Genomic DNA, 106,555 nt, shown 5'->3' with positions numbered 1-106,555 from the left:
GTGGATAATGTTGGGTAATTAATCCAAAAGAATTGCTTTATGAACTATAATCTGAAACTTTAGTGTCTGAACTGAATATATATCGTGTCTGTAGTACGCATGTTATCGAGACTTTCTAGAGGGAACGCATCAATCCAAAAAAGAAAAGCGGTGTCACAAATTGTGATACGTAGACATTACCGCATTAAATGGTTTGTTATGCTTGAAAACCCACAAGCAATCACATAAAAACAGCAAACAATCAATTAAACCCTGAATATTGAACAGATGAAAACCTCCCAGCAGAGATGAATTGTTTATCAAACTTTTCCCTGTCAGCTCAGGAGAACTGTGGTGCTTTTTTAGGTTACTGTGGAGGAAATCATAAGTCACATATAACAAGGGCCAGTAAAACTCTTACTGGCCCCTTCGATGCTACAGCTACAGACTTAGAGTACATATCTGGAGAGACATGTTCATATTTCAAACAGACATATGAACACTAACTGAAGGAAGGACACACCTGAAACCACTGATTCAAATCACATTTAACATTTTACTCACTCAAGTGCAGCAGCAGCACGCTTCCTGTTTTTACACAATGTTGTTTTAATTTTTGTACAGCAATGTCATTGTATTTGTGCTGCAGAAAAGGGGGCTTTAATGAAACCCTTTAATAGTTTTATAATAACAATATGAAATCAAAATCAGTCCTAAAAATAGATTTCTGCCCTGGAGTATTAGTATAGGACTATTTTCTTTATTATTTGTATTCGTCAGGAGATCAAGCACAAGAACTAACACTGAATACAAAATACAGATACATAAATATGTAAATATATAATATTTTTAGATGTTTTACATTATCGACACAAATAATTGAGACCCATCTGCAAAACAAATAAGAAAAATACTAAAAAAAATTTAAAAAATATATATATATTTTTAAATTTAAAATTTTAAGCATCTGTAACTGATAAAAAATTGTACAGAGCATGCAATAACAAATAAAGCTTGCAGAAAACGAGTCACTATATATTTAAATTATACGTAGGAAAAGATTTTTCCAGATTTTCTATCTTTTTGAGGCTTGTGGAAAATATTTAATCAATTTTTTTTATGGTTTAAATTACATAACAGGCTGAAACCCGATCTCCCACAGTTTCAAATCTGATTTAGGTTTCAGATGGAGATTCCCAGTCTAGGAATTAAACCCATATGAGGTAACAAAATCACTTGGTTTGTAACTGGGAACCCAAAGGCACCTGAATATCCACACTTTCACTGGTGTTTGTGGCTTTATATGTTAGTGGAGGAAGAAATCCCATAAAATAGGCCTTCTCGGTGAGTCATTTTGAACTGTATGCATTTCAGAGGCTGTTCGGCACCCGTGCAGACCACGGTTTATCCCTCTCCTTTGTTTACCGCCACGGACAGCGGTCCTGGTGCACGAAGTCCTCCCACCCCCCTGTTCACGTCCGTGCAGCTGGATCCGTGCACGGGGAAGCCCGGCCGGTAGTGGCGGAGGGGCACAACGTGACCTGACAACAAGGAACCTCCGGGAAAACCGTCAGTCCTGAGCTATGTGCAGAGGAGAGGCTGAGTGGGGGTCCGGCAGGGGGGTTGCAACAAGCGACGCGGAATGCGGCGCCTCACCTGCAGACGTTGAGGGAGCGAGCACAGGGAGGAAGAGGAGGAGGTGCGGCTCACTGAAGGGGCATCGACGAGGAGGCGTCGGGGCCTGCGCTAACGTGGCGGCCGTCGGGAGCCCCCCGCTGGCCTGGGAGGACACCCCTCGTAGCTGGGAGGCGGAGACGGGACCCCCGCTGACGTCAGTAGGCCTGTCTGTTTCCTGCAATAGAAAGTGAGAGAGAAGGTGAAGGGAGAAAAAACAGCGGATCCCCTTCTTACTCTAAAAGGTGTGCTGCGGCCCTGACACGAGCCAAACCCGCACCTGTGAGTATCACCGCGTCCCGCGCGCTCTCTTTGCTCCCCCGCGCGCGTTTGCGGCTACTAAAGGTCGAGCTCGGCTGCTGCAGCCGGAGACAGTCCGACATGCTTTTATAGCTGTGTGTGTGTGTTGCCCGGTTTTAGCCCGTCGCTAACTTTGAGTGGGGGGAGAAGGAGGGGGAGGAGGAGCAGGAGGAAGGGGGGTCTGTTACTGAGAGAGGAGAGGTGTGAGTCTGTTTGTGCATTTATTTTATTATTTGTTTTTTGCGCAGTGTTGTTTTTGGACCCTGCAGCACAGAAAAAAAGAAAAAAAAAAACTTGCGCTTGCCGGGGTCGCCTCTCTGCGCAGTGCCCGCTGTTGCACTTGGAGGTAAGCCAAGCAGCTACACCTGCTGCTCCTCAGTGTGTTTGTGTGTCCGCTGTTGCCGTGACAAACGTGTGTATTTGTGTGTGTGGCTGAACTGGAATCTGACTGCATTTTGTTGGATAAAGGGAAGCGTCCCATTCGAGCGCTGTTGCAGCGACAAGCGAGGGGTTTTCCCTGGCTCCGCCCTCCCTCACAGGGCGTTCACGTGTTGCAACAGGCACAAAATACGCTATTCCCACGCATTGTTTTTGCTGACTTCATTGCGCACAGTTAAATGCCAGTAATGCCCTTTTTTCTTTTTAGCTCTGCTTCTAATGACTGCACTGCATGAACCCGGAGCACACATGCTCCTGCAGCCCGCTCTGCATCTAATGCTTAATATTTCTCAGTCTTGTGATTAACGCACTCAGAGCCAGTGGGGGCTGCTTTTGCATTTCGCCCCTCAGGTGTGAAATCATCACTCTTTGGTCACCTGAACGGGACGCAGCATTGTATGTTGTTCTCCCTCGCTCTCGTTCTCTCTCTCTCGTGTTAGTATCGGGGTGTTTCCTCGCATATCTGTGCGCGCACAAACACACAGGCAAGCAGTCAGGCTGGCTGGCAGACGGACTGACAGACAGACGAAACGTCTCTCTCCTCCTGCTCCCCTAGCTCGTCCGCGCCGTCGACCCCTGCGCTCAAACACCACCCGGCGAGGAGCCCCTCTTCATGCGTCTACTGAAGCCGAGCTTGCATGTGTTTTTGTGCGACCTGCTGCAGCGAGTGTGAGTACCGTGAGATGATGTCATTGCTCTAGCGCCACATGTACCAACTGTATGGAGACAAAATATCACCATCATCATCATCATCCAGTTGTAGTAAGTGTTATGTAACATTGGTGAGGAAGAGAGGAGGGGGGAAGAAACAAAAGACTTGATTCCTGAAGCACTGCTGCTCACTGCAACGTGCACGTCTCCTGCAGGGGTAAGGGGGGTGTTTTGGGGTGGAGATGATGCAAGGGCAAAGGAAGGCTAATGGTGCCATTAAATGAGAGGTTTTATTCATGATTTTTAGTGATTTCCTGTCTGCGCAGAGGGGGAGCGTTTGCTCTGCGGCTGCTTGTGCATGTCAGGTAGCACTGTGGGTTTGACATCTGGGTAACATTTAACTTGAACACCAACCTTTTTCTGTCAGCTGGAATTTGCATTGCAGCCATAATAAGCTTCTAATCTTCCATTTAGGGAAAGGTCATCGATTGATATCAGTGCGAAAACAATCGATGGAGGATGCAGACCTGCAAGACTGAACTTTGACAGAAAGATCTCTGACACTTCTTTGCCTGACGCTCAGAGGGGGGGGGGTTGTATAGTTTGCATGATTTGAGATCCACGCTGACGTTCGTTAAAGTGATGAGCAGTAACTCTATCATTTCTGTGTCAGCCTCGAGATCAGAGCGGCAGATAGCAGCCGCTGCAGGGTTATGTTGATATCGACAGAATGTCTTCACACCTCCTCCCCTCTGACGGCAGAGAGCAGGCCGAGCCTCACCGCGCAGCGCTGCACGTAGTTTCAAGGCGGCCCTGAAATGGGGGAAAAACTCCGACCCGGGCACCTGTTTGAGGAGCACGCTCAATCAGCCGCTCTGTCCTGGACTCCCAGACAGCTGCCAAGTGGGAGCAGGAGAGGCTGCACAGTGCCTCATTGATCTGTGGAGCTCATGTTTGGCCTCTGCAGACTTGATGTATTCACAGTATATGTGTGTGTTTGTTTATTCCCCTCTAGATGTGCCAAGACTGCTCAGGAGTCGACTCACCTCAAGGTTAACAGCCACTCCCCCCCCCACCCCTCAAGATGCACCTGTGAACTGAGGCGGAAAGATGCCGCGCACCAAGCAGAACAACCCCAAGAATTTAAAAGGTGAGTTAGCGACCGTCCTGCTTCGAGGTTTCCTGAGATACTTTCGGCTATAAGACGCGTTGGTTTGGATGGAATTTTTAAGGGGACGTGCTCTGTTGACTCGCCACCTGGTTGTATTTCTTCCTTCAAGATGTGTGATTCGATTGAAAATAGCGTCTTTATTTCCTGAAATGTCAGGCGTAGAAGAAGAAGAAGATGAAGAGAGGAGCAAGGCATGAGCTGAATAAGAGGAAGTACAGCCTTGCTGGTTGTTGCTGTGATAACATTATTTATGCTTATCTGAGAACTGAGTGTAGTGTTGGAATAGCTCTCCAGTGTTTGGGTTAAGTTGTGCTGTTTCTCCTTGAACTCCTCCAGGATTTTTTTTTTTTTTTTCATGAGATGGTGAAGTAGTTTTGGTTCCTCCATTTGCTGTTATCGTCTTCATGCTGCGTACAGACGTCAGTGCGCTTTGTTGCTGTTTTTCGGGCTAATGCGGTCGCCTTGTGAGAGTATAATTTACAGTCTTTGTGCTCATTTGCAGCCTAAAATTTGAGATTTTCTGCAAAGTTGGCCTGCTGACAGCTCGTGTACCGGAAAAGTAACCCTGATGCTGGTTTTGTGCTCTGTGTTTCTAGACAAACAAAATAACCTGTGTAATTTACCAGTGCACAAGTGGTACATATACCTGCACTCACAGCGTGCACAGGTCAGCAGTTTGCCTTTACACCGATCTCCTGATTTTCTTAGTAATGTTGCTCTGCAACCATCAGTGCAGCTGAACAATTGCGTTGCTTTGATCTCAACATTGCAACTTGGCATTGGACGCGAGGGGACGTTAAACCCTTTAGAGCTCTTCTGAAGACGAGGCTTTGGTGGATAAAAGGCTCAAAAGCAGAACTTCCTCCCGCGTGAGACTGGGCATTGTGTCCCGTGTGAAACCAAAAGCAAATATTAAATAATAAATAATGCCGTCAGTAAAATTCATCTTTAATTTTAATTTTGTGCATTTTTGTAAATCACATTAAAAGTAAAAACGAAAAGGGACTAATCTAACAATAAATATAATAGAATTTTAAAATATTGTATGGTTATCTTTATGTTCCAGTGACATGATGATTGTGTTTCTGACTATCCCGGTTACCCTTCATATTACGGATCGAGTTTAAGGTAGATGATACACGACTTTTCAGTAGTGGCTGCTTTATTGGAGTGCCCTCCCTCTGGTCACTGCAGCGAGACAAACAGAGAGGCTTATTTTATCGCCGGTCGGTTATCGGTTCACCTGAGACATCCTGGTGCTCCCTGCCACCAAACGCTTCGTGTAAAACTTGTATCCCCATTTTCATTTTTTTTATTTTAAGTTGTGATGTGATGCATTTTTGCTTTCACATCTTTGTGTCCCGAGTTCATTAATGTAAACAGAGAATTGTGGCTTTTGTTTGCCTTTCAAAGCGCAGTATTAACATAAAGCAAGCAGTGTTTTGCTTTTAATCTCCCTCAGTGGCACTCATGTCCTCCAGGGCCTGCCACCTCACACAACGGTGTGTTACAGGCGGTTTTTGGCGCTTGTGAATGTGCAGATATTTACTTGAATACATACATTTAACAAAGTTGAAGATTAAAGGCCTGATGGAGGCATGCTTAAGTCAAAGCATCCTCCCGCGGAGCACCAATTGGCTTGAAGGATTCCTTGTTATGTCGAGAATTGACAGATTTGTGTGTCAACAGACGTTTGCAGTTCACAGATCGACAAATGTGCAGCGTTACATGCTGGGTGTGAAAATGTGCATCACTGCCATTCCCCAGCAGTCAATCCTCACAGATTTGTCCACGAGCAGCCAGCCAGAGTCCCTCTGTTTATCTTATAAACACTTCCTCTGTGTGTGTGTGTTTTGTCTTTTTGCTCCTCGTGAAGCCTCTTTGGACAAACCACATAAATAATTGAGCTTTACAACAGTTCATTACTTTGCCCGACAGAGGACGATAGAAATGGCGGTCGAACGATGCTCGAGTCTGTTTAAATGGTGTTGGTGCAGACGGCGGTGCTGCAGCTGCTGCAGTGTTTGTGGAATTTGAATTTCAGAGTTTCAGAGGATGATTAGCAGAAATTTGATGAGCGCAGCTGATCGTTGTTTCAGGGGTGTGTTTAGAAGATCTTGAACGGCCAGAATTGTTTTTTTTATTTTATTTTAAGGAGTAAAAATGTGCAAAGAATGAAATTCTTGTCTTCATAGTTGTGTTTTGGCTTCTTGAAGTTGTCCTTGAAGCAGAAAGTGACCTGAACCTGATGTTTTTTGCACACGTATGACTCAGATCTGTTCTATCATGACTATTTGAACACCACAAACCACACCGAATCTGATATTTTTCACTTCTGATTAGGGTCGCTTTCATATGTGCTTCTTATATTAGTTGTATACAGAACACGTGACCTTTCCATCGCTCACCTGAGTGTTTTGCCACGAGTCTTGTGGCGGAGATGCTGACATGTGTAGGTAAAAGTGACCTTTCACTTCATGAAATTTTGGTTTCAGTAAAGCCATTTGTGTCAGAGTGAAACCGCTCCCGGCTCCAGCTCCTCATCCACACGCAGCTCTATATGGGAGAAGCTCGTAAGTTTAAGTTGACTCTGTTTATCCTCTTTAATCTGAATCAGCTTACAAATGAAACCGTGAACGCTGGTTTTGCCTGTAATTAGAGCTGGGCGATAGAACGATAACGATATGTATCGCGATATAACTTTTACTCGATAGAGAAATTAAGCTATCGCGATAGACCTCGCCGCTCTTGTTCTCTTAAAAAAAAAAAAAAAAGGTCAGCCAATCCAAATTAAGTAGCGCAGAGCCGAACCAATCACAGCCGCAGCGTCACGTCGCGTGACTTGTTACGTACAGCACAAGTGCCAAGCCGCACGTGTGTTTGTTTGGGAAGCAGCCAGCGGGTAATGGAGGAAATGAGTGTGCCGACTAGAAAAATCAACCGAGCGTGACCGAAGAGAAAACAGATGATGGTTCCAACGCCGGAGAGATTGTCGAACGGAAGAGCCATAGAAGTTCCGTAGTGTGAAGGTATTTCGGTTATTTCAAGTCTGACAAAAAACAGAGTAGCGTGCACTGTAAATTGTGCCGAAAGCAAGTCTGGAAATACAATAAACTGGTGCATGCGTCACTCTGTGCGCCACGTTATTGTTTCGGTGAAATGAATTTCTACAATACTGTTACTGTTAATTCTACTCTCTGCAGTGTTTAAATGCTTACATATACACACAGTTACTGTCCGTCCACGCATACGACTCTGTTCTGCTTCTATGCCCCAGCTTTGTTTACTTTTTCCCACCGAGGCTTCTAGACTTCTGATTGGCCAACATTTCTGCACGGTTAGGAATCTAGCGCCACCTGCTGCTTTGGCATGTTCATAGCAGCGTTTTCCTTCATTTCTGCCTTTACGTGTGGACGGGATTATTTTTTAAAACGGAAACGGAAAATCTCCGTTTTCAAAAATACCCGTGTACGTGTGGACGTAGCCTCAGTCTCTGACTGGAAGCGCTGATTCGTCATTCGGCTTTTGTCAGACTAAAGTAACTGTTAAAACTGTTTGAAAAGCTCAGCTATACAACAAGGAGAGATTGAGAATTTCCTTTTAGTTCTCAGTTTATTTGATATTGACAAAAGTTAGTCAGTTTTGTCTGTTCTTCTGTAAAACAAACTAAGATTTATTTTTAGAATTAATATTTTGTTTCTAAGTGGAATTGACAATTTAGTCTGTTTCATTTGTTCTATTTTGAAACTTAAACGCTTTAGCGGCTGCCTTTTTGTGTAGTTTGCAATATTTGCCTTTATTTATCTGAAAAAGTCTCATGTTCCTTAAGTACATCTACCCTGTTGAACTTATTATGGGAAATAAATATTTAAATAAAAACAAGCTGCTGATTATTTCACATTTTACTTGTGAGCAACGGCACATTTAAATCTTACAAATATAGTTATTTGGCTTATATCGTGATAGATATCGTTATCGCCTGAAATGAAAAAAACATATCGTGATATGAAAAAATCTCATATCGCCCAGCTCTACCTGTAATGCTCTATTATTGTGTCAGCTCAGGAATGTTTTTAAAAACAAAGGAGAGAAAACCAGACCGGAGCAGCAGTGTGAGGGTAGCCTGCACATTTATTCTGTTTGTCTGGGTGATGTCTCCCTCAAGCCATTTTCTGTGTTTGAACTTTTTTTTTCTTGCCTTGTTAAAGTTGATTTGTGGTTCTTTGTGTGAAAGATGAACTGATTGTGGAAATCTGAGCCGATACAGGTGCTTTTAAAGAAGCTGGCTCACAGCTGATGCTGATATTGATGTTTTTAATTGATTTGTGTCTGTGTGTTTTATCAGCTCTTCATTTTTCAGCATTTATCCAGTACAAATGCTGATGTTGGTTTTATCATTACTGCCCAGCTTTGTGGGCATATTTTTTATATTTTCTTTTAGGTTTTCTGATCATCTTGACTCTTTGTGGGTTTGTTTGATGTATTCAGCCCACTTTAGTTGATTCCCAAAGTTCAATTTGCTTTTTTTTTTTTTGTGTACAGCAAATGTATGAAATGTGAAGTTGTGTTGGCTGTGATATTACAGAGATAACATTTGGCAGTGGTGCAGCTTTTCATTGTTTGCTAGTAACCTAGGAGGAGTTTCCACAGATTTGGATTGTCCTTATAGCAGATAGTTGTTGGTGTTTTTGTGTATGTGTTGTAAAAAACACAAGTTTTCCTCTGCAAATATTTCAGTCTGAGCCCCAACTGCACAGTCTTGGGCTGCAGGTGGAGACAGGAGTCCCTGTTCTGCTCTGCAGCTTTGGTTAGCTCGGCGTAGCAGCGCTCTGAACCAGCCTCTCCACCTGCTGTAGGTTGTGGTCAGAGAGGCCTTCAAGCTCATAAGTTAATCACATACGGTGCTGGTCTGAGCCTGCCTAGGTGAAGTCTATGTGTAATTTCTGAATGAAAACTATAGCCCGAGACATTGTTTTATGGCAGTCTGCTCTAATAAACTGTACATTAGAAAAGGCTAAAAGGTTTTTACTTAAATGGAAATGTTAGTTGTTCGGTGGGTTTCTGTGGCTGCTCGGCTTATTGTTGTTCAGTAGGAGGAGAATTAACTGTTTTGACATTTTAATGTGGACGCAAGTGTAGAGACAACTGCACTGTGGGAGGATTTTTACATAAAAGTGTGTTCAAAATTTACGATTTGGCTCTTTATTTTTGGTCAGATGTTCTGTTGTGGTGGTAAAATCAAACCTTACAGTTTAAATGCAACTCTTTACTCAGTTTAAAGTAAAGGTCTCTCTGTGTTTCTCATCTTTTAAATGCAGTACAGTGTCAGCTAAGTGCTGACTTATTTCCATCCTCCATTCTTGTGACATTTCTGAACATCTTGTGGGGAGTACCCACTTCACTTCCTCATCGCTCGATGACTTGTTGGCGTCTCCTCGTGCCTTTTGACCCAGTTCATCACCTCTCCTCAGGGCTCTGCTCTCAAGGGGTTTTCTTTATCAGACAGGAAGTGCTAATTGCATGGCGTGCAATCACATGCTTAAACACTGCTGTGGAGAATTTATTTTTCTGGAGACTCAAAGAAGCCTCTTCAGACTGCCCTGAAGCTGTCACATGATGATGCTCAACGCCTGCCAGAATTTCCTTTGCATATTAACACTGCAGTAATTCATCAAGCAAGGAGGTGCTGTTTAATTCTTTTCTCAGGTCCTCTCTGCCTTACAGGCTTGGCAGCATCTGCCTGGGATATAAAAAGAAGCACAGTAAAAAATTTTCCCTCCAGTCAACTAAAATCTGACTTGACAAACATTATACTGTTAGGAAACGAAGAACGAATGTTTTCAGAGTCTTGGTTACATTATTTCTGTTTTCTTAAAGTTAGTTTTTATTGTTTTAAGCCATATTTTACAGAAGTGTGAGCCCCGTGGTGAAGCTTTTAGTGGAAAAAGAAAAGCGAAGATGAGTTTTAAGCTTCATTAATTTATATACTTCAGAGAGGAGGAGTTTTTTGTTTTTGTTTTTTTAAGGCTAAGGCTCAGGTGGTACAACGTGCTTGCGACTAACCTCAGTTTAATGGTGGTTTTGTCCCCGCCTCTTCCACATGTCAAAACGTCCTTGTGCAAAACCCCAAACTGACTCCCAGGTCTGCTCTGTGTGTGAGAATAACTGAGAAATGTAAACTACTTTAAGCACCACGGAGGTAGAAGTGTTCTAAAAGTGGAAACCATTAATCATATCTGTTGCATTCATTTGCGTGTTATCTTAAGGTTAAAATCTAAAAAGACCAAAGCATGAGGATTTATTTGAAAAAGAAACAAGCACACCTGAGAACAGCATTCCTCCTCCAAGGCTGAAAATGTGCCCCCAGCTGTGCATGAATCCAGATTAGTTTGTGCCAATTTGTTGAAGTTATGATGGCAAATGTCCAATATAGCCTTTTCTCACAGTGGAGATGAGTCCACATCAAGATCCTGGTAGACTGGCCCAACTTAAAAGTGATTAACTTCAATCTCTGGTTAAATCCATCCATAACTTTTTGAGTAATCCAGCCAAGCAAGCAACCCACCCACACACACAACCTTCTTGGCGGAGGTAGTTATAGCCATGTACCAGTGATGTTTTTCTGTGAGTGAGACTTACCCGCCAGTCGAAAAAAGATGATGTTTTTTCATTTTAAATTGTCTGTCAACTCATCTTTTCAACCCACAAATGTCCAAATCTTCAAAGTCGCAGTTCCTCTAGTGGCCACTTGAGGCTTGCTACAAAAATGAGCTTTTTCCCACTGACTTCTGTTTTAAAATGTCAAATTTGTTTAGAGCAAACGTACAAAAAACAACCTGGTATTAACACGTAACGCCCTCTTAGAGTTTTTCATGCCCTCAACTCTCTGCTTATTGGAGTCACAGAGCTGGACTTTTTGACTGTGTTTGTGCCTTTTGTAGTGCTTTCAGTGAAAATATCTGACTAATAATACGGCTCGCTGTGTGGTACAGACATCCAAGAAGTCCGTGCTTTAGCGTTTGGCGATTGAAAGTTAAATATTTTATTGGTTTGTTACTTGGCGTGAATCAGCAGGTATCTATGTCTGTGCCGTGCCCATGCATAGATGTTCAAGCTAGCGAGCAATAACTCAGAGACAGTATGGGTGCAACTACCATGATGTCATCCGCTGGTTTCTGAATTTCTGTTATGACCCCTTTGAGTTGAAGGTTTCTGCTGTGGCCATCTTGATTATAAGAAACGGGACGTGACAATGAGGGGTGGGTCTGGGTTGGAAACTGCTTGCTCTTTGGCTGACAACTTGTGACTGACAAGTCGTCAGCCAATGAGCGAGTGGAAAATTTAACGGCTAATGCTCCTTAAAAAATAAAACTGAATAAAATGGGTTATTCAGTATGACCCCAAATCAGTGACTAAGCCTGCAAACTCAGCAGCAAAGTGTTTCCAGAGTTCAAGAAAGAGACATTTTATTTTTTTCAGAGGCCTTTTATACGACCTGAAGTCTTTTTGCAACCACAGCTATTGCTGGTGCCTTTCAGACAGAATGCAGGTTTAAGGGATTTCCACATTGGCTTAATTTTTCCGAGCAGGAAGCAACAACCATCTAACTTAGTGGTCTACCCTCTTGTGTGACATGACCACATGACCGCTCAAAAAAACCCCAGCATGCTAACTTTCGGTCCAGACACCAATGAGTGATGCCACAGTGGCTACGTCCTACTTTTATATGCAGTCTCTGGCTACCACAATCTATTTTAAACTTTAAACGACATAAAATGTCAGTTAATCATGATTTCTATTGGCTCATTGTTACTAGGATTTTTTTTGTTGTTGCTGTTGCCAGGAGTTCAACTCTGGTGTCAGACTGGACTTTCAGCATTAAACTGGATAAAGAATAACAACCAACTGATGTTCAAAGCAGGATCACTGATGCTTAATTTCTATAAAAGAAAGAAAGAGAAAAATCTTTCAACACTATAAGGAGAGGGTGTTCAGTTTAAGATGAATAAATACTTCCAGAAGCACTTGGAGGACCTGGAGTGACTGATAAACTGGTCTCTTGGTGTTTAACTGTGGGACTGAATAAGAAACGCGCAGATCCAAACAAACGGCCGAGAGGAAGGAACTGTGAGTTTGTTTTGTTTCTGTTGAATCTGTGGGCTGCTCTGGGAGAGCGTTCGCTGGCTGTATTTTTGTCTCAGTCATAACAAACCATCGCACACAGAGCATTTTTCCTCCTGTGAGACACAAAGAAGGAAAACCCTGGTCCCAGGTGAGCAGTGAATCATTTACCCTCATGGGAAGGCTTTAAGATTGATTAAAGAAGCTGAACTTCCAAACTAAATTAACTTTTTAATTTTCTTTACTGCCAGGGTTGCATCAGGCTCCCTTCAGTATATAGATCATGTGTTTGTGTGCACAGTCAGGAATGATCTCATGACGCAGGTTGTGGGTAACAGTGCAGGAAGTTAGGAACTCCTGTCCTCCCTCCTCTGAGTCTTTGTTTACTTTTGTCAAACAGCTGCTCTCTTAGCTCTGCTGCAGTGGTTTCCCCTTCAGAGGAACACACACGCACACACAGAAATGCAAGCAGCAATACAAATAACAGTTGGTGTGCTTAGTTTTGTTAACGTAAACAGTACAAGTGCATCAACCTCAATTTATCCACTGTGAATTTATCCTCAACGATTAAAAGTGACTTGCATACTGGATTCATGCCCTAAAGCTAACAAACTAAATGGAAGTAATGCCCGTGCACTTCTGCTGGGAGCTTTACTCACTTTTTTGTATCATGTGCACAATTTTCACATTCAAATTGGTCTGTGGTTCGCAGCTTAAATAGATGTTTTCAAACTGTGATACTTTCTGTTACATATCAGCTGTCACAGTGGGAATACTCATATTAAACATGGCCAAAACTTCAGCTAATCAAGTCGTGTATAAGTAATCACTGTTAGTCATTAGCTCAGGCTTTAAATGACGCTAAAGACTCAAGTTTTCTTCTCTCTTGACTCCGTGTGATGTAGGTGAAAGCAGATGTCCCCAGTATGGTTAACTTGGGCAGCTCTGGGTGTGAGCACAGAAGCCCCATGTTTAGGCTTTTTTTTCTGTGGGGCAGCTAATCAGGAGACAGATCTAAAGAGAGAGCAGATAAAGCAGCTTGTTTCAGACAAATATTACCTCAGAGGCTCCAGCAAGGCCTGATGTAAGAAAAATAAGGATTACTTTGAACTTTGAGTCATGCAAAGCTAGTCCAAACGAGAAATGAGCATGTATCATCTTTAAGCTTGTGTTTACAGTTGAGCGATGGCTGGTGAGGAGAAATATTAAAATTCAGAATATCCTTTGAGCCAAAAGAGTTCACACGTCTATAATAAAGCATGTAATACTAAAATGTTTAACATCAACCTACACTGACTGGCCTATCAGAGCTTATAGGATTGAATAGGACAAGCTTGGTAGCATCCAGTGTAAGGTTTCTGGTGCTTCAGACAAAAACAAATAAAAACAACAAAAATGTCGTAACTGTAAGATACAGCTCGTCTCGCACTACGTTGAGGCGTCGGCCGCTTCACCCTTGGTGGTCTGTTTTGTTTTGTTTTTTTCCTTTTCCAGACCTGGTGAAGAATCACAGCCACAAATGTCCTTTTGATCCTCTACATTAGCAAGGAGGGAGGTCGACAACCTCAACAGCGTCACAGCGATGAGGAAAATCCTGCACCATCTTCATGATATTTTTGCACTCATGTAAACAGGCGGGGGCAGCGAGGCTTAAACGAGCAGAGCTACGACTCCAACCTCAGACCTTCAGTTAAATCTGGACACTTTAGTTTAATTGTGCACCTATGAGCCTTCACTTTAATAATATTCAGATTTAGAAGCACAATAAAATTCTTAGTTGGTCATTAAGTTATTGCATTCGACATTCCATCGTATGTTTCAAGACAACTGCCTTTTATTTTTAAAAGTTATAACTTTTAAGCACAAACAACTTTATCAGTTAGATTCAGGTCATAAAATGATCAATGACATTTAAAATACTAATTAATTAAATGTGATAGAGGTTTTGTTTTATAAATTTATACAATACAGTTGCCTTCAAACCCTTTATAATGTTGTTTCACACTGTACAGAGTGGGAACCAGGAAATGTGAATAGACAGAAATAGTTTGTGAATTTTAGCAGTTCAATTACAAAGTTAGGTCTCTGACTAAAATGTGATCTATACATAGCATCCCTTTCTCTAAAAGACGTGCTATATGAAAGTGTAGCACAAAAAAACAAAAGTGTAGAGAAATAACAAAAAACATAATACAAAAATGTTTGTTTGCTTTGGCGTTTGTTGTCAGCACAGTGTACCTAAACTTGATATTTAAAGTTCAAGGAGGTGGGTGAGATATCCTGTGCTCTATACTGGGAACTAGGGTGACCGTCTACATGTGAAAGTACTGTTTTAAATGGTGGTAAAATAAACACCTTCACCTGAGCGACAGCTGTGAATGTCAGCTGTGTTGTGCGTCTAAAATAGGATGTTTGACCTAGTTGCAGTGGAAAGTGTGGCCTTGAATTCAACTTGATTGAGAATTATTATTATTATTATTTTTTTAAATCTTTCTGACAGTGTGCACCGAGCTGCGTTCACTGTCTGTCTTTAAAGTATTTATGGGCCATTTTTAAAAAGTCTGAAAATATCTTAAATTCACAGTTACTAACAGAAACACCTCAGATTTTCTTACATTGCATTTGGAGTTATAAATGTTCTTAGTCACGTCACAATGCTGAAGGTCTTGCCCGGGTTGATTTTAGGCTCAGTGGGCTGATGCGCTTTCAGTTCACTGGTGGAAACCCTGAAGATGAGTTCAGCGACACATGGCTCAATAAAAATTCAAATCAAATTTTCAAATTTTTTTATTTGTCACACACACGCAACCATACACAGTATGACATGGGGGTGAAATGCTTGTAGCTGTACAATGCCTGACCATTAAATGACAGAAAAAAAGTTTTACAATATTTACAATTTACAGGTTACTACAAAATTTACAAATTAACTTAGGAATTTACAGTAAAGAATGTGCAAATAGCAGAAGAGATTATAAAGGTTATGAATTATAGGATTATAGGAAATGTGTGGTAATACTCTTTGTATTTAATTTGCACTGTGTGTGCATACTATGAAATATTTTCAATTTTAATTTTTTACTGAAATTCTCATGTTTCACTGGTTTCAGTTCAAGTGGTTATAAATGTTTATGAAGTGCAGTATAGGAAGGGTTTGCTCTTTTCCCGATTTCTTGGGATATTTGTCACTCTTACACGTTTCGGATGTAGTCAGATTTAAATCACATTGAGATAATGAGGCTTATTTTTGTCTAACATATTTTTTTTTCAACCTTGGAAACAGTTGAGTGGGAGAAATTTGCAAAGAAAAAAAAAAGAAATCAAGAAGAGGCCAAAATGTGGGGTACCTAACTGTAAAAGGAAGCTGAAGTTTTCATTCTGCGATAGTCTTCTTAGACAAAAGCTGCTGTTTTGTCTGATGATCATTTGTGTTTCCGTGGGGATGCCCTCATAATCGTCTTTGTTGGGCACAAGTTTCTGTCGCATTCAAATAAATGACAGAAACAGGAAAAACCTTCTGAGAGTAACTTTCCATCGGTTTCACCCAGTCACCAGAAGTTTCCCAGTCTGTATTTGTAGCTGTACATCCTTTTTGTTTGTGGTATTTTTCAGCGTAGTCCACAAATGTCTGTGTGGTGGTTTGTGGTGTCTTCTAATTTCCCCTCTCGGGGGAAGCACATGTAGAACCAGACAGTGAGGTGTTGACCTGCAGGAGACCCTTTTTTATTTTTTTATTTTTTGCAACTATTTAATAAAAGGCAGACTTTAGAAGTGTGCTCATCTTACAGTGTTGGTGTTTGAAAACTAGAGCCAATCAAAACGTGTCTCAATATGAGGGAGAGGGGATTAAAAATGCTGTGTAGTCCCAAATAAAGAAGCACACCTGGTTACCTGTAAGACCATCTTCCAGATGCTACCTTCCATGTGGTGTTTATTATCCGTCTGTGTGGTTTCTTGGGTTTTCACTCCCGTTCCTGGACAAGTCTGCCCCTGAAAATGCCCAGACTTCAGTGTTTATTGAACTGACTCTGCATTCCTCGTCTTATACAAAAAAAAAAAGATCCTTACACCGAAGCCCTACAGGTCTGGTTTTAGCTTTAGCGGGCATCACACTGTGTGATTAATGGTAAACAACCGCAGTGAATGCGGGTACATTTAACAAGGTGGAAAATGTTTACCCTGTGAAGCTGATGCAGGGAAAGGGAGACAGTGTTTCCCATCCCTCGGTGTGCTGACACAGATATAAATAAAGCTTCTGCATCTTATTACTTTAACCTGTTGGCTGATTAATGTGTAATGTGTGAGGATGGGGACTTAATTTTGCATCTGCTTAAAGAGTAATAATCTTTACAAGCCAAATTCTGGATTTGATTTGTCTTTAAGCTTGTGTTGTTTTTTTTCTCTTTTCACTGCTGCAGTAATTTGCAACAAACTGCCATCAGTTTCCTGTTAATGATCAACCACTTCTCTGACCTCAGCACTGACTGTGGTTAAACATCCACGTCCAGAATCGGCTACAGCAGCTACTTCCCTTAATCACAGTGGGCACGCTAACCAACCCAAGGCCGACACTGAACACAGGAACAGAGTTGTTTGTTGCTTGAAAGCTGCAACAAAAGTCGAGCTTCTCTGGTCTCGCCGCCTTTGTTTTTTAGCAGAACTGACCTTCTTCTAACCCTCGGGAGTGTTTTGCGATGCCTCTTTGTCAGCTTTCTGCACTGGCCTTGTGCTTTGGGAAGGAAATGCATAGCAGGTCAAAGCCAATCTCCCTTAATCACAGAGTCACACTAAGGTCAGGGTTTCTTGAAGATTTTCAACTGAATGTAAATCATTAGGCTTATCTAGTAGTTTCATTTTGCATTTAGACTCAAATTAAAAATAAATCTGATGTAAAATCTTAAAAAATGGTGTCTTGTATACCAATAGGAGGAAAAATAAGTTGGTATTAAATTATATTTTAATGTGAAATTGTGATAAAGAGCTTCATTTGCAGCTCAGATCATTATAGTAAAATTTCTCTCACACTTTCATAGATTTGCTTCATTTTAAAGGTTTAAAAAAACACCCCTACAGACCACCTGCTCAGCACCACACAGCCTTAAGACACAATGAGCTGTTGAACAGAGTGAAGCTGGAGGCAATCTCTGCCAACCATTCCACTTCCTGCTAATCAAAAATACAGAAATTTGGTTGCACAACAGGGAGCGCTCCTAAAATCGTATTCCTTAAATACGAGAGAATGGAGGAGTTGCTAAAATAATTATATAAACCTGCTTCTAGAGAAACAAGATGTTATTTCAGTTTTCAAAAATAAATTGTCAGTATGTCCAAGTAATTCAGATTTTGTCCTTTAATTTTTTTCCAGCTACATTTTAACCATAAAATATTATTCTCATAATACATATGGCAGCAGTACTGAACCACCTACACAATACAGCTGCAGGAGCTGCTTGTCCATGACACGAAGCTCCTGGCATACAGTTTTCTGTCCTGATGTTAATAACAGAGGAGGTCTGGAGTTGCTGTGGTTCCAAACACTTTGCAATAACACCAGTAATTGATGGTGGAACATCTAGGAGAGAAGAAACTGAATTATTGCTCTTAACTCATTCTGTGAAGCACTTTGTGATACCTGTGGTTTTTTAAATGTGCTATATAAATAAAATTGTATTGTATTGTACTTGTTTGTAACAGAAAGCTCTTCTGTGAAAGAATGAGGTTCTAATTTTTGTAAAGGCAGTCTGCACGGCTGGTTGTTTGTCTATGGCACCTGTTTGTAGACAATAACTAGACTTTAGAAGCGTAGTTAAACTACAACAGAAACTTTGATTTCATGCCTGAAATCAAATTGGCAGATCCCGTAGAGTAGCCTACGGTGCTGTGGTGGCCTTTCTACTCAAAATTAAAATGTGAATTATCCAATGTTGTAACAGCTTTTATCAAAAATATTTTCAAAAATGAGGTTGACTTCACTCTGCACGAATGAATGTTCCCTATGAAACTGGAAATCCAAAGAGTGGAAAATTCTAAACTTAGAAGTTCTTTAGTGAAGTGTTTAGATACTAAAAGGTCACACATTTGACCCAGGAGTGGGCAGAAACCCCAAACAGAGTTAAGAGAAGAATAAACACAACTGCAGAAGAATGACGATATTGGTGTGTGTTTGCTGGATGTGTATAATAATAATAATAATAAGGTGGGTTGTTGAATTTAAAGTGTTGGCCCTTCTTTATCTCGACTGATCGATGTTGGGCCTTAAAGCAAACTGTGATTACTCTGCTGTTGAATCCTGGGCTCTGAATATCACTGCAGCAATATCAGGAGAAAGATGCATGAAGGGTAGGTTAAATGTTTGGCATGTAGAGGGTTTTTTTTTTTTTTTTTTTTTTTTTTTGTCACTACGCTTGTCTACTGAGTGTAGGGGATTTGTGAGCATGCACTTGGGTGCTTCAGACTGCAGGAGAGGATACTGGGACAGAGCCATGATTTAGGGCAAATACAGCAATGAGTGTGCAGGTGACTCAATATGAACACAGACTGATGTCTTGTGGGAACGTCTGAAGTTGCTAGCCCGACTAGCTTCTGTTTTCTTTGCAGAAAAGAGAATCTGGCTTCATCTTTGCAACCAATCAGGGCATTTATTGAGAAGCTCCTATCTAGAAAGCAAAACACAAACACTTAAAGTTTAAAAAGCATGTTTTTTCTTACTTCTACTACAAATGTGCTCACAATGAGCTTATCATAGCATAGATCATTCTCTTTTCTGACACATAATGACCAAAAATGTAAAAAATGAAGATGATATTTTATTTGGTAGGACTTGAAATGAGGGCTTGAACCCTAAAACTCATCAGAGAAGTGTGTACAGAGGTTAAGTGTGAGGGTTGTTTTTCCTTAGACTTCCTAGTGCCAGAAGTCGTTGTGCAACCACTGGTATCCCCTCCTTCCCCTCCCATTAAGAGTGTAGATTTTAAGCACTTCCGCATTGGCTTCACTTTTTAGACATGGAAGCTATGTCCATCTGTTATACTGTCTATGGTAGATATGCCTGGCATCACATGTCTGAAATGGTCGTCAGCATCAGAGCAAAACAAAAATTAAAAGTGTCCTATTTAGACTCTTGGCTGGCTGGGGTGGCAGGGGGTGAGTCAAGCGCCATCTTTGCTGTTATGAAACTCTCACGTTTTCATTCAGGGTTCGTGTCTCTCTTATGTCTTTAAATGGCACAGTGGCCTCTTCCAGCTGTGTGTCTCAGTGACACCTTAAGTTTCATAGTGTTCATACTAAGTGGTATTGTGGTGGTGGTGGTGGGAAACACTCTGATTGCACATTTGAGGGAAATACCAGAGATATTAGAGGTTTTCTTTTCACTTCGCCTTATTTTCAGTTACTTAATAGAGCGGGTTTGCTCATTTCAGTTTAGGTTTATTAGTGTCAGGGTTATAGTTTTTTGTAAAAATACAAGGTGGGCAGAAGTTAAAAGTAGATGCTGCCAGATAAACATCACCGTGTGGTAAAGGGCACGACCTCCTGCCGCGTAAGGGTCGTGAACCTGGTGCAGTGCTGCAGGGAAAGGGTTAACATCCCGGCCTGAGAAAATGGATTTTTACGTGTTGTGTCACGCTTAGGCAGCCAAACCAGTGTTTCCGTACAGTCCCTTCAAATTACAGTGTGCGAGTGCAGCGAGCTTCACACAAAGGGAACTTCTCTCCCAGAGGCAGGAATAAACCGGGGTTTTAGCAACAGTAACTACAACAGACAGGCTGCGACTAGTTCAGGGATGCCTGTTTAACTCTGTGGCAACCTTGGAGAAGGTTTCACTTTGACACTGGCAGAGCTGGGCCGGGGAGGAACCCGCCGGGGAGGAATTTTTATGGCCATATATTGTGTGAAATTGAATATGGTGAGAAGAGGAAGGCAGCTGCTCCCTTTGCCATCCCGAAATGTGGGTTAATGTCTATTCCTTGTTTTTAACAAAGGAATAAAGGCTTATATTTTAGCCTCTCCTCACAGTGAGCGAGCTTTAATGGCAGACACACAGGCTCAGAGTTCAGACGCTGTGCAAAATGAATTTTTGATGATGGAAAGTGATGACTATTGGAGACCAGAGACTTTTGCCCTTTCTTCATTTGCTATGAACTCTTAATGTGAGATGAATCTCGCAGATGGCACGGTGGTTTTAATCACCAGGGGCTAAGTGGAGGGCGGTTTCTCCCTCGGGGTAATTACTCTGTGGCAAACCTCCTCAACACCTGGTAACATCTGTTTTTTGAGGTAGCCAATTTGTCAGTTAAGTTGTTAGGACTTGTTTATGTAATTTGTTGTTTTATAATTAGTTTTGCATGTTTTTCAGGGGTTTATGTCAACACAGTAATTCAGAAGAAAAACAAATTTACAAGTTAGTCAGTAAATGAAGACATATTTTATTTAATAGATAGACTCAAATCACTATCTTCGAACCTGTTACGCCTTTATTGTCCTGGTCTGATCATGTTTAACACCCAAAAGGCTAATGTGATTTGGCATAAAAGCCTTTGCTGGGAAATTTAAGGATGCCCTCTTATGGTCTGCCTTATTTTCTGTCATAAATATGCTGCTGCAATGGTGTAAGCTCATATTTTACATGGCCAGAGTTTCAGATGAGGTCATCTAATGGAGAAATAATCCATGAGAGGCAAAAGCTCAGCTTCAGACAGTTGTTTCTACTTTAGCCTGTATGATTTCAGCAAGGGGGATATGGCCAAGGGGGTCATGAGGGGCAACCAATGAGAAGTATTTTGCCTTAAAGGAGGAGGAGCTTAAACAGAGGGGCTGTTTAAGCTCCAAGGCCCCGAATAGACAAATAAGGATCATTTTGCACTGTGAATCCTGAAAAGCTGCTCTTGTAGAGAAAATATGGAGCTTAATAGAACCACAATCATAGATTTATCGTCATTTATTTAAGTATTTTCATCATTGTTTTACTGGAAATGACTGACATTTGCACATTGTATTTTGTGTGGATTAAATGCTATAAATGAGAGCTGTGATTAATTATCACTTTTGATCTAACAGTTTCATGCCTGACTTCATATTAGATTAAATGTCTTTGTTTTTCAGACCGTGAAATATGGAGTTTTAATAAAATTTGTGCCCATAGTTTGATCTTTTGTGGATCAGTTATTAGTCATCTGTTATTTGAGGAAATAATCAGGATTTATCAGCTACCACGTAATTATTTTTCAATTTTTTCTGACATGTCACAGTGCCCAAAGTCACTTTTATGCCCTGTAGATCTCTTGTTATGAGCTGATATTCACCTCCTTGATAACACCTCCTTGTTAGAACAGCAGACATAATATGGAAGAAATCTGTGAATCGTAATAGAGCTGATTAATTATTTAATTTACAATCACAGCTAGTTAAGCCCAGTCAATCCTGTTTTCAATATCGATTTGCCTGCTGAATATTTTTTTCTATAAAATGTATGTAAAATGCCACAGGTGATGCAGTCTAAACTCAAAATTGTTCAGTTTTCAATCATATAAGTGTAAAGAAATGTGCAAATTTGATAAGAAGAGCTGGATGGTGGTGTAACTCCTCATTGTGAGCTTTAACTTGCAGGTCTGTTTCTGAAGGGTGCTGTTACAGTTTCGTGGTTGTGCTTTGGTATGCTGATTTTTTTTTTTTCTGCTTCTCAGTCCTACTTCAGCTTTTCTTCCTCCCACCTCAGCTAAACCCATTCGCCGTCTGCACACTCTCAGTTTGAATGTCTGTCAAACTCCTGCCTGTTTACCAAACGTTGGTGACTAATACTGTAGCTAACACTGCCCGCCTCCCTGTGCAGAAAAGGTCTCGCATGTGTGTTTCTTCATTTGTTAAGTCGTGCACCTTTTTCATCTGCGCTGCGAGTGTTACTCTGCGGAGGCACACGTGTATTCTTCTCCCATGAGACAAAATGATCAAAGCGTCATTTATTAGCTGCCTGTCAAAGTCTTTTCTTTTACCTGTTGCAGCTAAGATCCTCAGATCTGCCACCACCCACTTTGGCATTTACGTATGGGCCCCCTGAGGACGGCTGACGTGTGTGTGTGTGTGTGTGTGTGTGTGTGTGTGTGTGTGTGTGTGTGTGTGTGTGTGTGTGTGTGTGTGTGTAATGGGCTCCATTTTGGGTGTGTATCAGGAACTTCTGTCCAATCAGTCAAATTATTTGGCTTAAACTTTTCAAAGTGAAGCATTAGTGAAGGGCTCAGTTAAATTGGAGCTAACGAATGCTGACCTTCTCGGACTTGCTTGGTGCATGAGTGCACCCCCCTCCCCCCCCGCCCCCTACATGCACCCTCCCACCTCCACAGGTAAGCTCTTGCAGCCTGCTGAGCGACTTCCTGGAAACTTGGTTGAGCAGCATTGATGTTGGCAACCCAGAAAGGTGAGCATTGGCGTCGGAGCGGGAATGATGAGGGGAAAAAACAGGGTGGGAGCCGGCGGGATTTGCCTCTGCTCACGTCAGCACAGGGGCCCAGAATAGTGGAAGAAATCCTCCCTGCGGTGGCGAAAAAGGACCGGTGCCGGGGCTGCGTGTCACATTATTTTGGAGATATGCTCATGACACAGAGAGGAGGCGGAGAGCTCCTATAGACTCTGAGGATGTATGTCATCTGCAGAGAAATGCCCCAACAAAACCTGCCTCTGTTAGACGGGGGCTGCTGCCTCCCAGGGGGTCCGTTTTTATGATGTGTGGGGAAAATGTGACGCAGGTCAGGCTGCTGGAGTTGAAGTAAAAAGAAAAAAAAATAATAATAAAAGCTTTGGAAAAACTGCTCAAATTAAAAAAAGAAGTCTGCCAGCCGGAAAACCCTTAAAAGGGTGGCTGTGTGGGGGCGCTCTTCAGTGTGTGCGTGTGTGCAGCTGTGTGTGTGTATGCAGAGCTGGCATTGCTTAATGGTTTGCACAAGCAAAGCCCAATGTAGGGGTTGCCAGGGAAACAGAGCAGCATGAGTCTCGCTCTGCAGGTGCTGTTCTTGTGTCCGACTGCTGGAACCTCCTACGAATGAGGAGGGGAGGGGAAGGGGTCAGGGAAAACTGCTAAAAAACACGTCAAATTGTAAAAAACAGGGTAAGTAAACAATATTAGGACTGTAACGTGTGACGAGAGCAGGATAAAACGAGAGTCTGAAGCGAAAATAACACCTCCTTATAGCTGTTTTCACACATAAACTTCAGACAGTTCTGGGAGAAACATTTGCCAAAGTTGTCCTTACTCAGATTTAGCACAGCAGGAAATAGTCAGATTCAGACATGTTTGCACTGGGAATGCAACATTTATGGTAAATTGAGTGGAAGGGAAGAAATTGGAGAGAATGATCAAAAAAAGTAAAAATGCAACACAATGTTTGAGGTTTAATATCATCGTTTAAATGCATTTTTCTATAATCAGAGCTGGTTTAATGTGGCACTTTGCAGCACATAACACCGCGCGCACACAATGTTGGATTATTTTGGAGACTGACTCACATTACAACTGTAAGCTTTTTTTTTTTTTTTTTTTAATTTAACATAGACTGTAAATAAGGATGCACATTACCACTGTGATATCACCCACTGGTTTGTGAAGGCTCGCTACAAACATCCTCATTCCCAGAAATGTGATTGAACAGCCAATGCCCTGTCTATTCCAACACATCAATAAATATGACCTGAAACCAGTGACTGAGCCTCTAAAGTCATCACGAAAGTGTTTGCTGCGTGTGTAAACGTTAATTTGCTAAATACTAATAATACTACACTATTTATCTTAGTTTGTAGCTTGCTGGTTTTATAAAGAGGAGTGCTGCCCTGCGCCAACGCTGCAGTCGTAGCTAGAGGGAAATGACCCCATAACTTCTTGGAAAATATGAGTTCAGCAGACTAGTATTTCTGGTCTTAACCAGCAAAATTTGAATATTTATTTGGTTATTAAAAAAAATGTATAACAAAAATAATAACTAGCAATTGCTTACCTCACTTGCAACTGGCTCCAGGATAGCTTGCTAGCTCAGAAATTTAGACATTTAAATAGAAACTTCCATCCCCGAGCTTTTTTTTTTTTTACGCTACTTAACATCTAAGGGATGACATTCGCTAGTCAGACATAATGAGGATCTCATGTGTCTCAATCTTAGCTCAGCTCAGCAAAAAAGGAGGTGGAGGAGAGATTCACCAGGAAGGAGGTATCCTTTGCAAGTTAATTTATCCCATCCCTCCTGTGTTTGAACCGTAATGGTTACATAAATCCAGCCTGTTGAAGGGCGTTACTCTGAGGACTGTGGCCATTTTGCAGAAACCAAAGTCAGCCATGTGTCGTCGAGGGAGGTTGGAGGGGAAAAGAAGAAACGGCTCTTGTAGGAAAGAGTTTCCTGCCTGAGAGTGAAGTGGTGAGATTCTGCAGAGAAACGGGTAGAGTTCGTTTAGATGCACAACAATGGCTGATTCTGTGGGGAAAAGGCGCCGTTTCCCCTTCTGCCCTGACGGTGACAGGCACGCAGGTCCATTCAGATTCGTAGCTCAAAAACAAGCTCCTCACCTTGTCATCATTTTTCCAGGCAGGCTGCTATCAGATCATGCATTGATTCATGAGGCTGCTTGGAGAGCTGCTGACTCTCATTTGCCTTTTATATGTTTATGAACACTGCTAGACTGCTATTAGTATTAATGGAAGCAGTTTGCTGCAGCACTATAATACCTCACCGCGTAATTAATTCAATTCCAGTGTCTTTACATCCATCTGGGACATTCATTTTCCTCCCTGATTACACACATGCTGAATTTGCGCTCCATCGTTGTATTTAAGTTTGTCCTTGACTAGAAATGACAGGCCCTCTGCTGCTGTGCGAAGCAGATGTTGTGGTGGAGGAAGCGACAGGTGGGCAGATGGGTGAGAAGGCAGAGGTTGAGTGTGCGGTTTCCTTAAGGTCAGGCCGTGGGCTGTATTTATCAACACTGACACTTGCTGTTTCTCTGCTGCGTGGGTCGTCTGCCATCATCAGCATCGCTGCGGCACATCAGCCAATCAGAGCGCAGCTGTGGGCTTCTGCTTCTCGGGAGTCACATGCATCGGGCAGGGGAATGACTAACAAACAGGCCTCGTGGGAGCACAAGCCGTTGCTTTTCTTGCAGGCGACAAACTCTGAGGTGACCCCCCCCACACTCGCTTTACACAGCACGTTAAAACTTGTCACCTGACATGTCCGTACGCTTTCTGAAAAGCCTCCACGCGGCACGTCTCTGCTCTATTACAGATTATCCACCCCCTCGCCTCACTCGGCCTGCTTTCTGTCATCCAAGCCTGAACACTTTTGATCTGTGGAGAGTGAAGACGCCCATAAGAAGGCTGCATCACAACAAGCAATTCGAAATGATTAGAGAAAATTGCAGCAAGCTCTTTGTGACGTGCAGTGAAGGATTTTTCCACTGTTTGTTTGTTTGTTGATGCAGCACTGCAGAGACAATAGCGGCTTAATGGAACTGAAACTGGGTCTGCTTTTACTTAAAACCAATACATTTTGAGTAAATGGTCACAAAACAAAGAAACAAAAGCAAACATGATAATTTTACAAAATTAGAAACTTAAAAATGAGAAAATCAACATATTCAAGAAGCACTTGAATATGATGTGCTGACCAGTTTTGTAGGACCTTCTGAAAAATTCTTTTCTGTTGGTTAACTGCTTGATTTGTTACCTGTTGTATGGACATATGTCTATTTAAGAGCTCATTTTTGATTGTGTGACTTTTTGCCCAATGATGTCACGTTAGTTTTCTGCACATGGCTAATGTTATCAGTGCAAGCAGCCTGCTTTCCTTGCAGGTTAACGTTCAGCTGTGCAGGGTGAGATTTGCTGCTGGGGATGCACGGGATCCCCCCCCAACCCCCTCTGGTCTATATGTCCCTGCCTCTGCTAAATACATTTTCTTGCACGGTTGCGATAAAACTTTATTCCACACTCAGATTTTTATTGCTGCATCTTGAAACAATCTACAGCACAAATGTCAGCTTTGACTTTCAGCGCTCTTGATGCCATTACGGTGGAGATGACGGTGCGTAATGATCTGGATCGGTTCCGCTCCAACGTTTCAATAAGCCAGAAAGCATCAGTGTCTCAAAGTGAAGACTACGCAGACAAAATAAGAGCATGAAACGGATTCAGAGTGTCCGGAAACTCAAAACAAATTCTAGAGATACTGTGTGTCAATCACTTGCCTGATTTCTGACATCAGAATTCCCTACAAAGGCGAGTTGCAGCTGTTTTTTTTTTCTTTTTTTTCTTTTCTTTTTTTCTTCTCCAACTTGTTGAACTGTGTACCGTGCACACCGTGCACCGTACCGTACCACATAATGGAACACTTTGTCCAATAGTCAGAGGTCAGAGGTGGAAGCATACACTGGATATCTTTCTGAGGACATTCATTGACAAGTCTGTGTCCTGAACCTTAACTTGGACAAAAGTTTAACTCTAAGCCTAAAACAAGTTAATGCTCACCCTGGTCTTTGAAGCAGGGTAGAAAAGGCTGACTAAAATGTCTTAACTTTTACAAAATCTCATCACTTTAAACGGCCAAATACACCCTTCACTGTTGCCCCCCGAACCGCTCCACATGCTAAACATGGCGTGACACATACTTAAATCACCATTTCAGCGGGTCGTGCATCTCTCAATAGTAGTGCACGATTGTGTTGGATTTAAACATTCCAACAATATCACTGCAGAAGCTCAAAGATTTCCAGATTACACAGATGCCTGAAAAGATGCAACTTTCTGGAGACATTTCTCTTCTTCCAGTTTTGACTTCTGCTCTTATTCCAGCGCCGATGTGTAGGATTTTAAGTAGTGACACCTATTGTTCAGGCAAATACTGCACTGAGTACCCATTCCCCTCAGTGAATAGTGACGTCATTGTTTGCATGCAATGAGACAACTGTAATGGGACCTTTCACTGAGGATGTGGTATATGTTTAGTGTCCTGTTCAAGGTAGTTGTAGAGGAAAGAGCAGAACAGGTTTCAACACTTCCACCAGGATGTCTGTGTTGACTTTATATCTTTTACTTGTACCTGAAGAGCATTAATAGACCTGTAGATCTGTTATGGAGGTCAAATGTCAGATAAGCTACCTACAAGTTAAGCAACTGTTTAAGAACTGTTTCACCAGATGTGTCAGCTTGGATGGAAAATTGTTTTCCAAAAGTGTTTTCCTCCTGTGGTCTCCATACAAAATTAAACAAATGTTATGTAATTCAGTTAATTATTAGCAATGGAATTCCACATCTGCTGCCACCCTTCATCAGATATTTGCATGTTGGTGTTGTTCATAAGGGTCAAAATAGCTACTGAACCTTTCTTCTGTAACAAATTTCAGGAGTTTTCTTTATTAATTTACATGATATAATAAATATATTATGAAGTTAGGTTTCCTGTTAGCCAAATTTAGGTTACTCGTGGTGGTTCGCATTAGCTAACTTCTACCAGAAGATCTACTGCAGTGATGTCATTGGTCCGTTGCTATGTTGATCTTGGGCTAGCACTGTTTTGATGATGCAGGAGGAACACCAACACAGTGATATCAGTGCAGTATCATGCAGGCAGTCAGTGTGGGGCAATGTCAAAGCGCAGGGCGTGCTGCGTTCACTGCAAACAAACTCAAACTGATCTTCAGAAAGCTAGCTGGACATGTTGCATTTCATTTAGTTTTGCCTTTGGTTTCCTGTGACAAGTGACATCACTCACTCACTGTTTCGAGCCATTTTCAAGAAAGCTGCACTCCATAATGAGCACACTTTGCATGCAGCAGGAATACTCTCTCTCTCACACACACACTCACACACACACACACACACACACACACACACACACACACACACACACACATTCAGTGAGTGTGACCCTTTTCAAAACAGTGACTTAATGATTGCCCGCCTTTGACATGTTTACCTGTTTTATGCTCTCCCAGAACCCTGCTCCGGTTCACCACTGAGCCACACTGCAGGTCTAAAAGTTACTCATGAATCCTTGTGACTGTTACTTTAGAAACGCGCACAGGCCTCAGCAGACAGTCAGCAGAAAGCAGGATGCTGAATAATGGAGCTGAAAGCTGTACAACTCCAGACTGTGGGCGTTTTATACGAATCGCTGGACCCTTCGCATGTCAGCAAACAAGTTCCCTCCGTAGGGCCTCTTAAAAAAAAAAAAACAGGAGCCCTGCCTCATATCACGGAGCGCTGCTTGTTCATTCATAAACTCTGCTCTTTGTTTTGATTGTTTCCGTGCTGCTTGTGCAGGCCACTTGCCATCAGCAGGAAATATGTTGTTTCATCTGTGTGGTTTGTGTTTGTTCAACATCGACGGAGCCAGGAGGCGGAGGAGGCGTGGGAGGAAGTGAGTGCTGTGTGCCCTAAAGGGTCTGTCAGTATCAGGGGAGCAGGATAAGTGAAGGAGGAGGTCTGTCCTTGGGTGTCCGGACCCAGTGGACTGCAGCGGGTCGATGGTGAAAGATTGAAACCCCCTAAACAGTCACAAGGGTCAGCAAGGTCGGGTCGATATTTTAATGACATGCGTGCAGATATTTGACCGTTACTGTGTACGCATACACGCTTTCAGAGAGGGGGCGGAGCTTACCATGCATGATCGGTACAAGAGAAAGGGTGTGAGAACTTATCTGTAGGTATTTACACACACTGAGCAACTTTGAAAGGCCCAAACTTCAAACAGCTTGTAAAACTGTTTTTGTTTTCACCATTATCCTGTAGTTTGTTCTCCTTTCTTTTAGATTCATACATAGAATTGTTCTTAACAACACAGATGAACTAGCTGGCTTTTTAAAAGTAGCCCAGATTCAGAGCTACGGGGATTATGGCTTTGATTTTTTAGCTTGATACAAAGATTGTCAGTAAACTGCTGTTTATATACACATGCAGCCGTTATCGAGCAGTTCTAAAATATATTTGGACTCTGTTCCTCACCAACCTTTTGCTTTGTTTTTGTTGTGTGCCAACTCCTGAGTGAAATATTCGGCTGAATACTCAACATTTTAGTTGTTTAATGCTCCATTATGGTTACCAGGTAGTTGTGTCAGAAAGCCAGGAACTTACAGGAAATTACAACCTGACCGGATCTGCTGAGCTACCTGATGAGCCGCTCTCCTGGGCTTGGCTCATGGGTGGAGCCCTGGTAACCCTTTGCCGGACAATGTCACAGGGTCCAAAGATATTACAGCATTCAATGCCTTGAAATCATCAGTGCTGATAACACATGCTCTTCCTATTGTTTGAAAATTGTTTTGTGGACCTTTCTTTTTGCACGTAGACAGCAACATTTGAGGAAGAGAGTAGAGAGTTTGCACACCTTTGGGCAGTTGTGTGTAATGCACTCCATTTTTAATAGAGAAATTTAGTTTGCAGACATATCTTGTTAAAATCATCATTATTATTTTACTGCAGAAAATCATTTTAGGCCTAGTTCATTTCTGATGTTACTCATATGCTTTTAATATCATGCATGCACAAACCACGATGCAGACGTACACCACAAAGATGAAATATAAAAAGTTTAGATTTTAACATCATATTTTATTTACTTACTTTTTAAATGGTGGTTTACTGGTAAAATATCTGTCTATGTGGGAACAATAACTTTAGAGAAACCGTTCTGCAAAAAAAGGATCTGCTAGGAAAATAGTTATTTAATATAACTCTATTTCTATGAGTGTGTGTGTGTAACTGTCCAATGGAATTTACTACTTCCTCCACCCCCGCTTCACATAAGTACACTTTTGAATTTGTGACAATAATCAAGTGGAACGATGAACCATAACGGCAAAGTTTTAAGCAGTGAAAAGTGTGCCATGAAGCTGTGAACAACCATGCTTCTGTGGTTGTGGTTTGGAGAAGTCCTCAGCGAAGATCACCAAAGAAGACATCCTCCAGAAGCAGCAGTGACTGAGCATTTAGAATATCTTGAAGATTGTTGTGGTTATGCAACTGATAGGCTTGTAGTGACCAGTGGCCCATGAGCTTAACTGTGTGTACTGGGATCCCTTTGTATGAAGTGGAACTAGCTGCTCAGATATGGAAGAATGGCTGGAGAAAAGATCAGGAGAAATTCTGGACAATGAGAGAACTTGGTGATTCTGGTACCGACACGGCCGGACTCGGTGATGACAGAGAGTCTGAAGGTGAAGTGTGCTGGGCTTAAGGTAATGGGCTAATGGCTTGTAAGGGCTCCGGGGTGAGTACGTCTTAAACAGAACATGGATGGGGGGGTGCTGCCTAGTTGGTAAATGAGAACAAGCACCCTGTAGTGTGAGAAGGCATAGTCAGATATGTAGTCAGAATTGGTAGGGGAGTACTGGGGTGTGATCTACCTTCTAAGATAAATGATCTCCAATTAATACGTTATTATAACAATGTTAAAGTCTTAAACTAATTGCTGGCTGTAACTACTGCCAACTACTTTCTAACTCTGGGTGTCAATTTTAGCAAAAACTTCACACCATCTTCTATTTTCTGCCTCTGGTGTACTTTTGGTTTCAGGGATTATTGGTGTACATAACGAGGCACTGAAAAAGTGTTATGCAATAACAGATCAGTCTTGTCTCTGCTTGTTTTCCATGCCATTGTTATATTCTAGTCAGTGTGACACACAAACATGTATTAAAGTTAATTGTGTGTGGGTTTTAAAAAAGGTCTTTAGCTTATCGTGGTGAACCCTGCAGAAACTTGGGTCAAGCGGTCACGCTGAGCCTCTGAGCAATTGTCGTACGAGCTATCAGGTCATTTGACTGTAGCACCAGCTTATTTTTTTTTAAATCGAAAGCCGCTCAGGCGTGGAGCACCAGCAGCGGCGTTTCTGCAGCTTTGGACGAAGATGAATGCCACCCACAGGGGAGTGAAAGGGAGAAAGAAAAGGGGGCAAAGCAGCGGTTGATAATAGGGAAGGGAACGGCGTGGATGGCAGCGTGCCAGAGTTCAGCGTGTGAAAGTGCGAGGGAGAAAGATGTCTGGTTAGGAGAGCAATGGGGATAAATGTAAAAACGGTTAATAAGGAGGCTGTGAAAATATGTGTAGGAGGGTGAGGAGGAGGAGGAAGGGGTTCTGCCTACTGGAAAAGCTTCTTCCTCTTGCGTAACACGGGCCATCTCTTCCTTTAGCTGCTGTTGCCATGGGGAGAGATGTTGGCAGTGGAGGGGAGATTTCGGAGCTCCCGATGCCTCTCGGGTTCAAGAGTCTCTCGGGAATTCTAAACCACGATGATCCCCGACTTCCCTCCTCCTCGTTAGGGCGCTCACTGAGGAAAAGCTGGAGGAAAAGCTTGATTGGTTGTATTTTTAGACCTTGCTTTCAGGATGATTTAAGCAAATCTGCTCCCACCCCCAAACCCCTTTTTAGCTGGTGCCATGTGAAACTCTGTGAGAGGGATGAGAAGTTGTGTGCGGTGCTGGAGGGCCTCGATGTGTGACTCAGGCTTTAGTTCAGGTGTGCCTCGTGAAATGAAATGCAGGTATTGTTTATTACTGTACCAAGACTTTATTTTCCATGTGCACAGAATGACTATGAGTCTCAGGCAGCGAGTACAGGTGTTCAGAGGAGAGAAGCTTATTCCCGGGGGTGAGTGATGAAAGAAAGCTTCTGTGGTGCTGAAATGATTAGTTAAAAAAATCCTTCCAAAACATTAACCCTCAATTTGGTTCATAGCTGCTTCTAATCTAACTTTTTGTAGAAGTTGCAGTACCATTGACTTCAATCACTGCATTTTCTACTGCTCATCTAGATATCCTATGTGGGGTTTTTGTTAAACTTGACTGAAACGAGACATGAGACTTAATTTGTCCAGCGTGTTCTGGGTCTACCCAGCCTCCAGGAGGCTACTTAGTCAAATACCAAAAATATTATATGGCTTGTTTCTACTGTTAGCCACATCTAAGGTGGTTTGGTACGCTAAGCTAACATATCAACTGCCACATGAACTACAAAGCACCTGCCCCTTATCTAATCTGTTCTAATGATAGAGAGTGGAAATCTCGAGCAGTCTTTGTATGTAGAGACATGACAAGTGGGGTTAACTGCTAGCTAGTCTCTTTTAAAGTTTATAAAAAGATTTATATCCTTGTAATTGTAGAACACGAAACTTTGTGGAGTCTCCATGCGAATGGTCCTCTCTGTGTTATCCCTGCAATAAACTGGTGGCTCCAGTTTAGGCGGGTACCCCGCCTCTCGCCCTGTGAGAGCTGGAGGCTCCAGTCCCTCCAGCGACCCTGGAGGAGGTAGGATGGATGGATGATCAAAAAAGTAACACTCAGAAAACACATTTTAATGGCAGAGGTTAAAGTCGGTCTATAGGAGTATTGCATATATGTTTTTAGTATTTGAAACTGACTACTTTGGATTTTTAGATGCCTTTGAAATGTGTGAAAAGTGGATGTGTTCTGTGGTTTCTGGCCATTGGCATTGGATCGGTCAGGTCTGGAGACGCAGTGGCTCGCTCCCAATCATGTTGGGACGTATTGGTTTTGGTGGCCAGTTTAATGACTCGGGCTCTTTAGAATATTCTTCAAGCTTTTTTTAGAGCAGTTTGCGCATTTTTCTTCCTTTGGGGACCGTTGCCAAGTCCACGGAGGGTGTGCTCTGTCGGAAACGATGTTTAGATGGGCATGCGTGTTTCAACGTAACAACCACAGAGATGCCAGGCATTGTAATGAAAGCTCAGTGTTGTTCACGTGTCTGCAATTTTGATGTTGTAACTGATCGATGCATTTCACAAAATTCTATCCCTCTGAAAAGACATCTCGTAATGTTTACATGGTGGCAGAGCTGCGCACGGTTCAGACTGAAAATGTTCATCACACATCCCGCAGACATTTGTGTTTCAGCGTCTTCATTAGTCCCTACAGTCGTCTGCACAGATCAGATCAATGCACAGAGCAGATAGACGGGTATTTATAGCCTCTACGGGGGTGTGGGAGGTTGAATGCCCAATGTAGGTTAGCGGATAATCTGATGTGGACTGTGTGTGTATATGTGAGCCTAGGGGAATTAGGGACCTGTGGTGTTTATAGAGCTCCCATCCTGCTTTGTTTTTTTGTTTGTTTTGGGGGGGGTTTTCTTGCAGGAAGAGAGCACTGATACACAGCTCGGGGAAGTCAGTTCTCAGGCAGTGAGGGCTTTCCCAGATTTAGAGTAGGGATTAGAGAAAAAAAAAAGAAAGGAAGGAGAGCGAAGAGGGAGGAGAGGATAGGGGGGAGGAACACGAAGCCAGGCAGGGAGGAGAAAGAAGCGTGGTTGCTACACTGACAGTAGAGAAACCAGGCAGAAGTGAGAAGTGAAAGCACAGAGACACAGCTGTGCGTTAGTGTGTGAGGACAGACGGCAGCCAGACGCTCGGCTTTCCGCTCTGCAGTGCCGATTCAGTCTTGTGCTTTTCTTTTCTCTTCTTCTCTCTGGGAGACGGAGAGAGCACAGAGGAATGTCAGCGGGTTTTGGTTGGGAAAGTGTCTGCCGTCTGGGTCGGAAATGTCAGGTGTTTCCCCGTAAGCGTGTCTGACTCCAGGAGGGAAAACCAAGCGGGAGCAGCCAGCTGCTCTCTGAGAAAGTCTCGACTTTCTTTGGTACTCTTCTTCCCTCCTATCAGGTATTGTGCAGCCGCTGCAAGAGCTTGTCTTTGTGCTGATCAGTTTGTATTTTATTCCTCGCTGCAGGCTTTTGTTTCAGTGTGGACTGCTTCATTGTCTGCTTGTTTCTGTCTGTACCTTCCTACTCATTTGCTCATCTAACCACAGGTTTTTGTAGAAGTTTGTAATTATTCCTTAGTTTGTCTCCCTTTTGTTCTAGCATTGTTTCATCCTGATGTGTTGGGAAAACGAGTTTAACATTTATTAAGATTCACCTGTTTTCTTGTGTTTTCAAAAATTCTGCCAGTAGCTCATAATCTGCTCATTATTTTCTTGACATAATGCCAGAAAATAGCAGAAGATATTCTCCATAACCTCCCCAGAGCTCAAGATTAGCTGTTGCCTTCACAAGTGCAACAAGTGCTGCATGGAAATGATGCATAAAAATGCTGAATTAAATCAGAAAGTCATCACATTTGAGGAGCTCAAATTTTCAAATGCTCTGAAGCGGCAAATAATTTCAGCTCTCTCTCTCTCTGTCCTTTTTTCCTTCGATGGTTAAATTAAAAGAAACTGAGTGTCTGATAGTTTCAAAACTTTATCAGCATTGACTGAAATATGATCTAAGTTACGACGACTTCGGTTAAGGGGTTTAACTCACTAAAATCCCCACCAGCAACCCAGCTTAGACACTCCAGCGCTCGTCTGGGGCAACGAGTTCGGCCTCGGTGGCCGGACAGCAGCAGCTGACGCACAACATGAGCTAGAGGAGAGCGTAAGCTTGTGAGCTGCAGTCGGAGATGAGCTTGGAGGCGTTACGCAACAGCTCGTCCAGAGATAGAGTGAAGCTGAACTTAGACACTTTTGGCTTCTTCTTCTTCTTCTTCTTCTTCTTCTTCTTCTTCTTCTTCCACACAGTATGACATCATCACAGAGCTCCTCTCCTTCCCCCGCTGAGCAGCTTCATGCAAGAATAGAAATACCTGTTATGCTACCAGAGTGTTTAAGAGTTACTTGGAGATCTGTTTATTTGCAAGGTTTCCCCCCTTTTGCCTTTTTCTGCAGTAATTTTATTACGTGCATCATCTCGTTAGCTCTCCCTGAAGCACACGGGTCAATACTCCGGTGCCGGACGGTTTCCTGTTTACCACACTCGCTCGCTATGTGTGTCCGCCAATATGGAAATAATCAAAATAAATGATGATTTACTTGACGCTGTGTCTTAAAGGTCCACTTAGTACATTAGGTTTGTTTCACCTGTGGTGTTTTGAAGCTACCATCTTGTTGCGTGATCTTTTTCTTCGGTGGTTTGATGGCAAAGACTGTTTTACAGCAGTGGATATAAACTGGCATAAACTTTTCTTGTGTATTTGATTTGATTTTTTTGCTTCACGCTCAATGGATGCTTGGAGAAATACAATGCTGATAGTTGGCTCACCTTTTGAAATTAATTGAATATTATCATCAATGTTGTCAATAAAACCTAATTATTGGTTGTATACCACACATATATGCAAAGAAATCATTCTTATTTAGCTACTATTATACCACAATATCATAAATAAACAGAAAGTAACCTAGGTCATGTAGACAACCTGGAAATACCAGGTAGGTCTTATGACCGAGATGTTATGACCTTTAATTTGAGTACACGCTCAAACCTCAAATCAAAACTACTGATCATTCTTTCGCTTGAGTCAAATGACTTCCTATTCATGTATAAAGTGAAAAGCAAAAAATACAAATAAAGAAATGAAAAATGAACAAAAAGGAAGTGGATACACATCGGGGACTCCAAGCCCAAAACGTGAAAAAAAGCACTACTCTTTCTAGAAATAAAGAAAGAGTAGTGCCACTACAGGAGCTGCAGGATCAAACATAAACTCGTGCTCCCTGGTTGGACACAAAACAGGAGAAAAAAAGCTTAGAAATGTATGGCAGATAATTCCTGCTGAGCTCCCACTGCCTTTTTCTGTGGGGATTTAAACAACACGAGAGAACAGGAGCTAAGTTTACACATTTGCAACAAGTTACTTTCACAAACACACAATTTGAGTTCAGCCACATAAACCTAAACCCAATAACCACCAAGGAGGAGCTTTTCTAGTGAACAGATGCTGCAGAGCTGTGGCATTTGGGCAAATGTGAAAGACAGAGTAGGGGCAGCGCTCTTCTAGCAAGAGGCCAAAAGGTCAGTGTGCGAAGTCTGTTGGCTGAAATTTACTGGATTCAGGCTACTGGCTGCTGGAGTCTACTTACTGGGGATGTCTATGTGAGTATGGGAGTGATGACCACTGATAAAAGGCTGTTAAATGTCCATTAATGCTGGAAATAAGAGTTTTACTGATATTATTGGTCACAATAACTCTGAACTTTTCTGAAGATTAGCTGTTGGAGGGGTAGGGGGGTGTGTGTGTGTGTGTGTGTGTGTGTGTGTGTGTGTGTGTGTGTGTGTTTGTCAGCTGTATGGCAGCTAACAGTCTGGTGAAATTAACCTTCTTGAGCAGCACCATCGCCTACACCAAGCAGAGTTGGTTTAGGCTGAAGCAAACTGCATCCTAACTCGGTTTTTACGGCACTATCTGGACTTTTTTTTTTTTTTTTTGAAGACTTCTTTAGTGAGAAACTCGCTTGCTGCCAATCATATTTGGACTCAATCTCAATAAAGAAACTCTCCAGAAGCTTCTTTACTTTATGAATTAAACTTCTATTGCAAACCCAAATTGAGGTATAGCTGACTGGATTGGTTCATTAATCAATTCGACGACTGAACTGTGATTTCGAGCTGTTCTGGTAATTGCTGATGGTTCCTAAATGTGAGAATTTGCTGCTTTTTCTTACTTGCCTTACATCGGAGCAAAGTGGATGTGTTGTAGGTTGGAATTGTAGGTTCAGGAGTTTTTCTGCAGCTTTCTCACAAATATCATTCAATTTACTTGGATTGATTGTGAAAGAATTATTATATTTGAAGTCGATGGCAATAAAAGACAGAGGAGTGGGCAAGAAGCGGAGAAGATGATGCCGGTGGTGGTAGTGATACAAACAGGGAGGAGGATGGGAGGACAAGGTGGTAAATTTGAGGACTGAGAATGAGACGAGGAGGAGGAAGATAAAAAGACAGTGAGGGAACGCCATGTCTCTTTCGCTTGGATTATGTAACATTACCTCCTGCCTACTGCCAACGGCAGAGGAAACGCTCAGAAAACAGTGAAAGGGGCGGAGGTGGAGGTGGGCAGCGATATCAACATCAGAGAGGGAGAAGCAGCAGCAGTGGTGTCAGTCAGACAACCACAGCTTACCTAAAATAATGCTGGCGATCATTCAGTTAGCTGATTAACAGACATTGTCCTAGTTTAATGTGCCTTAATGTGGCATTTTTATCTCTGAAAATCTTTCAGACTTGTTTGACAAATCATTGAAAATATCTTATGGAGCCCTGTTTTTGCTTGTTTGTTTGTTTTTAAAACATATATATCAACATGTTGAGCAAAAACTACCAACTGATTGAAGATTTGATGATACCAAGATGATATCATCTCACACAGACGTTTTTGGGCCTTTCAGACCTTCATTTAGTTTCTGTGAAAAAATCACCAGCCACATTGTGAGGTACACTTGCTCAAATGCTTGTTAAAGCAAACATCTAATCGCATGGACGCGACCCAATGCATTTATGCACGTAGATGTGGTTGAGACAACCTGCTGAAGTTGAAACCAAGCATTATGTATGCAGGAGATATGTATTGTATTGTACATATACAATATATTGTACATATACAATATATTGTATATGTACAATATTCTTGGCACACCTTGGGCCCTCTGTCGGAGTATTGTTGTTGACCATGTCACACCCCTTGTCATGAAGCTCAAACTGGTTTCTTGAACATGACAATGAGCTCACTGTACTCAAATGTCCTCCACAGTCACCAGATCTTAATCCAGTACAGCACCTTTGGAGTGTGGTGCAATGGGAGATCGACATCATGTGCAGCCATCCAATCTGCCGCATCTGTGCGATGCTATTGTGTCAATATGGCCTCAAATCTCTGAGCATTGTTTCCAGCACCTTGCTGAATCGGTGCCGTGAGGAAATACGACAGTTCTGAAAGTACAGTGAACTCATTGTCATGTTCAAGAAAACTGGTTTGAGCCGACTCGATAAAGTGTCCGGCGAGTGTTTGTTCGTTTGTTTTTTTAGATTTTTAAATGGTTAAATAGTTTTGATTTGATTTGTTTCGCTGGTTGACATACACAGGGCTGTTTGTTGTGGCCTCTGTTGAGACATGTCCCTCTGTGTTTACATTCAGCACCAACCCCGTATATGCAAGAACGTGTATGTGCTAAATGAGCTATAAAAGCAGATGGTTGTCTGGCGGCATCTGCAGATAGAGAAACCAGAGAGAGCCGCAGAGCAGCTGCAGGAAAGCCCTGTGGGAGTCTACAGCGCCGGCCACCGGTCTCTCCGAGCGAGCCGATGGCACTCTGTAAGGAACAAGCACACTTCTCGGTATGTAAAAAGACTGCAGCTGTGGTGTCGTCACTGAATATGTTTTCAAAAAGCTTTGGCTCGAGAAAGCCTTCGTAGTCTTTATCAAGTGGCTTCTTGTTAAATGGTTTTGTGCTGCTTTCTCTAGAAGTCGCGAGTCAGTCAAAGATCACAGAAACTTGCTGTGACATGTTGGTTTCATGTACGATTATGAAACGTGTGCCATAAACTGAGAGTAAGGCGTTTGAAATGGGCTATGGGAAAGCTCAGCTTCTTCAGCCTCTGGTTTTTCAAAATTATTTTCTTGCAGTGGATTTATTTTAAATAATGAAAATATCTCAAACCACCATGTTTATGCCAAAAATCTGAATGAACATATTTATGTATAAATGTTTACTCCACATGGCTTTCCTGCATTTCTTTCAAATTTAAAACTATCAAAATATTAGAAAAAAGTCCTGAAAGGACCTCAGAAGAATTGATTTATTGTAAATATGCAGATATTTACATATGATATATGCAGCATTTTAGACTTGAAGATTTGTTGGTTTCAGGAGGATTAAGCAACATAATCCACCAAATAATTTGTGTACACAGCAGCAAATATAAAAAATTAGTTGGGCTACAACTAATATTTAACCTGACAGTTGTTATCACTTCATAAAATGTCAAAATAATAATAGTAACAAAGTGAAAGTTCCCACAGCTCTACACGATGTCTGTAAATCTCCAAACGCCAATAATGTAAAAGAGAAAACGACAAGCAAAGTAAATGTCTGGCATTTCCACTCAGCCTAAACAATCACAGATCGACTAATTGATTAAACCTTTCAGCCGCACACCGGGTTCAAACTGAAACAACAGCAGCCTTCATCCTACAGTCGAGAGGAGATTTGTTTAAATTAAATCATAATGGATTTTCATGCCATTAACATGCCCCGTGTTTCCACATCACAACAGCCCTCATTAACATCTCAGCTCCTCCCCTGAGGGCAGCAGTGGGAGGCAGCGGGTGGAGGAGGGTGTGATGGTTGAGAGACTAGGCTTGTTTTTCAGTATGCGCAGCAGGAAGGAGGGGGGGAGACAAAAAGAGGCGAATAGGTGAGAAGAAGCCTGGATTCAGAAGCCGAGCCTGAGCAGGATCCTGCTGCTGTTCTGTAACATGATCAATGACCTTGCATACTGTCAGATCCCGGTTTCCTGCACGCGCTCGCTGGCTTTTGTTGCTCTCTCTGCCTCTCACTGTACTCAGCCCCATAAGCTCCAGATCTAATTAAGACTTGTCTCTTTTCCTAGAAGGCTTGGCGGCTGTAATAGTCTCTCCTCCTGTAGCGAAGATGGCACTGTGATTAGATTCAGAGATACGAGAGCAACAGCTGCCAGCTGGATGAAACTTATTGGCCTGAATCGCGTTAGATTCCTCTGATTGGGACCGCGATTGCGTCAAAGCCTCTGAGTTATAAATGTGTGTTCAGAAGTTTTTCTACATTTCCTCAAAGATCAGCCTCAGCAGAGGGGTGGAAGATGTACTCAATCAGCCGAATCATGTTTTTGTAGTATTTTCAGCAAATATACTTAGTTTCAAAGCAGTCAAATTAATCGTTGCAAAGCCAAGAGGATCTATTATGGGCATTTCCACCCTCTGCATTTATAGTCTTGGATGCTACTAGAGCAGCTTTGCATGATGTGCAGTTCAGTTTTTCCTCATGCAGTCCCTTACTTTATCTACTGTATGAAAAATAACTATTTGTAAAACAGAAGGTTTGAATAGCAAGTGGGCGGGGCCAAAAGCCTCATTATTTTGGCTATATGAACGTCCTCCACAGTCCTTGATCAGTCAGTTTCAGGAATGTTTTCAAATCTTTTACGAGGTTTGTTAGCACGTGTCTGTGTTGCTCATTTCTGTAACTTCCGGAAACCACTTAGGTCTCTAGTTTTAAATTTATTCCTTGACGTTTTTGGCATTTTTCCGAACACATTGTAACACAGCTTCATACACTATACACTAATACGGTCATCTCAGGCACACAGGACTGACTGTGAGCACAGAGGCCACACCCACCTGCAGTTCAAACCCCCTTGTTTACGAGGGGCAGCCAATCGTGAGAAAGTAGACTTGTTTCAGACAGTGGATGAACTGAGCAGTAGGTGTAATGGAGGTCGCTGTTTTGGATTTTACATTTTACTGTTTACTCTGAAATATCTGAAAATATGAATCATGAAAAAGAAAAGACAAATATCCGTTTAGTGGAAATAAAAACCACTAATCTGACATCTCAACCAAGATAAGTTCACTGGTATTGGTAGTATAATCTTAATGTTATCTATGTTTTTCTTTGAGAGCAAAACACAATATTTGGCTGCATAGTGTGGTGTGGTGAAATGAAAGTAGCATAAAATATAAGTATATACAGCGGATTTTGACCCTTTTGCCAAAAATCTGCTCGTTTCCGATGAGAGTGTGTGAACGTGGTTTTTGTGCTCGGCTGAAAAGATTTCTGATCGCGACGGTATGCATTTAAAATTCGAAGATGAAGCCAAGAGAAGAAATTTTCAACGTGAACTCCCCAAACAGAAAAAGCCAGAGAGAAGAAAAGCCTCCCAGCTCTGTGACTGCCCTGCTCACGTGGTTTTTGATTGGTTTCAGTTTGGTATTTGGAGTATGAAGGGTCAGCGTGGGCGACTGCTTGTATGCAGCATGGATTGGAGACTTTTTGGCAGTTGAATTCGTGGCTGTATTGAGCTGAATGGCTGTGGTAACCCTGATTGTGCGAGTGTTTGTAGATATCTTAAAGCTAATGGACAGCCAGCACACACACACACAGGGACAGTATTAGAGGTTAGTAGCTGGATTACTTCATTCAGGCTGTGCTGCATTATCACCAGCTCGGCTGTCATTAACTCAGATGTTCCCACAGAGATGAGGCGCAGTGTCCTCCACTGCTCCACTCACACACAAAAACACACAGTGATCCCTCTTTAGGTCAGTTTTAAAGACAGAGGAGTTTGGGCGCTTGGCCGTCAAAAGTGAGTCACTGCTTATTTTTGCTTTTAACATGCCAACACCAACTTTTTATGCTGCAGCTTTGGCCGGCCTAATTACAGTGTGCCGTGTTGATCCTGGAGTTTTTGCCTGTGAACTGTTTATCTTCTTTACCCTGGCAATGACACTGCAAAAAGTGCTTGGTCACGCTGCATGTTGTCCCTGGCCTGGATAAATATTTATCTGATTTTCTGAACCTCTTTTGCGGCCAAACTGTAAAACCCTGAGAATTCCCCATAATGACTAATACAAAAATAAAGCAGAGGGAGCTTCCTCTTTTTTCCCAACCAGACCACAGTACAGTGAGGTTAAATGTGCAGGCTGGCGTCACTTAGGGAGACACTTTTGTCATTTAACTGCCCGGCTCATCGCGTTTATGTAACGCAGGAGGCCAAGCACTTGTTGGAAGTCTGCCTGCTGTGAGCGGGGTGAATCCCCTCCTTTTAACTATTGACTCTGGTCACTTTAAAAGCTCGGAGTGAGCCCTCTCACTGCGACCTGCAGGCTGTTTCTCACTGCGACCTTGCAGCTTTATCTCACCCCCTCAGTGTCCGTCAAGTCAGCTTTGCTCCGCCTTTGGGGAGCTTCAACTGAGCAACACAATTTGTTGTTGACTTAAAAAATCCTCACAAGATTCTGCAGTTTTCACGGCCATTTCCAGAATCTTGTTTTTTGTTTTTTGCCCACACTCAGCCTTGAATGTCTCTTTTTTTTTTTTAATTTTGGAGTTGAAAAGAAAAACAAAATTGCCGCTGGGTGCCTCTGAGAGCAGCAGCGGTTTGCTGTTGTTTAAGGCAAAGTAGAGGAGGCTGTATTTATAGCTGGGACACTTCAGGCAAATGAAAGAAAATCGCATTTGACTCTGCTCTCCAAAGAGGGAAACTGACCATCAATCATTTCAAAATCACATTAGGAAAAAAAAGTCTAACCCATATCCCTTCAAAAACCATCACTTGACTTCAATAACTCATGATGGCAGAAGAAGGAAAGTTTCTCTGTGCTCATACGTGAACATACCAGCATGAATTTCAGAGGCCAGTCGACTATTTGAGCTGATTAGTTTAGATTTAGTTTCGTATTTACAAAATTGGTGTATCTGTCATAACATTTGAGAAGCTGAAACCAGAAGTTGCTTAAAAATGCACACATTGTTGATTCATTTCCTTTTAATTCGATTGTTTACTTTGGCTTATCCTGGAAACCTTGAAACAATATAAAGTCCTGTATCCAAAACACAAAAATATTGGCATATGTAATGTTAAAAACACACATTAGACAGCTTGTTTGTTTTTTTTTTTTATGTCTGAAGAGAATAATGTATTAGGATCTTTGTTAAATATCATCAAATGCATACACACTAAGTATTTCCTGAATAACGTGTGCGTAAAAGCAGAAGCAGTCTCTGCACAAAAAATCAAAACCATGGTGTCCTCAGATGGGAAAAAAGCTCAATTTAAGACTCATGTAATACTGCTTCAAATGAAATTTAGGATTAAACACTTCAAAAGTTTCCCTCAGTGTGTTGATGTCGGTATGAAAATGAACAGTGGTGTGTGAATGATATGCTTTTTAATGTGAAAAGGAAAAAAAAAAAACACCTCAGACTAACGTGCAGCCTCATTGTCAAAAAGGAACTGAAAGACTAAGGCTGTGATGTTTAAAAAACAAAAAAAGGGGGGGGGGGATAAAAGCAAAGTCCTCTGGTAAACACCTCAGTCTTCTTTAGCCCGTGAGTGAGCTGTTAGGCAACCAGCAGTTGGCAGGACGCTTTAAATTCCTCCGAGACAAACAGAGAGAGGGAGGGAGGCCGAGAGAAGGATCCCCTGGAGGGTGCCAAAGCCGGTTTTAGTGACGTCAGCCGGCCTGCACTGTTGCTCTGTTTGGCCGGGCCCTCCCTTCCTCCTCCCCCCCTCTCCCTGGGCCTTACAGGAATTCCCCTCCTCGTCACATTATTCGGAGGAAACCGCAGGCAACGCCCCGTGCTGCTGCGCAGCCACAGCTGATAGGGCGGAAACGCAGGCTTGTGACTGCTTGTGTTGACACAGACTTAAGTATGCACTTGTTGTTCTCTGCAGAGTCTCCTTCTGTCTCCTGAACAAAAGGAGTTCACATCAGCAGCGTCCAGCAAAGAAGTTTTTGTCCCGTGAAAGAACCCACTCGTCACGCTCTCGGGGATTCTCGGCAGCGTTTCCTGTTTACCCTCTGAGGTCAGAGGTGTGAAGTTTAGCTTTTGTGGGGGGGGGGGTCGGCGAAGGCTTGTGGGACACCTTTTCCTCAAGTCTGAGTCGTCAAAGCGAACGGCATAGACAGGAAGCAGTCAGTGAGCTGTCACTCATTCACGGCGCCTCAGTAATCAGCCAAAGTTGGGCATCGGGGCAGTCGAGCCTGAGGGATCCAGAGTGTGTTTGAAAGTTGTTTTTATCTTTGGATGTTGCTGTGACGGGAAGCAGCGCTGCCATCTGGTTTGATGTGCCACACTCTGTGCAGGATTGCAGCAAACACAGCAACAGATTGATGTGTAAGTCTGTGATGAAGTTTCACTTTTTCTTAACTTTGAAATGTAAATATGTCATTTCTAATCTGCGCTTAACTGTTTTGCATTTATGCCGAATGAAACCAAGTATTTATCTGACACGTTTGCTATTATTTTGGCTTTTCTCCCCCTCCTCATCATTGTTTTGCCTTTAGTCAAAAAATAGTGAAAACCCTGCACCACAGATTCTGCAAACTGGAGGTGACGTCTTTTTAAAGTGGTTAAAAAATATTCTGTGGATTTCTTGTCATCTGTTAAGTAAATGTTGACCGCACACTGTGATGGCTATAACGTGCTTGCACCTTTGTGCATGTAGTTTGGTTATTCATAAGCCTCATTTAGCTTCCTGTTGCCGCTTGGAGGTATAGTTGGCGAATATGCTTATTTACTTTATTTCTGACAGGTGTGCGTGCGTAGTAAGCATATACACCTCGAACCGGCAGATGCTTGGCTTAGCATAAAGAGCGAAAACAGAAGGAAACGAAGTGAATCCGCATTATCGCACCACATTATCACACATTATCCACCGTAAAAACAAGCCATCGCAAAACAAAGAAAAACAGACTGCTGCTCATTCTTCCTCTGCAGGACCAGTAACGTCCTAGAGCCTCTGCTGGCTGCAAATACAATATAGCTTTAGTGAGGATAAGAGGCGGTTCAACCCCAGTACACTGAACCCAAGTTTTCCTCATTACATTCATCACAGTAATGTTTGTGTTTGTAAGAATGGCTGAATTGTAGTTAAAAAGTGCTCAGTGAGAGTAGAAAAGCACTTTATAAGTACCAGTCCATTTATTATTTACTGCTGACTGTACCAGCATGATTTGGAGAGGACGATACTGGTCCTGTGTGGAACTAACAATTATTTCCAGCTTGTTTTTCCCACTATAATTAGAATTAACCTCATACTAAGATAACTACCTGCTCACTTCAGCTTCAGATTTACTGTCCAGATGTGTGAGAGGTATTCATTTTCTTACTGTCACAACATCATCAAAATATTCTTTCATTTTATTCCTCCTGTTGATGAAATGCTCCCCTGCTCTGAACATTTGCCTGCTAATATTTTGTCCAAAAGTAAATAAATATATAATGCTCGGCATTAGTTATACTAAGTGAGTGTTTATGTCAAATATAAGTCCATAAACAGATGGGAAATCTGCAGTAATAATGACAAAGTAGCTCAAGAACAGCTGCTAAACTAACTAATATTCAGTTTTAATTCATTTCAAGACAAATTTAAGGAAGGATCATATTTGAAAAGCTTAAATTTGAGGTAGCGTGGTCTGCTCTGAGCAAAAAAAATCATAATGAGAATTGAATTAGGTGGGTTGATTGCATTAATCTGAATATTAAATGCCTTAAAGGTCTTTCAAAACCTCAAATTCTTATGGTCCCCCCCTGCCTCCTACCTCCTCTCCTCCTCCTTGTTGCTTGTGTGACGCACGGAGCTCACCGTACGTGTGCAAAATTTATTTTCACGCTGAAGTGACTGAAATGTGCTTCCTGTCCCACACGGCCCATCGAGGCGTCGCTTGACGCCACATCGGCCGTCCGTCGCCAAGCTCAGTAAAGCGGAACTGCCGCAGCGTTGTTTCTTCTGTGTCACAGCCCCTCAGCAGCCAGGGGGAACTCGAGACGCTGACTGGATGCAGTTTGACATGCAGCTTGTTTTTACTTCCAGTTTCTTCTTTTTTTAGACTCCTCAAAGAAAGAAGTGGGTGTTTGTGTACAGTTGAGAGCTCGCTGCTAAATTTCAGTGACTGTTTCACGTCTTATGTGAAACTGTCGGGCTCAAACGGTGACATCAAATCCAAACTGAAAAGTTGCTCACAGTTCAGTTAAGGGTTTTTAAGGGTTTTTTTCCTCACAGAACAGGAAATGTGTGCTAGAGCTGAAACAATCAGGAATTGACTGATAACAGTTTGATTTGATTTTAGTGGTTTGAATGATTGAATAAGCATTTTAATATCTTTTCAAATGAATAGTTCAAACTTTACTTCCATATTTAAGAGTTTACATGGTGTCGAACATGAGAAGAGTTGTGTTGTTAGTTGGGGTTTGAGTGCTCTTATTGTGGTAGATCACCGTAGCTGCAGGGGGAAGCTGTTCCAGCTGAGAGAGCTCGGTCGGCGGCGAGAGCCAGACGGGAACTGGGAATACTAAAAGCTTCTGGTCAATGGATCGATGGATAAATAACCCGGGGCGAGCCCGTGCATGTGTTTTTATGTGACGAATAATATTTTAATACTAATTTAATGCTGATTAACCAAATCGCTGATGGTCCTAACGCTTTCTACGGCTGATTAAATATTTCTTGATTTCAGCTTCTCACATGTTAAATGTTTCCCTCGGTGTATTAAATCACTGTAAGCACAGTGTAAAGTATTAAGCTCTGGATGGCTCTAATGGAAATTTCTCACTAGTTTCCGATGCTTTCAACCCAACAATTAAGTGACGGATTTAAAACCCAAATGAATCTTTAATAGAAACAAAATGAAATAATTAGTCGCAGTCGTGTGTAAAGTAGTTGTTTCATTGAAATTAAATAGTGGTGTTATATTGAGAGTATGTTATATATAAACAGATTCAGCATATGAACAACAAAGTGGAATTTGAAGGCATAAGACGTGATTTTTGGTACTGGAAGTCTTCTGAATAGGACCGACCAATCAGCTTTGACTGAATGCAGGTGAATAATTTCTACAAACAGACATTGGCTGAAATAATGTCTTTAATCATTGGGCTTATTCTGATGTTGATTTATCTTTTTCAATTTTATCTGCTTTCATGGTTGGACTGCAAACGGTAACAGGAAGTCTTGACCAGAAACTTCAGCTGTTACACCCAAACCTGATTCCACTTTTACTTTAGTGCTAGTACGTCTACGGCTCTGCTGGTTTTTTTTGTTTGTTTTAAAACTCTGTAAGTTGAATATATTTTGTTTTTTGGTCTGGTTTTGTTTTAGTTCTGACACCTGGTTAAATTTGTGTTTCAATGCAATTTTGACTTCGCATTTTGGTTCAAGGGTTAAGGAACAACTTTTCAAGCTTTGACCAACAGTGAAACAAATCTGCAGAGATCCAGAGAAATCACAACTCTGCACGACTCAAATTTTTTTTTTAAGATTATTTTTGAGCTTTTTATCTTTTTTGACAGTTTGGCAGCAAAGAGGGAGCGAGTGCATGGTAAGAAATGCAGCAAAGGGCTGCAGGCCGGACTCGACCCCTGGCTGCTGCCCCACAGCCATAAGTCATACAGGCATCTGCTCAACCAGTGAGCTAAACTGGTGCCTGTATCTGTCAATTCTTTCTATTCGTTTTAAGGAAAACCATAAACCGTAGAAACTACCTTGATTTTTTTTTTCTAAAGTAAAGATTAGAGGAAATTATTGGAATAAATTAGAAACAAATAATAAATCTGGGATATTAACTGCAGCAGCATCTTAATTTTCTTGGGTAGCTTGTTAATAATTTTTCTACAAAACGAGCTTGACACCTTCCGTGATTTGCAGCTGCGGGATGGAACGCATCATTTATCGTGTCTTGGCTTTGCGTTTGGAAGTCTGGTTCTCTCTCGTCTATTTTGGTGCATACAGCTTTTTGGGGGAGAAGGTTTTTAATGCGTGCGTGGACCGAAAAAGATAGAAGAGGATAATATTCACGTTCACGTTCATCTCCGCCCGCACCATTAAAAACCCCTACACATGAACACAAACACGCACTCTTCTACCCACCCGGTAGGTTTCTCGTTATATCAATTTTTCACAAGGGTGCCCACGCGGTCCCAATAATCAGTGGCCTCCAGTCTGCTGCTTCTTCCACCTACAGTTTCCTGCGGAGGCAGCAGTACTGTACCGATAGCGCACCAAACCTCTGTCTTTGTCTGTGTGCAGGAGGGAGGGTGTGATCTATTTTTCATTTGTTGACTGGGTGTTTGCAGCTTCATCACTGTAAGGATGCAGTAGCTTTAGCTCTTATTAGCATTATTTTTAGAGGTAACTAAGACAAGTGCACCTCTGTCACGGCATTGTTCAGCTTGTGTGTGTGTTTGCTGCCCTCTGTATAAGATCCTCATCTCTCCTCTCTTGATGGTGATACATTATTAAAAGCTGCCCGCCTGAAGCTCCAGTTGATGCCGGGGTTTTTAAAATATTTTTTTTAACTCTTACCTGCCCTGCTGCTGTCACTTCCACTCAACACGCTGCTCATAAACAACACGATAAACAGCTCTACTCCTGCCTCCCTTCATCCACATCCCTTCCACCTTGTCGCCCCCGCTTCGTGGGATGTTTAGCAGACAGCAGCTGATCTCCAGGCTGCGGGGGGGGCAGGATAGGATGAGGATCAGCAACCCTGAACCACTTTTCCAAAAAACTGATGGCGCACTGCGTAAAATGTAAATATGAAGAGAAAATAATGATTTTAAAATATTTATTTTTAGGTTAAAAAAACGTATTTGTTCAGATATAAATGGGGTTTGCAGAAGTAAAAACTGGGAAGGAGTCTCTGCTTTGACTCTGAGGGCAAACAGTCCCAGCAATTAAAACATAGCATTTCTCCAAGTAATATGCAAATAACAGCCACGTATCTGTGGTACGCAATATAACTGAAGGAGTCAGAAAATCAGAAGGAATCTCTGTAAGGGACAAGTCTGTGCAAGCACTGGGACGGCTTTACGTTTGTAACCTGATTCTGCGGCTCACTCAAAAACCAGTAACACAGTCTGTTTCTGGATCTTTTCCTTGTTATTCGTTTTATTTGCATAGTAAACTTTTACTTTGCATGTGTGGATGCAGCAGCACAGTTGACCTCCCTGTGCCCCGGTGCAGCCACCGTTAATGCTAAAGGGTTCTCTGCTATTCAGATGAGGTTTGGTTTGGGGTTTTTTTTCCATAAAATGACTTACTTATTACAGCAAGACATTTTACATACATCACAGCATCTGTATTAAGAGTTTATGTCCAGCCCGTAGCCCAGACCCACTGAAAACATTTATTAGGAAAAAAAAATAGATCAAAGGAGGCAGTGAGATATTAAATAGTCAACATTTTGCATCTAGATGACTAAAAGCATTTACCTTTATGAACTACATTCATCTCGTCAACTTCTAAATGCGTACAGAGACTGCTTTTAAAGAAAACAATCGAGTCCAGTCTTTACAATTTTGTAAAATTTGTTTGTTATGAAATATTTCTACTTCATCATAAAAATAGGCTTATTTTATGTTAGTGTTCACCTGAGGCAGATCATTTTTAAAATGTATATACATAAATAAAATTATATACATTTACATAATATATATGTAAATTTATAATACATTTATAACACATGCATTCAGTACATTACTTTCTTTTAAATTTCCTAATTTAAAAAAAAGATATATATCTCGTAGCCTTGCACTCAACGATCCTAGTGGTCTATCACACTTGGGGCTTGCTACCCAATCTCAGGTGGGAGTGATGATATCTCCCCCCTGACCTGTCGTCCTGGCTCCCCCTTGCCATAGCATGTGTGTGCAGTAGGCTCGCATGGGGGGGTCTAGCCTTAGGACCCTTACTGGATACAGATGCCCCAGGCGGGAATCAATTTTGTGACGCTCTAGAGGCGTGTAGTCTTACCACTATTCTATCTATCTATCTATCTATCTATCTATCTATCTATCTATCTATCTATCTATCTATCTATCTATCTATCTATCTATCTATCTATCTATCTATCTATCTATCTATCTATCTATCTATCTATCTATCTATCTATCTATCTATCTATCTATCTATCTATCTATCTATCTATCTATCTATCTATCTATCTATCTATCTATCTATCTATCTATCTATCTATCTATCTATCTATCTATCTATCTATCTATCTATCTATCTATCTATCTATCTATCTATCTATCTATCTATCTATCTATCTATCTATCTATCTATCTATCTATCTATCTATCTATCTATCTATCTATCTATCTATCTATCTATCTATCTATCTATCTATCTATCTATCTATCTATCTATCTATCTATCTATCTATCTATCTATCTATCTATCTATCTATCTATCTATCTATCTATCTATCTATCTATCTATCTATCTATCTATCTATCTATCTATCTATCTATCTATCTATCTATCTATCTATCTATCTATCTATCTATCTATCTATCTATCTATCTATCTATCGTCCAATGATTAAAGACTGAAATTTGCTTAAATTTTTGGAAACCTCAAATATTTAACTGGTGTATCAATATTAACGTGCCAATAACCATAATTAAAATAATCAGTCCTAAAAAGAATGAAACGTGTTGCACACGCAGTATCACGCTATGCAGTTGAAAGGTTTATTTTCAAAGACCTGACTTAACGGCAACAGAGGAAACTGAACCTTCTTCAAGTATAAACTAAGAATCCGTCCAGAAATTTGATCTCAGAAATCAAGCAGAAAAACACTTTAAAGAAATTTTAACCCGCATTAGATTTTAGATTCGATTTTTGTCCTGAGTCTTTATGCTCTCTCCCTCTTCATCGGTGTTAGGTGTTCCCATCATTCTCTCTGTGTCTGTGCTTTTGTGTTGATTAGATTTGATAAAGTGAGAGGGAGCTAATGCGAGGAAGGGAGCGGGAGTGGCAGTCGCCTCGCGCTGAGCTGACTGGTGATGATGATTGACTGCAGGGTAATGGGACACTCAGTGCGATTGGGGATTCCTCTGCGCTTCCTCATCTTTTGTTCAGTCACTCAGGAAGCACAAGCTGTACTTCCTTCGAGTCGTTTCAGTCTCAGTTCTGCATTCAGATTGGCTCACCCTGCTCGAGACCGCCGGCAGGCTGTTTTCACGGGTGTGTCCGCGATGATAAAGAATGTGTCACGCACTGATGACAACCCTTATGGACACTTATTGCACCGGTCAGCTGCTGAGGACAGCAAAAACTCAGTTTCTCCTCTGGAGGAGACAAAGATGAGATCGACAGACTGCCTTTAAAGGTGACGGCGAGTTCTGCACAGCTCATGCATCTGCCAGCTGTTGTTATGAGTATTGTACGAGGGGATGCCCATGTTTAATAATAGCGTCATTGTCAAATGAAGCCATTCAGGGAGCGATCAGGATTCTGTAGAAGAGAAAATATTGTTGCCTGTACATCTGTCATTTAAACTATAATTACATAAAAGAACAAACCGGGCGTTTATCAGAGTTGAAATGGTTCCCTATTTGGCTGCAGCTGGTGCAACTGGCATGATTTCAGCCTTTCTGTCTATTAATCCTGCTCTAATCAGAGGGAACCAAATTAAAAGACTGTAAGGAGAAGCTACGTACAGCACAGCTGAAATACTAATTTCATTAATCTGCTAAGTACTTTGTTGATTAATCTTTTTTTGCAAGTAAAGTAATAGTAATTAAAAAAGATGTTTATGTTGCCAATTTTTCCTTAAAAACAATTCAGGAACCCATATTGTTGGAATTGGTATCAAATGAGACACAACTAAGAGCAGATTTCTAAATATTTTATGAGGAAATAAAGTAAATTGTGGATTTTGTCTGTTATCTAATCAATTAAAGGACAGATAAGCTTTGATTTCTACCGTATATGCCTGTTTTATCTCTCACTTAATGCTGACAATCCTTTCTTAATAATTTTTGCCAATAAATTGATTTCTTGGCCCCCTGAGCCAAATGTGAAACTGCCAGATTTCTTTTAAAAGCTGCACAAGACAAACAAAAGCAGGAACATTATCTAAACAGCAAATGTCTTACCCACAGTTACCTGAATAGGTTCAATGCTTTAGTGCTGTTTCGAAGCAGGACTGCAATAAATTGTTTTTAATCTCAGTCAATCTACTGTTTCTTTTAAATTGTTATTAATTCATGAATTCATTTACCTTTTTTAATATTATTTAGTTAATGATCTGTAAACAAAGCAGAGAAAACCAGCTGGAGGAAGGGAATGTGGAGTACCATATATTCCTTAATAAATGACTTAATTATGCATAAATGATCAGTGTGCTTTATTTGCTAATTAGCGTATGGTTGCTCAACTAATTATCACCATCGATTGCCCATTTTTACGGAGTTGGAAAATGTCCTCGTCTGTGAGTGAGCGCATGCATCAGTTAGTGTGAGGGTGTCTTTGATGGGTGTTTGATGGTAGCGTGTGAGTGAGTGTTTGCACAGAGCCGGGTGGGTACAGCAGGCTGGTGGAGGTGCTCGAGTTACATAATCCCAAACTCCCTCCCGCGCAGTGACAGCGAAGAGGGGGGCAGCTGCCGAATCCCATCTTGTCATCTCCGCTCTCCTTCTCCTCTTCCTCTCCTCTTTCCCGTTTGATCCAGCAATAAGCGCCCGCTGTCCTCCTGCTTCCTGCTATCATCCACACATCAGCTTCAGGCACTTCAGTCCACCTATCTGGATCGAACTATCACGGACACGACACCAACCGTTTCCACAGAATTTGTTTTAATTTAGTACCTCAGACGTGATTAAAAAGACGGCTCAAACTATGGTCCAGCAGCAGTTTTCGGGCTTCTCGTTGGTGTGCTGGTGTAGTGTCGCGCATACTGATGACACCTCAAACCCCTCGCAGATGCTGTTTTTGTGAAAAACAATTATCCCCCTCCCCACACGCACACATCTTTGATGCTATAACAGGGGAAGCTGAAGCCAAACTGTTGGGGCCATCTGAAACACGTGAATTTTGTGCATATGGCTGCCATGAAACGCTGCCACAGTGCTGTCGATGGCCGCCATTTGGCTCGGCGAGGCCCAGCAGGGAAGGCTGTTGAGTAAAATATGAATTTTTACAAGCTGGCAGTGACGGGAGGAGGGTGTATGAGCCTGGTGGTTATTTGTTGGCCAACAGGCAGAGGGACTCTCAGCGGGGATCCAGTGCCAGGGAGATGCAGTTGTGATGCTGCTCGATGTAGGGTGAAATGTAATATTATTATTATCCATTAGGAGGGTGGGGATCTAGTTTGACATAGGTTGTTTTTTTTAGAAGTTTAGATCATGTTTAGATCTGCAGCTCATCTGTTTGGATGGGCTTCCCCTCCTACCCAACACTCCTCCCCCCCCACCATAAGTGCAAGGTTGTAAACTCACATCAGGTGGGCGCTGGTATCGAAAGGTGTGAACGTTTTCTTTGCCGTTACGTCATCTTTGCCCTGGGGGTAACGGTAATCATATTTCCTAGTCATTGTAGGCAGCACAGAGAGAGGAGTGGGCTGGAAGATGTCGAGCGGGGGGGGGGGCATTAAAGATTTGTGGTTGTCATGACAGCAACCAGAGAGGAGACTGACTCCTTCGCCCACTAACCTCAGCCTAATTGACATGCACCCGCCCACTCAGGCCTCTCCCAGCCTGATCATATCCTGAGATATCACGTTTTATAGATCAAAGATCAGGAGTTGGCACCCTCGAGACTGAGGGTGAACTTCCATCTGCGTTTCGCTGCTGTCATGTTGTTTCATTTGTAGGAGAACAGAACAACCTGTACATCTCTTTACAGTCATCAGCTGCACATCAGACTCCTTTGTGATTTAAGTAAGACAAAGTACCACTGCATGTTTAAGTTGCATATCGATCCATGGTCCACTAAATTATTAAAGCCTCTTGCTTACAGTACAGTCTACTTAAGCGCACCAAACTCCCAGGGCAGCAGCCCAATGTGCTTTGTAAGGGCGATGATCTTTTTTTTTTGTGTTTAATGGTTAGAAGGAGCCAAAAGAATTGGAGTATGTACAGCACAGTGTTTTTAAAAAGCAGTTCAAGGATCCTACAAATAGTTTTTCTTCCCTTCTATGCTCTGTTTAAAACCACACTTGTAAGCAGTTGCCCTATAAGTGGCTCTGTCTGACTTTAATGTCCTCAAACTGTGTTGTTTTTTTGTTTTTCTCGCTTCCTTCAAATTTTGTGGTCATGTTACACAATGCAGCGCTCTGCTTTTCATCACCACTAACATTTTGTATGGATTCCTTTGTGCTGTTTTTGCTGAGGTTATGGTACAATTACACCAATTTTTTCTTTTAGATGGCACTGGGATGGTCGCAAAGCCCACATGTAGCCCTCACCCACACTACCTCAGCAACCCCAGCAGCCATAATGAGGCAAATATGAGCAACCCCATAATAATTCCCTGCTTGTTTAATAATTTGGGCGCTCTGAGTAGAATATTTTTCTCGTCCTTATTGAGGGTAGTGCTGCCTCGCCCCTTTCCATTCACCCACGCTGGGGTTTCCTGATCTTTTCCATGCTCCAGAGCTCGACTTCATGGGTGTCATTCAGCGCGAGGGGGTCGTGTTTGCAGCTTGTTATGTAAGAAGAAGAATATGCTCTATGATAGCTTACACTCCGCTCTCCTAACATACACAACCACTAATAAGATTTTTGGTGGGCAGTAATCACTTGCGCCCTTGTTTGCCAGCGTGCTCTAATACGAGACATATGTATATCACGCTGTGTAGACTATGAAGCATATGCTCTCTGAAGTCTACCTCGGAACCTCCCGACCACTAAAATAAGCATTTATTATCTCAAATTGGTTTGCAGCAGCACAGATATTTACACGAGGAAGCCGTGAGGGTGAGCCGTGGTAGCCATGACTCTGAGGGAAGCTTCGGGATCCTCTCTGTTTGGAGAAATACCGTGCCGCCTTCGTTGCCAGGAAAACACAGCAGTTCCTTTGCCTTTGGATGCCAAGGGCGTTCACGTGGTCATTTATATGTAAACAAATGCGTACCTCTGTCTTTGCTCTCTTTCTATCTACCATTTTGTTAAAGATGTGCAGATAAACAAACGCTCTACCCTCTCCTCGTGTGCCTCGGTTGCTGTGTTTCTGCTGGCAGGGTGCCTTTGTTTTGCTCTACAGCAGCGCAGGGGTGGGGACGCATTATGTAATTCGCGGCGTGTGCCTGGGATATAGAGAGGGAGAGAGACTGAGAAGGGTGTGACTATAGTAACACAAACACACAGAGATGATGACATAATCCCTGACCTCCTCTGTGGCCTGCTTGTGTCCTCCCCTCTGAGTATTCCCGGCATTGGACTGTAAATTTGGGAACCACAGAGGAACATCCTCTTTCACTCTCCATTAACATTTGTGCAAAATTACTCCCACCGGTCCTCAAGGACTCCGCTTGCACTCTAATGTCAGAAGCAGGGCATAGAAGTCTTTGCATTGGCTTCCGGTTGAGTATAGATATAAGTTCAAAATCCTCACCTTTACGTTTATGTCTCTACAAGGTGGGGCCCCCATCTATATCTCGGAGCTTCTCCAGCCCCATTCTCCAAAGCGAACTCTTAGATCCACTGATAGCGGTCGTCTATCTATCCCACGGACTCGTCTGAAAACAAAGGGGGATCACGCATTTCAAACCCTGGCTCCTATACTGTGGAATGGTTTACCCCCCCCACTACGCATGATCGACACGATGGCTTCTTTCAAAAAACAGCTTAAAACTCATCTGTTTAGACAGGCATTTGGGAAATGTTAATGCGTAACATGTTGTTTTATTTTATATTTATATTGTACTATTGCTTTTTTTTTTGATATGCTTTTATACTTTCTTTATGTTGCTATATTGTTTGTTTGACATGTTTTCTTGTGAAGCACTTTGTAACAGCGTTTTGTCTTAAAAAAGTGCTATATAAATAAATTTTACTTACTTACTTACTTACTTACTTACTTGTGGGTTTGTTTTTCCATCCATTTTCCATGGATGGTTTGGGAAGGCACGGACATGCTACAGTAGTGGCCTGGTATTGTGTGTTGCATGCAGAATTTTACATTTTGCTTATAGAAGCCTGCAAAAAAAAAGTCAAATTACTGCAGTATCCAGGAAACAAAGCTGTCAAAACAGCTCAGAATATGTTTTGCATAATAGAAAGTGAGGAAAAGAAGAAAGAGCTGCTAATGGTCCATCAGATTTCCTGAAAGTAATGAGTTTGCACTTTCATTTTTCATATGAATTTTTTTATTGTTATGGTTTTAATGAATAAATATGTCTGCCCGTTGCTTGAACTTGGAGAAGAAGTCAGAGTTTTGAACATAAATTAGAAATAATGAGTGCTGGACACGTACTTTCATATTCTGTATCCTTCCTCACTCCCACAGCCAGTGGCAGTGACCCTGCAGGAGCAGGAAACCAGAGGATTTAACTCATCTCTTTGCCTCTATTCCACTGTGTATAACCCACTCACGCCACAACGAGCCAGTCTATATAATTAATATTGATTACAGTACTGCGTCACCTCCCACACATCCATATGGGTCATACAAAAACAGGTTCTTAACCTGCTGGATGTGGGTGATATGCTGTGACATATAGAAGAGCTGAATTGAATACTCTTGTGCCCCCCGAGGGGCGTAAACTGCAGTTAAATATGCAAATTGATCTGTGGGTTAGAGCGCACACTGTGATAATGACAACGAACCCACCTTATAGACTTGTTTGCAAACTTAATCTGTGTATCAAACACCCTCGTACTGCTCTTTTCTGTAAGTGGGTGTGCCTGCGTGATTGTGTTTTTGTGTGCGCCCCCCTTCATATGATTACAGTAGTTTCCATAATGGAATAGTGCACTCTCTCTGCTATGGAAGAATGTCTGTTTTTCATTTGAAAGACCTTCATCCTGCTGCAGCCGTGTGGGAAGCATCCCCAGAATCATTAGTTCATTCTGCACTGCCTCGACTGTCGAGCGCGCTGCTCTGTGCTGAAAATGGTTTCTGTTCTTGTGTTGCAGATAAAATCGAGGAGGCACAGAAAGAGCTTAAAGACCCCAAAGGCTCACAGAAAGGTAAGAGATCTCTTATCAAAACTTGCAATTTCCAGAGAACTGCGAGGAAAGCTCTCTCTTTCATTTTTAATGTAGAATATCTTCTCTTTCACCACCTCAGGGTTTAAAGTGAATTAAATAAGTAATTTAACCTAAAATAAAGCACAAGCAAAAAGCGCAAAATAAATGCAAAATCACTGATGTGGAAAGGAAAGATTATTACATCGGTCACATCAGTGAGGCACGGCAAGCACATTTCACCCAGAGGAAACCCAAAGTGCTTCAGGGTACGCGGGCAAAAACACTGAAAAAAATTATAATAAAAAAGTAAAAACAACAGTGATTTACTGTTATTAATATGAATAAATCCTGCATTTAAACAGGCAGACTCATTAAGGTTTTTATGGTAATAAAGTGCTTGAACTCGTGTTTATTGTAAGAGGTACAGCTAATGTTAGAAAGGCTTGCAAACCTGATATAAGTACTGTATTTAAAGGTAAAAAGAGAGCAGAGGTAACTGCCCTTATAAACATCATGTGTGGGGTTTTTTTTATTTTTATTTTAGTGAAGACTGATGCATTTATCATGTCTTCTGAGCATGAAAGCAGATATTAGTGGCAGATGTTTATGTGGTTGCACAAAAATGTCCCATTTAAATTTTAAGGTTTTCTTTAAAAGCAATTAGATATTTAACTACCAAGTACTGTAGAGCTGTTGATGCTTCCAGGTTGGTGTGAACTTGTAATTTCTACCTGGTCTCCAGTGAAATGTGTGATTTATACTTCTGCAGTGAATCTATGTAGAGCCTACGACATAGCCTTTCACAGGTGTGTGACGCTGTTGCCAAATTCAGCCCCTAAACCACGATGGGCTGCCAGCGATCTGGTGGATGGAGTTTATTTATTTTTTTGTTCACGATCCATTCATAATCATGTGATAATGCTGCAGTTAAATTGAAATTAAAAAAAATATATAAATTATTATTATCCGTCTCCTCTAAAGATGAACCCGGCAATTAAATTGGAGAATTGCGTCATCTACTAATCAGAAGATCAGGGTTTGATCCACAGCTCCTGTAGCCCTCTGTGTTGATTTTCTTTGGGCAAGATGGTGTTAGAGCGTGTACGTAAAGGATAAAAAGGGCTCAACGGCAAAGAAGAGTGCGCTGTGTGCGCTTAAGAGGACTTTAAGTGCTCGGTAAGAGTAGAAAAGCGCTATATAAGGACCAGTGTATTTACCATAAAATGTTTCCTTTGTTTTGATCTGTGTGCATAAATTCTCAGTAATCTTTCCATTGTGCCCCGACTGAACACACGAACAGTTTCTTTGATAAGTGGACTGTTGTGTAACTACATTGAAATAGAAAAGCCAGTTTGACTAAGCTGTGCCTGAGAATCAGCCTGCTGTGCATTTTCCTTTTAATGACACTCAACCTTTGATTGAATCATCCACTGTAAATGGGATTGGGTGGTGATTCTAAATAGGGTATAAATATCTCAGTCCACCTCTTAAAGTACAGCAGGTAGTTTTATCACTGCCAGTAAGTCAAAGGGTAATCTCTTTGGCAACCTGCCTTATGAAGAAGTATGTCAATTGCCCTTGGTCTAGATAACTAAAGGATCGCCTTTATTTTACATTAAATATATTATTTTAATGCAGTTACAGGAACATAAGAGTGTTTAGAAATGAGGAGAAGGTTAACAAAAAGGGCTTCTTTTATCTCAGTGACTGTTAATGATGGAAAACTTGTGGTGAAGTCACGTCCCTTTTTTGAGAACTGGTTTGTGTAGTTTGGATGAATAAATATTGCCTTTCCCATGTCTTTTAGCTACAGTTTGTACAAAGATTGTTTTTAAGCATCAATTAGAAAAGGTTATTTTAAAAAACAGGGTTTGTTCAGAAGACCTTGTTATATTGATTGCATGGCAGTTTTAAAGCCTCTCTAGTTGCATGGTTGCGTGGAGAATGGATTTACTTATGTAAAGGGAAGCCCTTGAAAGAACCCTGAAGTCATCTTGGGAAATACCTACACAGGCCAGGAAACTGTGACAGGCTGTGACACTGCTACTCTTGTGCAACATGCCCATGAAAACACTTGCCTCAGTCATTATTATGGGACACCATTGCATGGGTGTGCCCTTTTTAAAACAGTGCACCTATTATTATAAGAATGCAGCTCAGTAAGCACGCAGATGTACTTTGTTATACGCTAGTTATTTGCACCATTTTCTGATCAGCCGAGCCTTCATAGGTCAACATTTCTTATCAACAAGGGCAAGAAGTGACTGTTACTTGCATAATAAAGCGTGGGTCTCTGTGGTATTAGTCACACAGCTAACGAGTGCGAGGGCGAAGTATCTTCACTGTAGTATACGTCTATCATTATCTAAATAAAACAAATTATCGATAAGCTGATGGAAAACAAAGTAGGCTGCAGAGAAAGCTTTCACAACTGGAATGTTGAAGCTCTCAAAAAGCTGTTTAAGACATATTTTATATATAACAACCACAAATGTTATGTATTCGTTTTACAGTTGGACTAAAATGATAACACATGTACATGTAAATGTGCAGTATGATCCAGAATAGTGTCACTATTTGTCACTGGAGATAACACAGCTTATATAGTACAGAATTAATAGTAAAAGTAGTTAATTTATTTAAATAGTGGGAAATAAAGCAAAAACAGAACAGTCAGTAATTTTAATAGACTGCAGTCTACTTGTTTTATTGTTTCCAGTTGGAAGATGGTGCTGGTATTGAGATTAAAGTGTGTTTCAAACATTCTTCATGCGCTATAAAGGGGTAAAACAGAAGCACTGTAGTGTGTGAGCTGTTGATCTTTTTCTTTTCCTGTGTGCATTTTTGTTTTAGTTTCATGGAACAAGAAGAGTTAGTTATACGAAAAATATGATTTTCAAAAGGGCATTAGAGTTATTTCCTGTGTCCAATAGAGATTACATTTCAACTCATTTTATAAGCCAAGGTTGTCAGCAGTAGAAGTTAATTTTTTCAATAATGTCATTTGTGCTAACTCTTTGTGGTAGCACTGGAAGAGAGGAGATGAAGGAAATGGTTATTATACCACCTTAATTATTGTCTCTGTCTCCACAGGGCTATCTGACAGCAGTCGAAGAAATGCGGACAGCATAAAGGGTCTTAAGAGGAAGAAGGTTGTTGCAGAGAATCAGCTAAAGAAAATTCCAAAATCTCCAGTGAAGAAGCCCCTGCAGTCAAAAACATCTGCTGAATCTGCTCTCCGAGGATCTTCGTCCAAGGAAACTCCGCATTCTTGCTCCTCCTCCTCCAACAGTCCTTCCCACAATCTTTCAACATCGCCCAGTGGAGAAAGTGACCAAAAGTATGCTCAACCAGTTGCAGCGTCCCCTGACAAGGGGTCATTTTCTGCTGAGGCTGAAAGGCTGAAGCAGGAAAAATCATCTTCTAGGCCACCATCGCTTGAGCTCACAGCTGGTGAGGAGGACACTCTGATTACTGCTAAAGGAACTCTAAAGCCTAAAGAAAGCAAAAGCCAAGACTCCAGCTTTGACGGAGATCCTTACGCCAACAGCGCTCCACTTGATGTTCTACTTAAGGCCATGGAGCCTGATTTTAGCACACTGGCTGAGAGGAAAGCCTCGATGCAGGTCACAGCCATCGGTAAAGCCAGTGGTGAAATCACAGCAATGCCAGGTGTCAATGTTGGTCTCCAGACCCAACCTTCCCATATGCAGACCTATTATATTGACAAACAGGGCAATGTCATTGGCATTGCAGCGCCAATACAGGGAAATCTACAAACAGGTCCACAGGGTACCGCTCCCCTTGCTACACCGCATTTTATGCCCGTTGCTTCCAATCCAGAAAATCCTAGCTTGCACATAAACTTTAATGCAGGACCATCTACTATAACTCATGCTCCTGTTCCCTCTGGCTCAAGTGCTTTGCCACAAAGCCAACCACCAGTTGTGCACACATGCCAGTCCCTCTCAGCCAGTGTTCCCAGCAGTATTCAGGTCCCAGTTACACCAGGCAGCAACCAAGTTCAGATGACCACTGTTATGACCTTTGGTGCTGAACAGGTTTCCAAGGACCAAAAGCCTAAAAAACCAGGAAAGTACGTTTGTGAATACTGCAACCGGGCATGTGCAAAACCCAGTGTGCTGCTCAAACACATCAGGTCTCACACAGGAGAAAGGCCATATCCCTGTGTTACTTGTGGCTTCTCATTCAAAACCAAGAGCAACTTGTACAAACACAAGAAATCACATGCTCATGCCATAAAACTGGGTCTCATTGCACGCTCCGAATCAGGAGGTGGATCGCTATCTCAAGAGTCTGACAAAACCACAGGAACACATTCAGAGGCAGAGGAGAGTGGAGACAGCGATGAGGAAGGTAGCACTGCCGACTTAGACCCCGACTCGTCACAGAGCAGCGTGGCTGCTTTGTCTGAAAACAGTTTACTGAGTGCAGGTGGAACACAAGCCAACCATGGGGAAGTGGACTTATCCGGTGTTTCTGACTCAGTCAAATCATCCCCAGCTCAGAGAGCTCACGAGCCTAAAGTAACAGCTGCACTCCCAAAAGTTGTTGTGTACCCAGTTAATGTCTCCCCTCTGAGGGCGGATAGTCCGAGAGTTACAGGAGCAGCACCTGAGCAAGCTGCTGCACAACGACAACGAGACTTCCAGACTGCCAGTCTGAGATCGAATATCACAGTCTTGTCATCTCTGAAAGGGGTGGATGGTGCAAATCCCTTACTAGAAACCGTCAGTGAAGATGAAGACCAACACTGCAAGTCTCCACTGTTAAGTGGGCATGCTCAGCTTCAGCGGCAACAAGCAACAGACTTTTCTCAGCAGCAACAGCCTAAGTGTCTACTTAGTCCACGTAGTTTGGGAAGCACTGATTCAGGTTACTTCTCACGTTCTGAAAGTGCTGATCAGGCCATGAGTCCACCCAGTCCATTTGTAAAGATAACTCCACCAGTAGATGTTGATATTGCCAAGAACACTCTTCCTAATGTCCCTCCTGTGGTTGCCTCAGTCATGCATGTAGCACATGAGCAGAGACCAAGGGCGATAGACGGACAAATGCGTCCACGATTAGAAGCCAGTGCACGCTCTTTAGAAGAACGAATTACAAAGTTGATATCTGATAATGAGATAGTAGTTGACAACAAGCAGCTGGACAGTGTAAAGCCAAGGAGGACCTCTCTTTCAAGGAGAGGTAGCATAGACTCCCCGAAGTCATACATATTTAAAGACTCTTTTCAGTTTGATCTTAAACCAATGGGAAGAAGGTCAAGTTCCAGCTCAGACATCCCCAAATCTCCATTCACTCCCACAGATAAATCAAAGCCAGTATTTCTTCTTTCTGTACCCCCCCAATACCCACCGATGGATTGTTTGCCAATAACAAGGAGCAACTCTATGCCTACTACACCAGGACACACTGCTCTTCCCCTTAATGTTGCTGCTGTCCCCCATCCTTTGCGCAGCAGCCAGTCATGTGATGACAAAATTAGTGCACTAAATGACGATGTATTTTCATCAGCTCCATCAACCCCAAATCCTGCAATGCATTCTCGTACCTTGGTCAGACAAATAGCAGTAGAGGACTTTTCCCACAATGAGAGACATGGTCTCCCCTCTGTTCGCTCCATGGATGAGGGCTATATCGGACAAAGCAATTCTGCAGAGCAAATGCAAAGAAGCAGGTCTTTTGAACACAGTCAGGAAAGAAACAGAAAACCTCAGCAGACTAAAGGCACGATGTATGAGTGTGAAACGTGTCGTAACCGGTACAGAAAGTTAGAGAACTTTGAAACTCACAAGAAATTCTACTGCTCTGAACTTCATGGTCCAAAAAACAAACCAATGGCTGCCAAAGAAACTGACCAAGATGTTTTTCATGTTAATTTACAGCAGCCCATAGCAGGAGCAACCACAACTGGGCCAGGGGTACTTGATCAACAGACATCATTCAGGAAGAGGAGGAAAATGAAAAGTGTTGGTGATGAGGATGATCAGTCTCCAACTGATACTAGTGCACCTTGCTCTGTTAGTTTTGAGCTACCAGCAGTTCTGGCAAACAGGAATTTTCCTCACCATGCTGTAATAGTAGATATACAACCCAAAATCAACCAGCCAAAGCTACCTCAGATACAGCTTGTAGCAAGAGGCATTAATTCTCCAGATTCCAGACTTTCGCCAATACGAGAGACCCAGATCAGTACCCCTGCTAAAGGAGACTTGCAAAGGCAAGGCAGCGGCACTTCAGTCATCAGACACACCAACTCTCTCAGCAGACCCAATTCCTTTGAGACAGAGTCTATTGACAGGATCTCTCCTGTTGATAGCATGGAGAAGGATCCCCTGAACAAACCCAAATCAGATGTGGCATCTGGTGTCTTAACTGATGGTTACCATGAAACCATATCAAAACCTAAGAGCACAGATTATGGAAAACAAAGAAAGGAGCAGTGCACTGATAGGACAGTGGCACCAGTTGGTGAACACTCTACTCCTATCCATCAGTCTCGCCTTGTTCGTCAAAATAACATTCAAGTTCCTGAGATTTTAGTCACAGTGGAACCGGACAGAGAACATGAAACACAGACTGCTGAACCAGCAGATAAACCTGCAGATCAGTTCAGCTGGCCTCAGAGAAGTGAGAGTTTGTCAAAGCTCCCAGCAGAGAAACTTCCCCCTAAGAAGAAGAGAATTCGTCTGGCTCAAATGGATCATTCATCGGGCGAATCCAGTTTTGAATCGAGCCTCTCACGAAGCCTCAGCAGGGACAGCAGTCTTTCTCGTGGCTCCAGCATCTCAGCCTCTTTTGACAGAGATGAGCCATCTAGATCGGAGAGTCCTTCTCGAGGAGAGTGCGTTGGTAAAATTCCAGAGACTCAGTGTTTGCCAACAGCTTTCAACACCCTTGGTGTGCCTGGAATGATGAGGCGTGCCGCATCTGAACAGATCACATGTACTCAACCCTCTGTGGAGATTTCATGTGACTACCGCAGCAAATCCTTTGACTCTGGCAATGTATCTCCAAGTAGATCTCTGTCACCTGCTGGACAGCCAAAAAGTGGACAACTCTCCCAACTTTCCCAGGTGCCACTAATTGAAAGGAGACGGGGGCCATTAGTTCGGCAGATGTCTTTAAAAATTGGACCTGAAAGTCAGCAACCTGTTAGGAAAGCTGCCGCTCCTTTAGATAAACCTCTCATTGGAAATGTTAGCTCTTTCACTCAGAACAGACCCCAGCAGATTCACATTACTAGCAGGCGCGCAGTGCCTCAGCCCTTTGTCCTGCACACAGAAGAACCACCACTGCAAAAGAATGAGCAAATGGTGCAGAGCATTAATTTGGGTAGCCCAACTCAGCAGCCTCAAGTCCATGGCCTTCCACATCCTTGGCACCAAACATCAAGGGTTCAAATTTGCCAAAAGATACAACAACCACTAAACCAGATCTTGGTTTGTCGAGAGAACATCCAAAACAAACCAGCTGACACAGAAGAAAAAAAACATTTTGTGCCCAAATACCAACTACAGTGTCCAGCTCTGAGAACAGGCCAAACCTTTTCCTTCTCTGGCACACAGGGAGCTCAGATAGCCCTGCCAGTTTTAACAATACCAATTGCCAATCCGATTTTGAGCATTTCAAAATCATCTGATGTAATCCAAAATTTGTATGTAGCTCAACCCAGTCAACAGGCTGCAGACAGTAAAACACAGACGGTTGTTTTGTCGGGTGAACAGCGAAGAGAATCATTTGATCAAACCCAAGGAAGTGCTGTACCACTGCCACAGATCTTGATAACTCACGAGCAGATCCACCCTGCTCACTCTGTGCCCAATAAAAATAGTCTGTCGTCGACTCCCAGTGTGGAAAGTGATTTTCGTGTTGTAACAACTGCAAAGAAAGATAGGACTCAAGCTCAGACAGGAGGCCCTCATAACCGCACTGTAGAACAAACTCCTCTTGGGTCTTTACATTGCACGCAGAAACTGGCATCAGTAACACTATGCCCGCAGCAGGAACCCACTGCATCAAGCAAACGAATGTTGTCACCTGCAAACAGCTTGGACATCTACATGGAAAAGCACCAAAAACGAGCTAAAGATGAGCATGGTGTGGCCTGCCTCACCGATGGACGATCAGTCAATTATCTTAATTCCAAGATGTCGGAGGTGACCCGACAACGGAAGCTGACACTCGTTAGGCAGGTGTGCACAACTGAACCAGTGGACAGTCCCATTGAGACGGAGGCCCCACCTCTGCCCCAGGTTAAGTCAGATGGGGAGAAGGACTCAGAGGCTACTGATGATGTTAAACCTATGTCACCTGATGGTGCTGGGATAGAAAAAGATACAATAACTGTTATTCATGAAGAGACAGGCCCTATCCTGAATACTACACTTGGTAGCCAGGGAACCTCCATGCCAGCCAACAACAATCTGAAGCCTCAAGAAAAAGCTGAGGAACAGAGGTGGACTCCAGCCAAATCCCCAATTAGGCCCTCCAGTTTCCATGGTGGTCAAGTGAAATTGACCACATCTGTGTCTGTGGTTAACACAAAAGACAGCCACCGCCTGTCTTTCCCCAGCCTGAAGACCACCACCACTTTCACATGGTGTTTTTTGATGAAAAGGAAACCTCTCCATGTTCAACAGACCGACCTGAAGACTTCAGCATACGCTACCTGGACAGCCAAACCCAACAACCCTAACCCACTGGGGTTGCCTACCAAGGTGGTCATGTCTTTGTTTGACTCCAAGCAGAGCTCCAAGAAAATACACTACACATCAGCCATAAAAACAAGTGGGAAATCGGACATCTTGTCTTACTCAGGCAAGCTGAAGGATGTCATGCCCAGGGTAAGACTAACTTTCTGCAAAGTCTGAAATATCATAATGTTGTAATGATGACTTGTTTCTTGAGTCACATCCAAAAATATCATCTTTTTCCTGCAGTTGCCAGTAACCCAAAAGTCTGTATCAGTTGAAACCAAAAGTAAAGTGCAGCCAGAGACTCAAGCCAGCAACGATTCAGACAAGGACTTGGTCACTACAACAGAACCGAGGCGAATCAAAATATTTGATGGCGGGTATGAAACGGAACAATCTGATTATATTCAAAATGTTAGCAACATTATGTTAGATTTTGTGCTCATGGTTACATTTCAAACCCACAGGTACAAATCTAACGAGGAGTATGTTTATGTACGTGGCCGTGGGCGAGGTAAATACATCTGTGAGGAATGTGGGATTCGCTGCAAGAAGCCGAGCATGCTGCGCAAACACATCCGTACTCACTCTGATGTCCGGCCGTACCATTGTGTCCACTGCAATTTCTCCTTTAAGACGAAAGGTGAGTGTTAAAGCCATGTGATTATAGTTCGTACAATGCAGCTGAATAAGTCCCTTTTAAATGCAGTACATGCATGTATGATTTTTCATTTGCCTTGTCTTTTGATAATTAGTGCAGCCTCGTATAAACAGGAACAAATGTAGTTCTGTTAATGTCTTTAAAAGTTATAGCTCTTTCTCACGCCTGATTTTGCAATATCAAACTCTGTATCTGTAACACACAGGAACTGAAAGAATTTACTCTTTCCTTTTACAAGCTGTGAAATTAAAAATGTTATTCCACCATCTCTTAAACCAAGACAGTATGATTCACCATTCTTTATCGAACTTGCCTACCCACGCGACACTGCAGAACAGTACTTGGTGTCAGCAACCCACGTTCATTTAAAAATGTCTTTATCAGTTACTCACCCTTTACATAGAGCTTTCCCAAAGACCGCATACTCTTACATAAACTCCTTCTGTGCTATTGTTCAAGCTCTACCCACCCGTAAGACCTCATTGCCTCCCTTTTTGTTATAGGCAATCTGACCAAGCACATGAAATCCAAGGCCCACAGTAAGAAGTGCATGGAGATGGGGGTGCCTGACGGTCTAATTGACGATCAGGATGCTGAGGACTCTGGTACGGTGCTTTGCTCCTCGGGGTTTTCCTTGAGGGAATTGCACAAAAGCCATAACTTCTATAAGATGAACAGTTTGTCTGTAAAATATGAGTTTTGTATTACTACAGTTGCATATATAATATTGACTTAATTCAGATTTACTTATACAGTCAGCTTTGATTTCTAACAGCAGGATTGCCCTTCTTTTAATAGTTTAATGGCATGAAATATAAAACATGGAGTGTCCCTGCTTGTGCTCTGTTGCTATGTCGATCAATGGCTTTGCCACGGTCTAATTAGAAATTCTAAATGCAGCTTCTTCCTCTTAACTCAAAGCGCATGTGGGCGACATGCACAGCGTTTAGAAAGAGGAAATTGCTGCATCTAATTTTAGAAAAAAAGAGAGGGAGAGAGAGGCTGCCTGAAAACATTCTGTGGTCCAAGTCTCTAACAGCTTATTTGTTTTTCCTCCTCTGCCTGTGATGGAGCTCAGGGGCGTATGGTGGTGTAGGGTGTGAAACACTGCAGCAGCAGTACAAAACATCCACGAGTAGCGGGATTTTCAGTGCTGTTTTTTCTCACTTTAAGAAAGAAATCTTGGATGATAATCAAAGTTATTTAGTGAATGAGTTTTTTTTCTAGCTGTGATGACGTGTAAGTACAGCAGATTTCAGAGACAAGAATTCAATTTTTCTTCTCACGTATTTCCTCGGCAGGAGACCGCAGTCAGGTGAGCAGTGCTGACCGCCAAGATTCAGATGGAGATGACTCCGATGGTCCTGATGATGAGGAGAATGATGACAACGAGGAGGAAGAGGAGGACAGCCAGGCAGAGTCGGGACTCTCTACCAATCCTTCTGTGTCTGCAAGCCCGCAGCACATCTCTTCCAAAGAGGCTGACGTCCCTCCTAGCGCACTCCTAGCCCAGATGTCGATCAGCTCCATCTCCCTCCCTCTGTCCCAGCCTCCAGTTCCCGAATCCCACACAACATACTCCGAATCTGTCCCCATGATGAGCCCCGTGTTCCTGAGCAAGCATTCGGGGTCCTGCTGCAGTCAAATGGCTTTCCTTCACTCTCCTCCACCTGTTGCCACCACATCAGAGTCCTACACCTCAGACACAGAGTCGGTGCACATGATGAGCCCAGTGTCACCCTGCAGGCAGATGTCCATCGACTACCCAGACTTTGATGTGCCCCCTAGTCCCCCAGTGCAAGGCAAGGGCTCCAAAATAGGCCAGGTGAGACCCTTATTTTCTCACTGTGTCCCCCCCCCATCCCTCCCTGTCTGCTTCCCTTCTTTCCTATCCATACCCTTACTTTGACTCCTGCATGCAAGGCACTTCCACAAAACTCCTCTGAATTCTCTGAGCAAAGGTGAATAATCCTATAGGTCTACTGGACTCATCCAGATATCTTCTAAACTTGGGTTTTGCCAAAATAATGTCAAGAAGTGACGATATTTTTTTTCCTTTCACAGGACACCTCTGCGTCTCCTGCTGTGGCAACCAGTGAGTCAAGTATACCAGTGGACCGGGGCACACAGACTTCCTCCTTTGGTTCTCAAGTTCCTTCACACTTCCCCCTACAGGGTGTATCACAAACACCGGGAGCAGAGACCCAGACTCACCTGTTCAGTCACCTGCCCCTGCACTCTCAGCAGCCATCTCGCTCCTCTTACAGTATGGTTCCAGTTGGGGGGATCCAGCTGGTCCCTGCTGGCCTGGCGGCTTATTCTACCTTTGTGCCAATCCAGGCGGGCCCCGTCCAGCTCACCATCCCAGCTTTGAGCGTCATTCATCGAAACACGAGCCCGTTGCCAGCTCCCAACACTCCACCCCAAACGGAGAGCTTGCCAACTCAGCCACTTGTGGTCCAGGAACCAATCAGCAGTGTTGTACCCTGCTTCCCTCTAGGGCAGGTTACTGGCCTGCAGGCTCAAACGATCCAGCCAGTGGGTCTGGAAACACTTAACCTCATGGGACTGACCAATACAGGCCTGGCATCCACACAGCTGCTGCCCCAGCAAGGCCTCACCCTCAATGCTGCCCTCGGAGTGCAGGTTTTAGCTGCCAACCCCACCTCCCAAAGCGGCACTGGGCCGCAGACACACGTCCCAGGCCTGCAAATAGTAAATATTGCCCTGCCTGCCATCATTCCTTCGCTCAGCCCTCTGTCCACCCTCAGTCCCCTCCCCGGGTCCTCTGAGAGGCAGGGAAGCCCTGAAGCTCTGGGAACACAGCCACCTCATGGTGAACACAGGCTTGGTTCACCACCCACCCCTTTTAAGGTCAGCTCCTCTCCAGAACTGACCTCAGGCAGCAGGGCTAGCCCCGGAGGTAACAGTGGAGCAGAGCTCACACAGACTGTGGCGAGGGATGAACGAGAAAAATCCCTCCAGCAGAATCCATCACCAGCTCCTGAGAGTCAAGCAAGAAGCCCCAAACAGCCTGCAGCTGAAGGAGCTGGTGATCCTGCACCTCTACGACCGCCACCAGTGACCAGCTGGCAGAAGGTAGTTGAAGACTATAATGAGGCCTCCAGTGACGATGAAGACCGACTGGTCATTGCCACCTGAAACCCTCAAGTGGAAACACTTCTTCTCCTTTTGTAATTCTTGTCACTTTGTAAGACTGAAAACACTTTTCAGGGGTTTGTTTCTCAGCAAATCACCTTTCAAAGCACAGATGCTGACATTCATGATGATGATGATGATGATGACCAATCATTTAATTTTTTTTCCAAATTGTCAGCTCCAGACAGTTTTTTTTCTTTTTTTTTTTGTACATGTTGTATAGACAATTGTGCCTTTATGGAGTTTCTTGTTTAGGAATCTGTACATAATTCCTTATAAATTCAGTCAATGCTTGTGTTTAATTCAAAAAAATAAAAAAGAACCATAATACTGGATGATATCAATTTTATTCTGGAGGATTCGTCATTCGTAAATTTATGGAATTATAAATGTTGTACTTGTATATGTACATTTCTATGGATTATCGGGCAATGTTTCTGTGTACAGATGTTGTGTTCAACTATTTATTATAATCCATCTAGTGCCCATTATGACCCATAAGTCCATAGGTATGTGCATTATGGTAGCTTTACATTGCTGTATCAATATTCTTAACTGTATCAGTAAAAAAAATTGTTTATAAACCTTTAAACTGTCTTATACTTGATTGATTAAACACTTACTGCATTAAAAAGGAGGCTATTCGTCCCTCTGATCACCTGCAAACCTCACTCATTTCCAACAGTAAACATCAGTTTACAGGCTGTGCTTTTATATACTGGAAATTGATGGAAATGAGCCAGAAAAACACACTCCTGTCATTAAATGTAGACTTTAATAAAAGCTACTTTCATCACAGCAGGTAGCTCCACATGTTTGATTTGGCAGATTTATTTATTTATTTAACACCTGATCCCACCCCAGAGGAATTTGGAGCCTTCACGTGTTAGGCAAATGTGTAAACCACTACACTATGGATGTATAGTTAATGAAGCCACATCAGAAATGCTCCAGTTAGTGAAAAATGGATCTTAACGTACACTTTACACTTCATGTTACCCTCATCTTACGGGTGACTCAGTTACATGAATTATTATTGGTCTTCTCAGACTTGTAGCCATTACTAGAGCAAGATTGTCATTAGACAATTTTTGTGTCAGACTTGTGAATCGGTTACAGGTGACAGGTGGAGTGTTTCAGTCTAACAATAAATAAATCAATTACATTTCCTGGAAATACTTTAAAGCTTATGTTTTAAAACAGAACTGGATTTGCAATGATAAGCTTGGTTTTTAGGGTTTTTCGACTTTATTTTAAAACTCGGAAAGTTTTGCAGACCAAACAGGAAAAGATCTGAAAGATGAATTAATGAGCAGCAAACTGTTTGTTACAACTGCAAATAAAATAACCCACTTGCCCAAAGGGATTTCATTACGAAATGAACACATTAAATGCGTGTCATTAATATCTGGTGCCCCAAAGCAATTACATCAAACTGCCATGTGAAGCACACATATTAATCTTAATAGTTTAAACCATGAAAATATGCTCTGCAGAGCCAAAAATGGAGCTTCTTAAATTACAAGTAGGTGGTTATGTTTGTTTTCAGTGTTCAGACTTTAGTTTCTTACCTCTCAGAAAGATGATGTTGCACACGTTTGCTTCAGCACTGTTCTGTGTTCTAACCTTTGCATAGACCTGAGCAGAATGAAAATCAGCATGCTCACTGGGCTGTGTTAAATGATGAAAAAATACTGCAACAATCTTGAACCATAGTTCAATCTTTTTTTTCTTTCCTTTTTTTTTTTTTAAAATGTATCACTTACTACCACTCTTTAATGATAAACATTCCCTAAATATTGCAATTTGTTGATTTTAACGAGTAGAATTCGATCTAAACTTCGAATTGATTTATTTTATACAAATAAAAAAGTGACGATATGGAGAGCTCAAACATGGCAATCTGGCCTCAGTGAGGAAAACTTCCCTGTCGTCTTAAGAGGTTTTCAGTGATAACCTTGTTCTTCACCATTCAGAAAGGTGACTCATCCATCCACACTGAAGACTAATCCTCCCACCCCTCCTCCCTCAGGGCTGGCTGCTGTGGGTGAAGCTATAGCAAAGCAAACAGAGACCCCTAGAGGTCAAGATCTGCAACACTGATGAAGCGAAGAGCCAAAACAGAAGAAAACCTGGGCTGTTTCTAAAGGCTTAAGCACACCATGCATGATTTAAACTTGAGTGCCAAAATTTTTAATCCAAACCTTACAAATCTGCTCGTGGTGCAGCTCCCCTGCTTTGTTTCTTTCCTGGACAAACTTGTTTTCCCAGCCAGTGGAAACTCTCGAGGCCAGTTTCTGAGTAGGGGCATCAGAGCACGACAGGATACTTTACCTAAGACTTTTCCACTATGGGCATGCACACACATGCAAACAAGACCAATTTTCCACTGCTGCCCACAGCAAAGTGTGTCTGAAAATGAAGTACCCCTCGGTTTCCACGGTTTATTACAACTGGTGATGGAGGGAAACCATCAGATTAAGTAGTCTGCTCCAACTTGTGATCGCAAGGGGTGACGCAAGACAACAGACAATCACAAAATACCCTACACGCTACAAACATGTCATATGTGGAATTCGACTACAATTAATCTGTAAATAGGACACTCCATTTGGGCCATACTTATCAGCTGAGATGTTTAATCTCCGGCAAAAATCATGACCAAAGGGACCCCAGAAAAAGCTGTTTGCTTCGGTTATGTAATGTATTGTTTCAGGCAAACAATGCTGTGAAGAACAGAGAGAATGACTCACATTAAACTCACTTCTTTTTTCCAGCTCATGAACAAGCAGACCAACATTTTGATCTGCAGCCGTGCAGATTATACAGAGAGTGGACGACACGAGTCCCAATACGAACACATGCTGGCTTCTTAAGAAAATGCTGGAATATCTTATTAGAAGCTGTGATTAAGTGGATGCAGCGGACAATACTTTGTACTGTTTCACAGTCTTAGATATTGATATGTGTATTAAAGTAGGAAATGAAGGAAGAAACAAATTGCATTGTGCTGTAGAGGTCTAATCGGGTTCATACTCCATTTAAGCTTGCTTTGAGTTTATTTTCCCGTCATGAAACAATACGTGAGAAAGTTTTTCCACTAAAAATGATCATGCTGCTCTCTGTTTTTCACAGGTTTAGTCAGTGAGTGGGTGTATTCATGGTTAGAGTTTTACAATGAGTGTATATATTCACTCATTGTAAGGTCATTTTAAAAAAGGTACACTTACATTTTTAGACTAATTTTTACACTAATAAAAATAAAGTCAAATTTTTTGGGTCTTTTCTTGCGCTTTGATTTTGGGTTTTTTTCCCCCAATGTGTAGATCACAGGTCAGATTTAAGACACTACAATTCTAAAGAAAAGTTGAGATCATTATCTAAGTTAAGGGGAGGTGCAGTAAAAAGAGTGCTGGAGACTAAACCAACTGCTTTAAAGCCTTTGTGCCAGTATGGATGGCACTGCTTTTTTCAAATTGTGTCTTTAAGCTGTTATGCTGCTGTAGTTTGAAAGAATTATTTCACTTGACTGCAGACACAATACGGTGCATTCGTTATCAATAGAATGTAAAATTATTATGCCTGTTATACTTTTACTTGACAGCGTTTTTGCCAGCTGTTATTTTTAAAGCTCCAAAACCATATAGTTTCTCTCCATCACCTGAATCTCTGATCCTGCTGAAGGCACATACCTTACATACCTACACGTACCTTTCATGATGGTTTCTAATTAGTCTCTACCTCCCTTTGGGTCATGGGTACTCTGCAGGTACCTGTTGTCTGCTTCACACAAGAAAATGAACCACTCCTTTTCCCCTTCACAAAGTTTGCCTCCTAGTCACCATCAGTTGCGACCGTTGTTGCCTACAAATAAGATAAAGCTAAAGAAAATTAATTCATCCTCTCATTAAAAAAGGGCATAAGGCACTTTTAAATTCCACTCATCACTTTTTGTGCAGATAATGCACAAAATGGTATATTTAGTACTAAATACCCCAAGTCACGTGTATGGGAACCAAGGCCTTACTTATTGTTGTTTATCAAAACTTCCATTATGTATTTAATTGTTGAGAATATTAAGCCTGGCTGTTAACATGTTTTTATTATAATCCTGGGGACATTTTTTAATTTTTCAGAAAAGGCTAAGGCATCTTTATTGAGGTTTATTTTTTTATGCAGGAAAAACTGAGTAATTTTCAGAAAGAACTCATGCTGATACACTTTAAGTGAAGCATCAACATTTTTTGTAGTTCTGTGTGCTTCAGCTATATTTCTGCTAAATAGCCCCAAGTCCCCTCTGACGCTGATGTATTAAACGTCTACAGTGAATTTGAATTTGCAAAAGCAGAAATGCTGTCACTAGACTGCCACCTGCTGTCTAATCAGAGCACCACTAGATGAGTACGGCTCAGGTCGCATTTACTCGTCTGGAGTCTCCCCCCACACTCCCCACACCCCCAAACTTGGAACCAAAGCATCTCAAACTCCTCAACTTGGCCTGCACGGCCCCTTATCAGGGACCGACTGCTAACAAACATTATTGTCTGGGTACAAGCCAAAGGACAAAACTGTACAGCGCTGCAGGGGGAGGAGGGGAGGTGGGAAGCACTTGTACTATAAAGTCAAAGGGCTGCACATGTGGGCCCACACTGACAACAGAGACTGTAGACCGACTCTTCTGCGCTCCTGCGCGAATCTCCGAGGACTCTCGCTGAAACGCTCTGAGGGATACACGCTCGTTTTCTCACCTCTGAGGGATTATTCATTTTCTTCAGCACTACTTTACTGCAAACTATGGATATATACGTTTGGATTTCCGTGTTATCAGTGATGTACTCCTGGATTTCCTCCACAGGTAACTTTTGCGAGATTTTTTCCAACCACTTATAAACTTAATTTTACGTAAATGTATATAAACACCGAGCAAACCACTCACCATGCTGAGTGAAAGCAAATCAAATCAAAAACATCCCCAGCCTGCAGTTATGCAGATTAGTCTCAACTTCTCTTTAGTTTAATAGCTTGTAGATTGTGTTTTGATAACGACGCTGTAATTACAGTCCTGTCGGCCCCCGCCGGAGACGCGCTCACTGCCTCCACCGTCAAAGAGGGGCGCCATGTGCGGACCAAACGCTGTTCCTGCGCATCGTTCCAGGACAAGGAGTGCGTCTATTTCTGCCACCTGGACATCATATGGGTCAACACACCTGAGTAAGTATTTTTAAGTGTGGTTAGTGGTCTCCAGCAGCGTGTAAACATGTGTAAAGAGAAAGTAAATCGCTTAGATTGATGTTTGACGAAGTTTTGCGATAAATTATGCGTTTTTACTCTCTTTAAGCAATCTCCGATTATTTGTATTTTTGCACGTGAAAGCGAAACAACAAAATTGAATCGCATTCAACAGTCTTCTGATATGTTTTTAAGCATGTTTAGTTTTCAGTTTTTGACTCTTTTAGTTTTATGATTCTAACTGTGTCTCTGTCGCATCCAGGCGCGTGGTCTCGTACGGACTCGGCAACGCTCCGCGGACGCGGCGCGCGCTCGCGGACTCCAGCGCACCCAGGAGCGTACCTCGCTGCCAGTGTGTCCGGGAAAACGACAACACCTGCCTGAACTTCTGCCGGCCTGAAAACCGCCTCAGGTGCGCTTCACACAGCCAAAGCATATTTACTGACAGTGACACCAAAAGACGCTCCCAGTCTGTCGTTCTGCATTGTCTCCATCACATGTGGCGACAGGTTTTGTGTAGAAAATGAATAACTGAAATGTGATCCTGTTCTCATCGCGTGTTTCTGCTCCCGCTCTCAGGTATGAGACAACGGCCGACGTGGTGATTCGCTCCCCCGGGGGCGACGACGGTGCTGGGGCGCAGCGCAAACACAAGCTGGCAGCAGACACGGACAGGATTAAGAGGTAAAACAACACGCTTGCACTAAAGAGGGATAAACACCGCAGTATTTGCAAAATAAAGTGGCAATTACAACCAGGGACATTAAAAGGATTTTTTTTTAAATAGGGAGGGACTGGAAGGACAAAGAACAAGAAGAAAGAAATCAAAAATATTTGATTTGAAATCTATAGAGGGCATTGTTCTCATGCTCCCATGTGGCCCTGTGCAATAACACAGGACAAAGTGGCACAGTGGAAACAAGCATTTGATCTCTTTACTTAAGAAAAAGTCACAATCTTACTTAACATTCTCAAGGTTTTAGCATCAAAATATACTCTACACAGAATCATATATATGATACTGTGGGTAATAATTCTTGTTTGTTACTTTCATCCTGCAGCTGGTGATGATTTTAAATAATTTAAATACTTCTGGGTATATTAATTTATAATAACAGCAACATTTCTTAGTTGATTCATATTTAAAAATCACCATTAGTTAAATTAAAGCTTTGAAAAAAAATGACTAAATAGAGTAAATAGTACTATATTTGTATTAAAATGTAGTGGAGTAGAAGTAAAAAGCTGTAGATACATAATTAAAAGTGCTTTAACACTCTTGTCCAATTCTAGTCCAATAGCACTTTTGATGCTGGTGGGGCAGCAGGGGGCCGTGCACCACCCCATGGCCACCCTCTATACTCGCCCCTGTACAACCTCACAGCAACACGAGGCCCCTTTGTAGCGTGAAATATGTCAGCTCTTGTGAGCGTAACACCCGTGAGCCTGCAGGATAAAAACAGCCAGCACATGTTCAGAAGCAGAAATTTAGAGATTAACCCCCAAGCGAGGAATTCCTTGAAACTTATGATGACTGAGCTGCGTTATAAATTCCATAAAACTCCTAGGATCGTGTGGAATTCACCTCGAGTAAGCTCTGCCACTTTACGTCGCTTAACTGTGGGAGCCGTGTGGGTAAAGGAGCCGCGTTCATGTGCTGTCATGTCTCAAAGTTTGCGGCGCCACATGTCTGTACTTTCTCACTTATTAATAATTGGAATCATAAAACTCCAAACATCCATCCTCTCGAACCACTCAGGAGTAACAACTTTGTTTTGAATGTGTTTGACTGACTGCTCCAATTCACACACCTGCTTTTTTCATAATCTGCAAAGTCACCGGTTTGCATGTCTAATGGCTTTATGCCTTTATCTACAGGTTGAAGAACAACAGTGATAAACGGGCACCGCCTCCAGCGCTCAGGGCTGCGCTGAAAACCCGCCTGTTCCTGGAGAAGTGGAGGGTGAGACAGCACCACAGGGCGAGAGCATGGGAGGGCGAGAGCGTGGCCTCCTAAAGAAGACTGCTTTCCTCTGCACTGTCATACAGAGGCAGGAAGGGGCTTTAAACCTTCTCTAAAGCCAGCGGGGACTTCTGTGCAGCAGCGCCCCTAAGGAAGGAAGCGGGTAGCCCGCATAAGGCCGGCTATAACCGACTCCATGTCGGTTTCACGAGTGCAGCAGAGCAGAGAGCACAGACAGCTCGACCGGGCTGCACTTCTTCAGACGCCAGAATGACGTTAGAGACATTACAAGGAGTTTGGGTGAAAGGAGACAAGCTGAAAAAGAGAACTTGGCCACAATCTGCAAAAATCAAGGACACTCATTGATCTTTTCAGATGTCACGGTCAGAGACTCACGCTTATTGACTTTACAAACAAACAAACAAACAAAGCAAAAAAAAAAAAACCAGACACCAAATAACATTTCATGAACCTGATATTACAGAGAGGAATGTACTCAAATCTTTCTAACAGAATAAAAAAAAATCTCTGCTGTATATTCTGAAAATGCCATAGTTTCTTTTTCCTAGCACACAACTGCAATAACAGATCATCTGTCAGTAAAAGGGATTATGTGCCTTGTATCATGGCTTTGCTCGAGACATGTTTTCACTGACTGAAACTGTATTTACCTAACAGGGTGTCTCCTGTGTGTCAGCTGCTGGGAGCCTTTTTTTTGTATTCCAGATGTTATCACTGATTTCTTGCCATTCACTCATCATAATTTATGTTTTCAGTAACTTTGTTGCTTACATGTGCTGCTCTCTATTTATTTATCATTTTTACACATTGTAATTAGATGGCCATATTGGTCGATCCTTTGTTTGTTTGGTTTGTCATTTCTGCGAAATGATTGGTCGCCAACGTGCCGAATTCTGGGCAAACTTTAATAAATTTGATACGTTTATTTAAAAGCGACGGATCGGCTCCTTCCTTTTTTGTCACGTCAAAGGTTCATTTTCCGCTGAAGAAAGAATGAATGTGGGATTAAAGTTTCTGAACTGGGACGAAAGCTGCATGTGTTCAGTATGCAGGGTTTTAAGTTGGTAAATAAAAAAAGGGAAAGTCAGAAAGCAAAGTGTGAGCAACAAGATAAAGACAGACAAACTGAGAGGTAACAAGAAAGTGCAGGCAAAGAGCAGTCAAACGCAGCTAAACATGGCTTTTCATCTCGGCAACAAACCTGTGTGTACAGTGCAATTTCTAAACGAGCTGAAAGTGGACGTCGGGTTTCTTCCAGCAGCTCGCACATCCAGCACGCAGTTTATGTTCAACCCTGTAAGATGTGTCTTTTATGTATCCACCTCAAAGTTTCCACATTTTACCACCAAGTGACTCAGCAAAGTACAGCGCGTGTCACTCTTATGTAGTTCTCATTCCAACCTGCCACGACCTCCCGGCTCACCTTTAATGATCATTACACATACAGGTCATTACGTACGCTTGCTGTCTCCTCGTCGACCTTTACCACTCCTCCTCCTCCAGGGGCAGCTGTTCTCCTCTCAGGAGCTTCCGTGCATATCTTTTAATTTAATCTTGGCTCGCGAGTCAACTTCGTTTTATTTCAGTAAATCATTCATCCAGCTATTATCACTGCTGCAAAAAGAAACCCTAGAGCCATGGAAATGTCAGCTTTGAAGGAATTAAGAGAAATTAGTGTATGAACTTCTGGGCTAGTACTGATACTGACATGAGACTGATATTTGACATTTTAAAGTTTCAGAGTTCTTCAGCTCTTCGTTACAGTATTTTTAAACATTTAGCATGACCAAAATTGACTTGACACAAATAATAAGTATCGGCCACTGAGAGTGGGGATGCAGATATTCAGCAATGTGCTGGTGCATCGTTTAAAATTAAAATCGGTCTCAAATGCTTAGAAGACAGATGTGGACTGTGGACTGTAACCTTCATCATCAGCTGGGATTCTCCCACAGACAAGCAGGTTGGAAGAGCACAAGCCAACTGCAGCTGCATGGTTCAACTAAGTGTTTAAATAGAGGTCATAAAGAAAGCTGACTGAAGACCAAAGTGTTGAAAATATGTTACTCTAGGATCCATCCATTTTCTTAAGTGCTTATCCAATTTAGCATTGGATGGGCACTGGGCTCTCTCCCAGCTGTCATAGGGTAAAAAGAAGGGTACACCCCTGCGCAGGTTGCTAGTCTATAGCAGGGCTAACACAGGAATGAACCCAACATCCATGTCTTCAGACTGTGGCAGGAAAAATTCAACTGAAAAAGACCTGTTACCACAGATTTTTAAGCCCAGCTCCTGTATAATTTGGAATACTTTAGCTGTTTATCCCCATTTCCTTTCATCAAAAATGGGTTCATGACAGCCACCTTTACCCCTCAGTGAACATCTGAAGGGCCGGACACATCGCTCAGGTCCTCTGCCTGGTCTTTTCGCGATTTGCATGATTTGATCTTTATTTGATGTAAATAGTTTTTTTTTAGGTCTGTCCTGTTTTCAATCTCTACTAATCCAGTTTCCTCAAATTTTTTAAAGACACACTACACACCATGCAGATATATGCATATAAGTGTTTGAAATCACGTTTTTGGTACAAAACAACAGGTTGCTAGTAAACAAAGCACTTAAAGATACAGTTTAAAATTGGTTCTTTCTTTGTTGTCTGTTACGTTTAGACACAACGCTGCTTCACCCCTTGACTTAGGTCTGCAGACTCCTTGGAAGGAAAGTATAAAGAAATGATGGCGAGCTCAAGACTTTTGAACAGCATTGTATAAAGTCATTCGGGCTAAAAACATCCAGGAAAATTAATGCTAATTGACAAAAAGCAACATTTCAGCCCATCTTTACTCACTTTCACGACATGTCAAAGTGACATGATGATAAAATGTAGCTTCATTAACATCCTAAACTTATAGTTTAAAAAAACGTACCTGATTTTTTTCCACATTTTGTCGATTACCTCTGGAATGACCCTGTAACCTGACGCAACATATGCATATGCATGCATTAAACTCAGTAACGAAGCAAAGTGGTGTAACGAAGCAAAACTTTGCTTCGTTACACCATAAGCTTCACAGTAATACTGGACAGGACTCACAAAAACAGCTAAACCTACAGTTATATCATACATTAAAGATCTCCAAGCACTTATTCTTGCAAAGCAGAGATTAAAACGGCGTGAATCTGCTGGATTAATCTGTCAGACACGTCCCTGCTCTTTAATGAACGTGATACAAGTTGTTCTTGGTTCGGCTCAAACACTGGCATGCCCAGATTGTTCCGCCATCACTCATCGGAGAGCTGCTTGAACTAGCAGCTAAAAAAACAATCCAATGCAAATTGGGTGAAAAGTCTTATCTATCCAGCCCATTTAGCAAACAAATCCGCGGTGGTTTCTGTGCCTCGGGCGTGCTGTAAGAAACACTGCTGTGTCCTCCCGCGCTCTGAGTCCAATCATAACAATGCTGAAGTCACATTTTCCACACAGACCTACTGTTTGTTTGCAAAACAATTTGGAGGCATGTCTGCTGCAGGAGACAGTCAGGACCAAAGATTCAGACAATAATGAGAAAGTTTAGATGACACGCAAAAAAGCTGGACTTAATCCCAGGTGCAGTGGTCAGCGCAGCCAAACAAAAATCCTGTTAATGGAAGCAGAAGCATGGATATGTCTCTGTGAAATAGAAGTACTAATGTGCAGACAAAATAGGCTTACATCTCTGACGCTACAGGCCCTGGTTAGCAGGAAGCAACAATATATGCAAAAAAACAACAAATGAAAGAGCACAGCAGCACAGCTTAGGTTTAAAAAGCTCAATTTGAACAAACCACAAGACTTCTGGAACAATGTTTTAGACAGACGAGACAAAAGCCAAGATCTTTGGCCATAATGCAGTGCAGCATCACAGTTGGAGAAAACCAAACACAGCAAATCAGCAAGCACAACATAAATTAAGCACGGTGGTGGAGGTGTGATGATTTGGGCTCATTTTGCAGCCACGAAGAACTCGTCTGTATACCAAAGCACTCTCAAGTCCCAGCAACAAATCTACAACAAAATGTTTGAAAAAGAAGGTGTTGCAATCGCCCTGCCAAAGTCCAGACATCGCCTCGACTGAAATACTGTGGGAGGACCTGACGAGAGCTGTGGATATGTGATTACCTGAAACAAAGATAACAATGTAAAGAAGACTGGGCCAAAATTCCTCCACAATAATGTGACAAACTGATAAAGTCATAAAGAAAACAATTTGTTCAAGTCATTGCTGCTAAAAGTGGTTCCACTAGCTACTGAATCCTGGGGTGTACTTAGTTTTTCACACACCGCATTCTTGCTTAGCTTTGGGTAAATAAATACTGACACACTGTCATATTTCCTGTATTGTTGTTCATCTGAGGCAGTATTTACCTAATCTTAAGACCTGCTAAGGACTAGATCATTTTTACCTACCTTTGAGCTAAAAATTAATTTTGAAAGACAGACGTGGCCAAACCAGCAGCTGTACAAACTCTCAGCATATTAAAAATGGAACAAATACAATGAAACTCAGCATATATGCAGACAGCTACAACAAAAAACACACGCTGTAACAACCGCAGGCCTCTTTTACCACAGTCTTTAAATTCAACAATAAGCGTGTTTAACTTTAGATTAAGTTAAGATCTCATGCGGTGAGGTGAGCAATATCTGAATGCTTCTTCCACAGGTGAAAATGAACAATAACAGCAATCCATTAAGGCATTCTTCTACATGCTCAGTCAGGTTAACGAATGTAATCCATGACATAAAGGTGATGCACAACATCAGTGTTGGGTGGTGGCAGAAGGATTTGGATTTTGTAGTTGTGTAAAAGTGGCTACATCACAGCTCAGAAGGAAATTAACTGGAATTAAAATGTATTTAATCGTCTTTAAGTATTGGTATGTATGTGGCCGTCGTTAAAACAAACTTAAATTCTTATTACATTAATGCTGCGGTTGGTAAAAATGGAGTAAGGTAAAGTAGTAAAGTAGTAAGCTCACCGTATGTTTTGATGGTAAGATAACGCTATGGAAAAATCAAGTGCTAAAGTATTGACAACATATTAACAGACTTCTGCTGAAAAAAATGTTATATCACTTTGGCTCTTTTACAACAGTGACTGTGCAGTTTGTTGTCAGATTACTTTTATCAGCGTGATTGTTGCATGTTTACTTTTATGACTCTGTTCTTATCTCCTCAGCCTTTAAATGCCCTAGATTTTACACCATGAGTCAGGTGTAGCTTTATTAAGTTTTCAGGTCTGCAGGATAATTGCTAAAAGGAGATGCCTCACTGTACCTGCACACTGATCAGGTTAACAGCATGCCAACGGACAGGGGGGTCTGAACACAATGGCACTGAGTCTGTGCTACGCAGCTCTGTGCAGAGAACTCCCCTGAGACATTAGCTTTTGGCATAACTCATTAGTCTATTCAATAGAGCGAGCACAACATAATAGCCCATTACACGTGAAGGAATCTCCTCGACTCGACAGGAATTCTCGAGCGCGGGAGCCGAACAATAGGAACCTGTGCGAGGAACGTCTGGGCAGGGCATGGTGGCCTCTGCTTCTGACGTGTGCCCAACGCTTGGCTCTCCCTCCACACGCCCTGTTTTTCCAACCAACACTCCCAGGTGTGCGAAAGCATCACGAAACTCGGCTGCGGCCCCACCAGAGCGGATTAATTACCCTGGCTGCATGAGCCAAACTCAGTGTTTGGCTGAGAAGGTTATCAGGAGTGGGCTGCTGGATGATGGAGCAAATGAAACCAGTGTGGGAGGTTGAGGCTGAGGATTCAGGGTTGGGTTTGTAGTGGAAGATGTTGGCCTGTGAGGGTGAGACTGGAAACTGGCACGCTGAAGTGAGTCTCGATTTGTCATCACATCTTGGCGAGGAGGCCTGAAACACTTGGGCTGATTATTGGTATCTCTCAGCACTCCTGTAATCCCACTCTTAGTCCTGCCTGACCCTCCCTGCCTGGCAGGAGCACGACAAACACTGAGGAGCATTTTCAGAATATCCCTGAGATATTCTGAAAATGCTCTGCTGCTGACAAGTATGTTTGTGGGGATGAGATGAGTCGGCACTTATACCTCTGCTTTTCCATCACGGCTTTATTTAACCGTGCTGCGCCTGTCTCACAGTGTCACACACATTTGAGGAGGAATGCTCAGAACGCAAAGAATTATACACAAACTTTCAGAAACCAGCCTCGGTGTGAACTCCAGTGTATAAAATTAAATCAGTCAAAGTCAGCAGGCGATGAAAAACAGATTCGCCATCAAAGTCTAAATATATACAGATGACATAACATGTACGCCCATCCGCCACAACATTAAAACCAGTCACAGCTGTTGGGGTAAAGCAGGAGAGCTGAGACAGCGATGAAGAGCCAGGTGAATATTTTTGTGATAAAACGATGAAGCAAACTAAAAACATTGCTGATCACAGGTACGCCTTTACTGTCTCGTACTGGATGATCTGCGTGCCATACCACTGTATAACTATTAAAGAAAATGAAACTCTTAAAACAAAGAGATTAAACATATTAAACTTTATGAACATTAACATCTGCTAATGGCAAAAATAATTAACTTTACATGTTTCATTGCAGTGAGTCGTTGGTATCACATGTGTATTTCTGTTATGAATAAATACTGAGCTTAACTTCTATTGTAAATTCCTTGGTTAGTTTATGTTGTGATGCTCTGCTATTTTCCCTTCAGTGCAATGCATGATGGTGTGCAAAGCTTGGGTACTGACCACTTTTCATGAGGAGTTGTGGGAATCTTACCTATAGTAATACTGCACATACTACACATACTACTACTACAGAGTCCAGGTATAATCGGACACCAAACCCTCTCCCAACCCACTTTCACTGTGTTTGTCTCACTTGTTGTGGACCGAGTACGACACATCTAATATTTAATCTGTGCCAATGGGAGCTTTTGATGTCTCGGCCACGGGAAGCACCAGCACGACGCTGGAGATGCACTGTTTGCTTGCCAACACACAAGGCTTTATTGTATTATTGTACACAGTTTGACTGATCACTGTTGTACTGGACAGCTCCAGCACTCATTGTGACTGTTGGGGTTTCGTTTCTTTACTCTGCAGTAGAAAAGGCTTTAAAGTGACTGTTGCTATATTAAAAATAATGTAATTCAACTGAATTAATAACAAAACCATTAAAGAGTGACTTCACACATGAGCTACACTCATGTGAAGAGGGAGGGTGTAACAGCTGGACTGAATCAAGGCCAAATGTAATAAACCCAGTTAGTTATTTAAAATCATTAAATAATTATCTAATCATTCAAATATTTTCTATTGGCGCAACCAAACCTGTAAAACTGATCGGTGCCAACGGAAAAAATATGATCGATCAATAAAATAGTTCTTTCACCCTTACAGGAAGTCTCCCTGTGAGTAATGACAACGACCTTTAACCCATTAGATAAAGTGAATAACATTAATCATCTTCTTATAATTCAGTGTTCTGCTAAATGGCTTTGAGCCTGAAGCTAAACTTGACAGATTTTTTTAAATAGATGTTTTCATTTGAATGTGCTTTTAAATGTTTGTTTTTTAGTTCATTTTTGCCTGTTTCGGTTTAGTTTCAGTATTAAGCTTTATCGTTATGGATTATAGATGGATGTGTTTGTCAGAAGGGTGAATTTTTAAATCTCGGTTGGGTTTTTTGCCATTTTTATAAAATACTGTTTAACGTTGTCTTCACTTTTCTACTCTGTCCACAACAGTTTCAGTTAACTAAAATGTTTTTCATAAGCAGTTTCAGTTTCAGGGAAACACAACACAAAACCTGCTCAGGAACGGCTCGAGCAAAACAAAGAAAACTCCTCAGTGCCCAATCTGAGCCCCACCCGTTGACCAACGGGCCCAAACGATACGACGCAAAACACTACAAAACATCCTCAGCAGAGCAGTTTCCACGCAGAGGTGCTTCTAATGCTGCATCTGATTGTATGCATGAAGCGACCAAAGTTAAAAACATCATGAAACTTCATGCATACAAAGTTAAAAACATAATAAAATATTTATTTATGTGGGAGTTGAAGTAACTGTTTGCATTTTTCTGTTTGCGTGGCTAACAGCTGTTAGTCTGAGAGCATTCCTGATCCAGTAATTCACCCACCCAACATTCATCATCCTGGCTGACAAGACTCCGCCTGAGGGCGAGCTACTGTAGAAGAATGGCTTAACGTCAATTAAAGCTTAAATACAGAAACATTTTCAGTTATTTTTAGTTTAGCAGCACCATCGCTTTAGGCATGGCAGTGTCAGTCGCTAAGACCACCACTTTCATGACTCAGGCATGTCGACAACAACAAGACAGATTGGCATGAATGTTTTTACTTCACTACCCAATAGGACAAATTCCAGTGACTGCTGTGTTCCTCTCGAGTTTTCCGAGTCAAGGTTTTTACCTTTATCTTCTCAATGAAATGTTGGTGCATTCATGGTATCCAGAAGATACATCCCACCGACCCATGGGATCTCTTGGGTTTACATCAGCACCACCAGATAACAGACTCTGTTTAGAACTCTTAAAGATGTTGAAGAAGCAAGCTCCTTTAAGCAAGTACTTTGGTGTTCCTCCACCTCCAAAGAAATGTCAGAAGGAGTCCGTACCACAAAAGAAGCGCGCATTCTCGGGAAAGTGGTTGCAGGAGGTGAGCTGGCATTTGTTTGAAGCCAGCGTTAAGAGTTCTAAACAAATGTCTGTCCTCCTCCAGGAAATCTTATGTACGCAAACGCGCGTTGCAACTTCTTATCTGGTCCGCGTCTTTTATTTTGACAGCGCATGCGCACCTGCGGACCACTTATGTGCACCCCTGGCTATGATAACACGAAACCATGGGAAGTCTATGGGAGAGTTTGACCGTGATGGAAGCTTTTAAAACCTTTATTTTGGGGAAAAGTCATTACACTGTTATTATCATACTTGAGTGGTGAGTCTAAAACAAGCACTTTTATGTCCGTGTGACATCTGAAATTAAAGTTAATCTGGATAATGCGTCTAAATAACTGCCCACACAAGTTTCTGAAGGTGTTTTCAAGAGCCTTTGCTTCTAGAAGGGCTTGGATTGAATATCGAGTTTATCACTGGACTAATGACACTCTCCTCAGCCTTACTTGCACTTTACTTTCTGCCAAATGTTAGCATGCTATACTAATAGACAGTGTTAAGGATGGACTGATGTCGGATTCCTTTAGTCATCATCAGTCTGAGGTGTGTTTAAAAACACAGAATGTAACATATTCGCCAACAGAGGCTGGTCAGTGCTCTACGTATGGCTTGATTGGCTACTCATAAATACACAACAGTGGCATCTCAATAGTTTTACAGTGTTACTAATGTTTATGTGTACTGCCGTGATCAGAGATAGTTATGTGGGGGGTTTATGGCTGTTCCAACCTTCAAAGAGAGTTGCAGTTGAAAATTCTCACTGGGAACTCAGTAATTTCAGCTCCACCATACCATAACATTATCCACTGGCTAGTGAGGTCCTGTTAAAAAGCTTCAGGATGAGCATGTTTGTCACTGGGATCTGGGTGTTTTGAATCAAGATGTGAAGAGGGAGTAATACTGCATGCTCATTGGCTAACTCGCTAATTGACAAGTCGATAGCCACTGAGCATGCCCTAGCAAATCTACCTTTTTTGACTCGAATAAAGATAATTTATAAGATTAATTTCTTTTTCAGTACTGCTGAATAAGTAGTGTTGGAGTCCATTTTACCCCTACTGGTTTAAAACTATGCACATTTCTACACTGCTTTCACTTGTCACACAGCTGGAGCATCTATTGCATAAATTAAGTATTTTTCCTGCAAAACATCAGCAGCTCTTAGTCAAACAAGCTGATGTAAAAATATCCTTTTCATTCATTGCATTTAGAATTAAACTGATTCAGGTTTATCTTATACTACAAAAAAAAAAAAAGTGCCGCTGACTGACTCGAGAATTTTAACCCATATTCCTCTCACTGCTATAAATGCCAGCAGCAAAGTGCTGACACACTGGCCCCTGGATAAACCTCACATTATCAGCAAAAAACACTCCCCTGAGCTGACTCTGCAAACAGACAGATTAAGATTTGATTTCAGTTACGAGGGATAACCTGAAAGAGAAACGCATGAAGAAACGAGGACATTCACTTACAGTATCAGTCCTGGTAACATGTTATTAATAGCATCTGCTGTTTGTTTTGCTCTCTTTTGTCGGCGTGTTTGCTTACATTGCTAGGCAGGTGGAGATGAAACTCTTATTGTGCCTCGTGAAGGACGCACAAGGTAAACGTTGATAGATGGGAACGGTGTGTACAAAGCAGCGAAGACTAGGCTTTTGTGTGTAAACCACCTTGAGAGAGACATTTCATCAACAATTAATGCCATTACCTCTGTTTTCATTTGTTAATACATTTAAAGTATCAAAGCCTTCAACATACTTCAGAATAAAAGCCTTTAAAACACAAACTGCCTTTTTTCATGTAAAAAGATTTTCATTTGGATTTACTGCATGAACACTTTTCTAACACATTATGACAGCAATCAAACATTACCGTAAATTCTGCAAAGCACCGTGCAGAAAATACCTGCAGAATAAAACACATCCGGGGCTAAAACTTGAGCAGAAATGCAATCGAAACAAGTAGCTTCTAGTTGTGAGTATGTGCTATAAATAGCTTTTTTTCAGCCATTATTAACGCCCTGGGACTGGTGTTTGAACTTGGCTTTGGCTATATACATTTAAAGTCTACATCGAGCATGGCCTCTGCATAAAACCTTTCCAGTACTTCAAAATGCCAGTAACTTGGTTTGATGTTTAAATGCCTTAAAAGCACAACAGCAGGTGAAAGCGAAACTGAAAGGACAACTTTAGAAATACTTTAGAAGCTGCACATCATGTTTTGTTATTTGGACTATTCTCTGGACAATAATACAGGTTATATCGGGAACCTTAAGGAGTGTAGGGGGGCTGGGGGTCGAGGTGCTGCACGAGCCATATGTGTGAATGTAATGATCGAGTGATCAAATTGTTAATTGCATAAAAATGACACAAAATGAAGTCAGTGTGTGAAGAAGTAATTCCTTTGAACCAAAAGCTCAAGATTCAGACTGCTATTAAAGTTGTTTCAAGTAGTGTTTTTCTGACTCTTTGCCCCAAGTGAGGATATCCCACAGTGTGTAAACACAGAAGCTCCACCCACCCGCTGATCAAACCCTCTGTTTGTGAGAAGCAGCCAGTCAGAAAACAGCTGGTTTTAAACAAGTGTTAAAGGTAGAAGAATTAATACTGCTTGTTTCAGAAGGTGGAGCTACTAAGGGTTTGCACCAGGGGCCAGTTTAAAGATTATTTTGACCTGTGCATCATGCAAAGCTACTCTAGTAGGGTCCAGCAATATATATGGAGTTGGAAATAAGGATGGTCCCATTTAAAAGCACTGCAAAGCTAAAGCTTGGCGACAGTGAACTGAGGGTGGCATCTTGAAACCACAACTTTTTGTTTTCACACTCTGAATGCAACAGATGCTGGTAGGCGAGTGCTGTTACCACTGGACAGGAGCAGACTAGATGTTTCCCTCCGTTTACATTCTCCAGCCCAAGAAAAAGTCAGCGTTTCCTGGCTTCAGCATGCATTTCTAGTAGGAGTTCTAAAATAATAATAATACATCCTAATTTTAGCTTCACGTGTAAAGCATAGACACAACATTGATAATTATCTTTTCATCTCAGCTTAGGTAAATAAGTAAACGGCTCAAAATATTCTGCTTTCGCCCCCACCTTTTTTTAACTTTAAACAGAGCCAGACCACCTTTTTTCCTTTTGTTTACAGTCTCCATGCAAAACGTGGACCAACGAGTCCTGACCATAAACACTCCAAGCCCACTCATTTGAGGTGAGTGACCTGAGCGAGGGCTGAGCGCCTCGCTGCCATCCAGCTGCCAGCGTCGGCTAACCTGCGCTGGGACGAGAGCACCAAGAGTCTGGGTTGCTGTTTTGGCAGGATGGGTGCCAAGTAATAAACATCTGGGTTGGACTCACTGTGTCCGGTCTTTTTATATACTCCATCATCATCCTCCTTAGCTTAGCTTTTCATTGTATAAGTGATGCCAAGATGATTGTTCATGTTGGAACTTGTCAACAAAAAAGTTTGTGGCTGAATCTGACAGAAATCTCAGCCATAACAATAACACATGCTGCTGCCCATTATCTTTCAACTCTGCACTTGAATTAGTAATATCTAGGCATGCAGATTTACAACCTCATAAATTATGATGAATATCTGTGCAATGCATTGGCTCCTAAAATTATTTTAAAAAGCAAGCAATCACAATCTAATCGTGTGCCAGGGAGTGACAGGTAATTTCAAGCCAATCAGATTAGATAACAAGCTCGTGATTTCGCTTTTGTTATTCCATCCGAAGTTTGCTGCAATGTTTGAAGTGGAATTAATAAAACAAATCAGCAGATTGCTGCGCCCTTCATCAGAAACCTGTCTCTCTGATGCGTTGGATCGATACAGTTCAGCTGAAGTTCAGAGATTTAATCCCATCGTGAGGCGGCAAATAAGGGACTTACAACAATACGGGAAGAGCCCCAGAATGCGCTTTCTAAATACGGGATCTTGCAGGAATGAGGAGACTACTGACATGTGTGCACTGGTACAACATGGATGCAACCCAGGACGTAAACATCCAAGTTCTTTGAAGTGAACAGGCCAACAGGTCGGTGCAAAGTGCATTCACAAGTGTCGGTCGAGGCAGCCAGCGGTGATGAGGGAACTGCTGTCTTTCACCGTTTTGAATCTGATTGCGCTCAGTGCAATCAGCAAGATATCGTCAATCCTACGATGAGCAAAACATATGATATGAGAATTCATCCACTTAAATGTAAGTATTGTCACAAAAAGATCTCTCCCCATGAAGCGTTCTGCTCCTGATAAAATACAACAGGAACCGCGAGCTAATTTAGAAGAGGATGTTTGACGATACATAGTAAAAGTTTATCATGTCAACCTTTTTTTAGGTAAAACAGTCGAAACATCAACACTTACATGTCCCGAAAAATAACTGGCAGATACTAATCACATCAATTTGCAGGCAAAAAAAATATTTTGTAGCATATTAAATTGGATTTGTGTTGACTGTATTTTGTATTCACTTTCACAAAACCTTCCCACAAAACAGTTCAGTTCAGATATTTAATTCAAAATGTTTGATTTTCTCTATTCTTTAATATAAGTCCATTTTCTTCAGGTTCGTGGAAGGCTGTGGCTTATCACAGCTGGAAGATGGTGCAGGGTGGGGTAGTCAGGATATCAGTTTATCGCAGAGCTAGCACAGAGAGGCAGACAACCTTTCGCACTCACATTCACGCCTACGGTCAATTTACAATCTCCAGTTCATCTCACACCATGCCTGTCTTTGTACTGTGGGAAGGAGCTGGAGTATACAGAGAAAACCTACGCAGAAACGAGAACATGCAAACTCAACATAGAGCGGGCTCAGCGAGCTCTTCTTGCTGTGAGGTGACTGTGCTGCTTTGTTGCTCTGGGGCGGCAACTTCCCAACTTGTGTAAATCTACAGTTCTCCTTAGATCTTCACTGAGTTCCTGGGACTTTTCCTTTGGTCAATCCAATGAGTCCCAGGAACTCAAATCCTCTTTTTGCTGCCATGATCACTAATGAGAAGTTAACAGTCGAGTGAAAGGATGTTGTGGAACCTTCAAATCCACTTATTAAACGATTCAAGTCAGTACGTATATATAGATATTTAACCTCCTAGGACCTGCCGTCCACATATGTGGACATCACATTTGGGCCGTCTAGACCAAAATGCTTAATTTTTCTCTACAAAGACCTGATATCCACTTACGAGGACATTGTACTGACACTGTTCTATCAAAATTTGAAATGAATGTCCTTATATGTGGATCTCATTTTTCTCAAAAACAAAAATTAGGTAAAAAAAACCAAATAATCTGGTAATTCTTTGTTTTTACATTCTTTAGGTCCCAATCAACCCAAATAGCAAAGAAAAATTAAAAAGGCATGCCATGAAAGAGCTCTTAGGAGGATAAATATAAATCAAGAAACAGTAAAGCTCAGAATTACCATGACATTCATGCCCCTGATGAGTGCATGCAAAAGTCTGACCACAACTGTAGCTGGCTAACTTAAGTTGCTGAGCCTTGCTCACTGGTAAAATCATTTATTTAACTGGTATGTACACAATCTCCCCTCTGCAATCCAAAATGAATTACTGATCTTAAAGGCTGCACATAATGTAATTATGGATGCTTAGTTAATATTAAAGGAAATTATCTGCTGGGCTCTGGTGTTCTAAACAACATCAAGATTACTGTAACCTTTAACCATCCTTTTGGCTCGGTTATGAAAGTGTGTCCTGTCTTTTTTTTCTCTCCACTACATTCCAGACATATTTTCTCTAAGACTTTGTCCCATTTCCCAAACGGCCGTCAGTCTGCAGCGAGGCCCTGCATGTCCCCACTCAACGCTGAATACCACAATCACAGCGCTGCAGCTGCACTAGAGTCTGAAGTCTGAAGATCCAGAAGTCCCGTGACGTGAAAAGGTGCGACATGAAGTGAGGCCAAAGTAGATAGTCGAGCAAACACAGGAAAGCAAAATGTATGAAAACCAATTTCAAGCTGCAAACACTTTGGTGATGTGAAATAAGAGAATTGCTGCAGACCGTGTGTAATTCAAAGCTTACTGAAAGCTGACAGAGTTCTTTAAAGGGCATGTTTTAGATTTGCAGAGATAGATTTTAATAGGTGAAAAGCCCTGGACAAACAAAGGGCTCATTTTGTGCTATAGTGCAAAAGCCTGCACCTTTTACAGCTTCAGGTCTGAAGTGCTGAGCTGGTTTTCTGTTACTCAACTATGAATAGGCTAAATTTCTATAAGCATCCATTATAGTCAGATAATTTGACAATGTGACTGTCTGTCTGCAGTGGTCCATGTTTCCAAAGTGTTGCCATAATCCAGCAGATTGCCTAAAAAAAACTGCTTTTTAGGGCATTTACTCGTTTCTATGTCTGAGCATGTGCCTGTTAGGGTGAAAACTGCCCAATAAAGACGACTCACAGCTACTGACTTACAGACACACTCACAGCTGAAAGTGAACAACACAAAAACTGAAAGTGTTTACGCACTCGCTATCACTCTATCACCCCGGCTCTCAGTTAAAGTCAAGCTGTCTTATGTGGAGCTCTGATAATGTCGCTTTGCCCTGTAGCTGAATAACACATCCTCTCCTTCTCTGCTTTTGGTGTTATCTTTCTGAAACTAAACACGATTGTGTGCACCTGCAGCACTTTGAGAGAGCCGTTCCCAAACAAAACGAAAACTGTCAACAACCTCAGATGGCATCTTCAGAAACCACTAACCCAAACAACATGGAAGATTTCAGCCGTCCAAAGAAATGCTGCCTGCATCCTTAAAAAAAGGTGTCATTTAGATTGACAGTAGAAAGGATTATTGAATAACGTGCTTACAATGAAAAGCGGATGTGCTAAGCAACTTCATTCTCAGGCTGGACGATTAACTACATATTCATTTCTATAACAAATTTATGAAATCAAGCTAACTGGGACAAATCAGAAGCTCTTGTTTTGCCCTGCGCTATAAAGCACACGTTCTTCCCCCCAAATCTACTCATAATTTAGTTAATTTACTCAAAATGACAACAATAATCAGTATGTACAAGTAAGATGCAAGATTTCTGTAGATGAATGACCAAGAACAAGGCAGCAGGGATCCACAGGAAATCAGAAAACTAGCACAAAATTAGCCCAGTCAGGTTGTTTACAAGTTATTTAGCACCAGGTTCTCCACAAATATGAGTGTGCGATCGAAGAGGGGCGACCGCCGTCGGGCCGTCCCCCAGCCCAGTCACGAATGCCTCTCTTCACCGTCGGGCCGGCTATCCGAGACCGACTGAAGATCCACAGCACTACAGTATCACTGCATCTTGGCAGGATTCTGAAGCAGATGGTAGCTTTGCACCATTGGCTCCTCAGCCAAGCATCTACACCAAATGTCTGAACCTTCTCTCGTACTGAGCAGGATTTACTATTGCAACAATACATCATAAGTAGGGTTAAACTAACCTGTCTCACGATGGTCTAAACCCAGCTCACGTTCCCTATTAGTGGGTGAATTCTGCTTCACAATTTTGTGAGCCAACATCAAAGGATCAAAAAGCGGCGTCGCTATGAACACTTGGCCGCCACAAGCCAGTTATCCCTGTGGTAACTTTTCTGACACCTCCTGCTTAAAACCCAAAAGGTATGAGAATTGGGAGGCCCCGCTTTCACGGTCTGTATTCATACTGAAAATCAAGATCAAGTGAGCTTTTGCCCGTCTGCTCCAAGTGAAGTTTCTGTCCTCCCTGAGCTCGCCTTAGGATACCTGCGTTACAGTTTGACAGGTGTAACACCCAAGTCAACTCCCCACCTGCCACTGTCCACGGAGCGGATCATGCCCGGCACCAGAAGCGAGAGCCTGCTCGGGGCTCGCCTCCCCGCCGCACCGGGTAAGTGGAAAAAACAGAGTAGATTTGGATTAGGGATGTAGTATTTAAAAAGAGCTAGAACATTATTTTGTTGTGATTAAAAACAAATATTTAAACCATTTATTTATGTAAAAGTCATGATCCTATGTAGGTTTAGGCTTTAAGATTATTTACGTAGCTAAAGTCATGATTGGATCCTATGATTGATGAAGTAAGATGTTTATATAACCTTAATGTTGCACCTGGAGATAATTTTATTGCTTACTGCTGGGTCATTTTATCTAGAACAACAGATAACAAACGCTTTAAAACAACTAAGTATTGGTGCACAAAGTACAGTGTTTGCATCCAAGATGCAGCGGAGCAGAAGCAGTCAGCATAAAAGAAATACTTAAAATACAAAAAATAAAAAAGTACAAGGTCTTTAGACCTGTACTGATATACTAAGTACTGCAGTAACTATACTAGATCTGGACAAACCCCTGCCTGCAGCTGCGAAGTGAAGGACGTGTTGGTTGTTCTTGGAGCGGTGTCTTCTATCTACTGTACATATTTCACATACAAGGACCAGCACTACACGCAGATTCATGGGTTCCCAGTTCTCAGTGGCTTATTTGTATATGGAGGAAGTGGAAAAGAGGGCTATGATATCCTATCCTGGAACAACACCGATCCATTGGCATGTGAATGACAGAAGGAAGTGAAAGCCAAATCTCAGGCCGTACCACAATTCACTGATCTCATTAACTTGATGGGCAAACAGATCAGATTCACCAGGAAGGATAAGAAATATTACAGTCTAGTGTTCTTCGACTGTGAGATTTCACAGTAATGGGGGACATCTGAAAGCTTACGTGCACCGCACACCAATCCATACACATCAGTATTCATGGTTTAATTCTCATCATCCACTGCAGCACAAACTGGGTGTCATCAGGATGGAGAGCCAACACCATCCCCACAGACACAGCGGCCAGGGAAGCAGAAGAACATCAAGGCCATGAGTAAATGTGGTTATCCCACCTAGCTGTTTGTATCTTTGGCTCTCAAGGCCCAAAACACACTAAACTAAAAACTGGTCCAATAATTGGGTCCCCTGGTATAAACGGAGTAATATAGTACATACGTTTTTAAGTTTTAGTATGTTTGCTGTGAATTGTACATCGAGGAAAGCATACAACTTCTAAGTAGATGCCACAGCACAGAAGAGCTGCCTCATCAGTCCAGGACACCAGAGTCACCTACACCTACATGCCAGTGGCCACTCGTTCAGTGATGGGAATGTACACATACTGTACAGGGAGGAACACTGGTTTTGAGTGAGGAGTCAAGAAGCCTATTTATGTGAAATGGGAACAATCATCATTGGCCAACTCTCTGTGAATGGTACTCATCATTACTGAGCCACAGTCACCACAATTTGCATATTAAAAAAAAAACAAAACCTGAGCTTATGGTTCATAGATACACCACCGTGCTGGGTTCAGTCATTATGCAAAATAAGGTTTATGGGGCCGGGGATACCTGGATGAGTTCTGAAACGTTTCTCCCACTGAATCCATATGAATAGAATTAATATTGGTTGACTGTTATTTTCAGCTCTTAGTCTTTCTCTTGAATGTTAGGGAAGGAATCTTTTCAATTTAACATTTGTCTTAAAAAATAACCATGTTTAATACTTGATTGCATTTATAAACCAGTCCTACTCTCCAAGCTTCTTCAGCTTTTTAATATCTTAGTCTGATAAAGCTGTTCGCGGCCACAGGAGATCTTATTATAATTATTTTTTTTGTTTTACACAATCATGAAAATGAGTTCATTTTAAACAAAAAAGGTTAGTTACATACTAATGGAACGGTGGGCTTAGGCTGATTTTCAATCTTCTTCTTTAATCATTTCTTTTTCGACCTCATGTTTCCTAATTAGTGTGACTGCTGGAGGGTCAGGTCTCTCAAATCTCACCCTCTTAAAGCACCAATCTTTGATGTGCTAAGCCCAGCTTCATGTCAGGGACCCTTGTGTCCTACCTGATCCCCACAGGGGTCCTGGATGGACTGCCTCCTTTATGATGGCTGTCTGGCTCGCCATTCAGGTCCTGATGACCTTTCCTGCATTGACACTGCCTCAGGACAGAGAGGGAGGTTCAGGGAAACAAAGGGTGAACAGCTTCCACTAGAATAATCTTTACACATTGAGGAGAAAGCGAGTTTGAGGCACTTAAACTAACATTAAATTACACATTACATAAAAATGCCTTTGTTGCAACCATCTTTAAAAACAGGAACACCTTGGTATGCTTGTACACAGATCAAGTCAGGATCAGTATAATGAATGTAGGTTGATATTTCAACCTTAGATAATTAATACTGGTTGATATGACTTTTATGGGAGTTTTATGGGAGTGCCACGTTGATACAAGGGAAGGAAAAGGCAGCAGAGCCCAGAACAGTGACAAGAGTTACGACACTCAATAAGTCCCAGCTTGCAGATGCACAGCAACTCTGGGTAGGCTAAAGATGAAAAAATAAAAACAGCTAGGCTTATTTTTTCCAGTCTTTGCAAGCAGTTTGTTAGTGGCTCCATATATGTTGATATGTGGTATATATGTTTCCATAAAGTGCTGTGTAGGTCATTCCCTCATTCTTTATGAGTTTGTGATGATTTTTTAAAAAGACTCCAGGCTTTCTGAAGGTCTTCCAAGGTTTTCGTTGGTTATCAGCTGGTATAGGTAGTACGTCCTCTGACAAGACTGCACATTCACAAAAATTCACAATTCACAAAACACTAGAAATTATGTGATAACTGCAGATAACATCTGATGGTCTCTAACAGACATCAGATGTTGACAGCTGAAATAACAGTTTTATAGTATATATCCTCTCAACACTCCGCATACACGGCTTTATAGTTTTACACTCCATCGGTACCATATTTCTGTTTACATCTTTATTAGGGCCACTAAAGTTACATAGTTAGTCAGTGAGTCAAAGAAGGAGGCTGAGGGTGGAGCTAGTTGATATACAGGTGCTATCAAAGTGGATCAAACCATGTGACTGACAGCATGGGGGGGGGGGGGGGGGGGGATTGGTTTTTCTCCACCAAGTTTACTTTTTGTTCTTTTTCTTTCTGTCTTATTTGGGCACTTTTTGTATTACAGCTCAATTTGACCCTTTTGTATTTTTTTAAATGTTATTTTTGATATTTTAACATAAAATACAAAAAAAGTTTCCTGAACCAGAAACGTGTCCCTGTGTGTCATTTCACTTCTTGCAGATGGAACAGCATCAAATCAAAGTAACTGCTGGTCCTGTAACCTTCAGATGTAATATTATCTGTGACTTTGATATGAAACCAACCATTGATTAGTGCTAATTATAAAATCAGTTTATTAAAACAAACAAACAAACAAACAAAGGGCAGAATACATTGTATGAAACCCAATATCAGGAATATATGCAAAATAATCAAAAATATATTGAGACCACCAACTCAACTTCTACGTCACTGAGCTAATAGGGCATAGCTCCAAAATTATTTGCAAAGGAAATGAGCTGATGACATTTTAGCCTTTATTTCCATAATAAACGTCAACTTTTTGAACTGGGGCATGGCAGAAAAAAGAACTGCTGCTCTGAACTTAAAGCAGTTGTTCTGGACACTTGTGGCTGAGCTGGAGCAAAAAAATTATAAATCTAACTTTGAAATCAATTATAAATTTGACAGAGAGCCAGTGAAGAGAAATTAGTGCCGTTTCAGTCATCAGTGGTTGGAACGGAGACCAGACTGATGGACATCCGGCTACAGTGCGTCGCTGAGAGCGAGAGTGTGGAGTTAAAGTTCACTGCTCATGTTTAAGCTTTGGTCTGGTGTAAAGTGAAGATGTACACAGCTCTTGTTTGGGTGCTGTACTAAAAGTAAAATATTTAAAATGCACACCGTCTTGTAGCGATTGTCTGACGTTGCACACTGTACCATAATAAGCCTCCTTCGGATTAAACCGAAACACAAATCACTCTGCGAACAATGAGCAGCATGTTCCAAAATATTTGTCTCTATGAGTGCATATAGTACATGCAGTACATAGAGACTGTCTACATCAAGTGAGCTCTGAAAGAAAAACTGCAAACCAATTACAGTATTAAAAAAAAAACAGTCTCTGCTTAGCATCTGAAAGCTAAAATATTCAAAGAAACTAACTCTGCAAACTACCAGCTGGTCCAGTAATACTCAGCACGTGCAACAGCATTTGACTCTTGACATGAAACTGACTATAGATTACAACATTAGAGCTACTTATCTCTGTTCGAGGTTAATGTTTTTTGGTGTGGAATAAAGCAAAGATGCAGACGGCTCTTGTTTGGGTGCTGTACTAAAGTTAAATATTGACAAAAAAAAAAGAAAAAAGAAATAACGCTTTGCTTAAAAAGTCTGACATCACACACTGTACCAAAATACATTTCACTTTGACCTAATAACTCACTACTTCTCTCTTTGTGACACTGGGCAGCATGTTCCATAATATTTGAGTTGTTTCTGTGAATATAGTGCTCCATAGACTGTCTGCATCATGAGATGGCACAGCAAGTACATTATGCAGCTATGAAAGAGCTCAGTCTAAATAAGAAATGGGATTTCTTAGAGATGTGACAGCAGCCCCGTGAGGCTGAGGTTCATTTTAATCCATATTACAAAGACAGGTTGAGTAAATTATCAATGGTGCTTTCAGCAGGATTTGAGGTTTTCCATTTTCCCCCAAGAAAACATGCAGTAACAGAAGCCAACACACATTAGGAATGGTGGTTTATTCCCACAAAGACAAGGACTCTTTTATTTTTAAATGATTAAATGTTTTTGTTTATCTTTTTTAACCTTTTGGTTCCCTTTAAAATTCTAGCTTTGGAAGCTTATCAGTAGATTTTTAAAGCACTTTGTGGCTCTTCAGTGATAATCAAAATAAATATTTTGGTTGGGTTTTCTCTTGTTTGTTTGCTCTCCTGTTGTTTTATTTGAAGAAAGAAAAAAAATCAATACCAAAGGTGTTCTGCCAGTTAAATACAGACGCATCATTTAAACAGTTTATCTAAAAATCCTTCCTCACGGTCATCAAATTCATTATGAACGGCCCTCTGTGGACCGTGATCCACTGTATCAGTTTATGAGGCCATCTAATCTCTGTGAAAGTATTTCATTGAGCACAATAACTAAGCGCTGATGTGTTTTCTGTGGCCAAACAGACACCGAGCTGTTTGTTTGGCTGTGTCGGACAGTTTATTTAGCGATAACAGCAAAGACAGCTGGCTCTGCTCTTTGTCTCGCTTTCAGTCGCTGTACTTGTGTGACAGAGATCAACAGCATTTACCTTTCAATATGACCACCATGAAACTGATACCAAAAACAACAGGCCAAAACAGAATAACCTGCTATTTTAGGCATAGAAGTCCTATGTATGTGCACAACTATTCCACTCGAAGTTTAAACAATGCTTCATTTACTAATCAATGCCTTACATAGTAGTCGGTAAACAAGGTTTTTTTTATTTTATTACCTTAGAACAGTAGGTAATGCTTGCTACGATTGGGGCTGCAGCACTGACCTGATGATGCCAAGTCAGGTTTACATTGCTGTGGATTCAGAAAATCAAACACAAGTATCAAAATAATTTAGGTTTTCCAGCATTTATGACAGTGAATACCGATCTGATAGAATAAGTCACTTTATTTGGCTAAAACCAGATTTGCAACATCTTCAGTTTCATACGCTGCCAGGCTAAAGATCCATCGTAAGGAGCATGTGCAGCTGTGACATAAGCACCGCCTCTCTCCTGTTATTAGCACACGATTTGGGTTTTGTCGTAAAAGTTTGGAAAAAAAAAAATCCATCAATCCGATCCTACAGATTGAAATACGCAGAAGAAGCGTCAAAGCATGCACATTCAGTCAGAGAGCTGATAACCACCATCATGATGGCCTCTATCTCTCACTAGGATTTGAGATTTTAATCAAGCCAGCTAACAAAGAATTAAGCCTGGATATGTTGAGCTTGCTCTGTAGTACAATCGTCTTGCCAGGTTTATCCTGACAGAAGACAGTGGTAAGTAATCTCAGTAGGACTTTTCTGGTTAAATAAAGTTTAAATAATTGGTCTAGACAGAAGATCCATGTGCCTTACCCTCCATCGAGGCGATTAAAGCACAATGCTCGCTCACATCCAATAAAAAATAAATTACCAAGCCGGTTTAACTGGTTATAAATTACACATCGACTGACGTGCATCGTATCACCTACTCCTTTTAGCTGACGTAGGGTCACCACCACTGCCTCTAGTTTTGTTGTAGTCTGCTTTAAGACGCCAGGTTCAGGCTTTACTCTCCTAGCCTTAGTTTCTCTCCTGAACACTTAGCTGGGTTGTGTAAATCCTCAGGACTTTATGGTGTCCCCCAAAACCCTGCCATCCACTTTCAGACCACACAGACTGCATCCAGCGGCAGTAAAAGAGTCAGGAACATAATGAGTAAAAGCCGCACAATCTCACGGCGGGTCAAGCAGCTCCTCAGTAGTTCCATAAATACAGGTGCGACCTTATTAAGACGCTTTCTCATAGTTTTCTTTTACAACCACTGCCTTCAATTTCCAAATGGGAAATAAACAGGATTAATGTAATGGAAGTAGTTAATATACCAAAGACTTTAATCAAATTTAAGGATGAAAACTGGCAGGAACAAGAACATGTCATCCTGCACTCATTCACATCATAATTATTATTCTGATGAAAAGAAAACAAAGTAACTGCACATTAACTCCACCCAGGTTATTGTCTAAGTTTTCTAACACAAGCCTTTGTACACATTACATGAGTTACATTATGCAAAAAGTTCCAAAAATAATTCAACAAACGCATTTAAAATTGGCTCCATTGGGGCTGCTGGCAGAAACTACATTCTTACAGTTGCACGGCTGCAGCTTTTCCCCCCTCTTGGCTCACCAGTTCTTTTATATAACACGTCATAGCCCAAAGGTGTGTTCAGCGTGAATGTGAAAGCACATTTCTGCTCACAAGCAGGAAAACATACTTTGGTTCTGGATTCCAGCTGGCATCAGCTTTTATTTAAAAAAAATAAAGGAGTGAAGCCAAAATGCACGCTAAACTTCGATGACTCCAACAAATCTTTGTTGGAAAAAGGTTTTTGGATTATGTTGAATTTAAGACACCACAAAATACATTTGACATTTAATGTCAAAGCCTAAAGTACAGCAGCATTCCCATCTGACATGTGACAAGTGATTTATGTGATGTGTTCACAATCGCTGCTGCCAGGTTGAAACTGAAAGCATTCGCACCGACGGTGAAACGCAGATATTTGAGTTCACGGTGGTCAGCTGTGCCTCATCTGATAGATGAAGAGCATCTGTGTGAACGTGTGAGTAAACCCAGTTTGTCATTTAAATAATCAAACTCCACAATGTCTCGCACTGTAATCCTTTCATGTGTTGAATTTAGGTCAGTAAACGTGGTGGCTCGTGCCATCGAGGGAAGAAAATTTACTAAAGTCAAACAAACTGTGACTGAATGGGGGTTTGGACTTTTAGCAGCAGCACTTGTTTAAAGTGGGCTATAAAGCCTATTTTCAGCTTCTTTTTTTTTTTTAAATTTGGGACTCTAATAGAGTTTATCTTACATTAGGCTTTGTTGTAGCCTTTTAGTTAATCCTCTATCTGAATCAAGCCCCTTAAGCCCGTTTCCCTTTAATAAGCCAAGTTTTTCTGATTGTGAATCTCTCACACATAGTCAGTTGAACAGTATGGTTGGAGCTTATGTGCTCACAGTCTGAGCTGTGTGTCTGATGTGACCATATTAAGGATTATGACATACAGAGCCAAGAGTAAGCAAATCAAAAGTCTACTCCACTATTTATGGTGGCGCTCCAATTTCAGGACACTTGACTGGCACTGTGAGCAAGTTGACATTCAACGTCTTTAATAGAGGATATTTTGGGAAGTTAATGAACCAATCATCACCTGCCTACAGTTTCTAATCACATCACACACAGATATTTCCAACATGGATTTGCATGTGGCTTCACGGCTCAGAGCAATGGTGATGGAGTTCTTCCTCCATCTCAAAATAGGCCTCTGTGGGGGCACACCAAGGTTTTCCCATGACCCATGAGAGATGTAATCTCTCTAGGGTCTCCATCCTGTAGGACGTGCCCAAAACAATAATTGTGCTAAAATGCTGGCGACTTTTCTTTGCCCCTGGCTAAAGTCTCATTGGGGTGGCGAGAGTTTCTTATTTACAGGAAAAACCCTGACATCTATTCTGTTATTAAACCTGCTGACTAATTCAGCAGTCTGGATCCATCCATCCATCCTTTTACCCCTTTTCCAACTGGAATTTTGCAAACATGTCCAATATCCGTCTTACTGTCTGGATACTGAATATCTCTGGGCCCTACGCCACCAATAAAACTCACAACAATGATCTTTTTAAAGGTGGAATGTGTATTATTAGAAAACAGCATGTAAAAACATGCGCTCGGCCCTTTAAGACAGAAAAAAACATTCAGGTTTGGCATTCCAAGATTAGAAAAGGGGAAAGCACTGTGCCGTCTGTCAGAGTGATAATGGCACCGTTGCATGTTTATCAATGCACCGGTCATATCTGTTTAGCCGAGCGCGTCCTGTTCATTCAGCGTTGCCATGCTCTTCAGACTGGTCTGGATCTTTTATCTACTTAGTAAAACACCTCATATCAATGTTCCTGCTGCTGTAATGCAGACATCCGCACAAGTCAGTGTAAATTTCCCCATCACGCTCACTGCACTGCGAACTGGCTGTGTTTTTGCGTGCTGCGAATGAGGGTGCAGGACAGATCGCTTTCTACACTCCCTTAGTCTGTTGACCTGTTATCTGCCTCAGGAAGTACAATGTGAGGACGGCAGCAGCATGACGAAACGGCAGCCTTTATAAGTGGAAGTGAAAAACATGAGATGATTTATCTTGGCAGCTTGTTTGTTTTTCTTAATAAGGCATTTAAGGGACACAGAGGAGGAAAAAAAATTAAATGTCCCTTTTGTAGGATTGAAGCATTTTTAATAAAAGAATCAAAAGCGACTGCTGGGAGGAATGCCGCAGGACACCAGCGTCTCGCCTCACCTGAGTGACTTGTGTTGTTTTTAGAGTGGTTGGAAAGGAAAGGTGAGTGATGGTGCGACAGTTTGGGATGCAGAAGCAGGCTGGTGCTAAAGTGGAGGAGATAATCCCCTCGGTGTCACCGTAACTCTTTGTATCTGTCAGCGTTTTGGCTGTTTGCCAAACAGACGGTTTAACATCAGTCTATATCAGCCCGATAACCAGACAAATTCCTTTTCGTTTATGCAAGTTCATTTAGCTTCTGATCTTTCTTCGTGCTATCCAGTCTCTTTTGTTGTGCTTTCTCCTAACCAAGTGGCTATGAGTGACGTAGCTAGTCTACTGCCATCAGTTTCAGCTGCAGTTTTTACTCTGTGCAGTCCTGTGAAAAATCAAGTACACCCTTATTTCTTTCATAAGAATTAAGAGGGTAGGAAGCAGCCAATCAAATACATCCCATTATAAGATAATCAGCAAGTGGGACCACCTTGGAAAAAAGAAAAAAAAGTTTGGCGCAAAAAGCTAAATTTATCTTGGCGTCTTGTCTGGTGCAACATTCTTTCCAAGTATGAACATTCCAGCAAATTTACCAAAAGATCTGATCGTGCAATGCTCAGAGAAACTGGAAAACAAAGAACAAAGGCTACATCTCAGACCTCAGTTAATATGTTGAAGTGAATGACAGTACCAAGTATGGCAAACTGAACGATAAACAAAACATTGCAGCGCAGCTTAGATTTGCAAAGTTGCATTTGAACAAACCACAAGACGGTGGTGGAGGAGTCAAGATTTGGGCTCCACATGACGTGGAAATCGTGCAGTCACTGAGTTGACCATGAATTCTTTTCTTATAACAAAGTCTTACAGAGTCAAACTTGAGGCCATCTGCGTGATAGATGACATTTGGCTAAAACTGGGTCATGCAACAGGACAATAATCTCAAGCACATCAGCAAATCTACAGCAGAATGGCATAGAAAGAAAGAAATCAAGGCGTTGCAAAGTCCAGCCCTCAACCCGACTGATATGCTGCTGTGGGACCTTATCAGAGTTGTGCATAAACTTCAATGAACTGGAGCAACATTGTAAAGAATGTTCTTCCACTGTGACGTAAGAGACTGATAAAGTCATCCAGAAAATGATTACTTAAAGTTATTGCTGCTAAAGGTGGTGCTACAAGCTGCTGAATCACGGGATGTACTTAGCTTTTATAAGACTGCTGAGAGCTGTGTGAAATGTTTCACTTTCACCTAGTACTTAGAAGTGGATATTATGTGATTCTGTAGTGCTGAAATAACAGAATTATCACCGCCACCAACTCTCTGGCTTAATGGAGGTCTACTGTTAAGCTGCCAGCTTTACTTTTGCTTTGGTTTATTCTTATCTTGCAGCATTGCTCTGCAGCACAAAGCCACTTGGAGACGTAAACAGTAAACTGCTCAGTACCAAACAGGAGGCAGCACAGTTTTAAATGACCTGGTGTACCAATATTGGCCTTTAGGCTGCAACGGGAAACCAGAGTGCCTGGCAAAGGGAGGCACGTTTAAAAATAATGCAACATAAACACACTTTGGGTATATTTAATTGTAATATTTACTCTTCTTTTAGCTCTGAGAAGTAGCCAGCCCTTTAGCTCAACATGCTCCATTGTGATCGTCAATCAGTCTCCAGCTTTGTGCCTTAGCCATTTGTGCAGGTAGCTTAATGAGCAGCTGTCTGCCACTGGAAGAAAAAGCAGTGAAATTCCTGGGCCATAAAACAAAAACAAAGAGATGTAAGGAGTTAAATGCTCTGCAGAACCAAGAGGACCTAAATAGTCAAAAGCTAATTCCATCAAGGTTCATTTCACATTATGCATAGTAAATGATTTATCATTTACATATAAAATATTGGTTAGAGAAGCCTTACAAGGATTTTTTTTACACATTACACATTAACCCGTGTCATGTTTGCAACACGTGTGCCCCGCTGATGTGTTCTTATAGTGGCAGTCATTGCAATAAAGTAACTAAGTGTATCAGGCTTTACTTTGCATAGACCACACCCATGAGTGGGATACATTTTTTACTTATGACATCTATGAAGAAGAGGATACTAAAGTCAGATTAGAAAACCTTGTTGGGAAAACAATTCTTCTCATTTCTGTTATTTACAAGCTGGAAAGAGTTGGATTTCCTACACACAGGAAGCAAGCTGAGCCCATTTCTCAGACTCAAACCATTGTGCTGGATGATTGTTGGTCACTGAACCTGAAATGAGTAAGCTGTCCTGAAAAGCCAGAGGAAGACAAGAGTCAGGGACAAAAGGCTGAAAGAAACAGAGGAATGAGGAGAAGACGACAAAAAAAAAAAAGACGTGCAGAAAGGTTAAAGTGCAAAGCCCCAGCATGGGGTGAAGCAGAGCTGCAGCAGGCTGTTACATTACCAAACGTTTCCTCTTAACATCGCACAACATCTGCACCTAACAATGATCGAACTTACACTGAGTGCGCTGTTCCTGTGTGGTGTCACACTCCCTAATTTGCCGGATTACTTTCTACCCGGATGCGGTAGATCATGGACTCGAATCCAATTATCATTTCAACACATTTTACTCTGCTGATGTTATCAGCAGAGTTACCTCCTTACCGTAAACCAGGATGAGGGACCGCCTCCTCTGATGAATGCCAAAAATACCTGGAAACCACCAGTCACTGCCGCTGTCTGCCTCTCGGATGGTGAGAAGATAGCGACAATGAATACCGTCAGTATCAGATGAAGCTGTTACTCCGAATTATGCCTCAATCCAAACATGTCTGCAGAAAGCAAAACTTAAAATAGACAGAAGCAACAAACTGTCATTTCTGTGACACAGTCATCGCAGCAAACTGCACCTCTTATGATGTGATCAGAGTTATTACAGTGTTATATTTTCTAATTATGTTTTAATTTTTATTTGCTTTGATTTTTTTTACTTTTTATATTAGTTTCGTTTCAAGTTTGCTAAATTCAGTTTAGTTTTTATTGCTTGAAGATATTTTTAGCTTTAGCTATTATTAGTTTCAGCATTTTGTTCTGCAGACGCACGTTAAGAGTCAACTTTAGGGAAAATCACAGTAGACATCTTTTGAAAGCAGCTGACTCACATAAACATGCCCATGAACGCCTCATCAGCTATATTCCAATACCAGACTGACAACTACCACATTTTTAACCTATTAAAATTTCCCTCTATATAAGTTGTATTTTAGTTAAGTAATTAACTTTTCTTAAAACTCTAGTTTGAATATTTATTTTAATTAATTAAAATGTTTTTTCCCCACATGTACTTTTTATTTTGTAGTTTAGACCCAGACTCAGATCCAGCTTTATTGTCATTCAACCATTGACATGATATGAAAGGCCTCAGTATTGCAGCGTGCTACCAAACAACAGGTAAAACAGCAGAAATAACTGTAATCAATACAAAAATAAATATAAAAACTAAGTACTAGAATATAAATAACGGACCTTAATAAATGTACAGTTACCCATAATCATCTTAAATCTAACATTTACCATATTTACTATATATATATTTCTGAAATTTGGAACTAATCCAGTCATTGCACATATCTGTATTCACCGAGCACCATCTCTTCCAGCTCATTTAATTCGGTGAATAGAAGCTGATGCATCCCTCTATTCAAAGTAGTTCACCTGTAGATAGTGAAAAGATCTCTGTTGGCACTGTTCACATGTTTATTAGTTACCAGAATCCTGTATGGAAGTTCTACAGAAGTCCTGATTTAATTTGCCCTTTTCATGTGGGAAAACTGATGAAACATCATATTCCTTCTGCATATTAGTCTCTTTTGTAAAAGAGATTAGGTTTTGCATGTACGTGAGAGTATACTACTCTACATTTTCCTTGCACTACTAATGCTGCCTGCATCTTTCCAGAGTTTACAGAAGTAGATTGTCTACCAGCTAAATCACATTAAACGCTTTCTTTTTCTCTTTTTTTAATGTTTTTTTTAATGTTTTTTTGCACTGAAATTAATCATAAGAAATTGAGCAATGTCTAGTAACCAGATAAATAAGTGCAAAGATGTGTGGTAGTGCCAACCCCTCTACAGAAGCCTCACCACACGGTGAGTTAAAGTATGAAAACAGCCAATCAAAACTAAACTTATTGAAGATCACAAACATGACTCAAACCAGAAAGAGAACCTCAGTGATCAGATGATTGTCTATGAGCACTTGGAGACAGTGGGGAGAAAGAACTCCTTCTTAACAGATGGAGACTTGGTTAATTGGACTCTAT

At 41.7% G+C, this 106,555-nt stretch overlaps 2 protein-coding genes across 5 annotated transcripts; both read left to right on the top strand.

Annotated features, from left to right (window-relative positions):
• Positions 1–1,832: 1,832 nt before the first annotated feature.
• Positions 1,833–69,980, top strand: hivep1 (HIVEP zinc finger 1). 4 transcript variants are annotated; one of them, XM_085445163.1, is made up of 9 exons: positions 1,833–1,935; positions 4,058–4,192; positions 56,750–56,803; positions 59,897–65,673; positions 65,770–65,903; positions 65,991–66,166; positions 66,688–66,789; positions 67,486–68,009; positions 68,249–69,980. In XM_085445163.1, exons 2-9 carry the CDS (start codon positions 4,153–4,155, stop codon positions 69,344–69,346), a joined length of 7,905 nt encoding a protein of 2,634 aa, XP_085301289.1. In that variant the 5' UTR covers positions 1,833–1,935; positions 4,058–4,152; the 3' UTR covers positions 69,347–69,980. The 4 variants fall into 4 exon arrangements, with proteins under 4 accessions (XP_085301289.1, XP_085301291.1, XP_085301290.1 ...); XM_085445165.1 differs by lacking the exon at positions 1,833–1,935 and adding an exon at positions 2,185–2,299; XM_085445164.1 differs by lacking the exon at positions 1,833–1,935 and adding an exon at positions 2,731–3,060.
• A 3,998-nt stretch (positions 69,981–73,978) lies between these two features.
• edn1 (endothelin 1) lies at positions 73,979–77,018 on the top strand. Its single transcript, XM_085446643.1, has 5 exons — positions 73,979–74,198; positions 74,404–74,554; positions 74,835–74,984; positions 75,152–75,256; positions 76,451–77,018. The coding sequence occupies exons 1-5, from the start codon at positions 74,138–74,140 to the stop codon at positions 76,587–76,589; spliced, it is 606 nt and encodes a 201-aa protein (XP_085302769.1). The 5' UTR covers positions 73,979–74,137; the 3' UTR covers positions 76,590–77,018.
• Positions 77,019–106,555: the final 29,537 nt, after the last annotated feature.

This window comes from Copadichromis virginalis, linkage group LG22 (genome assembly GCF_057382275.1).
Source record: "Copadichromis virginalis isolate Kocher_CV1m ecotype Utaka linkage group LG22, C_Virginalis_male_GT1.1, whole genome shotgun sequence".
NCBI classification, from domain to species: Eukaryota; Metazoa; Chordata; class Actinopteri; order Cichliformes; family Cichlidae; genus Copadichromis; species Copadichromis virginalis.
Note: the sequence above shows the minus strand (reverse complement) of the source record. Positions and strands in the feature narration are given on the sequence as shown.

Excerpts from the sequence above, each read along its gene's own strand:
- edn1 (XM_085446643.1), top strand. The coding sequence starts at position 74,138 with ATGGATATATACGTTTGGATTTCCGTGTTATCAGTGATGTACTCCTGG. Across the intron at positions 74,199-74,403 it reads CTCCTGGATTTCCTCCACAG|TCCTGTCGGCCCCCGCCGGA; the intron begins GTAACTTTTGCG and ends CTGTAATTACAG. Across the intron at positions 75,257-76,450 it reads GACACGGACAGGATTAAGAG|GTTGAAGAACAACAGTGATA; the intron begins GTAAAACAACAC and ends CTTTATCTACAG.
- hivep1 (XM_085445163.1), top strand. The coding sequence starts at position 4,153 with ATGCCGCGCACCAAGCAGAACAACCCCAAGAATTTAAAAG. Across the intron at positions 65,674-65,769 it reads TGAAGGATGTCATGCCCAGG|TTGCCAGTAACCCAAAAGTC; the intron begins GTAAGACTAACT and ends TTTTTCCTGCAG. Across the intron at positions 66,167-66,687 it reads TTTCTCCTTTAAGACGAAAG|GCAATCTGACCAAGCACATG; the intron begins GTGAGTGTTAAA and ends TTTTTGTTATAG.